This window comes from Ranitomeya variabilis, chromosome 1, assembly GCF_051348905.1.
Source record: "Ranitomeya variabilis isolate aRanVar5 chromosome 1, aRanVar5.hap1, whole genome shotgun sequence".
NCBI lineage: Eukaryota > Metazoa > Chordata > Amphibia > Anura > Dendrobatidae > Ranitomeya > Ranitomeya variabilis.
The window spans coordinates 523333421-523477599 of record NC_135232.1 but is presented as its reverse complement, the minus strand read 5'-3'; the positions used below and the strand labels follow the sequence as shown (position 1 = coordinate 523477599).

At 45.7% G+C, this 144179-nt stretch overlaps 1 protein-coding gene across 2 annotated transcripts; it reads right to left on the bottom strand.

Moving 5' to 3' along the window:
* Window positions 1-38723: 38723 nt before the first annotated feature.
* BSG (basigin (Ok blood group)) lies at window positions 38724-112854 on the bottom strand. Of its 2 annotated transcripts, none has more exons than XM_077254065.1 (8): window positions 112519-112854; window positions 71088-71244; window positions 70364-70458; window positions 63626-63765; window positions 60463-60739; window positions 60188-60212; window positions 59409-59470; window positions 38724-39259 (listed from the first exon to the last, which is right to left on the bottom strand). In XM_077254065.1, exons 1-7 carry the CDS (start codon window positions 112586-112588, stop codon window positions 59416-59418), a joined length of 819 nt encoding a protein of 272 aa, XP_077110180.1. In that variant the 5' UTR covers window positions 112589-112854; the 3' UTR covers window positions 38724-39259; window positions 59409-59415. The 2 variants fall into 2 exon arrangements, with proteins under 2 accessions (XP_077110180.1, XP_077110172.1); XM_077254057.1 differs by lacking the exon at window positions 112519-112854 and adding an exon at window positions 72397-72739.
* Window positions 112855-144179: the final 31325 nt, after the last annotated feature.

Here is a 144179-nt window from a genome sequence, read left to right as displayed (position 1 = left end):
ATGTCTTCACCTGCCTGCACCTTATGCCTTTGCCAATCTTATGCCTGTTCATGTGTTATGCTTGGTATGCCTGCGCCTGTGTGCTTTTGTGCGTGTGCATGCACCTGTGTGCTTAGAGGCATGTTTGTGTGTGTCTTGGTGATTGCATGTGCATGTGTCCATGCCTTTTGGTTAATTCCCTTTTTCTGATGTATTTACCAAGTATAGTGGTCTGTGCAGCATGTGGCTTCAATGTGTGAGCGTGTGTCTTGTGTTTTTTTTCTATTTAAAACTCTATTTTGTCTTTAAAAATCTGATGTATTTTTATCAAGTATTGTGGTCTGTGCAGCATGTGGTTTTAATGTGTGAGCGTGTGTTTTTTTTTTTTGTTTTGCTTAATTGATTTTTTTTTTTTTTTAATCGGATGTATTATTGCCCAGTCTAGTGGTATGCAGCTTGTGGTTTAAAATGTGTGAGCGTGTTTTTTTGTTTTTTTTTTAAATTTAATTTAAAATTGTTGATTTTTTTATTACTGTTGAAACCATTCCCAGTTGATGTACTTGTATTTAAAATAAAGAGCATTGTAGCTCCTAATTGTGATGTAAAAAAAAAAAAGAAAAGAAAAAAAAGTAATAACATTTTTTGGGGAAAAATGTCCGTAGTATAATTTCATAAAGGTAAATTTGAAACTGGTGTATGTACAAATGGCCACACATGCAATACAGAGTTGGTTGAGGGCTTATTTTTTAATGGAGGTTATACTTTACCGTTTTTTTGGGGAAGGCGGTTGATTTTTTAAACTAAAATGTGGAAAATATTTTTTTACATGGTGGGTTCAGATTTCTATATAACTTTTTTTCTTTTTTTGGTACATTGAATTGCTGAGGTGCACCTGTTTTTGGGTTTGGGTGTTCACCTTCATGAACATTTTTCACATCATTTTAGCAGGGTGTATATCGTTAAACATTACGTAGTTCGGGGGGTGGTCTAACTATAAATCCATTATACTTGCAGATACACCAGGGATCACAGCCACCGGCCATCCCACAGTACCACAGGCACTGGCCATCCCACAGGGAACACCTGTGTAATTTTTTCAAAGTAAGTTTTGAAGACCCTAAATCTGCGACTTCAATGTGTAGAGCAGATTACAAGTGTCTTTTTTACTTACAGAGCCACCAGGACCACAGCCACCGGCCATCCCACCCCACCAGGACCACATCTGTTACTCTTGAAAAGTAAGTTTTGAAGACCCCAAATCTGCTACTTCAATGTGTAGAGCAGATTGCAAGTGTCTTTTAACTTACAGAGCCACCAGGACCACAGCCACCGGCCATCCCACCCCACCAGGACCACAGGCACCGTCCATCCCACCAGGACCACATCTGTTACTCTTGAAAAGTAAGTTTTGAAGACCCCAAATCTGCTACTTCAATGTGTAGAGCAGATTGCAAGTGTCTTTTAACTTACAGAGCCACCAGGACCACAGCCACCGGCCATCCCACCCCACCAGGACCACAGGCACCGTCCATCCCTCCAGGACCACATCTGTTACTCTTGAAAAGTAAGTTTTGAAGACCCCAAATCTGCTACTTCAATGTGTAGAGCAGATTACAAGTGTATTTTTTACTTGCAGAGCCACCAGGACCACAGCCACCGGCCATCCCACCCCACCAGGACCACATCTGTTACTCTTGAAAAGTAAGTTTTGAAGACCCCAAATCTGCTACTTCAATGTGTAGAGCAGATTAAAGTGTCTTTTTTACTTATAGAGCCACCAGGACCACAGCCACCGGCCATCCCACCCCACCAGGACCACAGGCACCGGCCATCCCACCAGGACCACATCTGTTACTCTTGAAAAGTAAGTTTTGAAGACCCCAAATCTGCTACTTCAATGTGTAGAGCAGATTGCAAGTGTCTTTTAACTTACAGAGCCACCAGGACCACAGCCACCGGCCATCCCACAGCCACAATGTCCTCTTCTGACAGCCCTCCTCCACAGCAACAGCGTGTATCGGTAAGTTTTCCAACAAATTGGAAATGCATTTTTTTTTTTAATTAAAATTTTTTGTTTACTCACAACATGCATAAATTATGTTTCAACAGGAAGCTGAATCAGCTGAATCAGATGAGGGGCTATCAGAAGGGGACGAGACGGGTGGAGAGATGCAAGTTGTGGAGGAACCCAGTGTAAGTAGTGGCCAAACAGTTGCTTCACACATCACACTGCACCAAACACAAAACAGATTTTCATACGTAACAAAACACATAAAACATATGCCTACATTAAAGATAATTATTTTCCTTTTTTGCAGTCTCCTGCTGCACAGCCACAACAACATGAAGGTTCTCCCAGCCGCTCCCAGAGTCGGCGTAATCGTCGCCGCGGTCGGCCATCAGTAAGTTGTTATTTTTTGGGGATTGTATTGGTACTTTAGTGTTTCAGTGTACTAATTTTTTTGTTTTTATTCTTCTTTGTTTTCACAGTCTTCACAGCATGCTCCCGCAGAACTACATGAAGCTATCGATGTGGACCGCCTCATTGAGGAGGTTCGCGAGCGGGAGCCGCTGTGGAACATGGCTGACCGCAGGCATGCTGACACCCATGTCACCCGTCGGCTCTGGGAGGAAGTATGCCAGAATGTGTTGCCAAGGTGGGAGGACCTTCTTCTGCAGCAGCAGAACAGAGAATGTAAGTATTCACTTTTCAGAGATGTTTTGAGCTTAATGTAATGTACTGAATTTAACAATTTTTTTTCCTTTTCATTCTTTTCTTCACAGGTGGAAAGGTTAGGAAGCGGTGGCGGTCACTGAGGGATCGCTTCAAGAGGGAGTTTAACCAGGAGATGCAGGCCCCGAGTGGCTCAGCAGGAAGGAGGAGTCGTTATAAACACGGCCCGGCCCTCTCCTTCCTTAGGCAAACAATGCTGAGTAGAGTGTAAGTATTCTACAGCCCACTAATAACCATGTTAACCTGTCTAACTGTTTGGTTTCAGTCAGGGCTTTTTCCTATCCATATATGAATTGATTTTGTTTTTTCTTTCACAGCACCTTTTCCAGCCATCGGGCGCCTGCATCTTCCATGGAGACCTCTGGAGCGATCTCTCAAGCGTCCGTCACCGAGGGCCACGTCGGTAGGCCCCACACCTCTGACCCCTCCTCTGACCCCTCCACTTCATCAGCCCCAAGCACTGGAGCATCATTGCAGCCTTCCTTACTCGAATCTGATGCTCAACAGTTAGCGTTCCCTTTACCCCACCCCTCTGATCCTGCCACCTCTAGACCACCATTAGGTTCGTGGCGGCAGCGACAGAGGGGTCAGGAAAGGAGCTATGCTCCTGAGCTCTTGCATCTGAATGCATCCTTCCAAAGCTCTTTCAAAATTTTGGGAGAGCAAGTGACTGCTGGTTTCAACATGGTGCAATCACGCATCAGTGAAACAAGCCATGAAACCAGCAGTCGCTTGGATAGGCTGCATTCAGATATAAGTCAATCTCCATCCAACCTTTTTTTTCAATCCATGCTCAGGAGCATGGAAAAGCTTTCTTTTGAGCAACAGATGCGGGTAATGAATAGCTGCCATGATGCTCTACTCAAGGTCCTCCACGAACCCCAAAGTACCCCCAAACCTCCCCACACAGCCACTTCATTTCCACCCCAGGCCCCATCTACACATTATGCCCCACCACAGTCACCATTTTCACACCATGCCCCACCCCAGGCCCCATCTACACATTATGCCCCACCCCAGGCCCCATTTCAACACCAGGCCCCTGTTATGATCCCAGTGGCTGGGGATCACAGGAAATACCAGCTAAGTTACTAAGCAAAGAACAAGCTCTAGGGAGGTGGTAACTGGACTGACCGCAAATCTGATCCTATCCAAACACACTAAAGGTAGCCGGTGAACGTGCCTAAAATCCTGGACGTCTCGACGCAGCATGAGAAACTGACTACCCCTAAAGAGAAAGCAAGACCTCACTTGCCTCAAGAGAAATAACCCCAAGGATATAGGAAGCCCCCAACAAATAATAACGGTGAGGTAAGGAGAAAAGACACACGTAGGAATGAAAACAGATTCAGCAAATGAGGCCCGCTAATACTAGATAGCAGAAAACAGATAGAGAACTGTGCGGTCAGCAAAAAACCCTACCAAAATATCCACGCTGAGAATTCAAGACCCCCACACCAACTAACGGTGTGGGGGGGAGAAACTCAGCCCCCTAGAGCTACCAGCAAGCTGAGAAATCACATATTAGCAAGCTGGACAAGAAACATATTGAACACAGATGATCAAAAAATGAACAAAACGGAAACTTAGCTTCTCTTGAAGAGACTGGTAGCAAGGTAGTAAGAAGAAATCAGAATAGCACTGAATACATTGACAGCCGGCAACAAGTGGAAGTGAAACAGAGCTAAATAGGAAACTCCCAAGTGAATAACGAGGCAGCTGATCAGCCACAGACCCGCAGGATAACAAACAAAGCCACCAGGGGGAGCCCAAAACAAAAGTCACACAATACCACCTGTGACCACAAGAGGGAGCCTGAAAACAGAGTTCACAAGAGTACCCACCCCCTTGAGGAGGGGTCACCGAACCCTCATCAAAACCCCCAGGGCGATCAGGGTGAGCCACATGGAAGGCACGAACCAAATCGGCCACATGAACATCAGAGGCGACAACCCAGGAATTATCCTCCTGACCATAGCCCTTCCATTTAACCAAATACTGAAGCCTCCGTCTAGAAATACGAGAATCCAAGATCTTCTCCACCACGTATTCCAATTCTCCCTCAACCAGCACAGGGGCAGGAGGCTCAACCGGAGGACCCACAGGCACCACATACCTCCGCAACAACGACCGATGAAACACATTATGAATAGCAAACGATGCTGGGAGGTCCAAACGAAATGACACAGGGTTAAGGACTTCCAAAATCTTATAAGGACCGATAAACCGAGGCTTGAACTTAGGAGAGGAGACCTTCATAGGAACAAAGCGAGAAGACAACCACACCAAGTCCCCAACGCGAAGTCGGGGACCCACACAGCGACGGCGGTTGGCAAAGCGCTGAGCCTTCTCTTGTGACAGCTTCAAATTGTCCACAACATGATTCCAAATCTGATGCAACCTATCCACCACAACATCCACTCCAGGACAGTCAGAAGGCTCCACCTGACCCGAGGAAAAACGAGGATGAAACCCCGAATTACAAAAAAAAGGAGAAACCAAAAGTAGCAGAACTAGCCCGATTATTAAGGGCAAACTCGGCCAATGGCAAAAAAGTCACCCAGTCGTCCTGATCAGCAGAAACAAAACATCTCAAATAGGTTTCCAAGGTCTGATTAGTTCGTTCGGTTTGGCCATTCGTCTGAGGATGGAAGGCCGACGAAAAAGACAAATCAATGCCCATCTTAGCGCAAAAGGTCCGCCAAAATCTAGACACAAACTGGGATCCTCTGTCGGAAACAATATTTTCAGGGATCCCATGCAAGCGAACCACATTTTGAAAAAACAGCGGAACCAACTCGGAGGAGGAAGGCAACTTAGGCAAGGGCACCAAATGGACCATCTTAGAAAAACGATCACACACCACCCAGATGACAGACATTCTCTGAGAGACAGGGAGATCCGAAATAAAATCCATGGAAATGTGCGTCCAAGGCCTCTTCGAGACAGGCAAAGGTAACAGCAAACCACTGGCACGAGAACAGCAAGGCTTAGCCCGAGCACAAATTCCACAAGACTGCACAAAGGAACGCACATCCCGCGACAAGGAAGGCCACCAAAAGGACCTGGCCACCAAATCTCTGGTACCAAATATTCCAGGATGGCCCGCCAACACCGAAGAATGAACCTCGGAAATAACTCTGCTGGTCCATCTATCCGGGACAAACAGTCTCTCCGGTGGATAACGGTCAGGTCTATCCGCCTGAAACTCCTGCAGCACTCGTCGCAAATCTGGGGAGATGGCAGACAAAATCACCCCTTCTCTGAGAATACCAGCCGGCTCTGAATCTCCAGGAGAGTCAGGCACAAAACTCCTAGAAAGAGCATCAGCCTTTACATTCTTCGAACCAGGCAGGTACGAGACCACGAAATCAAAACGAGAGAAAAACAACGACCAACGAGCCTGTCTAGGATTCAGCCGCTTGGCCGACTCGAGATAAATCAGATTCTTGTGATCAGTCAAGACCACCACACGATGCTTAGCTCCATCGAGCCAATGTCGCCACTCCTCAAATGCCCACTTCATAGCCAACAACTCCCGATTACCGACATCATAATTCCGCTCGGCAGGCGAAAACTTTCTTGAAAAGAAAGCACATGGCTTCATCACAGAGCCATCGGCGCTTCTCTGCGACAAAACAGCCCCCGCTCCAATCTCGGAAGCATCAACCTCGACCTGGAAAGGAAGAGAGACATCTGGCTGACATAAGACCGGAGCCGAAGAAAACCGGCGCTTCAGCTCCCGAAAGGCCTCCACAGCCGCAGGAGACCAGTTAGTAACATCAGAACCTTTCTTGGTCAAATCCGTCAAAGGCTTAACAACACCAGAAAAATTAGCGATGAAGTGACGGTAAAAATTAGCAAAACCCAAGAACTTCTGAAGACTCTTAACAGATGTAGGCTGTGTCCAGTCATGAATAGCCTGAACCTTGACTGGGTCCATCTCAATAGTAGAAGGAGAAAAAATGAAACCCAAAAAAGAAACCTTCTGGACTCCAAAAAGACATTTTGAGCCCTTCACAAATAAAGCATTGGCACGCAGGACCTGAAACTCCATCCTGACCTGCTTAACATGGGACTCCCAATCATCAGAAAAAAACAGAATATCATCCAGATACACAATCATAAATTTATCCAGATATTCGCGGAAGATGTCGTGCATAAAAGACTGAAAGACAGGAGGAGCGTTAGAAAGTCCAAAAGGCATCACCAAGTACTCAAAATGGCCTTCGGGCATATTAAATGCAGTTTTCCATTCATCACCCTGCTTAATACGCACAAGGTTATACGCACCACGAAGATCTATCTTGGTGAACCAACTAGACCCCTTAATGCGAGCAAACAGATCAGATAACAATGGCAAAGGATACTGAAATTTGACCGTGATTTTATTTAGAAGGCGATAATCAATACAAGGTCTCAGAGAACCATCCTTCTTAGCCACAAAAAAGAACCCCGCACCAAGAGGGGAGGAGGAGGAGCGAATAAGTCCTTTCTCCAAGGACTACTTTATATAACTCCGCATGGCAGCATGCTCCGGCACTGACAAATTGAAAAGTCGTCCCTTAGGAAACTTACTACCAGGAATCAAATTTATAGCACAATCACAATCCCTATGAGGAGGTAGAGAACTGAGTTTGGGCTCATCAAATACATCCTGGTAGTCTGACAAAAACGCAGTGACTTCAGAAGGAGTGGATGAAGCAATTGACACCACAGGAGCGTCGCCATGAATTCCCTGACAACCCCAACTTGACACAGACATTGCTTTCCAATCCAGGACTGGATTATGAGTCTGCAACCATGGCAGACCCAACACGACAACATCATGCAAATTATGCAGCACAAGAAAGCGAATCACCTCCTGATGAACAGGAGTCATGCACATGGTCACTTGTGTCCAGTACTGAGGTTTTTTCATAGCCAATGGCGTAGCATCAATTCCCCTTAGTGGAATAGGGAATTTTAAAGGCTCCAAAACAAAACCACAGCGCCTGGCAAATGACAAGTCCATCAGACTCAGGGCAGCACCTGAATCTACAAAAGCCATAACCGGGTAAGATGACAAGGAACAAATCAGGGTAACAGACAAAATGAACTTAGGCTGTAAAGTACCAATGGTGACAGATTTATCAACCTTTTTTTTGCGCTTAGAGCATGCTGAGATAACATGAGCTGAGTCACCACAGTAAAAGCACAACCCATTTTGCCATCTATAATTTTGCCGTTCACTTCTGGTCAGAATTCTATCACATTGCATAGACTCAGGTGTCTGTTCAGAAGACACCGCCAAATAGTGCGCAGGTTTGCGCTCCCGCAAACGCCGATCAATCTGAATGGCCAGAGTCATTGACTCATTCAGACCTGCAGGCGTAGGGAACCCCACCATGACATTCTTAATGGCCTCAGAAAGACCTTTTCTGAAATTTGCAGCCAGGGCATACTCATTCCACTGAGTAAGCACCGACCATTTCCGAAATTTCTGGCAGTACACCTCTGCTTCATCTTGCCCCTGAGAGAGGGCCAACAACGCTTTTTCAGCTTGGTTCTCAAGATTAGGTTCCTCATAGAGCAATCCAAGGGCCAGAAAAAACGCATCAACACTGAGCAATGCCGGATCCCCTGGCGCCAATGCGAAGGCCCAATCTTGAGGGTCACCACGCAAGAAAAATTATAATTTTAACTTGCTGAACGGAATCACCAGAGGAACGAGGTTTCAAAGAAAGAAACAATTTACAATTGTTCTTAAAATTCAGGAACCTAGATCTATCTCCAGAAAACAACTCCGAAATAGGTATTCTAGGCTCTGACATAGGACCGTGAACAACAAAATCCTGAATACTTTGTACCCTTGCAGCAAGATGATCTACACTGGAGGCCAAACTCTGAATATCCATATCAGCAGCTGAGTTCAGAGCCACACCAAGATTAAGAGGAGGAGAGAAGCTAGACACACAGCAGCTAGACACACGGCAAAAAAAAAAAAAATTCTCAAGGCTTCTTTTCTCCTGCTTCTGCCATGCAATTAACACTTTACTGTCCGGCTGTACTGTTATGATCCCAGTGGCTGGGGATCACAGGAAATACCAGCTAAGTTACTAAGCAAAGAACAAGCTCTAGGGAGGTGGTAACTGGACTGACCGCAAATCTGATCCTATCCAAACACACTAAAGGTAGCCGGTGAACGTGACTAAAATCCTGGACGTCTCGACGCAGCCTGAGAAACTGACTACCCCTAAAGAGAAAGCAAGACCTCACTTGCCTCAAGAGAAATAACCCCAAGGATATAGGAAGCCCCCAACAAATAATAACGGTGAGGTAAGGAGAAAAGACACACGTAGGAATGAAAACAGATTCAGCAAATGAGGCCCGCTAATACTAGATAGCAGAAAACAGATAGAGAACTGTGCGGTCAGCAAAAAACCCTACCAAAATATCCACGCTGAGAATTCAAGACCCCCACACCAACTAACGGTGTGGGGGGGAGAAACTCAGCCCCCTAGAGCTACCAGCAAGCTGAGAAATCACATATTAGCAAGCTGGACAAGAAACATATTGAACACAGATGATCAAAAAATGAACAAAACGGAAACTTAGCTTCTCTTGAAGAGACTGATAGCAAGGTAGTCAGAAGAAATCAGAATAGCACTGAATACATTGACAGCCGGCAACAAGTGGAAGTGAAACAGAGCTAAATAGGAAACTCCCAAGTGAATAACGAGGCAGCTGATCAGCCACAGACCCGCAGGATAACAAACAAAGCCACCAGGGGGAGCCCAAAACATAAGTCACACAATACCACCTGTGACCACAAGAGGGAGCCTGAAAACAGAGTTCACAACAGGCCCCCCATTACCAAAGCCATTCCCAATAACCATGGCAATCCCAATACCTAACCCATCCCCAATACCCTACCCAGTCCCAATACCCAACCCAGTTCCAATTCCCATCCCGGCCCACAAACCAAATGTCTTCCCCTCTGTTTTCTTCCTTGCCCAGCTTTCCTTCCCCATTAAGTATTCCCCCTACCCCAACACCACCCCCCTCTGGTCAGCCTCCTGTTTTTACCCCCCCTTCCACTGCTCCCCAACCAAGTAGTCTTTCCCCACCTGTCGACGTGGTCCAACCTTCCAGCCCCTCTTCCGCTAGTATCTCCACCCCACACTTTCAAAATTTATAAGTGTCATTTTTTTGTTATGAAAACTTAAAGAAAATGCGTTAAAAATAAAATAAGTTTTATGTTTTTTACCCAAAAAAAAGGTTTAAAAAAATAAATAAATAAAATCCAGTTTGAGTTAAAATCTACTCTTTGTGTCTGTGCATTCATTGAGGTAATATGTTACCTTTAAAAAAGGTACAATAAAAGTAAACACCACACGTTTGAAAGGTATAACAAAATTGGGTTTATTCCCCAGAAAACCACACTTTTGTAAACTTTTTTTTTGGGGGGTGGTGTAAACACAATTTTTACATATACATAACAACATGTCACACAATGGTGTCTTGCCATGGAACCTGCCCAGCAGGTGACACAAAATAATCCGCAAACTGGTCCCTAATCCTGGTAACAGAACCTGTGGAGCGAACACAGCTGCTGCGGTAATCCCACAAGGTTGTCTCCAATTCTTCGTCATAGACGGAAACGGGCTCCTTGGACAGTATAAAGTTATGGAGCACCACACAGGCCTTAACAACTTCGTCTATTGTTTTGGTTTGCAGTTTTATTGCAGTCAGCAGAACTCTCCACTTTGCCGTCAATATGCCAAAAGCACACTCGACGACTCTTCTGGCTCTAGTAAGGCAGTAATTAAATACCCGTTTTGTACAGTTTAAGTCACGGCTCCCATAAGGTTTGAGTAGGTGCGGCGATAGCTGAAAAGCTTTATCACCTACACAAACATATTGCATGGGTGGTCCACTGGTTCCCGGGAGTGGTCTGGCTGGCGGGAAATCTTATGTCTCTCCATACAGGCAACGGCCCATTGGAGAGTTTTTAAAAACTTGAGAATCGTTGGACCGGCCATAGGCTCCTATGTCCACAGCCAGGAATTTGCAGTTGGCGTCTGCTATAGCCATGAGTACAATGGAGAAGTATTTCTTGTAATTGTAGTACTCAGAGCCTGTTCCTGCTGGTTTAGCAATCCTGATGTGTTTCCCGTCGACGGCACCAACACAATTTGGGAAATGGCAAATTTGCTCAAACTGTTCTGCACTTGTCAGCCAGATGTCCATAGATGGTTGGGGGATATACTCCGGCTGTAAAGTATCCCAGATAGCCCGACATGTCTCCTTCACTGTTCCGGAAATAGTGGAAATGCCAAGCTGGAATTGATAGTGGAGCTAAGTCAGAGATTCACCCGTAGCAAGGAAGCTGTTGAAAAAAAAAATATGTTAAAAAAAATTGCACAGACCAACATTTCTAATTTTTTGTTTCATGGTACAGTTTCAATAAATGGCACTGTCGACATTTTGTTTCTGTCAGGACGCACAATACAACCTGCATGAAACAGGTGTAAAACAGTGTAATGACCACAAACAAAAGAATTACATGCTGCAGAAAATGCGACGCAATGTTTCAGCGCAGTATTTTCTGCAGCATGTAACATGACATTAAATATGAGCAATGACATAATAAAAAAGGCAGTGGGATGGCCACAAACAATAAAAATATAACATGCTGTAGAAAATGCTACGCAATGTTTCAGCGCAGTATTTTCTGCAGTATGTTATATCACATTACATATGAGCAATGGCATAATAAAAGGAGGCTTACCGCAGGGTCACCATCAGCCGCTCCGCCGGTGTGATGGCAAGCCTCATCCGTGTGTCCTGCCTTTGGATGACATCCTCTAGTTTTCCCAGCAAATAATCGAAATGTTCCTTCCTCATACGCACATAATTAAAAAATTTGTCTGGGTTGTGCCGCAACTCCAGGTAGAGAGTGGACTGGACACCCCTGGTCATCCGCAGTTCATTTATCGGATGTATCCACAGTCGTCTCCCTCGACGTTGCTGCAGAAGCATCCTCCGTCTTTCTGCTGCCGCCTCCTTCTCCCGCACTATGATATCCAGGCGATTCGTCTCAAATATCACGTCAGTTACCACACTCGCAATCCTACCAAGTACTCCTTCCATCTCTGCCACAAACTAAAACCCTCAAAGATGGGCTGTAAAAACAGTCTGTATATAGTTTTCCATATTTTCCAGTAGCCAATCAAATTTGGGTGCCTCCCATTTTAAAAACGGATCCATCGTAAAAATGGATGCAACGGATGCTAAAAACGGATGCAACGCATACAGTATTTCGACGGAACCGTTAAGCGGATTTGCGACGGATCTGTCGAAATGCTGTATGCGTTGCATCCGTTTTTTTCACAAAACGACGCTTTTCGACGTCTACAAAAAAACGCTAGTGTGAAACTAGCCTTAAATGAAAAAACACAAAAGAGAATGAAGCAAAACATTGATCATTTCACACAAAACTCCAAAAATGGGCCAGACAAAAGTATTGGCACCCTCAGCCTAATACTTGGTTGCACAATCTTTAGCCAAAATAACTGCAACCAACCGCTTCCGGTAACCATCAATGAGTTTCTTATAATGCTCTGCTGGAATTTTAGACCATTCTTCTTTGGCAAACTGCTCCAGGTCCCTGATATTTGAAGGGTGCCTTCTCCAAACTGCCATTTTTAGATCTCTCCACAGGTGTTCTATGGGATTCAGGTCTGGAGTCATTGCTGGCCACTTTAGAAGTCTCCAGTGCTTTCTCGCAAACCATTTTCTAGTGCTTTTTGAAGTGTGTTTTGGGTCATTGTCCAGCTGGAAGACCCATGATCTCTGAGGGAGACCCAGCTTTCTCGCACTGGGCCCTACATTATGCTGCAAAATTTGTTGGTAGTCTTCAGACTTCATAATGCCATGCACACGGTCAAGCAGTCCAGTGCCAGAGGCAGCAAAGCAACCCCAAAACATCAGGGAACCTCCGCCATGTTTGACTGTAGGGACCATGTTCTTTTCTTTGAATGCCTCTTTTTTTCTCCTGTAAACTCTATGTTGATGCCTTTGCCCAAAAAGCTCTACTTGTGTCTCATCTGACCAGAGAACATTCTTCCAAAATGTTTTAGGCTTTTTCAGGTACGTTTTGGCAAATTCCAGCCTGGCTTTTTTATGTCTCGGGGTAAGAAGTGGGGTCTTCCTGGGTCTCCTACCATACAGTCCCTTTTAATTCAGATGCCGACGGATAGTACAGGTTGACGCTGTTGTACCCTCGGACTGCAGGGCAGCTTGAACTTGTTTGGATGTTAGTCGAGTTTCTTTATCCAACATCCGCACAATCTTGCGTTGAAATCTCTTGTCAATTTTTCTTTTCCGTCCACATCTAGGGAGGTTAGAAACAGTGCCATGGGCTTTAAACTTCTTGATGACGCTGCACACGGTAGACACAGGAACATTCAGGTCTTTGGAGATGGACTTGTAGCCTTGAGATTGCTCATGCTTCCTCACAATTTGGTTTCTCAAGTCCTCAGACAGTTCTTTGGTCTTCTTTCTTTTCTCCATACTTCAATGTGGTACACACAAGGACACAGGACATAGGTTGAGTCAACTTTAATCCATGTCAACTGGCTGCAAGTGTGATTTAGTTATTGCCAACACCTGTTAGGTGCCACAGGTAAGTTACAGGTGCTATTAATTACACAAATTAGAGAAGCATCACATGATTTTTTGAACAGTGCCAATACTTTTGTCCACCCCCTTTTTTATGTTTTGGTGTGGAATTATATCAAATTTGGCATTAGGACAATTCTTTTTGTGTTTTTTCATTTAAGACAAATTAAATAAAGATAATAATACCAAAGAATTTGTGTTTGCAATCATTTTCAGGAAGAAACTGAATCTTATCTGACAGAATTGCAGGGGTGTCAATACTTTTGGCCACAATTGTATATGGGGAGTTTCAGACACGACATGTGCTCCTAGCCTTCATTGGTAGGCACATCACATAATAAAAGGGCAGTCACCCCTCACCCTGACACGCCCCCGGAAGAAGCAAATGGCAAAACAAGCATTGGGGTGGGGGCACCAACTTTATCTCTCCCGCTCTCCTGGTATCATTCTTACAGGTATTTACTCCTCACTCAAGGTCTATTCTTCTATGAGCACTTATCTATTGTTGATATAGGCTATTCATTTAATTGGGATTGTGAATATGACTATACTTATCTATCTCCCTTAGAGTTTGTGTACTCATGTTAGGATTATTTTGATATTGAGGTGTATCTTGGCCATCCAATAGGATAAATTCCATTCTACTTTACTTTCCTTGTTTGTATATTCTACCGTGAGCAGGTTTTTTTAGTGTCAGTCTACACTGCTACATTTGGAGTTTTATTCCCCTCTGATGTTATGAATGATATATTATACCTTTATGATTTGGGCTACTTAGTAAACCACTTTATGCGATTAGCATGAAATACCTTTATTGGAAGTCACTTGACTTAATCACAAATAAAGTAGCCTCTTGTCTACTTTGTTACTCTCCTACTAATATTATTATTATAGTGCTTTGGAACAAAGCACTATATTGTAATCCGATCGTGGTAAACTTCTTCTTCTTATTATTATTAGGCTTTTTTCCGCAATTAATGCGGCCCATACCGCTGCACTCACAGACTCCAGTGAGGCGTCATTTCGAAGCCAGCGTCCACGAGAGGTGTGCTAAGTATTTTTCGTGTCGATCGGATTTGTAGTTTTGGCGCAATTTGCATTTGAAAATTGTTTTCCCCTCATTGGAAAGCATTGTCTCAATGCGTTTCAATAGGGAAATTTCCTCATAGGGTATAATGGCCTGGTTTCTGAGGCAATTTCTAAAAATAACTGCCAACTGCCACCTGGCTGATTAGCTCATTGATATGCGCAGTCAGACCCAGTTACTATGCCAACGCCTACGAGCCCACTAGGAAACAGGTTTTGTCAGATAATATCAGCTCCTCTCTGTTATCAGCCATTTCCCTGTCCTGCTGTCAGTCTATTTCTCTCTGTTATCAGCCATTCCCCCATACTGCTGTCAGTCTATTTCTCTGTTATCAGCCATTCCCCTGTCCTGCTGTCAGTCTATTCTCTCTGTTATCATCCATTCCCCGTCCTGCTGTCAGTCTATTCTCTCTGTTATCAGCCATTCCCTTGTCCTGCTGTCAGTCTATTCTCTGTTATCAGCCATTCCCTTATCCTGCTGTCAGTCTATGTCTCTCTGTTATCAGCCATTCCCCCGTCCTGCTGTCAGTCTATTCTCTCTGTTATCAGCCATTCCCTCATCCTGCTGTCAGTCTATTCTCTCTGTTATCAGCCATTCCCCCATCCTGCTGTCAGTCTATTGTCTCTGTTATCAGCCATTCCCCCATCCTGCTGTCAGTCTATTCTCTCTGTTATCAGCCATTCCCCCATCCTGCTGTCAGTCTATTGTCTCTGTTATCAGCCATTCCCCCATCCTGCTGTCAGTCTATTGTCTCTGTTATCAGCCATTCCCCTGTCCTGCTGTCAGTCTATTTCTCTCTGTTATCAGCCATTCCCCTGTCCTGCTATCAGTCTATTCTCTCTGTTATCAGCCATTCCCCCGTCCTGCTGTCAGTCTATTCTCTTTGCTATCAGCCATTCCCCCATCCTGCTGTCAGTCTATTTCTCTCTGTTATCAGCCATTCCCCGTCCTGCTGTCAGTCTATTCTCTCTGTTATCAGCCATTCCACATCCTGCCATCAGTCTATTTCTCTCTTTTATCAGCCATTCCCCCGTCCTGCTGTCAGTCTATTTCTCTCTGTTATCAGCCATTCCCCTGTCCTGCTGTCAGTCTATTTCTCTCTGTTATCAGCCATTCCCCTGTCCTGCTGTCAGTCTATTTCTCTCTGTTATCAGCCATTCCCCTGTCCTGCTGTCAGTCTATTCTCTCTGTTATCAGCCATTCCCCTGTCCTGCTGTCAGTCTATTCTCTGTTATCAGCCATTCCCCTGTCCTGCTGTCAGTCTATTTCTCTCTGTTATCAGCCATTCCCTTGTCCTGCTGTCAGTCTATTCTCTGTTATCAGCCATTCCCTTATCCTGCTGTCAGTCTATTTCTCTCTGTTATCAGCCATTCCCCCGTCCTGCTGTCAGTCCTGCCCCGCCCCCCAAATCAGACCCCGAGGGGCCACACCCCCCAAATCGGACCCCAAGGGGCCCCGCCCCTCAAACCGGACCCCGAGGGGCCCCACCCACCAAACCGGACCTCGAGGGGCCCCGCCCACCAAATCGGACCCGAGGTGCCAAGCTCACCAAATCCTCAACCCTGAGGGGCTACAACTACCAAACCAGCGCCTGAGGGGCACCCAAGTGTGAAAGTCTTGCAGGGGCAGCCCGGGCACCATTCCAAAGCACTATCTGTAGTTCCTTCAGGAAATACCCATCTAGTTATTATTATTATTATTATTATTAATATAGCAGTAAATTATTCAAAATTCTAGATATTGTGGTGTTACCCAGACTGGGCACTTTCATATTTTTTAATTTATTTTCTAATAAAGATTTAATGTTTTTTAATCTGATGGTTCTCTTCTTTACTCTGGATATTTATTTTTTTACCAGTATATGTGTAACTGTACAAAGATGCAGTGTTTCAACTTCATACGCTTAAGGTACCTTCACACTAAGCGACTTTACAACGATAACGATAGCGATCCGTGACGTTGCAGCGTCCTGGATAGCGATATCGTTGTGTTTGACACGCAGCAGCGATCTGGATCCTGCTGTGATATCGCTGGTCGCTGCTGAAAGTTCAGAACTTTATTTGGTCGTCAGATCGGCGTGTATCGTCGTGTTTGACAGCAAAAGCAACGATGCCAGCGATGTTTTACAATGGTAACCAGGGTAAATATCGGGTTACTAAGCGCAGGGCCACGCTTAGTAACCCGATATTTACCCTGGTTACATTGTAAAAGTAAAAAAAAAAACCAGTACATACTCACCCTCTGATGTCTGTCACGTCCCCCGGCGTCCGCGCTGCTGCTCAGAGCTTCCTGCACTGAATGTTTCAGTGCCGGCCGGAAAGCAAAGCACAGCGGTGACGTCACCGCTCTGCTGTTAGGGTGCTCACACAGTGCAGGGAAGCGGATTCCGGGGGACGCGAATGTAAGTATGTAGTGTTTGTTTTTTTACATTTAACACTGGTAACCAGAGTAAACATCGGGTTTGTGTGACAGCTCTCCAGCGACCAAACAGCGACGCTGCAGCGATCGGCATCGTTGTCGATATCGCTGCAGCGTCGCTTAGTGTGAAGGTACCTTTACTTCCAGCTACTTTGGAACCTACTAACAGCTGGTCTGTGGGGCTTCCAGGTGTCAGACCTGCAGTTATCTGGTATTGATGACCTATTCTAAGGTTAGCCCTTCAGTGTGAAAGTTACATGCTACCCTTTTAATGGTCCATTGTAGGCTTAAAACAATGATTCAAAGTTGCATAAGAAAGGAAAAGGTGTCTAAGTTCTAGCATGGTGTACAAAATTGGTCACACACTGCACTCCACACAGTAATGTATTTACATAGGTTGAAAAAACATAGGTTCAACGAGTTCCACCATTCTCTGCTACAATGCCATTTGCTGTATGAAAAGTATTTAGCCCTTTCTTGAATGCTAATATAGTGTCTGCCATTACTACTTCTTGTGGCAGGGCATTCCACAGTCTGACTGCTCTAACTGATAGTAAAGAACCCTTTCCTATGGACCTGTCGAAATCACATTTCCTTCACACGTAATGGATGTCCTCCTTTGTAAGGTCCATGGGAAAAAATAGATCATGTGCCAGTCCTGTGTGTGCCCAAAACTGGATCCCACATTGAAGATGTAGAAGATGATAGAGTGATAATATTACATTTGAACACAAGATTTTCTGTCTTTGTACATCCAAAAGTCGTTTGCTTTTGTAGCAGCTGCTTGACAAGGATATGGGGAGGATGCCCTCAGAAAATAATGCTGCCTCCTTGCTTCTTTATCCTATGTATCACCTCCCAACTCCACTTGCTGCTCTTCCTCCTCTCCTCTACCACCGACTCATCTGGCCCTTGTGCAGAAGCTACGTGAAGCCAATGCCCATAGAAGGGTAGAACAGTGAAGAGGAGTGACGGCAGTCAGAATGTGCAGGCGCGGAATTTCCGGCCATGCACCTGACGTCACAGGGACAGAGTGGCGCTGTGGGAGGAGAACGATAGGATAATGAAGTGAGGAGGCGGGTGTTATCTTCTAATGAGAGTCCTCCCCACAGCCTGGAAGAGGTCATTTATATAAAGTGATAAATTATGTATCCACAACAAGGCATCTGATATGAGACATTCAGGGAGAACGTTTTCAGCAGTCTATAACCTGTGTGTCTACAGTAATAGGTTAGATAGGTCACATGTGGTGACAGATTCCCTTTAACCAATACACTCTAATATAAAAATATACTTCAGACTCAGGGAATCTGCCATTGTTAAAAAAAAATAAATTCTTGACCGAATCCTTGAAGGAAACCTTAGCTAACCCTAAAAGATGAAGTTCATTCATCTTCCATAGGCTATTCAGAACATAATATTCCAGGAGAAGAGACAAGTTCCCTATTAGCCACTGTTCACACAGTGTTTCTGCAGTAGCCTACAATGAAGACAATACACACGGCACTCAAGGTTCCTGTGTGGTGCACAAGTCAGGTTTCCAGCCCGTCAACTAAAGGTACCGTCACACTAAGCGACGCTGCAGCGATACAGACGATGCCGATCGCTGCAGCGTCGCTGTTTGGTCGCTGGAGAGCTGTCACACAGCTCTCCAGCTACCTTTTTAGCTTCGTAATTTGATCAGTGGTCTTATACAGCGGATTATTCATGTACTGAGACATTTTCCTTACAGCCCTATACCCAGTTTCTAGACGGCATTTCATATCACTAACCCATGATGTTACATTTTATAGGTTTTCACTGTGCACTGAGTCCTTCTATAGGGCTCAAGTTCTATGTCATGATTTTGCCTGTTATTCCAGTTTGTTCTTCTCTTCCTTGTCAACACTCACAGCGTCTAGCTTCCTTTGATTGGGACTTTCACGGCTCACGGAACACCATTCTGGATTTTCTCTGACCGCCACGGTTGTTCACTCCTCTCATATCTCATGATGGATTTGATTTTGAATAGAATTATCATAATTCTGTTGTTTGGTTCTTTTTTGTGCATTGTTTAGATGTTGTCACTAAATCTTTATATGATTTTTGCCTGTATTTCAGTTTTGTTAAAGATATTTCTGATGAAGGTCTTGTGATTTGACCGAAAACGTTTAAATCTTTGAACTGGATGCACAAATAAACAGAATGTTCAATGTCATCTTGCAAAAAGATCCTCTGAGTGCCAAGTGATTTGTTATTGCATAACCTACAATGACACAGTGTTCAAATGAACAAGGAGTTTGTGTTTTTTAACCCTCCGATATTGTCCATTTGCTCAGACAGGCACAGAGCCATAGCAGACTACATTTCTTTGGCCATCTAACGAGTCACGTTAACAGAAGGGTGAAAAAAAGAAACAAAATACCTGTTTATTTGATCTCCTATTACAGTCGATCTTTCAGCAGTTGTCCGAATCCCATTTTTGGGCTGAATTGAGATGAATTGCACAGACTGTGCAGAAACGTTGTTTGAACAGGGCTTTATGAGATGACAAAAAAAAAGAGTTCAAAATTATTCAGAACCTCATAGACCATCCAGAAAAAGATAGGCTTTTTTTTTTTTTTTTTTTTTAAAGATTTCCTTACTCTGTTAGGCCTGTTTGACAAGTCCTGATGCTTCCGTTACCTGAAAAAACGGTACAGGAGATATCAGTGTCCGTGTGTGTAATACCTACGGCACACGTGTGGCAACCGTGTGCTGCCTGTGGGAAGCCTCAGTACCACACGTATCGGTGCCAGGGAAGTAGCGGTACAAGTTAGCGCTGTTCCCCAGCGCTGGGTGCCGAAGACGGCTCGCATCAATCTCCTCTGCTCTGCTGGTGATCAGCGCGGGCAGGGGAGAATGATGAGAGTTATATTCAACTGATAACAGCAACAGCAGGTGGCGCTATAAATAAATAAATAAAAAATCCGGCATGGATTCCCCTGTTTGATACCCAGCAGGGCAAAAGTCACAGTTAGGAGCAGCAAACCTCATCTGTCAGCTTCAGTGAGGATGGTTATAAAGAATAGAAGGGTCCCACGTTTAAAAAAATAAATAAATAAATAAATAATTTTAAAAAGCTGGCGTGAGGTCCCCCCATTTTTGGTATTCTCGGGCTGGTAAGAGGCCATGCATATTGACCCCCCAGCCTAAAAATAGCAGAAAAGGCACATTAGATGCGCCAATTCTGGCGCTTTGCCCGGCTCTTCCCACTTGTCCAGTGGCGGTGGTAAGTGGGGTTCATATTTCTGGGGTCGATGTCACCTTTGTATTCTCTGATGACATCAAGCCCACGGCTTAGTAATGGAGAGGCATCTATAAGACACCTATCCATTACTAATTCTATAGTTGTATTGTAAATATACAGCAAGTATAAAGTCCTTTATTTGAAATAAAAACAAAGCACACTTTTCCATTTTTATTTAAAAATAACAAACACAGTTATACTCATCTAAGGCTACTTTCACACTAGCGTCGTGCACTGTACTTCGCAATGCGTCGTTGTGGATAAAAAAACCGCATTCTGCAAAGTTGCCCGCAGGATGCGTTTTTTCTCCATAGACTTTTATTAGCGACGCATTGCGACGCAGTGCCACACGTCGCAACCGTCGTGCAACGGTTGCGTCGTGTTTTGGCGCACCGCCGCCACAAAAAACGTTACATGTAACTTTTTTTGTGCGTCGAGTCCGCCATTTTCGACTGCGCATGCGTGGCCGAAACTCCGCCCCCTCCTCCCCGGACCTTGCAATGGGGCAGCGGAAGCGTCGTTAGACTGCTTCCACTGCCCACGTCGGGCATTTTTTGCACAGTATGCATTGGCACGTCGGGCCGACGCAGCGTGACGGCCCCGTGCCGATGCTAGTGTGAAAGCAGCCTAATGTCCATTCCATTGAAGCCCTCGTCTCTTGTAATAAAACTAATAAAAATAGCAATATCCCTCACCTGTTCGTTGTTCTATCCTACGCTGTAATCCATATCTGGGGATTAATAGTTTTTCAACCTTGACGGTGCCAAAATGTGACCGTCCAGGCTGAAAACCACTGATGAATGAGTTAGGCCGGCGTCACACTGGCGTATTGTATCCGATGCGATATGCTAATAACTCTCGGCTCCTGCTCGCAGCAGAGCAGGAGCTGAGTGTCATGCGTCTGTGCTCCGATTCTCTCGCACAGGGAGGATCAGAGCACAGCTGCGGAGGAGGCAGAGAAATTAATTTCTCCATCTCCTCCATTGCTGGGGTCCGCTAGCATGCTGCGATTGTCTCGGACCGAAGAAAACGGCCAACAAAAAGTCGGCTGCTGGGAGCAGCCCCATATGTTAACATTGGTCCGAGTGCAATGCGATTTTTTTATCGCATTGCATTCGGCCGTTTAAAACGCCAGTGTGACGCCGGCCTTACTGTAAGCGCAGCATCAGTGAGCAGCACTGACCTCATCGAGGTTACCTCCAGTCACTGACGCGGAGTTTCCACCTGGGCTGAACTGCGATGACCTCAGCACCATGAGGAAAAGTTACTGAATTCACTGCAGTTCAGCGCAATGAGTTAACTGCAGATCAAAGATCTGCGGTGAACTCAGTGACTTTTTCTCACGGTGCTGAGGTCACTGCAGTTCAGCCCGTCAGGGAACGCAGCCTCTCTGTCCCATGGTAACCTCAATGAGGTCACCACTGCTCACTAATGCTACTCTCACAGCAGCTCATTCATCAGTGGTTCTCAGCCTGGACGGTCGCATCTTTGCACTGTCCAGTTTGAAAACTATTAATCCCCAGACATGGATTACGGCATGGGATAGAACATCAAAGAGATGAGGGATATTGTTGTTTTTTATTTTTGTTTTATTACAGAAGACGAGGGCTTCAATGGAATGGATGTTAGGTGAGTATAACTGTGTTTGTTATTTTTAAATAAAAATGGACAAGTGTTTCGTTTTGATTTGAAATAAAAGATTTTATACTTGCTGTGTCTTTATTTATCATACAACTATAGGATTAGTATTGGATAGGTGTCTTATAGATGCCTCTCCATTACTAAGCCATGGGCTTGATTTCACCAGACAATACAAAGGTGACATCAACCCCACAAATGCGAACCTCATAGGCCACCGCTACAGGGCAAGTGAGAAGAGTCGGGCAAAGCGCCAGAATTGGCATACCTAACAGATGTGCCTTTCCTGGGCGACTGCGGGCTGCTACTTTTAGGCCGGGAGGTGGTGGGGACCAATATGCATGGCCCCTTAACAGCCTGAGAATACCAGCCCCCAGCTGTCAGTTTTGCCTGGCTGGTTATAGAAAATATAGGTGAACCCACACCGGATTTTTCATTTATCTATTTATAGCGCAGGCGGCGGGTGATGAATACTCCCATCAGCAGCTCCTTCTCTCACTGTTATTAGCGGCAGCAGGTGTAGTCTGATGGGAGTAATAATCCTATCAGCCGCCGCCTGTGGAAACAAACTGACGTGCACAGACCCATTTCCTTAAGTTTCCTAGAGTCTCATGCGCAAAGATTGCTGTACGTTTGTGTCGTTAGGTCACATATACAGAAGAGACCTGTCAGCCACCCCTAAAAACTTTCTTAAAGGAAGCTATGGTCATAAAATGATGAAGCACCCAATTATTGCATTTGCATGTTTGTCTAGTTTTTGGTGTTTTTCATTCATACTTTTTAAATTATATATATTATGTCGCAAAAATTTCTGGAATGCACAGAATCACTCACTAATTATGCTTTGAGAGATCATGCTCTTACGTACATGGAAATGCCACTTTTTTTGTTTTGTCCCCTTTCTTTTGTGGGGTGGTGATATGATAATATTGAATCTGGGCCATAGTGGACTATTGATCCCATGATGCTACTTAGCCGATTTGTCTTACACCTCTTCTGGTGTCATCCCATGACCTCTCCAGCAAAAAATGAGAAGACCAATGGGATACCCAGTTAGCGGGGTGGAGGAGCAGCAGGGGTATAAACAGCACTCAGGCCATACGTTTCATGGCGGAAAAAACTTAGTTACTTACCAGTAACAGAAATTTTCAGAACCCATGACAGCACGACGAGAGAGGCATTCTGTCCTGCAAGGACAGGAATCCCACAGGCTAAAAAGGGCGGTATCTCTCCCTCGCATCAGTTGGTTTACAATGCACGAGAAGAACTCCAATGGTTATTACAACATTACAAAATTACCAACACCACAAATCACAACTTAAAACGTGAAATTATAACACTAGCAAAGAAGTGCTCACTCACAGGTGAAGGGAGTGAATACAAGGGTGCTGTCTTGGGTTAGGAAAAGTAGGCATTAGTCCTATCATTAATTGGTTTTCCAGGAACCTCATCAGGATATCATCCTTCATATCCTTGACAGGGACAGGAACACACAAGAAGCTAAAATGCCTCTCTCTCCACCAACCACCAGTGATTTTCCAAGTACCCCACCATTATGGCTGCAACTCTGTTTTATTAACTTTCTTTCTACATACATTACCTTCACATAGCAGACAGGAAATTTAATGGAGTGAATGTAATGGGTGGGTGCTGTCAAGATGGACTCATGAAAACCAATTACCGGTAGGACTAATGCTTACTTTCCAGGACGTCCCTCCTGACAGCACTATCAGAAAAATACATTCAGAGCGGGACTACTGCTTGGACGACTTTTCTTCCGAAGGCCATCTTTTGACATGATAAAGTGTCCAGTTTATAAAGTATGCAAAAAATGTTAAGACTGTCCATGTTGCAGATCTGTTCCACTGAAGCCCCTGCTCTTTCCGCCCATGACGTGGCTAGCGCTCTAGTAGAATGGGCTCTGATGTTGTCTGGAGGAAATTTCCCTTTTGCTGGATAGGTCACGATTAACGACCTAAACCATCTTGCCAAGGTCGCTTTTGATGTCTTCTTCCCTCTATTCTGTCCAGAAAACTGAACAAAGAGATTGAAATCTATTCACCAATTTTTTGTGGTCTCCAGGTATTGGAGGACTGTTCTTCTGACGTCTAGAGAATGAATTGCGAGCTCTTGAATAACTTTATATTTTTGACAGAAGGAAGGCAAGACTATTTCTTGGCTCATATGGAAAGTTGTTACCACTTTTGGTAAGAAGGCGTGATCTAGCCTTAAGATAATGCAGTCCTCTTAGGTATGGATCTTTGATGGAAAATGCCTATATTTCCCCTATCCATCTTGCCATAGTTATGGTGACCAGGAAGGCAGTCTTTAAGGAGAGAGATTTTATGCCAGAGTCTTCTAGAGGCTTAAATGGTGGTTTACACAAGCCATTTGACACTAGACTCAGATCCCATGGGGGGGATAAAGACTAATAATTATTGATTATGCAATCAATTATTTTTAATACAAAATTAAATTAACTACTTTAATAGTTATTTATTTATTGAAATTTATGTGTGCCACTGGGGGCTGCCATTTTGACTAGTGCGGGCGTGTGTCTGGGAACGTTACACTTGCACACCTCACTTACGGCAGCCAAGGGCATAAGAGCCAGCCTCCGACAGTATCTCTTGCATTGAGGTCGCTCCTCCAGCCTCTCAGCTGTGACCTGGGCACACCCCCTGTGCTGTCCAGGTCACAGCTGTGGGAGGAGACTGCGGCCAATATTTGTGAGGGAATTAGGAGCATGGGAGGAAAAATGTATGCCAAGTTCATGGCCCTTTTCTGGGACAAGGCATCTACTCCTGTCGGCCTGTCTCTTTGATTAAGGGGAAAAATTTTTAGCTTTTGTTTCCTCTCGTAGCAAATAAGTCTAGTTGAAGAGTATCCCAGTGATGTGTAAAGTGGTGGAATTCCTTCCAGTTCAGTTCCCATTCTGATTGCTGAATTTCTTTCTGGCTGAGAAAGTCCACCACAGAATTCTGACATCCCTTCAGGTCTACAGGTGTACTACTGCCGCCTGCAGAATTTTTCTGCCCAGACTCGCCTCAGCTGAGGCCTGAGTGTGCACATTGTAATGTTTTGAAATGTATGCAGGCTAGACCAGGTTGCAACCTTGCAAACCTGTTCTGCCGATGCTTGGTGCCGAAGGGCCCAAGAGGCGCCCACTGACCGCGTGGAGTGCACTCTGATCCCTGCTGGAATAGGCCTGCCTCTGACGCGATAGGATTCCTGAATCGCTGACCGAATCCACCTGGCTATCTTTGACTTTGAAGCCACACATCCCATACTGTGTCCTTCGGGGAGCACGAACAGCGCGTCTATCTGGTGAAAAGGTTCTGTCCTTGACAAATACCTCCCGAGAGCTCTCACTAGATCCAAGGTGTGAAGGGCCTTTTCCACCTGGTATACTGGTGCTGGACAAAACGAGGGTAAGACAATGTCCTTGTTAATGTGGAAGGAGGAAACAAACTTTGGGAGAAAAGGAGGGGCTGGCTTTTCTACCACATTGTTGAAAAATCAGAAACAGGGCTCGGCAGGAGAGAGCAGCCAACTCCCAAACCCTCCTGATAGACGTTATGGCGGCAAGAAAAACAACCTTCTATGAGAGGTAAGTTAACAATACATCCTGTAGTGGCTCGAAGGGAGATTCCTGTAGAACACCTAGGACCAGATTAAAGTCCCAGGCATCCAGTGGAGTCCTATAGGGTGGTACCACGTGGGAGACCCCCTGAATGAAAGTCTTCACCTGCAGATTGGATGCAATCCTTTGCTGAAATAGGACAGATAAGGCAGAGATCTGTCCTTTGAGGGAATTTGGCGCTAGACCAGAGACCAGGCCGGCTTGAAGTAACTCCAAAATGTTAGGAATGGAAAAAAAAGTGGAGGACGATCTTGGTCTCTGCACCACGCAAAAAAGACTTTCCAGGTGCGGTGATAGATATGCGCCGAAGCGGGCTTTCGAGCACTAATCATCATTGTAACTACATCCCGGGAGAACTTGGCCTGAGTCAGGACCCAGGATTCAACAGCCAAGCCGTTAAACAGAGTCCCTGAGTTCGGGTGGTAGATCGGGCCCTGGGAAAGTAGATCCGGACCATCCGGTAGCCGCCAGGGAACCTCGGCGACTAGTTGCATTAGCTCTGCGTACCATGCCGGATGAGGCCAGTCCTGGGCGACCAGGATTACTGGGACCCCTTCTGATTTGACCTTCCAGATGATTTTCGGAAGCAGCGGCAACGGAGGAAACACGTATGATAGCCGGGATTGATTCCACGAAAACCAAGGCATCCACGCCGATGGCCTTTGGATCTCGGGATCAAGTGACGAACTCGGGGACTTTGTTGTTCAACCTGGAGGCCATCAGAGCCACACCCGGGGTTCCCCAGCTTTGACAAATCTGCTGAAAAACGTCTGGATGGAGAGACCATTCCCCCCCGCTGAGGAAGTCCGCTGCCCAGTTCCCTACGCCTGGTATGTGAACTGCTGAGATCACGGAGTTGCTTTTCTCTGCCCAGGGAAGGACGTGTTTTACTTAGCTCATGGTCGCTCTGCAGCGGGTGCCCCCGATTTATATAAGCCACGGCCGTGGCACTGTCCGACTGAATCCGGACTGGGCGGCCTGCCAGAAGATGATGGAAGTGCCGCTAAGCCCACCGAATCGCCCATATCTCTAGGAGATTGATTGGAAGGTGTGACTCCCGAGACGACCAACGCCCCTGAGCTGTGTGGTGATGGAAAACCGATCCCCAGCCGAGGAGACTGGCGTCGGTCGTGACCACCAGCCAATGGTCTGGGGAGAAGGGTTTACCCTGAAGGAGGGAGGAACTCAAGTGTCCACCACCTGAGAGCCTGTCTGACCCAGATGGACAGACTGCAGACTGCATGGGCGGTCGAGAGAAAACAGGCTCTTGTTCCAGGTTGCCAGCAGCGCATGCTGCAAGGGACGGAGATGAAACTGGGCAAACGGAACAGCTTCCATTGCCACTACCAATTTTCTTAGGACCCTCATGCTGAATCGAATGGAACGAGGAATTGGCTGACTGAGTGCTTTGACTCCTAGGCGAATGGCTAGGACCTTGTCTCGAGGGAGAATCATCAACCCTTGGGAGGTGTCCAAGATAATTCTTAAGAAGGAAATTTTCTGAGCTGGAACGGGAGAAGATTTCCTCAAGTTTATGAGCCACCCCACAGGCGAGACAGTGTATCTAAAGTGATGTGGACGCATTCCTTGCAGGCCTGAAATGACGGTCCCTTGATCAGGAGGTCGTCTACGTATGGCAGAACGACTATGCCCTGAGTATGCAGAATGGACATGACGGCCGCCATGACTTTTGTAAACACCCTGGGAGCGGTGGCTAGCCCGAAGGGCAGGGCTGTCGACTGGAAGTGTAAGCCACGGACAGCGAAATGCACGAACCTTTGGTGCGAGGGGAAAAATGGGAATATGAAGGTAGGCGTCTTGGATGTCGATAGACGCCAAGAACTCTCCCCTTTCCATCGAAGAGATGACGGAACAAAGACTCCATCCGTAAATGTCTGATTTTGATTAACCTGTTTAGGAGCTTAAGGTCCAGAATGGGCCTTACATTTCCTTCCTTTTTTGAGACCACGAACAGGTTCGGGTAGAACCCCTGGAATCTTTCATTTTCTGGCACAGGAATGATAACCCCATTGTGCCCGAGATTTGATGGCCTGAAAAAAGGGTCGGAGTGTGCCTCTGCTTTGGGGGTACGAGAAAGAAAAAAACGATTTGGGGGAAGCAAGCAAAATTCTATTCTGTATCCGTAAGACATCAGATCTCTGACCCATGCGTTGTGAACGACGGAGAGCCAGACATTGCGAAAACAGAGCAGGAGACTGCCTACTTTGCTGGTGTCAACTGGAAAAAGCCTCGAGTAATTTGGTTGAAAATCTGTGGGACCTGGATCCCTTAGATTTTGACTGGTTGCGATGGTCCTTCCACAATGGGTTGGTTTTGTAAGAGACTTGATCATCTCTGTCCCCCTGAGCGCGGCGGCCTGAGCCAGAGGGATTGGTTGAGATGGCCCATGCAGGGCTGCAAAAGGGCTGAAAACACATCTGCAGCTGGTCGCCTAACCTTCTGTTGGGGGAAAAAGTTAGTTTTTCCGCCTGTGGTATCTGACATAAGCTGGTCTATCTTCTCACTTAATAACCGGCCATTTTGGTAGGGCAGACAAGTTAGGGATTTTTTTGATGTAGAGTCTGCTCGCCATGTTCTGAGCCACAAAGCTCTTCTAATAGAAATGGCATTCGCCGCTGCAAGCGCTGTGCAGTTAGCCGCCTCCAGGGATGCATTAACCAAATAGTCCCCAGCTAAGGATATTTGGTTAGCAAGATCAGAGACCTCTGGTGGAAGGTCAGTACCCTGCAAGGCTCTGTTCAGAGAGTCTGTCCAGGATACCATGGCCTTAGCTACCCATGTTGCGGTGAAGGAGGGGGGAAGTGCTGAGCCTAAAGCCTCGAAGACTGAGCGAGCGAGGCTCTCTATTAGGTGATCTGTGGGATCTTTGATGGAGGATCCGTTAGGTAAGGACAGCAGGGTTTTGGAGGCCAAGCGTGACACGGGTGGATCCACTGTGGGAGATTCTGTCCAGTTTTTGTGAAGATGCAAAGCAAAAGGGTATCTTGCTTCAATCACCTTCTGGCCTGTATAACATATGTCTGACCGCTCCCTATGCCGCTGCACTATGTCCTCGAACTCGGGATTACTGCCGAACATCCTATGGGGGCGTTTGGTCCTTTTAGACTGAAAAGCCCATCAGAATCGTAGACCGAGTTCTGCTTGCTACCAACCTCTGGTGAGGGGGAACGGGAATCCGACCTCATGGGTGCCGAGATGCCAGAGGGCCCGGGAGAGGCAGTATGGAATCGTTTTCTAGCTGCCTGTGCATGCTTTGAGAGCGGCCCCTGCAGGCTGACGGATCCTGAGGGATAATTGATCTCTCCGAGACAGGCGAGCTGTCCCTACCCTTGCCAGGGGCCTGAAGGGACTCAATTGCTCCAGCCAGTGATGCCATGGACTGCAACAGAGACGAGACCCATTCAGGAGGGCCAGGTACACTGGGATCAGTCGCAGCGGAGGGCTCCTGAGCGCGTTCGGGAACGCAGGCCTTGCATAATTGCTTACCCTGTGCTTGCGGGAAAGCAGTGTGACAGGAGGTACGTGAAGCAAACAATACCATATGGGCTTTGTTGGTTATTCTTGACATGCTGTACCCCTGGCTAGTACTTGGTTAATATAGGATGTATACTGCTGGGAGGCTGCTATAGCCGAAGAGCTGAGTGTCAGTGCAGCCTATTCTGATATAGGGCTGCAGCGCTTACCCAAGGACCTGTGCCCAAGAATGTCCTGGATCTGCGGAGATCGAGAGAGATCTGCGGCTTGTCGGTGGTGCCCCTGTCCAAATTCAAAAGTGGAGCCTCTCTGTGAAGCGCCGCCAGGTGAATGGAGATGCCAGATATATGCGCTTGCCAGAACACACGCACGCTAGGGGGGCCGAGCGATCGGCTTAATAAAGGCCACAGCCAGGGAGTAAAGTTTAGAACGCCGGCACGACGTGCGCGCGAACGCGAAGCAGAGGATAGGAACGCTGCATGAGCCCTCCCAGCCCCCCTTCTTCATATACTTACCTCATGAAGATCCAGGTTAGAGGAGGGGGGGCTGTAATATGGACGGTGCAGGCACCCTCAATCCATCCTCCTTTGTAAGGGATGAGGAGAGGGACCTTCCTCTTCCTTCCATCACTGCAGCAAAAAAACATTGGTGATGCAGTGGGGGCTGCACGGACTAAATCTGTGGCTCTGTGCAGCCTAGGGTTTCACTACCTTAGGGTGGACAGGGCTGTGTCCGGCAAAATGTCCCACCTGCTCGCCTGTTGGTTTGGGGAGATCGAACCCTTTCAATAGGGTCTGCTGTCCCTATCTCGTCTTCATAGGAAAGGGGAAGAAAAAAAAAAAAAAAAAAAAAAGATGGTCTGAAAAAGCAGACCAGTGTTCCTCCTACAGATACTAAGCATGAACTCGTTCTTGTGGAGTCAGCATGAGGATATATGCTGCAGAGGAGCAGCTAACTTTTTTCATACTCAGTGTCAGCAGCATACACCCATGGTTCTGTGCCCCCAAAGAGGCGAAGGAGAAATCGGATTTTGGTCAGGTGCACTGTAAGATACAAGGTGTACATGGGCCCAGTATCCGCTGCTGCTTGCGTCTGTGGTGACGATTACAAACGGGTATAGACTCCACATAACCCCTTTCTGCAGGTTGGTCATAGAGTCCACCACATTAACGACTTTTTTATTATTACTGACAATCTCATTCTCTTGTCCAATCCTTCGACTCGTCTGTTCCAGGATGCCAGGATTTGCTGATGCTTAAGTGCCTTCAGTGGAACTGGCTCCACCAAACACCCAGTAGAGGCAGGCACTAATCCCGGGATCTTCATGCTCTGATAAAGACCTGTGATCTCTTTTTGAAGGCTAGATTCTTTTGTTTTCTCTCCAGTAAGTTAGGTTACCGTCTCACTATACGATTTACCAACGATCACGACCTGCGATACGACCTGGCCGTGATCGTTGGTAAGTGGTTGTGTGGTCGCTGGGGAGCTGTCACACAGACCGCTCTCCAGCGACCAACAATGCCGAGGTTCGCTGGTAACCAGGGTAAACATCGGGTTACTAAGCGCAGGGCCGCGCTTAGTAACCCGATGTTTACCGTGGTTACCAGCGTAAAAGTAAAAACAAACAAACCGTACATACTCACCATCTGATGTCCGTCAGGTCCCTTGCCGTCTGCTTCCCGCTCTGACTGAGTGCCGCCGTACAGTGAGAGCAGAGTGCAGCGGTGACGTCACCGCTGTGATCTGCTCTCACTTTCCGTCCGGCAGTCAGAGCGGGAAGCAGACGGCAAGGGACCTGACGGACATCAGATGGTGAGTATGTACGGTTTGTTTTTTTTTTACTTTTACGCTGGTAACCACGGTAAACATCGGGTTACTAAGCGCGGCCCTGCGCTTAGTAACCCGATGTTTACCCTGGTTACCAGCGAACGCATCGCTGGATCGTCGTCACACAGAACGATCCAGCGATGACAGCGGGAGATCCAGTGACGAAAGAAAGTTCCAAACGATCTGCTACGACGTACGATTCTCAGCAGGGTCCCTGATCGCTGCTGCGTGTCAGACACTGCGAGATCGTAACTATATCGCTAGAACGTCACGAATCGTGCCGTCGTAGCGATGAAAATGCCACTGTGTGACGGTACCCTTACTCTCCAGTAAGAAGTAAAGGTACCGTCACACTCAGCGACGCTGCAGCGATATAGACAACGAGCCGATCGCTGCAGCGTCGCTGTTTAGGTCGCTGGGGAGCTGTCACACAGACAGCTCTCTCCAGCGACCAACGTCTTCAACGATGCCAAAGTCCCCCTGCAGCACCTGGGTAACCAGGGTAAATATCGGGTTACTAAGCGCAGGGCCGCGCTTAGTAACCCGATATTTACCCTGGTTACCATTGTAAAAGTAAAAAAAAAAAACCAGTACATACTCACCTTCTGATGTCTGTCACGTCCCCCGGCATCCACAGGGTTACGCGCTGCTGCTCAGAGCTTCCTGCACTGAATGTGTCAGCGCCGGCAGTAAAGTAGAGCACAGCGGTGACGTCACCGCTGTGCTCTGCTTTACTGCCGGCGCTGACACATTCAGTGCAGGAAGTTCTCGGCAGCAGCGCGAAGGTGAGTATGTACTGTTTTTTTTTTTACTTTTACAATGGTAACCAGGGTAAATATCGGGTTACTAAGTGCGGCCCTGCACTTAGTAACCCGATGTTTACCCTGGTTACAAGTGAACACATCGCTGTATCGGCATCACACACGCCGATACAGCCATGACAGCGGGTGATCAAGCGACGAAATAAAGTTCTGGACTTCTAGCTCCGACCAGCGATATCACAGCGGGATCCAGATCGCTGCTGCGTGCCAAACACAATGAGATCGCTATCCAGGACGCTGCAACGTCACGGATCATCGTCGTTCTCGCTGCAAAGTCGCTTAGTGTGAAGGTACCTTTAGTTTTCTCTGTCATTCCGAATCCAAGAAAGTTCTTACAAGGTTTTCTTGTTTTCCTGGCATCAGACCCGATTTTTTCCAGTTTATGAACTGCCCCAAGTCTTTTTAAGATTAAGATGGTCGATGTTAAACTTTTAGCTGATGGGGTGATTCTGCAATTAACAAGAAATCGTCCAGGAACTTAATTAATATCCCTTGTTCGCTAAAAAGGCCATAACTTCTGCCACTAGTTTGGTGAAAATGTGTGCAGGTGAGGAAAGACTAAACTGAAGACGACGGAATTGGAAATGCTGAATCACTTCCCCTTCTTCACTGGAAATCTCAGATATCTTTGCTAGGATGAATAGGCACATGGTAATAGGCTTCTTTGAGATCTAAAGTACACATAACCATGTCCTTCCTGATTAGCGGAATAGTTGATCTTGTAGATTCCACTTTGAATTTTTTTAGTATGCTACCTATTTGTTTAGGGATTTTAGATTTATGATTGTGCGATAATCACCCCCGGACTTTTTTTTTTTTTTTTTAAATTGAAAACAGATTTGAATAGTATCCGAGAAACCATTTTGCTTCTGGTACTGGTATCACCACTCCTGAATTCACCAACTTCTTCACATTCTTTAGCAACCCTTTGGAGACCTGCAGGGACTGGAAAGTCGTGAGATGGAATCTTCCCTGAGGTATCTGCACAAACTGTATTCTGTATCCTTCTGCTATTGTTTGAAGTATCCAGGGATTTTGGGATACTTTTGTCAAGGCACTGTGAAAGGATTGGAGTCTTCCTCCCACTCCTCATTGGCGCGATTGTCTCCCTGTGTTAGTTGTTGGATTGAGAATTCCTTCCTCAGCTCCATCTACCAGTTTTCCCTTTACCTGTATAATATTGTCTCTGATGGGAACGAGGCCTCTGAAAGGACGATACTTTTTTGATATTTCCCCTGGAAAGCCTTTTTTGTCATCTGAGGCTTTCTAGCTTGTCGTTCAATACTGGGCCAAACACTCGGAGACCAGAAAAAGGGAATGGAACACAGCTTGTTCTTTGAGCGATTAACCCTGACCATGTCTTAATCCATATAGCTCGCCTTACAGTATTGGAGAGTGCCCCATTCCTTGTGGCAAACCTGATTGATTCTGCTGAGGAATCAGCCATAAATCCTGTTGCCATTTTGATTAATTGAATGGATTCCAGGATCTCATCTCTGGATGTCTTTTTCCTAAGATGACCCTCTAGCTCCTCTACCCATAAATTTTGCCACAGAGGTAGCAGCTATGTTACCCTTAATTATTGCCGCTTAAGTTTCCCAAGTTTTCTTGAGTACTTAATCTGCTTTTCTATCCATAGGATCCTTCAAGCAAGATGAATCCTAAAATGGGACAGACGTCTTTTTGGCTACTCTGGCTACAGGGATTGTAAACATGCTAGAAAATAGAGTAATCAATCCACCAAGGAAAAGTCAAGTATTGTTATTACTACATATAAAAAGGCACTTCTACAGTAATAACATCTAGATAAATAACAGAGTTTCAATCAAGGAGAAACAGACGCAACAAGTATACAACACCACTAGTGCAGCATGCTAGGCTAGAGCTCAGTATTCAGATCCATATAAAAAGTAAAGTGACAGTGCACTAGTATTCAGAAAGACCAGTGTAATCTCATCAGCACGGACACAGTTAATCCCCAAGTGACATTATAATATACAGTGCTGTGCAAATTAATTGGGACAAAGCAAAAAAACAACATTTTTGAATATTTAATAATAAAATGTTATAATGCACTGTTACATACTAATTCTGAAAATTACCTGTTTCCACTGGCTAGTTGACCAAGATTTATTTATTATATATTAAAACTGGTTTGAATCACTGACTGGTAACCAACTTACGATTTTACTCAAAAAATGCTTTGTCTCAATTTATTTGCACAGAACTGTATGTATATAGCTGACTAAGTCTACGTTCACATTTGCGGTCGGCGCCGCATGCGTCATGCGCCCCTATATTTAACATGGGGGCGCATGGACATGCGTCGCACTTGCGTTTTGCGCCGCATGCGTCCCTGCGGCGCCCGCGTCCGGGCGCAGAGAACGCAGCAAGTTGCATTTTTGCTGCGTCCAAAATCAATGAAAAAAAGGACGCATGCGGCGCAAAACGCAGCGTTGTGCATGCGTTTTGCTGCGTTTTTGTTTGCGTTGTGGCGCACAACGCAAATGTGAACGTAGCCTTAGATAACAGCCCCCGGAAGAAGCCCGTCGGGGCGGCACCATAAGGCAGTGATGGGTAAGCGCAGTGTTGATGTTTCTCATGCTGCACTTCATGGTGTTGTATACTTGTTGCACCTGTTTCTCCTTGATTGAAACCCTCATTTTTCTAGATATTATTGTAGAAGTGCCTTTTTATATGTAATTATAATAAAAACTACTTGACTTTTCATTCCTTGGCGGATTGACTATCTGGTGGGAGTATATTCATGGCTACTGTCACTAGTGGTTCGGGTACTGAGGCCTAGAATCACTGTTTATATAATGTGTGCTGTTCCTAAGATTTTGTATTATATGGCTATGGGAATGTCTATCTTCGGGATTTCTTCCCATAATTGTCATGGGTTTACCGCAACAAAGGGGAGCCAGAAGACCACAGCATCTGATTTTTCCTACTCTTACAACACTGGTTAGAAGCACTTCATCTTCATATTAAAATGGTGTAAATTTCTTTTGGCAGTGCAGGGGTTAAGCTGCTCAGTTGAAAGCTTCTGGAGTGTTTTGGCTCTAGGGCTGTGCACTGTTAGCCACTCCCATATAAACTGGGTCCTGGCTAGCTCTCATTGTCAGAGTAGCTTTTGCTGAATGGCTGGAGGTTGTGGTTAGTGGTTATTAGAGTAGGCAGTTGGTGGATTTATCGGTGACTGTTGCTAGGTTTTGAGAGTGTGATAATTCCCTTTCTTCTTTGGTTTAACACCATCCTCCACTCCCCGATGCATCCCTTTATTTGTGTTTGTATATTTGTATTTTTCATTACTACTGTTCGTATTACCTTGTTAGTTTGGTGAGTATTACGGTACACTACTACTCCCCTCTTCCCTGGGTGGGGAAAGGGTACAGACTGAGTGCGGATTCAGGAGCTAAGGCTCTGGCGTCTTCACCATCAGAAGTAATTCGGTGAAGAGGGCAAGCTAGGGCAGCCCTAGTGTTAGAGTCAGGGAAGGAGCTCCTGGAACACAACAGTCATGACAATAATTTTCTCTTCCAGCTCGAATGGTAGAGATCTGAAACTCTTTGGTATAATGAGTCTCTTTTCTACATCTTTCCATTCCTCTAGGATAATGGCCTTTATGTGCTTATGAACAGGGAATACTCTCATCTTATATTGAGGGGGAATGGCAAGTATCCTCAACATTCATTGTATTCCTCACACCCAATAGGAACGTATCAGTTTTATCCAGAAAGATTTTTCTTCTCTTCTGGAAAGGTTTGGTTAAAAAATAAAATAAAAACGTTCACCTTCCTCCTGTTCAGAGTCAGTATAGTATGACAATTCCCCCTCTGAACTTGACTATTTCCCACAGTCTGGGAGGAGTGAGGGGAAACTCGATATGGATTTTGACCTCTTCTCTTATTCTGGCTCTTATGTCAGACATGAAGGTGGAAAGTTCCTCTTTCACCACTTTAGCAATAGACTCCGGGAATAATCTTTTCTCATACATGTCCGGCAGATGTCATGCTTGGAAGCTATTCAGCACATATAACACTGTTCTGACTCCAGGCCAAAAAGGGGGCTCTACACCCGACTTCGGGGGGAGCTGCTCTGTCTGGTCAGGAGGAGTCAGTTGCTAGGCAGTTGGAGAGTGAAATAGTTGGTGAGAGGAGAGTGAGGGAAAGCTGGGGCCATGCAGACAATTGATTCTACAGCTCCTGGGAAGGAAAGAGCAGAGCAACTTGTAAAGAGTCTGAAAGGAGGAAGGAGCAAAGGCAAAGTGAAGCGCTGGAGAAGTTGTGACTGAACTTCCTCCACGCTGAACGTATATACCGGTAGCCTTCATGTCCCACGGCAGACAGCTAGATTTCAAGTTACCCGTCTACCATTAACACTCGAGGACACAGTAACAGTGATAGAGATCCTGTAAAAAGGCTTGAGGTACCTGTCGTACAGGTTAGTGTCCTACTTAAAGGGGGACAGAGAGAAAATGTGTGGACCTTGTGTGAGGCCTAAGGCAGCAAGGGATTACACCACAGCGCTAGAGGGAAGGCTTCCAACCCCACCTGGTAAGAGGGACTCCAGATTCGCTTCCAAGCCGGCCGGACCATACCAGCATCTGTGCTCCGGTACCCTGGACTGTGGCCGCCTGAACCCTTCAGTAAAGAGGTGAAGAGACTGCAACCCTGTGTTCTCTGTTTCTTTCTACACCACTCACTGTCGCCGTGACATCCCTCTAAGTACCGGACCCGATACCAAGTACCCCACGGCCCTTGCGGGCGTTCCACATCCGCAATGCTAGAGCTCATCTGACTGGACCTTTCTGCTGAATCCAGACTCACACACAGTCACTTCCTGCACTGTCACAGGGTCGTCAGAGATGCACGAGGCTTTGACTGCAGAGCGGCCACTGCTGCACAGGATCCCGTTCCTGCTGCTCGCCTGGCTCCATCCTTTCAGAACATGTATTAGGCCCAGAAGCAAGGAGGTCTGTGCGCATGTGCCGGTAGCCACGGATATCTGGGTCAGCAGCTCACCTAGTCTTCAGCGCCATCTTGGAGCCATTCTTCAGAGATCACCAGCCGCACCCCCCGGAAGCAACATGGCCCCAGAATGCCCCGCCCCCCACAGACCCAGAGCCCGCCAGTCATCACACTGACGGATCTGGACACCTCAGCCACGTCACCACCGCAATCCAGGCCATGTCATCAAGGCCCGCCCCAGATGCACCAAACGCCACAGGGTTGGAGTAACACAGGACCCATCAAACATAAAGGCCGGATGCTTAGAGTGCACCACACTGAAGTCATTGCCATCAAGCTCCAGGCATTCTCACCGGTCTTCAGGCACTGACCATCCAGAACTGGTAACCTCAAAAGGACACTGCGCCATGTACTCCGCTCACCATCGTGCGGTTCACCCTGGACCCACTGTGGTGCTTCCAGGGACTCCGCATCGGCCGAGGCAGGGGACCCCTGCTGCCTGAACCGACCAGGCCTGGGAATTCGATTAATCATCCTCTTCAGACATACCTATGAAGGTACTTCACCCGTCAAGGACAGGAGACCAATTGATGCGAGGCATGGCAGATCCCCTCTCTCGTGGCGCCCTCATGGGAGACTGAATAAAAATAACATACTCACCTGGGGGGTGGTCTGGTCCAAGGGGTGTCACTCTTTGTCTGGCACCTCCCATCTTCTCACGATCGCCGTCCTCCTTCTTGGTTCGTGTGGATGACGCATCTCTGCATCATCCACATAGTCTGCTCAGCATCGTGCTCCTGCGCAGGCGTACTTCTCTGCCCTGTTGAGGGCAGAGCAAAGTCCTGCAGTGCATAGGCACTTGGCCTCTCTGACCTTGCCCAGCACCTGTGCACTGCAGTATTTTGCTCTGCCCTCAACAAGGCTAGTAAGTATGCCTGCCCAGGAGTGCGATGTCGGGAAGACTGAATGATGCAGGGGTGCGTCATCCACACGAAGCAAGCAGTAGGACGGCATTGCAAGACGATCAGCGCCGCCAGACCAATAAGAGCGACAACCTGCAGACCAGATCGCAGGAGAGTATAAGTTATTTTTTAGATCTTCCTGGTTGGGAGCAGATATACAGCTTTATAGAGTACTGTACATCAGCCCTGAAAGGCGGTGGCCACATCTCATATCGGTCAAATCTGGTGACAGGTTCCCTTTAAAGTTTTCTTGTAAATCTCTCAGGTGGTGCTGTCATGGGAAACTAAAAAATCATATTACTGGCAAATACTTTATTGGAGTCCATGACAACACCCTTATATTCCCTTCAGTCACTGGTAAAGGGTGATCACAATTTCCTTTGTGGTGCTTGATTCACCCAGTATGAATAAGGAAGAATCAGGGTATATCTATTTAGTAGTGTCCTGTCATGCTCTATAAACTGAGGAGGAGAGGCACCCCTCTTTTAGGCTATGTGCACATGTATTTTGGAGCTCTGTGGATTTTTCCGCAGCGGATTTTAGAAATCCGCAGGTAAAAGGCACTGCGTTTTACCTGCGGATTTACCGCGGTTTTTAAGTGGATTCCTATTGTGGAGCAGGTGTAAACCGCAGCGGAATCCACACAAAGAATTGACATGCTGCGGAATGTAACCAGCAGCGTTTCCGCGCGTTTTTTTTCCCCGTAGCATGGGCACTGCGGATTGTGGTTTCCATAGGTTTACATTGTACTGTAAACGCATGGAAAGCTGCTGCGGACCCGCAGCTGCAGATCCGCAGCAAAATCCGCAACGTGTGCACATAGCCTTACTCTGTAGGTTTCCTATTCTTGAATGCAGCTCCCCTCAGGTGGTGCCATCTTGGGCTCTGAAAAACATTACTGGTAATTTAGCGTGCAGGGTGGAGATAAAAGTGAAAACAAGCAGGTGGGAAGGTATACTTAAGTTGTTTGGCCATGTCAGTGCAATCAGCACCTGAACTTTGAGATTTTGTCAATGGAAGCGATATTCCCATCTTGGCCATTTAAGATTTTAGGTCAAGCGACCTGTGATAAACCATAACCTAAACACGTTCACTTACAGAAAAAGCTTAATACAGCCCTGCTTATCAGTGGCCAATTATAACCTTTTTTAGCCACACAGATGGCCAATTTAAGTACAAGCAAGATTTAAAACTCAAGCTAAGAACAAAATAGTTTTGTTTTTTTGGTGTGGGTTTATTTTCAGACAAATTTACAATCCAGTGTCAAACTTTGAAAAACAGGTACATCAGGTTGTAGACCACAGGATAAGAAGTTCTGCATTTTCCCACCCCATGGAAATGGAAAAAAATAAAAGCAATTTTAGTTGTCTTGCATGTTCATGGTGTGCCTGCTACACATACAAAAAAAAGAAAAAAAAGTTTTATAGATCACATGATTAGCTCAGGATTAAAGAAAAAACAAAAAACAAAAACAACTAAGTCATAAGGCTGATATTACTAATTCCTAATTATCAGTTGCCAATAAAACACACTGGCAGCTGCGCACATCTAACACAAGTAGCCCGTCAGCAGAACTGGAACTAGATGTACATGCAGAAAAAAAAACCAAACAAACAAACTACATTTTATATAAAAGAAATTAAAAACCAATAGGATTGGTTGTTGTCGTGTAGAGTATGAAGGGGACAAGAAAGTCAAACTCAGCGCAAAACACTGGAACTTGTTAAATAATGTAGGTCTTCCATTCATCTGCAAGAAACAAAACAAAATACACAAGTTACTGATATTCAGGAACAATAAATGAGCACTCTTGGACAAATGATAATTTATGACAAGCTGTGGTGTACCTTATGCTAGATCGGACTCCAGTCGCTAGCTGGACTAAGATATGTGGTGAGGCACACCACCTGTCAGACACTTCATTAAGGCCCCTTTCACACATCAGTTTTTTTGCCAGTCACAATCCGTCAAATTTTGAAAAAAAACAAACGGATCTGTCGCAGATTGTGAAGAACTGATGCGATGGATCTGTTGCTTCGCCGGATTAAAAAACAAACAAAACAAAGACAGAATCCATCGCCAGATGGCGCCATAGGCTTCCAATTTAGTAAACGACAGACGGCGACGGATTCGTCGCTGTTTTTTCAACGGAGACAAAAAACGTTACTATGTCCGTTGTCTCTGGCCGCCGGACAAACAATTTCACGGATCCGGCAAACGATGGAATAAAAGTGAGGCCATCCATCGCCAATACAAGTTTATGAGAAAAACCGGATCCGGCGGCATCAGTCACCGGATCCGTTTTTCTTCAGTTTTTTGCCATCAGTCGCAATCTGTCAAATTTTGATGTGTGAAAGGGGCCTAACCCCTTCACAACCTTGGGGTTTTTTTTTGCTCCCCTTCTTCCCACAGCCATAACTATTTTTCTGTCAATATGGCCATGTGATGGCTTGTTTTTTTGACAGACAAATTGCACTTTTGAACGTCCCCATTGATTTTACCATGTGTACTGGAAAATGGGGGGAAAAAAAAGTGCAATTCCACAATTGTCTTCACTGATCCGATTTATCAAAAGCTAAACTAAATTATTCTGGAGATTCTGAACGTGGCGATACCAAATGTGTATTTGCCCCCTTTTTAATGCTAATTTTCAGCGGCATTTGACAGTACCAGCTATGTCTGAGATTTCAGAAATATGCACACCGCTTTGTTTTTTGCCATCAGCATTTTGTGCTTTACGGTGGTTTTTTTTTTTGACAGTGTCACTTTCAGCGTTTTTTCACCCATTGACTTTCATGGGTGGTGAAAAAAAAAAAAGCAGGCATTTCCAATGGCACTAGAGCAGACGTCATTTGAAGGTGAAGCAAGTTCATTGGCTGAGAACCCCCAGGACGCTTTTTTGATGGCACCATGAGCAGGAGAACTTTCTCACACTCGTGGTGAGACAAGTTATAGGAGTTCACTGGGAGATACTGGGCAGCGGTAGTGGACATTGCTCAGTGTCTCAGCTGGATGACAGGCTGTATGATCGCATCATGCAACCTGCCATCTAGATGTAGCAGAGCTGGACCGGTCGTTGGAGAAATGGATCATTATCTTCTCTGCAGATAGGTGAGGAATATGACTGTTTAAAGTTCTCTTGCAGGGGACAATGGCGTCACTGGAATGGGTGATGTCGTAAATATAGTTTAATTAAGATTTATTAAATGAGTGTCATTCTTTCAATTAAAGGACTTTATTCTGGGTGTGTTTTTATACAATAAGAATATGGGGCTATTAATGGGGGGGCATCTTATTGAAGCCTCTCCATTACCAACCTCTGGGCTTGGGAGGAGCAAGGCCAAGTGGCAGCATTGGCACAACTTATAGATGCACCTTTTCTGGGGAAGTCAAGAGCTGATTTATTTTTTTTTTATCCTGGGGAGGGTGTTAATATCCATGGCCCCTTCCTAGGCTATTAATATCAGTCTACAGCTGTTTGCCATGCTTTTGCTGGTTATTATAGGGGGACCCCACGTATTTTTTTTTGGAAGGGCGGATTTAATATCCAGTAAAGGCTAAGTAAAGAGCTACAAGCTGATATTCATAGCCTGGGAAGCTCCATAGGCATTACCTGCTTCCCAGGCTATAAACAACTGCCCCCAGCCTTCGGATTTCGCTCTGGTTAAAAAAAAAAAACAAAAAAAACATAATATATATATATATATATATATATATATATATATATATATATATATATATATATATATATATATATATATATATATATATATATATATATATATATATATATCTCAACTATGGGAGACAAAAAAATCCAGAAAATCACATTGTCTGTTTTTTTTTATCATTTTATTTGCATATTATGGTGGAAAATAAGTATTTGGTCAGAAACAAAATTTCATCTCAATACTTTGTAATATGTCCTTTGTTGGCAATGACAGAGGTCAAACGTTTTCTGTAAGTCTTCACAAGGTTGCCACACACTGTTGTTGGTATGTTGGCCCATTCCTCCATGCAGATCTCCTCTAGAGCAGTGATGTTTTTGGCTTTTCGCTTGGCAACACGGACTTTCAACTCCCTCCAAAGGTTTTCTATAGGGTTGAGATCTGGAGACTGGCTAGGCCACTCCAGGACCTTGAAATGCTTCTTACGAAGCCACTCCTTCGTTGCCCTGGCGGTGTGCTTTGGATCATTGTCATGTTGAAAGACCCAGCCAAGTTTCATCTTCAATGCCCTTGCTGATGGAAGGAGGTTTGCACTCAAAATCTCACGATACATGGCCCCATTCATTCTTTCAAGTACCCGGATCAGTCGTCCTGGCCCCTTTGCAGAGAAACAGCCCCAAAGCATGATGTTTCCACCACCATGCTTTACAGTAGGTATGGTGTTGGATGGATGCAACTCAGTATTCTTTTTCCTCCAAACACGACAAGTTGTGTTTCTACCAAACAGTTCCAGTTTGGTTTCATCAGACCATAGGACATTCTCCCAAAACTCCTCTGGATCATCCAAATGCTCTCTAGCAAACTTCAGACGGGCCCGGACATGTACTGGCTTAAAGGGAACCTGTCACCACGTTTTTGGAAGATGGGATAAAAATAGCGTTAAATAGGGGCAGAGGTGGGCGTTACATTAGTGTGTTTGTTATGCGTTTATTACCCACCTAAGTTGCCGAAATACCTTTGCAAAGTCTCCGTTTTCGCCTGTCAATCAGGCTGGTCTGGTCAAAAGGGCGTCTTGTCTTCCCCCAGATTTTGCGTAGTTTTCCGTTGGTGGCGTAGTGGTGTGCGCATGCCCAAGGTCCCGAATCCTCTGCCAGGGGATTTAAAAGAGCGCGCTGTTCGTTATTTCATTGGTGATCGGTGGGCGCGGCCATCTTCCTTTGGCCGCGCGTGCGCAGAAGCGGCGCTCTGCTGGCCGCGGCTTCAGGAAAATGGCCGCCGCGATATCAATCTGCGCACGCGCGGCATCCCGCGGCCATTTTCCTGAAGCCGCGGCCAGCAGAACGCCGCTTCTGCGCACGCGCGGCCAAAGGAAGATGGCCGCGCCCACCGATCACCAATGAAATAACGAACAGCGCGCTCTTTTAAATCCCCTGGCAGAGGATTCGGGACCTTGGGCATGCGCACACCACTACGCCACCAACGGAAAACTACGCAAAATCTGGGGGAAGACAAGACGCCCTTTTGACCAGACCAGCCTGATTGACAGGCGAAAACGGAGACTTTGCAAAGGTATTTCGGCAACTTAGGTGGGTAATAAACGCATAACAAACACACTAATGTAACGCCCACCTCTGCCCCTATTTAACGCTATTTTTATCCCATCTTCCAAAAACGTGGTGACAGGTTCCCTTTAAGCAGTGGGACACGTCTGGCACTGCAGGATCTGAGTCCATGGTGGCGTAGTGTGTTACTTATGGTAGGCCTTGTTACATTGGTCCCAGCTCTCTGCAGTTCATTCACTAGGTCCCCCCGCGTGGTTCTGGGATTTTTGCTCACCGTTCTTGTGATCATTCTGACCCCACGGGGTGGGATTGTGTGTGGAGCCCCAGATCGAGGGAGATTATCAGTGGTCTTGAATGTCTTCCATTTTCTAATTATTGCTCCCACTGTTGATTTCTTCACTCCAAGCTGGTTGGCTATTGCAGATTCAGTCTTCCCAGCCTGGTGCAGGGCTACAATTTTGTTTCTGGTGTCCTTTGACAGCTCTTTGGTCTTCACCATAGTGGAGTTTGGAGTCAGACTGTTTGAGGGTGTGCACAGGTGTCTTTTTATACTGATAAGTTTAAACAGGTGCCATTACTACAGGTAATGAGTGGAGGAAAGAGGAGACTCTTAAAGAAGAAGTTACAGGTCTGTGAGAGCCAGAAATCTTGATTGTTTGTTTCTGACCAAATACTTATTTTCCACCATAATATGCAAATAAAATGATAAAAAAAACAGACAATGTGATTTTCTGGATTTTTTTTTCTCAGTTTGTCTCCCATAGTTGAGGTCTAACTGATGTAAATTACAGACGCCTCTCATCTTAAGTGGTGGAACTTGCACTATTGCTGACTGACTAAATACTTTTTTGCCCCACTGTATGTATGTATGTATGTATGTATGTATGTATGTATGTATGTATGTATGTATGTATGTATGTATGTATGCATGCATGTATGTATGCATGCATGTATGCATGTATGTATGTGCGTGTGCATATATACACTCACCGGCCACTTTATTAGGTACACCATGCTAGTAACGGGTTGGACCCCCTTTTGCCTTCAGAACTGCCTCAATTCTTCGTGGCATAGATTCAACAAGGTGCTGGAAGCATTCCTCAGAGATTTTGGTCCATATTGACATGATGGCATCACACAGTTGCCGCAGATTTGTCGGCTGCACATCCCAAAGATGCTCCATACAAGGCAGGATGGATCCATGCTTTCATGTTGTTTACGCCAAATTCTGACCCTACCATCCGAATGTCGCAGCAGAAATCGAGACTCATCAGACCAAGCAACGTTTTTCCAATCTTCTACTGTCCAATTTCGATGAGCTTGTACAAATTGTAGCCTCAGTTTCCTGTTCTTAGCTGAAAGGAGTGCTACCCGGTGTGGTCTTCTGCTGCTGTAGCCCATCTGCCTCAAAGTTCGACGCACTGTGCGTTCAGAGATGCTCTTAGGCCTACCTTGGTTGTAACGGGTGGCGATTTGAGTCACTGTTGCCTTTCTATCAGCTCGAACCAGTCTGCCCATTCTCCTCTGACCTCTGGCATCAACAAGGCATTTCCGCCCACAGAACTGCCGCTCACTGAATTTTTTTTCTTTTTCGGACCATTCTCTGTAAACCCTAGAGATGGTTGTGCGTGAAAATCCCAGTAGATCAGCAGTTTCTGAAATACTCAGACCAGCCCTTCTGGCACCAACAACCATGCCACGTTCAAAGGCACTCAAATCACCTTTCTTCCCCATACTGATGCTCGGTTTGAACTGCAGGAGATTGTCTTGACCATGTCTACATGCCTAAATGCACTGAGTTGCCGCCATGTGATTGGCTGATTAGAAATTAAGTGTTAACAAGAAGTTGGACAGGTGTACCTAATAAAGTGGCCAGTGAGTGTATATTATATACACACATATATACATATACACACATATATACATACATCTATACATACATGTGGGAGACCACAACGTTTTCTGAAAAGTAATGTTATTAAATACATGTACAGTAAGCGGCACACACTAGTCATTATGCGTGTCACTCACATCTATATATCTATTCTATCCTGTTGGTTACTGTTGTGATTTTCATGTACACTGCTGCTGAATTGCCAGGCTAGTCTCCGTCTTTGGTTCTACAGGAAGTAGTTTTTTACTCTCTGGGGGCACTAAATTTTGTGCATGCTAATAAAGACAAAAGTTAGCCCAAAAAAAGGCATGAAAAGACTTTTTTTGACGCAGTTTTTCCCTACCAAGAAATCAGGGTTTGATGCAGAAAACAAATAACGCAACAAAAAAAGATACCGAGTGTGAACTTCGCCCCATTCAAAATAAAATAAGGCTATTTGAACTTATTTTTCAGATGTTTTTACAAAAAAAAATTCCCTTAGAAGATTTGAAGCTGCAATCTGATCACTTGTACTACACATAGCAGGGCTTCAGCCCTGCTATTTGTAGCAAAAATCATCTTCTATTAACCCATGCCAGTGTTCATAAGAGATCAGCAACTAGCACAAGGGTCTTCTGAAGACCCTGCCGGTTGTTATGTCAACCCATAAGGCCATGTGCACACGTTGCGGATTTCTTGCAGAAATTTCCTGAAGAAAACCGGAAATTTTCTGCAAGAAACACCAAGGTTACTTACGGGTAGCCGGTTTTTCCGGAGCCCATGACGGCACACCTGAGAGAGGGGATCCGCCCAGTCAGGACAGGAACCCTACTGAAAATAAAAGGGCGGTACCTCTCCCTCGCTTCAGTTGGTTTTCAGAGCATGAGAGGCCCCCCTGGTTAGTATACATGGCAATCCAACACCACATTATATTAACTAAACACACCCAAAACAATAGTGCACACCGAAAGGGTGAAAAAAAAGGGGGGGAATATACGGGTGCCGTCATGGGCTCCGGAAAAACCGGCTACCCGTAAGTAACCTTGGTGTTTTCCCTTCCCCCATGACGGCACACCTGAGAGAATTTTGTAGAATGAAACCTTAGGGAGGGACCACCGCTTGGAGCACCCTTCTACCAAAGGTTAGGTCAGCAGAGGAGGAAAGGTCTAGCCGGTAGTGTTTGAAAAAAGTTGAGGGTGAGGACCAGGTAGCGGCCTTGCAAATTTGGTCAATTGATACCTCAGCTTTCTCTGCCCAGGAGGTAGCCACGGCTCTGGTGGAGTGAGCCTTGATGCCGTCAGGAACCGGAGTGCCACTTGCAGAATAGGATAAACTAATGGCCTCCCTGATCCATCTAGCAATGGTACTTTTAGCTACCCCGCACCCTCTTTTGCTACCCTGAAAGGCTACGAATAGGGTTTGGTCTTTCCTCCACTGATTAGTCACAGACATGTATTGTAACATAGATCTTCTCACATCTAACATGTGGAACCTTTGTTCCCCTGGATTTTTAGGATTACTACAGAAAGATGGTAAAGTAATCTCCTGACTCCTATGGAACTTTTGAACCACCTTGGGGAGATAAGCCGGGTCTGGTCTTAGAACAATCCTGTCATCAAAAACCTGAGTATAAGGAGGGCATATTGACAGGGCCTGTAAATCACTTACCCTACGTGCCGATGTTAAGGCTACTAGTAAAACTGTTTTAAGGGTAAGTAACTTAGGTGATAACTCCTGCAAAGGCTCAAAGGGCTGTTTAGTCAGGGCTTCTAAGACCAAATTTAGATCCCAAGGAGGGATTTTTGGGATAATAACTGGCCGAGATCTACTACAAGATTTTATGAATCGTGAGACCCATTTATTTGAGGCAAGATTACAATTATATAGGGCCCCCAAGGCAGAAACCTGAACTTTAAGGGTGCTGGTTGCTAACCCAAGATGTAATCCTGCTTGCAGAAACTCTAGGATAGGACCTATTGGAGCCACCTCCCCCAATGGTTCCCCCAGGAAGTCGAGAAATTTTTTCCATGTCCTACCATAGATTCTAGAGGTTATGGGTTTTCTGCTTTTCAACAGGGTGGAGACTAACCCTGGAGAGAATCCTTGGCGACTTAGTAACGCCCTCTCAAATTCCAGGCTGCGAGATGGAAGCCCTTCACCTGAGAGTGGGTCACTGGGCCCTGGGTTAGCAGGTCCGGAACCTCTGGCAGGATCCATGGGTCTGTTACCGACATCTGCCTTAGAAGGGAGAACCAAGGTCTCCTTGGCCAAAAAGGAGCTATGAAGATGATATTCGCCTGATCCTCTCTGATCTTCCGGATCACAGCTGGAATCATCACTATCGGGGGGAATGCGTAGGCCAGAGAAAACTTCCAAGGTATCAGTAGGGCATCTACTGCGAAGGGATGTTCTCTCGGATTCAAGGAGCAGAACCTCCTGACTTTTCTGTTGTGGGAGTTGGCGAACAAGTCTATCTCTGGTGTGCCCCAGGCTTGGACTATTTGTTGAAATATCTGGGGGTTTAATGACCATTCCCCCTGCCTTAAGCCTCTGCGACTCAGGAAGTCCGCTTGAGTGTTTTCTGTGCCTTTGATGTGCAATGCCGACAGAGATGACAGGTGTTGTTCTGCTAGTTGAAAGAGTATGTTTGATGCCTGCATGAGGCCTTTGGACCTCGTTCCCCCCTGATGATTGACATACGCCACCACTGCTCGATTGTCCGTCAGGATTCGAGTATGGCGACCCCGGAGTAAAGGAAGAAAATGTCTTAGGGATTTCTCCACTGCCCACAGCTCTTTTTCGTTTGATCCATAGTTCTTTTCTCGTATGGACCAGGTCCCTTGTACAGAGTGAGACCTCAGGTGAGCCCCCCAACCTGTACCGCTTGCGTCGGTCGTGATAATGTCTATGACCGGATTTTGCCACCGGACCCCCATTGTCAGGTGGTTTCTCACAGTCCACCAAACTAGGGAATCCCTTACGCCCAGGGAGAGACATAGATTTCCTTCTAAATGCCCTTTTAGCAGTCTTTGGGCTGAGAGAACTTCCCACTGTAGTTGTCTTAGGTGGAATTGTGCCCATTCTACTGCCGGAATACACGATGTTAACGAGCCTAGAAGGGACATTGCCTTTCTCAGAGTCATTGTCGGCTGGCGTATTGCTGTACCGGTCAGATTTATTATTTTGTCTACCTTGTTTTCTGGAAGAAGGCAGAGCTGACGTTCGGAGTCCAGTATTAACCCCAGGAAGGACTGTAATTTTACTGGCAGCAGTCTGGACTTGGGGATATTTATTATCCAACCCAGCTCCCTTAGAGTTGATGTTACCACTGATACTTGATGAGTGCAGTGGGACTCTGATCTTCCTATTACCAGGAAATCGTCCAGATATGGGACAATGACTACATCCCGGGACCGGAGGTATGACATTACTTCCACCATCACCTTGGTGAACACCCTGGGAGCTGTAGACAGACCGAACGGAAGGGCTGTGTATTGATAATGTTTCATCTGGTTCTGGACATAGAGAGCTACTCTCAAGTATTTCTGATATTCCGGATGCATTGGTATATGATAATACGCATCTTTCAAGTCTATTACTGCCATGAAGCAGTGTTGGAAAAGGAGTTTTATGGTCGTATTTATAGACTCCATCTTGAAAGAGTAGTTCTCTATGGATTGGTTGAGTTTTTTTAAGTTTATAATAGTTCTCCAAGAACCATCCGGTTTTTGGATTAAGAAGAGGGGGGAGTAAAACCCGTCTCCCTCCTCCTGAACCGGAACCTCCAGAAGAACCTTTTTGTGGATAAGTCCCAGGACTTCGGCTTCTAGGGCAGATTGTTCCTGCTGGGACTTTCTTCGGGGAGTTATAATAAAGTTTCGTCTGGGTGGACAGGTGAATTTTATTTTGAGGCCGTCTCTGATTATATTTATGACCCAGGTACTGGGGGAGATGTTTACCCAGGCCGGAAAGAAGAGGGAGAGTCTTCCTCCCACTTCTGGCGTAATGTCATTGGGGGGATTTCTTTGCCGATGTAGAGGGCCCTTTGAACATGTAGCCTGAGCCTCTCTTATCCCTAAAGTCCCAGTTTTTTCTTTCTCCTGGGGGGCGACCTCTATTAAATCTTCTCCTCCGAAAAAAGGGTTTTTTGGACTCTTTAGGGATATTGGGAAAGCCTTTCTTTTTATCTCCTGCATGTTCCAGGATTTCTTCAAGTTTTTTCCCAAAGAGGAGTTGGCCATCACATGGGATGGAGCACAGCTTGTGTTTAGATGGTAAATCCCCCGGACAACCTTTGAGCCAGAGGGCTCTTCTTGCCGCATTAGACAAGCTCGCTGCTCTGGCCGTTAGTCTTGCGGAATCCGCAGAAGAGTCTGCTAAAAAGGCTGCTGCCCCTTGCACCAAGGATATATTGGCAAGGATGTCGGATCTGGGTACCTTGTCCCTTAGCTGATCCTCTATCTGCTGTAGCCAGACCATCAGAGCGCGGGCCGTACAAGTTCCAGCGATTGCTGGCTTCAGGCCCCCCGCTGAGGCTTCCCAGATATGTCTGAGAAAACCATCTGCTTTTTTGTCAAGCGGGTCTTTAAGAACACCCGAGTCTTCTAATGGAAGGGACGATTTTTTTAAGCATTTGGCTACCGCTCCGTCAATTTTGGGGATCTTTTCCCAAGGTTCAGAGTCTTTATTTTCAAAGGGATATCTCCTTTTGGATGAAGAGGGCAAAGAACCCATTTTTTCAGGTCTTTTCCACTCTTTCTCAATTAATGCTTTTATTTTTGCATTTACTGGAAACGTGCGTTTCCTCCTCTCTTCTAAGCCACCAAACATGACATCCTCTAGTGACCTAGGTGTCTTCTCCTCTTTAAGGCCCATTGCAAACCTAACTGCTTTGACTAATTTGTCCACGTCCTCCGTGGGAAGGCACGGACGACCTCCTGAATCACTGTCCGAGGAGGAATCTGAAGAGTGGACCGAGGCTGGGGAAGTAGAGGGAGATCGGGATGTTTTATGACTCCCTTGTCTCTGAGAGGTATCCGACTCTGTAGACGCCCTACGGCTTCCCCCTCTTGGTTCGCTAAGGGCCAATTTTAAGGAGTCTTTTATTTCAGCCTGTATTATGGCTTTAAGGCTAGTGGTGAAATTAGGGGTTTCTTCTTGAATAGTCTTATTTATGCAGTCAGCACAGAGATCCTTCCGATACTGCACTGCGAGCGGGTTTTTACAAAGGGCACACTCTCGGTTCTTTGTTTTACCGGTAGCTTTCCTGGACCCCTAGTGATCAAAACAGAAAAATGGACCCTGTTACCATAAGGGATACATTCACGTAGATCACTCACCACCGCCGACAATCAAGGGTACCGATTTTTGAGGCTGGACAGATGCACGTGAAGCGTCCCTCCTGGACGTTGACGAATCTTGCCGGACGGAACGACCACTGTTTTTACCACTTGAGCGGCTGCTCCTGGTATGTTGGTGGCTCGGCAAGGCATCTGGTGAGAGCTCCGGCTGCTGCTGCTGTGAAGAAGACTGCTGCAGCTGCTCTTGTTGTCCTACCTCCATGGCGAAGTTTTTGGACATGAGCGCGTCTTCTGTGGTCCAGCACCCTTTTATGGGGCGACCACTGCACTCCCCGCCTCTCCGGTGCCCAATAGTGATCCCTCCCCCTCTCTGCCATGCCGCCGGAGTCTTCATTCACCGGCCGGCGTTTTCTTCATGGGCGCCGCCATCTTGGATCCGGCGCCTGCCTCCGACGTCACACGGGCACGCCCATTCACAGCGGGCCTGACGTGCGACGTCAGAAGAGCGACCCGGAAGCGGCCGCCGCGCCGGCAGAGAGGGGTGGGCGGCGTGGCAGCCATGGAAGGAACCCGGTCCTCCAACCATGCTGCACAACGCCCGCACGGACGCAGTGACCCGGGGGGACCTGCGGACGGCGCCTCCAGGACCCGAACCTCCGACGCACAGGCGCTGCCTGTTCTTCCACGCCGGGACGGGACCTGGGTAAGTCGAACCGCCGTGTTCAGCACAAGGGTCCCTGTCAGGACAGGAAACCCAACTGAAGCGAGGGAGAGGTACCGCCCTTTTATTTTCAGTAGGGTTCCTGTCCTGACTGGGCGGATCCCCTCTCTCAGGTGTGCCGTCATGGGGGAAGGGAAAATCCGCATTTTTTTTTGCGTTTTTTTTTTCCGTTTTTTTCGCGTTTTTTTAGCATTCTGCAAGCGTAATTAGCTTGCAGAATGCTAAAGTTTTCCAAGCGATCTGTAGCATCGCTTGGAAAACTGACTGACAAGTTGGTCACACTTGTCAAACATACTGTTTGACAAGTGTGACCAACTTTTTACTATAGATGCAGCTTATGCAGCATCTATAGTAAAAGATAGAATGTTTAAAAATAATAAAAAAAATAAAAAAATGCTTATACTCACCCAGACATCTCATCAGCGGCGTCCGTTCGTCTTCCTATAGCTGGTCTGTGCGCACAGGGCCTTCCGTGACGTCACGGTCACGTGAGCGGTCACATGACCGCTCACGACCAATCACAGGACAGTGACGTCATCGGAAAGGTCCTTCGCCGCACATCAGCTACAGGAACCGAACGGCAGCATGCAGTGGAGGCGGGAAGACTGCGCGGGACATCGAGGGTGAGTATAGGACTATTTTTTATTTTATTTCTTATTTTTTGACCACTTATATGGTGCCCAGTGCGTGGAGGAGAGTCTCCTCTCCTCCACCCTGGGTACCAACCGCACATAATCTGCTTACTTCCCGCATGTGGTGCACAGCCCCGTGCGGGAATTAAGCAGATCAATGGACCCCTAGGTGTGCGGAATCCCTGCAATTCCGCATTTTTAATGAACATGTTGCTTTTTTTTCCGCTATGCGATTTTTTCGCGGAAAAAATCGCAACATTTGCACAAAAAATGCGGAATACCTTGTAAATAATAGGAGGCATATGTTAGCGTTTTTTTCGCGTTTTTATCACGTTTTTATAGCGAAAAAACGCTAAAAATCCTGAACGTGTGCACATGGCCAAAGTGCCTCATGATCATGCGACACAGATGCTGATGGTGGGGTTTGTGACACGATTCTGGCACTGCCACATCAGTCATGTGCAGGGCCATGACGTACACCATATGTCAAAGGGGTTACATGGGGTTTTGGGAGGGGGGGGGAGCGGCTTAATTTTAATCAAAACCGATCCTTTAATAATTTCCACAATTTGACGTGTTTAGTAAAAATGTTCTATTGCGGAGATAATCTTATAAATATATGTGTCCCTGCTGTGTCCTGTGTAATGACGGTGTTCTGACTATGCAGAGACATTGTCTGATCATACCACATCTCCTGGGCAGGAACAAAAAAAAAAAAAAAAAAGTGAGGACATTAGAGCTGATTCTTTGAAGTAAAACATTGCTTAAAAACAGGTAGTGAAAGGTTTTACCTCAAAAAGGAATCAGCTGTGACCTCCTGCTGTAATGTCTGTACACTCTTGCTTCCTCCCCTGCTCAGGAACTGTGGTAAGATCAGACCATGTTCCTACACGGTCAGACAGCCATTTATTCCAACAAATTAAAAACGTAGTTTCTTCTTGGGAAAACCCCTTTAAAATACCTCTTAATGAAATCAGACATGTCTGAAAAGTTGCCAGTGTGTCTCCACAAATCTTCCTCAAGCCAGGGACCAAGACAAGATATCTGGCATAAGGTACGCCACATCCAGTCTTGCACCCATTTCGGCAAGACTGAAAACCCCCAAGTCCGTTATTGCACAGCCATGAGTTGTGCAAAAATTTAGCAACTTTTTAAAAGTTTAAGGCTATGTGCGCACGTTGAGTATTTGCTTGCAGAAATTTCTGCAAGGTTTTTGCAGCTCTTGGCAGCAAAAAAGCTGCAGAAACATCTGTGGAGTTTTTGTATGCGTTTTTTTCCTGTGCATGCATTCAATGCGTGAAAAAGAGGGATTTTTTGGTACTTACCGTAAAATCTTTCTTGGAGCCTTCATTGGGGGACACAGGACAACCATAGGTGTATGCTGCTGCTGCTAGGAGGCTGACACTATGCAAAAAAGGAAAAAGGCGTAGCTCCTCCCCGGCAGTATACACCCACCGACAGGCACCAAGCACCTCAGTTAGTGCAAAAAGCAGTAGGAGAAGCGACAGAACTCATAACAGTAAAAGTACCAACTCAACTAGGGTCTCCAGGCCCCAAACACGGTACAAGAACAAACCAGTAGGGAGGGTGTTGTGTCCCCCAACGAAGGCTCCAAGAAAGAGGTTTTACGGTAAGTACCAAAAATCCCTCTTTCTTTATCGCTTCGTTGGGGACGTCCAAATGCAGTCCCGAAAAAGGGTGGGTAGAAAGGAAAAGAGTAAAGGTCTCAGGTCGGCCAGTGTGCGACCGCCGCCTGCAGTACCTTCCTACCAAGACCTGCATCGGACGAGGCTTGGGTATGAACCCGATAGAACCTCGTAAACGTGTGCAAAGACGACCAGGTTGCGGCCTTGCAAACTTGTAAGGCGGAGGCCTGGTGGCGAACAGCCCAAGAAGCTCCGACAGCTCTGGTGGAGTGAGCTTGCACCCCCGGGGGAGGACGTGCCTCATACACGGTACGATTCTGAAATTGCCGAGCGAATCCAGCGCAAAATGGTGGATTTAGACGCTTGAAAGCCCTTCCGACGACCTTCAGAAACGACGAGAGAATCGGATTGACGGAAGGGAGCGGTTCTAGAAAGATAGACCCGAATGGCCCTGACCACGTCAAGCTTGTGAAGAGACTTCTCCAAAGGATGAGCCGGAGAAGGGCAAAATGATGGAAGGACAATGTCTTCGTTGATGTGGAAAGCCAAGACCACCTTGGGAAGGAATTCAGGAACCGGTCGAAGAACGACCTTATCCTGATGAAGAATCAGGAAAGGGGAACGACATGACAGGGCTGCCAACTCGGAGACCCTCCTGATGGATGTAATGGCAATGAGGAAGGCGACCTTCCAAGAGAGAAGGGAAAAGGGCATGTCATGAAGAGGCTCAAAGGTAGCAGCCTGAAGAGCGCCAAGGACCAGGTTAAGGTCCCAAGGTTCCAAGGGAGGATGGAAAGGAGGGGCGATATGCGCAACGCCCTGTAGAAAAGTCCGAACCTGGTGAATGGAGGAAAGGTCACTCTGGAAGAGAATCGACAGAGCGGACACTTGTCCCTTGAGTGTGCTGAGGGATAAGCCCGAATCGAGACCAGTCTGGAGGAAACCGAGAAGATCCGGAAGAGAAAAGGACATTGGAAAAACATCATTGGTTTCACACCAGCGAAAGAACGCTTTCCAGTACCTATGGTAGATACGGGAAGAAGCCGTTTTTTTGGCTCTGATCATGGTCTGTATGACCTGGGAAGAGAGACCAGAGTTTTTCAAGACTGCGGCCTCAACGGCCATGTCATTAAACTCAGCGACTGAGAACTCTGGTGGTAGAGAGGTCCCTGCGAGAGGAGATCTGGCCGATTCGGGAGTCTCCAAGGAGTGTCCGCGAGCATGTTTACGAGCTCGGCGTACCACGGCCGCCTTGGCCAGTCCAGCGCCATCAGTACGACTGGAATCACTTCCAACTTGATCTTTACCACCCTTGGAATCAAGGGGAGGGGTGGGAACAGGTAGGGAAACAAACTGGGACCATGGAATTACCAGAGCGTCGTGGCCGACGGCAAGAGGATCCCGGGACCTGGCGACAAACTGAGGGACCTTGTGGTTCATCCGGGACGCCATAAGATCGACGTCTGGCGTACCCCAGCGGAGGCAAATTTGATTGAAGACTGCGGGGTGGAGAGACCACTCGCCCGCTGCTAGGCCCTGGCGACTGAGAAAGTCGGCTGCCCATTTTTGACCCCGGGGATATGAACGGCTGATATGGCCGGAACGTGGCGTTCCGCCCACCGAAGAATCTTTGCCACTTCTGCCATTACTTGGCCGCTGCGAGTCCCACCCTGGTGGTTTAAGTACGCCACGGCCGTGGCGTTGTCCGACTGGATGCGGATGGGAAGATTCGACAGAAGAGACTGCCAGCGGATTAACGCAAGGAAGATTACCCTGATCTCCAGAAGGTTGATGGGAAGGAGAGCTTCCTGGGTGGTCCATTGGCCCTGAGCCGTGTGTTGTCGGAAGACTGCTCCCCACCCGAGAAGGCTGGCATCGGTGGTGATGACCTGCCACTGAAGGGGAAGAAATGAACTTCCTCTCAGGAGAGATGAGGACAATGTCCACCAGGTTATAGGGACTGACGGACCTGGAGAGGAAGGTGGACGGGGCGGTCCAGGGAGTCCAAGGACCTGTTCCAGGTGGATAGGAGGAATAGTTGGAGGGGGCGGGTGTGGAACTGGGTGAAAGGAACAGCCTCCATGGAGGCCACCATCTTTCCCAGGACTCCCATGCAGAAACAAAGTGACTGAGGGGCTGGGCGTTTGAGAAGGCGGACCGCCTTGAGGAGTACTGAGAACTTGTCCTCTGGGAGGAAGACCCGAGCTAAGTTCGTGTCGAATACCATGCCCAGGAAGGACAGTCGTTGGCTGGATTATCAACCGGACCAAATCCTCTGATCCCATCCCGAGACGGGTCAGGGTGTCCAGGGAGACCTGGAGACTGTGGGCACAGTCTAGACGAGAGGACCCCTTGATCAACAGATCGTCCAGGTAGGGGATAACGAGGATCCCCCTGGAACGAAGGAGGGCCATGACCGCCGCCATGATTTTGGTGAAGACCCTGGGGGCAGACGCTAAACCGAAGGGGAGAGCCGTGAACTGGTAGTGATTGTCCCCGACAGCAAACCGAAGGAATCTGATGCCGTACACAGATGGGGACATGAAGGTACGCATCTTGGATGTCGACCAAGCAGAGGAACTCCCCGGGTTTCATGGCGGCAATCACTGACCGCAGGGATTCCATTCTGAAGTGGCGAGGTCGGACGTGGCGGTTCAGAAGCTTCAAATCCAGGATAGGGCGAAGAGACCCGTCCTTCTTTGGGACTACAAAAAGGTTCGAGTAGAACCCGCAAAAACGGTCTTCGGAAGGAATGGGAATTACGACTCCGGCGGCGACCAGAGACTTTACGGCTTGAAGCAAGCCGGGTAAATGGGACGGTTGCTTTGGGGGGCGAGAGAGAAAGAAGCGATTTTCCGGGAGGGTAGAAAATTCGATCTTGTACCCGGAGGTGATAATCTCTCTGACCCAGGCGTCGCTGATCACTGACAGCCAGGTGTCTTTGAAGAGAAGAAGCCTGCCTCCCACCCTGGAAAGACTCCCAGGTGGGGGCGACCCGTCACTTGGACCGGTATCTGTTGGAGACACAAAAAAGCACAGTGAGGTCAAAAATACTCTGTTGTAAAAAAATCACAGTAATAAGCAAGTGCTAGTCAAAAGATGTAAAGAAAACAGGGTATTTAGTTGATACGTTTTTTTGCAAAAAAATGTATACTAAGCTGCTCCACCAAATCGCCAAGGTATACCCTTATAGAGCAGTCCTAACTAATGTATGGAAAGACTCCCAGGTGGGGGCGACCCGTCACTTGGACCGGTATCTGTTGGAACGAGGTCCGGAAGACCTGGGAGATGGAGCCCTGGATCTCCACATGGGAGCTGGCTTGTAAGAGGGTTTTCTACGTTCACCCGTGGTAGCGGGTCACTCTTGTGGCGAAGAGAAATCGGAGGCTGAAAACAGACGCAAGGGGCGAAATGTTCGAGGAGCCTTTGGGTTAAAGAAGCGTTTTGGCTTGGACTGGGGGAGAGAGGTACTCATGCCCCAGTCGCGTCTGAGATAATTTGATCCAGACGAGCGCCAAAAAGCCTGGAACCTTGACATGCCAAGGTGATGAGAGACTTTTTGGAAGTAGCATCTGCATTCCATGCTTTGAGCCAAAGAATGTGGCGCATAGTGACAATGTTGCTGCTTGCCCTGGCTGAACAGGCTGCTGCATCTAAGGAGGCAGTGAGAAGGTATTTCCCTGCGTGGTTAATCTGGTCGGCGAGGTCAGCCAGCTCGGTAGGGGAGGCCGAAGCCAAAATGCCTCGGCGGAGAATCTTGGCCCAGGCAGATATGGCCTTAGCCACCCATGTGGAAGCAAAGCTGGGGCAGAGGGAAGCACCTGTTGCCTCAAAAGCTGATTTGGCCAGCGCCTCAATTTGTCTGTCCGATGCGTCCTTAAGCGACGCGCCGTCCGGTAAGGAGAGAACAGTCTTGGAGGAAAGGGAGATCGGTGGATCGGTGGATTCAGCCCACTTGAAGAGAAGATCGGCGCTAAAGGGATAGAGCACGTCCAGATGTTTTCTACCCGAAAAACGTTTTTCAGGATGTGCCCAGTGTTTAGACAGGGTAGACTCAAACTTCTCATGGGTAGGAAAGGAGCGAGAGGGACGCTTCACCCGCTTAAAGGAGACAGAGGAATCCTGGGGGGAAACCTCGTGTTGTTTTAGTTTGAGGGTTAGCGATATATCCGAAATAAGACTATCTACGACAGCCTGTATGCTAGAAGCCTGGTCTGAATCGGAGTCAGAACCGGACTGGGAATCCACATCAGACCCAATGTCCTCCTCCGAAGAGGGGAATTGGGAGGAGGAGAGCAGCTTAAGCGCTGCGGAGGGACCTGGAGAACCAGACGAAGAGCCAGACAGAGTCCTCTTTCTAGAGCGGCTGGCTGATTTGTCTCCCTGTGGTTCAGGGTCAGGTGCGGCCGACTCGCCATGGAAGACGGTCGGAGCGCTGGTGGCTGAAGGCTGTGGAAGACGTTCAAGCGCCTGGACCAGGGATTGAGATACCTTAGTCAAATCAGAGACCGACTGCGAGATAGCAACGGCCCATTCAGGGGGAGGGAGAGCGCCCCCATCCCGAGATTCGGAAGCTTCCTGCGGGGTAGACATGGCAGGAGGACTGCAGGACTGGCAGAGAGGCGACGATTGGCCTACAGACCACTTTATCTTACAACGAGCACAGGCGTAGTGAGTTATGGTAGGTTTGGTAAGGGAGGCTACAGAAGAGTTGGACATAAGGATATTCTGCAGCACTATACTACAGAAAAGACTAAAGGGCCTACAGTGGTATAGATAATACCAGGGAGGGGCCAATATAGCGTCGCAATCCTACCGCAGAGCAGAGTTGTCTGTGTCCCCCAACACACGATGTCTCCTGTGCACGGAGCTGCTGAAGCAGGAAGTGCCAGCAGAGAAGAAGGGGGCGGTGCTGTACTGAGAGGAATAAGCCAAGGCTCCTGATAGAGCCCACTGAAAGGGAAGGGTGTGCCCGGGATGTAAAAACCCCTCTGAGTGGAGGAGGAAAAGAGCGCCGAAAAGGAGGGGGCGTGGCCGGCCACAGCGTGAAAGTGAAAGTAAAAAAACAAAACGGCCGTGACTGTGTGAAAGCACTGTACATTTAGACAGGGAAATACTGCTGTGGGGGAGCGGCTGCTGAAGCGCTGGTACCTGCATGTTCCGGTTCCACAGGTAGAGGGAGAGAGGATCGACCAGGGGCCCGATGAAAGAGGGGTCGCTGGAACAGAATCCTTCATCCAGAAGACGGCCTCGACCCCAAAACAAGGGGGAGGGTCACCGCTGGTGACCACCGTCTTCCTCTCAGCCCTCTCCGAGGAGAGGGGTGAGGGGGACTATTTGGCAAGGACCGCCACCATAAAGACCCTGGAGCACCTGGAAGGGTGACAGGGGATAATGTCCTGCCGGCGGTCTGACAGCTGCGATGCGGACGATACCACACTGCTCGCTCAGCCGCCCTCCTGGGGAGGCAGGGTGAAAGGTTGCACCCTGAATCCTGTATCTGAAAAAGAAAAGCCAAAATGTTAATAAAAACAACAAAACCTTTTAATCAAGATTAGCAGCGGATCTGAAGATCCAGGTCTGCCTCCTACAGACACTAAGCACAAACTGAGGTGCTTTGTGCCTGTCGGTGGGTGTATACTGCCGGGGAGGAGCTACGCCTTTTTCGCATAGTGTCAGCCTCCTAGCAGCAGCAGCATACACCCATGGTTGTCCTGTGTCCCCCAATGAAGCGATAAAGAAACAGGCAAAAACGAGTAGAGAATTGACATGCTGCAAATTTAAACGCACAGCAAATCCTGAAAGGAAAAATACTGATTATGTGCACAGCACTTCAGGATTCTCATTGACTTTGCTGGCATAAGGATTCCCTAGCATTTTTGGGCCAATTCCGCAAGGAAATAAAAAACAACAAAAACACACCGTGTGCACATAGCCTGAGTCAGATGTGGCTTGATTAATCAGGAACAAGTTTAAAAACCTGGCATCAGGTCAAAAGTGGCCAGTTCCAACTTTCAATTTCTGCTTCTTCCCTTAGTATTTTTATTTTTTTTCTTTGCCAAGCCCACTACCCGAGATTGCAGCACTAAATAAAAGCTCTTACTATGCTCACTTTATTGCCTTTACTAAGTGGGCATTGCTCTCAGGGTAATTATGCAGAACAGCCCAAAGCACCAGCAGAACCCTGTAAACATCGCTCCCTTAGGCACATTAGCAGAAAGGTTCACTTGAAATTGCTTGGCAAAAAAAAAAAAAAAACACGAGCTCAGCAGAAAACAAAAAAAAAAACAAAAAAAAAAAAACACAACAGAAACTGGACACTCGACCTAGTGACACAGGTCCTCATTAAACAGCACATTACCCCTTCAGGAAGTGCATACTCCCCTCCACCTTTATAGCAGAATACTTGGGCACTTTAGAAGCAGATGCACTGCAGTTGGACATTACCAGCTACCGCTGGGTATCTTCGGGACCGATCTCCCCGTATGTGTCTTACCTATGACTCAGCTTGAATTTCGCTGCCGCACAGTCTCGTGATTGGCACCAGCATTGCTTTTCCTAGAGAGTAACAGCAGATTTTAAAAACACACTTTCTTCTACTTCGAGGCTAGGCGACTAACATTACACGAGCCGTTAGCACAGCCCGCATACAGTGGAAGTCGGCCTTCATAAAGTCACAATATCTTTGTCTGCTTCCCTGGGAACCAGGTGAAGCTGGTTCCATTTTGTATTAATCTGAACAGGGTTCTAAAGGACCCGATTCACCAGCCTTCAGTACCTCAACATTCAAATTAGTTTTTTGAGTTTATTTTTTTTTAAAAGGGGTAGTCTGAAGGCAAAGTAATCAAAGTAATTTTCATTCCAAATCTTTATTTTTTGCCATAGATCTAAGACATTTTCTAACATACTTTCATTAAAAATTCCCCATAAACCCAACCCCCTCCAACTGCTTTTTTTCCTGCCATGGTGTCTGCAGCTTCTGCACCCTTTTGCGGCAGAGTATCCCAGTATGCAATGGGATTCTCAAATTAAGCATCAAAAAAATGGGGGAGGAGAAATAGAAAAAACAGCTTAGTTAGGGAAGGATAGGAAATTGTTAACACAAGTATACTAGACTTTAGATTATGGCACTTGATGGGAATTTAGAATGAAAATTACTGACCTTAGGACCAACTTAAGTTAAATGTTACTTATATTGGATTTGTTTCATATTAAATTGCTTTTTATACCCCACTCTAGTTTTAAACATGCCTTGATATGAATAGCTTTACTTACAGAGGTGCAGAGCCCCCATCTTCATCTGTGGAAAGAAAAAACATGTTACTGTAAATGAGTTGCCTACAAGCAAGCAATGGAGCAGTACAAGCACTAATCAAATGGTTTGACCTAGACATTCAGTATTGTGCCAAATACACAAAAAAGGCAAAATCAGATTATAATTTCCCTATACACAATTTATATATTTTATTAGGCACAGACTTTTTTTTTCTAATGCAAAGATATGTTGTATATTAGATGTCACTAGCTGAAAGCCATGCATGCAGCCTTACCTTCAGGAGCCTCATCAGGCTTTCTCCTCTTCTCATAGATAAAGATGACCGTGACTAGAATCAGAACCTCTGCTACAATACCAAGGAAAGGCCAGAGTGCAGCAAGACGGCTGCGCACACGTAGGGCAACGGTGTCTCCTGTGGTTCCCAGAAAATTGGTTCCATTGCAGATATATTCACCCTGATCTTTCTCAATGTCTAGTTGGTGAATGCGAAGTTCTGTCTTATTTCCAGTGGACTTGATGAAATAGCGTTCATCTGTTCCATTCACTATAGCCTGAGGAAAAGTATTACCACAAGATTAATATAAAAGGAAAATGGAGAACTACAGGAATGTTAAACCGTCCATTAGATTCAGGTCTCAGTAATCTCAGTAATCAAAATCACTACGTACGAACTCAGCACATGACATGACAATATATAGAGATATATAATAGACAGATTTTAGTTTTATTACGTTGTACATTTTCTACTGCCAGCAAAATTAAGTAATCTTGTGTTAACTGGCATCTGAAAAAATACTGTAACAAACTAATAAGGTCAATAAATCAAGACAGCTATCAATTTAACCCTATATGACACAGATCTATCAGATAAAATTTAACTTTTAATGAATCCCTCTAAAAAATATTGAACTTTCAATCACCATACAAGCAACCGTGCTAGCCGAGTTCACCCTGCACCAATTCCCAGTCTGCTCCTTTCCCTATACAGGTCCTTCTCCAAAAATTAGCATATAGTGTTAAATTTCATTATTTACCATAATGTAATGATTACAATTAAACTTTCATATATTATAGATTCATTATCCACCAACTGAAATTTGTCAGGTCTTTTATTGTTTTAATACTGATGATTTTGGCATACAACTCCTGATAACCCAAAAAACCTGTCTCAATAAATTAGCATATTTCACCCGTCCAATCAAATAAAAGTGTTTTTTAATACCAAACAAAAAAACCATCAAATAATAATGTTCAGTTATGCACTCAATACTTGGTCGGGAATCCTTTGGCAGAAATGACTGCTTCAATGCGGCGTGGCATGGAGGCAATCAGCCTGTGACACTGCTGAGATGTTATGGAGGCCCAGGATGCTTCAATAGCGGCCTTAAGCTCATCCAGAGTGTTGGGTCTTGCGTCTCTCAACTTTCTCTTCACAATATCCCACAGATTCTCTATGGGGTCCAGGTCAGGAGAGTTGGCAGGCCAATTGAGCACAGTAATACCATGGTCAGTAAACCATTTACCAGTGGTTTTGGCACTGTGAGCAGGTGCCAGGTCGTGCTGAAAAATGAAATCTTCATCTCCATAAAGCATTTCAGCCGATGGAAGCATGAAGTGCTCCAAAATCTCCTGATAGCTAGCTGCATTGACCCTGCCCTTGATGAAACACAGTGGACCAACACCAGCAGCTGACATGGCACCCCACACCATCACTGACTGTGGGTACTTGACACTGGACTTCAGGCATTTTGGCATTTCCTTCTCCCCAGTCTTCCTCCAGACTCTGGCACCTTGATTTCCGAATGACATGCAAAATTTGCTTTCATCAGAAAAAAGTACTTGGGACCACTTAGCAACAGTCCAGTGCTGCTTCTCTGTAGCCCAGGTCAGGCGCTTCTGCCGCTGTTTATGGTTCAAAAGTGGCTTTACCTGGGGAATGCGGCACCTGTAGCCCATTTCCTGCACACGCCTGTGCACGGTGGCTCTGGATGTTTCCACACCAGACTCAGTCCACTGCTTCCTCAGGTTCCCCAAGGTCTGGAATCGGTCCTTCTCCACAATCTTCCTCAGGGTCCGGTCACCGTTGTACAGCGTTTTCTGCCACATTGTTTCCTTCCAACAGACTTACCATTGAGGTGCCTTGATACAGCACTCTGGGAACAGCCTATTTGTTGAGAAATTTCTTTCTGGGTCTTACCCTCTTGCTTGAGGGTGTCAATGATGGCCTTCTTGACATCTGTCAGGTCGCTAGTCTTACCCATGATGGAGGTTTTGAGTAATGAACCAGGCAGGGAGTTTTTAAAAGCCTCAGGTATCTTTTGCATGTGTTTAGAGTTAATTAGTTGATTCAGAAGATTAGGGTAATAGGTCATTTAGAGAACCTTTTCTTGATATGCTAATTTATTGAGACAGGTTTTTTGGGTTATCAGGAGTTGTATGCCAAAATCATCAGTATTAAAACAATAAAAGACCTGACAAATTTCAGTTGGTGGATAATGAATCTATAATATATGAAAGTTTAATTGTAATCATTACATTATGGTAAATAATGAAATTTAACACTATATGCTAATTTTTTGAGAAGGACCTGTATATGCACAATAAGTGGTTGCATGATTCACCAGCATAGGGCCATCTAGGAGTTTTAGGGTTAGCTGCCGCGGAGTGGGCACCAACCTCCGCTGTCAGGTAGGCGTTGGATGCAGGGTGAACTCAGCTAGCACGGTTGCTTGTATGGTGATTGAAAGTTCAATATTTTTTAGAGGAATTCATTAAAAGTAAAATTTTATCTGATAAATTTTTATGTGATACAGGATTAAATTGGTAGCTGTGTTAACTAGCATCCAAAAGAAAGTTCTTGTGTTCTACGAGTAGGGTGGCTGCCGGCAACAAGTCCAGCAAAAAGAACAGAAGGGTGGGACCCACTTTCCTCTGCTCCATCCTGTCCATGGGGTTTCTAGGTGGGGACATTTCCAAGCACAGCATGATTAGTACTAGGTCTATGATTCACAGTTTAAAAAAATATAAAAACATTCTTATAGTCTGCCAACAGAACAGTGATGGGAGAATAAACAGACATGAGATTAGGAAGCTACTTTTAGCCACCAAAAACAAGATAACTTCCAAGACTAGAGTAAGGAATAAAAACACTGCCATAAGACCAGTTGAGGGAATTCAATTGCCATCAGGATAGCTATATTTTGACATCTATAGGCATCAATGAGTTTGTAAATGAGTATTTTACAAGAAAAAGGGTTCTGGAAAAGCAAAAATCCTTCATAAAGTAATCATTTAGATTTTTTTGTTTTAAATTCCATAAGCCCTACTAGGGAGTGCCATTTGGACGGCCTCCTCCAAAGTTTTCAACTTAATGGCTTTAACATAAACATATTGAAATCTACTTAGTGTTTTGAAGGAAAAAAAAAACATTTCCAGACCTGGGCACTGCCATCTTCAGATGCCTTGTACCACATCCAGTGCTCCACAAGAGGGTACGAGTTGCTCTTACAAGTCATAACACCGGTGTCTCCTTCATTGCTGTGTTCAGTTTTCTTATAAGCTACAACATGAGGTGGAACTAAAGGGGATGAGGAGGGAGGGGGAAAGAAAAAGAATTACACATACCTATTACAGACCTCAAAGTATTCTGCAGCTTAGCGTGTGGGAGGATTTTACAATAAATACACTTCTTGGAACACACTGCAGTTAAAGTAATGCTCCATTGTTATAACTCACAGAATATTCTGATAGAATCATTAGACCTCACAATATTACTCCAAAACACCCAACAATTGAAAAAGGTCAACTAACTGGTGTTTTCAACCTTCAGCACAAAGAGACACTTTGGTTTAAAATGACTACAGTGGTATCAATACTTCAATTCAAGGCAAGCATCTTTAGAAGGGGTCTTGCACATGTCATAACACCCAGAACAACAGCTTAAAGGGAACATGCCACCAAGTATGGCAGATCTGAAATACAGCCACTACCTTTCAATATTATTTAACGCTGTATGTCTGCCTCCCAACCTGACCTCAAGAAAAAAAAATCTATTATACTCAGCTGCAGGGCGGTCTGGTCCGAGGGGCTTCGCTGGTCTTGGTTTCCCTTCTTGAGATGCCATCCTCCGTGTCCCTACATCATCCACACAGTCTCCCCCGGCATTGTGCTATTGCGCAGGCGTTCTTTTCTGCTCTGACGGGCATCATAAAGTGTTGCAGTGTGCATGCGACAGGGCCTGTTCACCTTTCACAGCTGCCCTCAATAGAGCAGAGTACACCTGGGCAGGAGCACTATACTGGGGAGACTATGACATGGGGACGAGTCATCCACAGGAAGCAAGGAGATTTAGCTCACAAGCAACCATACAAGTTTATGGATGTGTATGAAACATCGGACTGCACTTGGATGTCATCAAAGTGCAGTCCAATGTACAGGCACAGAAAATCAAAGCAACGGTGCACTGACACTTGGCTCAGACTGATCGTTTGTTCTGACAGCATTTACATAATCATCCCAGATTCTCTCGCATGAGAGAATAGATGGCCATGTGACCATGGCCTAAAACGAAGCCTTGGTGGACTGAGGTATGCTTAGGATCCAATTGAAAGGTCCAATGAAGCCAAACCTTCAGGCTCATCACAGGAAATTTTCTACTGGTCTTCCCAATATGCCAAAAAAGCAGCCAGAGCCATGCTTCACTGTAGACTTGGAGTTCTCACCCCCAGCATATGTTTCACTATTCCTCCAGACAACTTAACCCAGTCAGAAGCACAAAAAGTTATTGTTTTGTTTCATCGCTCCACAGAACAATCCCAAACCCTTTGGCCTATTTGGATGTTAGAATACATTGGAGCAGACTTTTCCTGTGCCATTAGATCAGTACGTGTACTTCAAAGTTAGGCCACCGATCTATTCTGCCTTTTGTATTTGCAAATGTTAAGCTGCAGCATTTAACCCCTTAGTGACAGAGCCAATTTGGTACTTAATGACCGAGCCAATTTTTACAATTCTGACCACTGTCACTTTAAGAGGTTATAACTCTGGAACGCTTTATCGGATCCCGCTGATTCTGAGATTGTTTTTTTGTGACATATTGTACTTCAAGTTAGTAGTAACATTTCTTCGATATTACTTGCGATTTTTTATGAAAAAAAGGGAAATATGGCGAAAATTTTTTTAATTTTGCAATTTTCAAACTTTGTATTTTTATGCCCTTAAATCAGAGAGATGTGTCACGAAAAATAGTTAATAAATAACATTTCCCACATGTCTACTTTACATCAGCACAATTTTGGAAACAAAATTTTTTTTTGTTAGGGAGTTATAAGGGTTAAAAGTTGACCAGCAATTTCTCATTTTTACAACACCATGTTTTTTTTTTAGGGACCACATCACCTTTGAAGTCATTTTGAGGGGTCTATATGATAGAAAATACCCAAGTGTGACACCATTCTAAAAACTGCACCCCTCAAGCTGCTCAAAACCACATTCAAGAAGTTTATTAACCCTTTACGTACTTCACAGGAACTGAAACAATGTGGAAGAAAAAAAAAATGAACATTTAACTTTTTTTTGCAAACATTTTACTTCTGAAAATTAAAAAAAATGGTTCTGAAGTGTAAAAACAGAAATGTAACCAAAAATTTTGTTGAGCAATTTCTCCTGAGTACACCGATACCCCATATGTGGAGGTAAACCACTGTTTGGGCGCACCGCAGAGCTTGGAAGTGAAGGAGCACCGTTTGACTTTCAATGCAGAATTGGCTGGAATTGAGATCGGACGCCATGTCACGTTTGGAGAGCCCCTGTTGTGCCTAAACAGTGGAAACCCCCCACAAATGACACCATTTTGGAAACTAGACCCCTTAAGGAACTTATCTAGATGTGTAGTGAGAACTTTGAATGCCCAAGTGCATCACAGAAGTTTATAATGCAGAGTCGTGAAAATAAAAAAATATTTTTATTTTTTTTTAACAAAAAAGATTTTTTAGCCCCCAAGTTTTTATTTTCACAAGGGTAACAAGAGAACTTGGACCCCAAATGTTGTTGTCCAATTTGTCCTGAGTATGCTGGTACCCCATATGTGGGGGTAAACCACTGTTTGGGCGCATGGCTGAGCTTGGAAGAGAAGGAGCGCCATTTTGGAATTCAGACTTTGATAGAATTGTCTGTGGGTGTTATGTTGCGTTTGCAGAGCCCCTGATGTACCTAAACAGTAGAAACCCCCCACAAGTAACCAAATTTTGGAAACTGGACCCCCTAAGGAACTTATCTAGATATGTGGTGAGAACTTTGAATGCTCAAGTGCTTCACAGAAGTTTATAATGCAGAGTAGTGAAAATAAAAAAATATTTTTTTTCCCCACAAAAGATTTTTAGCCCCCAAGTTTTTATTTTCACAAAGGTAACAGGAGAAATTGGACCCCAAAAGTTGTTGTCCAATTTATCCTGAGTACGTTGATGCCCCATATGTGGGGGTAAACCACTGTTTGGGCGCACGGCAGAGTTCAGAAGGGAGGGAGCACCATTTGACTTTTTTAGAGCAAAATTGGCTGTCGTGTTTGGAGACCCCCTGATGTACCTAAACAGTGGAAACCCCCCAATTCTAACTCCAACCCTAACTCCAACACACCCCTAACCCTAATCTCAACACGATCCATAATCCTAATCACAACCCTAACGATAATCACAACCCTAACCCCAAAACAGCCCTAATCTCAACCCTAACCATAACCCTAATCAAAACCCTAAATCCAACACACCCCTAACCCTAATCTCAACCAACCTCAAACCTAACCCTAATCCCAATACACCTCTAACCCTAATCCCAACCCTAACCTTAACCCTAATCCCAACCCTAACCCTAACCCCAACCCTAATCCCAAACGTAACCCTAATCCCAACCCTAATCCCAAACATAACCCTAATCCCAACCCTAATCCCAAACGTAACCCTAATACCAACTCTAATCCAAACCCTAACCCTAATCCCAACTCTAACCCTAACTTTAGCCCCAACCCTAACCATAACTTTAGCCCCAACCCTAGCCCTAACCCTAACTTTAGCCCCAACCCTAACCCTAAATTTAACCCTAACCCTAGCGCCAACCCTAAGGCTACTTTCACACTTGCGTCGTGTGGCATCCGTCGCAATCAGTCGTTTTGGACAAAAAAACGGATCCTGCAAATGTGCCCACAGGATGCCTTTTTTGCCCATAGACTTGTATTACCGACGGATGGCCACACGTCGCATCCATCGTGCACTGGATCCGTTGTGTTTTGGTGGACCGTCATCACAAAAAAAGTTCAATGTAACCTTTTTTTTGTACGTCGCGTCCGCCATTTCCACGCATGCGTGGCCGTAACTCTGCCCCCTCCTCCCCAGAACATAGACTGGGCAGCGGATGCGTTGAAAAACTGTATCCGCTGCCCACGTTGTGCACAATTTTCACAACGTGCGTCGGTACGTCGGGCCAACGCATTGCGACCGCCCCGTACCGGCGCAAGTGTGAAAGAAGCCTAAGGCTACTTTCACACTAGCGTCGTACTCGGTCCATCGCAGTGTGTCGGGCCTACGTACCGACGCTAGCGTTGTAAACACCGCACAACGGGTGCAGCGGATGCTGTTTTTTCAACGCATCCATTGCCCCATTGTGAGCTGCGGGGAGGCGGGGGCGGAGTTCCGGCCGAGCATGCGCGGTCGGAAATGGCGGACACGTCACACAAAAAAAGTTACATGTAGCGTTTTTTTGTGCTGACGGTCCGCCAAAGCACGACGCATCCGTCGCACGACGGATGCGATGTGTGGCAATCCATCGCAATGTGTCGCTAATGCAAGTCAATGGAGAAAAAAACTCATCCTGCAAGCACTTTTGCAGGATGCGTTTTTTCTCCGACGCATTGCGACGGAAGCCAAAAAACGCTAGTGTTAAAGTAGCCTAACCCTAACCCTAAATTTAGCCCCAACCCTAACCCTAACCCTAATTTTAGCCCCAACTTGTCTCTCAAGAGGAGACGCAGGAGGACCCAGGGACACTGGGTGAGTATGATAGGGTCCCCGAATCCCCCTATTTCTCTGTCCTCTGATGTGCGATCAGAGGACAGAGAATTAGAGGTCGCTTTTTTTTTTTGCGGTCGCCGGTAAACAGTTAATTACTGGCGATCGCAAAACAGGGTTCGGTAAAAACCGACCCCGGTCATGTTCTTTGGGGTCTCGGCTACCCCCGGCAGCCAAGACCCCAAAGATCTTCCGGGTGCCGGGCGGCGGGTGCACTGCGCCCGCCATTATATCCCGGAAAAAAGATGGCGGCGCCCATCGGGAGCCACGAGGAGCACCGGGGGAGATAGGTGAGTATTAGGGGGCTATTGGGGGCCATCGGGAACCCTATTTCTCTGTCCTCCGATGTGCGATCACATCGGAGGACAGCGAAATTAAATGGCAAATCGCGTTTGTTTTTTGTTGCGACCCCCCGAATCATGTTCTCTGGGGTCCCGGCTACCCTCGGCAACCGAGACCCCAGAGAAAATCCGACTCTGGGGGGCGCTATTCACTTTTTCCACAGTGTGGTTTAAGTACCCTTAGCGGCCGCCCTTAAAAGGCGTATCGGCGGTCGTTAAGGGGTTAAAGGAAAAAAAATAAAAAAGTAGTGCACAGAGTTTCTCACCCAGTGAACGAAAAAACTACTTCAAAAATGCAGAAAATTACCATGCTGCAGATCTGAGAACTTCACATCTGCATGTGGGGAGGAGGTGAGGAGGGAGGGCAAAGTGAAAGATTTATAAAGTCTCCTGCACGTTACCCGGGAACACAAAAAGCTGTGATGTTTTGTGCAGTAACATGCAGAAAAAGACAACCTGAATCCCCAGTGCCTGCTCATGCAGGCAGTGTGGTCAGTGTCATCTTATCTTTATCAAACTGTGCCTCCAACTAGATCTTTAGAAAGTCAATGCATTTCTAACTTTGTATTACACAAGTCAATGATTTAGTAACTTTTTAGATCACGCTTGACTACCCGAGAATGCAAACTGGAGGCCATGGTTAAGGAATCGGGGTCTGCATTATATTTGCAGCAGGTCATAGTCAAAAGGTCGCTCTACCAAATACGAAAGATTACAGTCATGAAGAGGTGAATAATTCTGAGACTGTTGAATTCCGAAGGGGAATTTTGAAAACATCTATATATATGAGGCAGTGATTACTCGCTAATCCCGCCCCCTGCACAGTAGCATCGCCCCTACACATCACCACACACAATCCCGCCCCCCCCCCCATCATCACCACACACAATCCCGCCCCCCCCACACATCACCACACACAATCCCGCCCCCCCCACACATCACCACACACAATCCCGCCCCCCCCCCCCACATCACCACACACAATCCCGCCCCCCCCACACACCACCACACACAATCCCGCCCCCCCCACACACACAATCCCGCCCCCCCCACACACACAATCCCGCCCCCCCCCACACACACACACACAATCCCGCCACACACACACACAATCCCGCCCCCCCACACACACACACAATCCCGCCCCACACACACACAATCCCGCCCCACACACACACAATCCCGCCCCCCCCCCCCCATCACCACACACAATCCCACCCCCCACATTACCACACACAATCCTGCCCCCCACCACATTACCACACGCAATCCTACCCCCACCACATTACCACACACAATCCCGCCCCCCACCATATTACCACACATAATCCCATCCCCCCACCACATCACCACACATGATCCCGCCCCCACCACATTACCACACATAATCCTGCCCCCAACCACATTACCACACACAATCCCGCCACCCCCACCACATTACCACACAAGGCTCTGTCCCCACATATTACCACACAAATCCAGTTTGCTTTTGATTTTACACTGTGAATAAAATGTATTAGTATTATTCTGATTTTTAATTATTATTATTATCAACTTCATTTTAAGTTAATTTACCACCTGCGTAAGCGCTATTGAATGTTGTCATTATTTACTTTAGTTTAATCACTAGCAGCGTTATTAGATAGCAATGAGCGTGCCGAGCGTTAGCTGGCTGGAAACAGCTAGTTTCTCTTATATTAGCGGTCTTAACATCATAGGATTACCACAATATGTAGCAATTTTACACGTGCTCCAAAAAAAAAAAAAATGTATATACCTGTCACATTCACCTCCCCAGTAACGGTAAGCTCAGGAACAGTCAAAAACTTGCAAGTATATTGTCCAGAACTCTCTGCGCTCACCTTGGTAATGCTGAAAAACACAATATATGCCATCACTTAATAAATCAGTGTGCAAGGGGCAGAATAAACAAGCAGATTATTTTACTCTGACCTGAATTTGTCTGCCCTGCGTGAGCATAGAAAGGAATTCTAAGGCGGTTAATCCCTGAAGAGGCACGTCTGCTCCGGAGAGGGTGAAGTGCCACCACCTCAGTCCGACATTGATGCTAATGAAGGCAGTCACTGGCTGCACAGATACGCTAGTGCCATAGTATCAATTAGATACACCAGCATAAATGTTAAAGTCCCCCTTCACGGTTACTAGAAACACGCAACTGCAGTGCGATTCTGCCTACACACAGGAGAGATGGACACTGTTCCACTCTAAGTGAGAGTGTGTACTGACAATTTTGGCTGCACAAAATCAGGTGCATGCATTCTGAGTTTTGGAAATGCTATGGGTGCAGTGCAAAAGAGGATCCACATTTGCATAGGAGTTAAATTCTTATATCAAAGCTAAAAAAATAAAGTCCACCATATCAGCATCTGAGTAAGTTTTCAGGGGTGAGACTACCTTTATACCCCATTCATACTCAAGGTAGTATCTTGTTAAAAGAAAAAAAAAAAAAATGAATGTAGCATTTATACTAGGATACTTACTTATATGTAGTTAACTGAGAGCCATCTTTGTCTTCATGGACAAGTTTCTGCCCCTTAAACCACTGGTGACCAGAAATTTGAATAGAGGGATCTGTCAAGTTGCACGTTAGTAACTCTCCACCAAGGGCATCTGGAGAGTCTGTAATGATCTCTGGATCTGTGAGGATGGGGAAGGGAAAATAATTAAAATGTCTGACAGTGTCACATGAGCCTCATCTACACAATTACATTACTTGGGCAGTTTTTTTTCCCTTAGTTTGTCCACCAATATCAACAATTAGAAAGTAGGATATATTATATTTAGAAACATTCTGCTAGATGAGAATGCAAACCTTTTAGGGTATGTTCCCACGGTCTGTAAACGCTGCAGGTTGGATGCAGCAGCCAGATGTTACAGCATAGTGGATGGCATTTCAAGAAATCCTATGTCCACTATGCATGCTCCAGCACCCGCGGCTCACCTGCAGAGACGGACATGCGGCGCGTCTTGCCAATCTCCACAAGATAAATTTCACCTGTACATGCGGAATCACCGGCAGACTTTGGACGGAGTGGACATGTGCTGCGTCTAAAGCGCTGCCTAATACTGAAAGTGAAGACATACCCTAAAAAGTTAAAAACAGCAGCCCCGTGCAGAGATCCTCAGTACTTCAGGAGCTGGAGAGAATAGAAGGAAGCAGGATAAAGTTGTTACATGGAGCCAAAACAAATTAGGAAAAAGAATAAGCAACATGGACCATTCTTTTAGCTACTGCAGAAGGGAGAAAGGTGGGTAGCACTGAAGGTCAGGTATAGCACTATGACCCCTGTGGTTTCAATACACAGGATAGCAGCTAGGATCATCCACAAAACAAAGGATATTCAGAAAGAAGATGTAGGTTGTATCCTGAGATTGGGAAACCGGCAGTAAGCAGTTTAGTCACTTTACTTTTAATGTAGAATAAATAATGTTCTGGATCAGTGTCCTAATCCAGCATATCTGCCAGGCTAGCTGTAACTATCTCAATGGTACAAAAAACATGTTATCCAGGAGATCAAACAAATAAGGTGCAAGGGGAAGAAGTGAGGTCCAGCAGGGGCATTCCAACTGAGCCATATCAAATCCTGTTATGAAAGGAACAGGATGGGAAGGACGTCACGTTGTGCAAGTGGTGCCTTGAAGACGAGCATCAAAGCCAACATCAGGGAAACCAAGCATTCTCAAGGAGTTAGCTAAATCAGGACTACAAGACTAAGTGAAGGTATCAGACTACGAGGGAGCAGGTCCTCAGTACATCACAGGGATTCTTCAGTCTAGTATCTCACTCACGGTCTAAGACAATAACATTGGCCTGAGAACGAATCCACTTGATGCGAGGACTCTTTGACAAGTGGTTACGATCTGGATCATTGCTGGCACGACATTCGTAAGTCCCAGAATCTTCTGGATTGAGGTGCAAGAGATGGAGTGTACTTGCTGCATGGAAGACATATGTTGCGTTCATCTGTACACGATCTTCTCGTGCGCCATCCCACAACTGAGAGAAGCTTTCATTGATAGTGTCTGCCTCAAACCACCACTGTATCTCTGGCATTGGACGGCCAACGGCCTCACAGTGGAGCTCCACTGATTCTCCTGTCAGTCTGAACTCTGAGAACGGAGACTTAATGAACCCGGCTGTGGGGCATGAGTGAAAAAAGGTTAAACAAAACACACTACATGTGCAAAAAAATGTAGGCGATGCTCAAATAATCAATACAGTATGCAATATACCCCCACCATTATTCACCCATGTAGCACATTTATACAAGAAAATTAAGGAACAACTAAATTCTCTCATGACATTTTCACAGACTAAGTAGTTTGTGAACACATTCTCATTAGCTAATTAGGCTACACAACACTAAATAGGACAAGTCATAATTACCGGATTAGATTATAATGAGACCAAACAAGAGTATGAAAATTAGCCCATGCTTCTGACATTTAGTCTGTTCATCAAAATGCATGTATATAGACTAAGGTGACTATACACAAGATGGACATCAGGTAAATGCTCGCGTGGCAGACCGATGTCCCTCAACTGGTCATTAACTAGCGTGCTGGGATAAGGCGTCATCCGAGCACACTCGTGACCTATTAGAGAATCTTAGGCATGCTCGAATACTATGTTCGAGTCGCCGTGGCTGCATGTCAGATTGCTTGCTAGGCCATGTTCACATGTTGCATTTGTTTTTTTAATGCAAGTTTTCAGCTGCATTTTATAGTAGCAGCAAAGTCTGTGACTGCATAAATCTCATGCAAACAGCTTGTTTTTTTGTCCAATACCTTGGTTTTTGCAGAATGGAGCATGTCATTTTCAGCGTTTTTCCACCCATAGAAAGCAATGGACAAGTGCAAAAAAACCACAAAAATGCAGGCATCAGGTTTTACTGCAGGTACAGCCATATGTGAAACATTTGTGATTTTTCCCCCAAGTTTAAACAGATTGTACTAATCCTAAACTGCCATGAGCATCAGGCCATGTGCACACGTTCAGTATTTTTCGCGTTTTTTTCGCGTTTTTTCGCTATAAAAACGTGATACAAACGCGAAAAAAACGCTAACATATGCCTCCCATTATTTTCAGTGTATTCCGCATTTTTTGTGCAAATGTAGCCTTTTTTTCCGCGAAAAAAAAAGCAACATGTTCATTAAAATGCGGAATTGCAGGGGATTCCGCACACCTAGGAGTCCATTGATCTGCTTACTTCCCGCACAGGGCTGTGCTCACCATGCGGGAAGTAAGCAGATTATGTGCGGTTGGTACCCAGGGTGGAGGAGAAGAGACTCTCCTCCACGCACTGGGCACCATATAAGTGGTCAAAAAATAAGAATTAAAATAAAAAATAGTCCTATACTCACCCTCGATGTCTTCCCGCCTCTCAGCTGCATGCTGTCGCTTCGGTTCCTGTAGCTGGTGTGCGGTGAAGGACCTGCCGATGACGTCACTGTCTTGTGATTGGTCGTGAGCGGTCATGTGACCGATCACGTGACCGCGACGTCATGGAAGGTCCTGCGCGCACACACCATCTACACGGAACGGACGCCGGTGAGGAGAGCAGCTGTCTGCGGGTGAGGATAAGCATTTTTTTTATTTTTTTTATTATTTTTAAACATTCTATCTTTTACTATAGATGCTGCAAAAGCAGCATCTATAGTAAAAAGTTGGTCACACTTGTCAAACGCTATGTTTGACAAGTGTGACCAACTTGTCAGTCAGTTTTCCAAGCGATGCTACAGATCGCTTGGAAAACTTTAGCATTCTGCAAGCTAATTACGCTTGCAGAATGCTAAAAAAAACGCGAAAAAAACGGAAAAAAAAACGCAAAAAAAAAATGCGGATTTCTTGCAGAAAATTTCCGGTTTTCTTCAGGAAATTTCTGCAAGAAATCCGGACGTGTGCACATACCCTCAAGACAATTTAAAAGGATTAGTGCAGTTTAAACTAGTGATGTGTAAAAAAAATAAACATTGGCCGACCAAGGTGTGAAATTGAACAATGCCTGTGGAACACCAAAGTATGAAAGTAAAGTGTCCTCCAAACTTAATGATCTAGCCATGTCTTTGGTAAACTAGTCAACCAATTCTCCCAGGCATTTTCCAAAAATGGTTTCACGGTTTCATATAGGTCTTGCACTGGTGACTAGTGTTGAGCATTCCGATGCTGCAAGTATCGGGTATCGGCCGATACTTGCTGTATCGGAATTTCCGATACCGAGATCCGATATTTTTGTGATATCGGGTATCGGTATCGAAACAACATTAATGTAAAAATGTGTAAAAGAAAGAATTAAAATAAAAAATATCGCTATACTCACCTGTCCGACGCAGCCTGGACCTCAGCGAAGGAACCGGCAGCGTTGTTTGTTTAAAATTCGCGCTTTTACTTGGTTACGTGAATTCCCGGCTTGTGATTGGTCAGGGCGGCCATGTTGCCGGGACGCGGACCAATCACAGCAAGCCGTGACGAAATTACGTCACGGCTTGCTGTGATTGGTCCGCGTCCCGGCAACATGGCCGCCATTAACCAATCACAAGCCGTGACGTCACGGGAGGCTGGACTTGCGCACTTTTTAAAAAGCGCGCGTGTCCAGCCTCCAGTGACGTCCCGGCTTATGATTGGTCACGGCGCCATGTTGCCGGGACGCGGACCAATCACAGTAAGCCGTGACGAAATTACGTCACGGCTTGCTGTGATTGGTCCGCGTCCCGGCAACATGGCCGCCCTGACCAATCACAAGCCGGGAATTCACGTAACCAAGTAAAAGCGCGAATTTTAAACAAACAACGCTGCCGGTTCCCTCGCTGAGGTCCCGGCTGCGTCGGACAGGTGAGTATAGCGATATTTTTTATTTTAATTCTTTCTTTTACACATTTATATGGTTCCCAGGGCCTGAAGGAGAGTTTCCTCTCCTTCAGACCCTGGGAACCATACAGGAATACCGTCCGATACTTGAGTCCCATTGACTTGTATTGGTATCGGGTATCGGTATCGGATTGGATCCGATACTTTGCCGGTATCGGCCGATACTTTCCGATACCGATACTTTCAAGTATCGGACGGTATCGCTCAACACTACTGGTGACTCGTGTTCATGCTTCTGTGGTGGAAGCAAATCTGAACTTGCGATCCTGAAAGGCACAACAAAACCTGCTTTTTTGTAAGCAGATTCTTTACTGACAGGAAAAAAAAAAAAAAAACTAGCAGAAACGCATTGTTTGACCATAGCTTAAGAAATATCAAATTAAGATTTCACAAGCTTTACTTTTGATACAAAGCAGGAAACAATTTTGTTTAGGACTTTGTATACAGTTATGTAACAGATGCAGCAGGGTCCTGTATAATTAGAGGCTGCCCTTTGCCTATAGCAAAATGTCAGCCAGGCAGTAGCAATGTGTGTTTGGACAAGCAACCAGCTGCTGACCTTTGTCAGGCACATCCCTAACCCTACTAATAATAAACTACTTCATATATAAACATATATACACACACAAAAAACTTAGGCAATTCTACAGTACAAAACTGTCAAAGTGACCAGAATAAAACGTACTTGACAATATAAAGCCAGAAGGAATAGTTTTCATAATGGCTAACTTTTATAACCGCTTAATAGTGTGATTTCGAAATGTAGATAAGTTCCCAGAGGGTTATAATTTCCTAAATGAGTTCACTTGAGTCTTGCTAAATCTTGGTGGCTATTAATGTAAAATGTAATTTTTTTTCTTCACTGCCCAATGGTATAAATTTCTGATACCTGTGATTGTCAATATAATCACTGCACCCCTAGATTAATTAATTGAAAAGGTTTAGTTTGTAAAATGGGGTCACTTATGGGGGTGTGTGAATTCTGCTGTTTTGGCACCTCAGGGGCCCTGTTAACCCCTTCATGACCCAGCCTATTTTGACCTTAATGACCTGGCCGTTTTTTGCAATTCTGACCAGTGTCCCTTTATGAGGTAATAACTCAGGAACGCTTCAACGGATCCTAGCGGTTTTGAGATTGTTTTTTCGTGACATATTGGGCTTCATGTTAGTGGTAAATTTAGGTCGATAATTTTTGCGTTTATTTGTGAAAAAAAAGGATATTTGGCGAAAATTTCGCAATTTTCTAATTTTGAATTTTTATTCTGTTAAACGAGAGTTATGTGACACAAAACAGTTAATAAATAACATTACCACATGTCTACTTTACATCAGCACAATTTTGGAAACACTTTTTTTTGCTAGGATGTTATAAGGGTTAAAATTTGACCAGCGATTTCTCATTTTTACAACAAAATTTACAAAACCATTTTTTTTTAGGGACCACCTCACATTTGAAGTCAGTTTGAGGGGTCTATATGGCTGAAAATACCTAAAAGTGACACCATTCTAAAAACTGCACCCCTCAAGGTACTCAAAACCCCATTCAAGAAGTTTATTAACCCTTCAGGTGCTTCACAGCAGCAGAAGCAACATGGAAGGAAAAAATGAACATTTAACTTTTTAGTTACAAAAATGATCTTTTAGCAACAATTTTTTGTTATTTTCCCAAGGGTAAACAGAGAAACTGGACCCCAAAAGTTATTATACAATTTGTCCTGAGTACGCCGATACCCCATATGTGGGGGGAATCACTGTTTGGGCACACGACAGGGCTCGGAAGGGAAAGAGCGCCATTTGACTTTTTCAATGAAAAATTGGCTCCAATCTTTAGCGGACACCATGTCACGTTTGGAGGGCCCCTGTGTGCCTAAATATTTGAGCTCCCCCACAAGTGACCCCATTTTGGAAACTAGACCCCCAAGGAACTTATCTAGATGCATAGTGAGCACTTTGAACCCCCAAGTGCTTCACAAATTGATCCGTAAAAATGAAAAAGTACTTTTTTTTTTCAAAAAAATTTTTTTAGCCTCAATTTGTTCATTTCCACATGGGCAACAGGATGAAATGGATCCTAAAATGTGTTGGGCAATTTCTCCTGAGTACACTGATACCTCACATGTGGGGGTAAACCACTGTTTGGGCACACGGCAGGGCTCGGAAGGGAAGGAGCGCCATTTGACTTTTTGAATGAAAAATTAGCTCCAATCTTTAGCGGACACCATGTCGCGTTTGGAGAGCCCCTGTGTGCCTAAACATTGGAGCTCCCCCACAAGTGACCCCATTTTGGAAACTAGACCCCCCAAGGAACTTATATAGAAGCATAGTGAGCACGTTGAACCCCCAGGTGCTTCACAAATTGATCCATAAAAAATCAAAGTGTACTTTTTTTTCACAAAAAATTTCTTTTAGCCTCAATTTGTTCATTTCCACATGGGCAACAGGATAAAATGGATCCTAAAATTTATTGGGCAATTTCTCCTGAGTACACTGATACCTCACATGTGGGGGTAAATCACTGTTTGGGCACACGGCAGGGCTCGGAAGGGAAGGAGCGCCATTTGACTTTTTGAATGAAAAATTAGCTCCAATTGTTAGCGGACACCATGTCGCGTTTGGAGAGCCCCTGTGTGCCTAAACATTGGAGCTCCCCCACATGTGACCCCATTTTGGAAACTAGACCCCCCCAAGGAACTTATATAGATGCATAGTGAGCACTTTGAACCCCAAGGTGCTTCACAAATTGATCCGTAAAAATAGTACTTTTTTTTTTTTTTTTTTCACAAAAAATTTATTTTAGCCTCAATTTGTTCATTTCCACATGGGCAGCAGGATAAAATGGATCCTAAAATTTATTGGGAAATTTCTCCTGAGTACACTGATACCTCACATGTGGGGGTAAATCACTGTTTGGGCACACGGCAGGGCTCGGAAGGGAAGGAGCGCCATTTGACTTTTTGAATGAAAAATTAGCTCCAATTGTTAGCGGACACCATGTCGCGTTTGGAGAGCCCCTGTGTGCCTAAACATTGGAGCTCCCCCACATGTGACCCCATTTTGGAAACTAGATCTCCCATGGAACTAATCTTGATGTGCGGTGACCACTTTAAACCCCCAAGTGCTTCACATAAGTTTATAACGCAGAGCCGTGAAAATAAAAAATGTTTTTTAGCCCGCAATTTTTTATTTTCACAAGAGTAACAGGAGAAATTGGACCCCAAAAGTTGTTGTCCAGTTTGTCCTGAGTACGCCGATACCCCATATGTGGGGGGGAACCACGGTTTTGGCACACGTCGGGGCTCGGAAGGGAAGTAGTGACGTTTTGGAATGCAGACTTTGATGTAATGGTCTGCGGGCATCATGTGGTTTGCAGAGCCCCTGATGTGCCTAAACAGTAGAAACCCCCCACAAGTGACCCCATTTTGGAAACTAGACCCCCCAAGGAACTTATCTAGATATTTGGTGAGCACTTTGAACCCCCAAGTGCTTCACAGAAGTTTACAAAGCAGAGCCGTGAAAATAAAAAATCATTTTTCTTTCCTCAAAAATGATGTTTTAGCAAGCAACTTTTTATTTTCACAAGGGTAAAAGAAGAAATTGGACCCCAATGGTTGTTGCCCAGTTTGTCCCGAGTATGCTGGTACCCCATATGTGGGGGTAAACCACTGTTTTGGCACACATCGGGGCTCGGAAGGGAAGTAGTGACGTTTTGAAATGCAGACTTTGATGGAATGGTCTTGCAGGCGTCACGTTGCATTTTCAGAGCCCCTGAGGTGCCTAAACAGTAGAAACCCCCTACAAGTGACCCTATTTTGGAAACTAGACCCCCAAAGGAACTTATCTAGATATGTGGTGAGCACTTTGAACCCCCAAGTGCTTCACAGAAGTTTACAACGCAGAGCCGTGAAAATATAAAATAAATTTTTCTTTCCTCAAATATGATGTTTTAGCAAGCAATTTTTTTATTTTCACAAGGGTAACAGGAGAAATTGGACCCCAATAATTGTTGCCCAGTTTGTCCCGAGTATGCTGGTACCCCATATGTGGGAGTAAACCACTGTTTGGGCGCACGTCGGGGCTCGGAAAGGAGGGAGCACCATTTGACTTTGAGCGCAAGATTGGCTGGAATCAATGGTGGCGCCATGTTGCGTTTGGAGACCCCTGATGTGCCTAAACAGTGGAAACCCCTCAATTCTAATTCCAACACTAACCCCAACACGCCCCTAACCCTAATCCCAACTCTAGCCATAACCCTAACCACAACCCTAACCCCAACACACCCCTAACCACAACCCTAACCCCAACACACCCCTAACCCTAATCCCTAATCCTAACCCTAACCACAACCCTAACCCCAACACACCCATAACCATAACCCTAACCACAAGCCTAATCTTAACCCCATTTCCAACCCTAACCCTAAGGCTATGTGCCCACGTTGCGGATTCATGTGAGATTTTTCCGCACCATTTTTGAAAAATCCGCAGGTAAAAGGCAATGCGTTTTACCTGCGGATTTACTGCAGATTTCCAGTGTTTTTTGTGCGGATTTCACCTGCGGATTCCTATTGAGGAACAGGTGTAAAACGCTGCGTAATCCGCACAAAGAATTGACATGCTGCGGAAAATACAACGCAGCGTTCCCGCGCTGTATTTTCCGCACCATGGGCACAGCGGATTTGGTTTTCCATAGGTTTACATGGAACTGTAAACCTGATGGAACACTGCTACGAATCCACAGCTGCCAATCCACTGCGGATACGCAGCCAAATCCGCACCGTGTGCACATAGCCTTAGGCTATGTGCACACGCTGCGGAAAACGCTGCGGATCTGCAGTGTTTCCGCAGCTGCGGATGCGCAGCAGTTTCCCGTGAGTTTATAGTTCAATGTAAACCTATGGGAAACAAAAAACGCTGTGCCCATGCTGCGGGAAAAAATGCGCGGAAACGCAGCGGTTTACATTCTGGAGCATGTCACTTCTTTCTGCTGATTCCGCAGCGGTTTTACACCTGCTCCAATAGCAATCCGCAGAAAAACCACGGTGAGTCCGCGATAAATCCGCAGCGGTTTTGCACTGTGGATTTAACAAATCTGCTGCGGAAAAATCCGCAGAGGACTAGAATACGTGTGCACATACCCTAACCCTAGTTCTAACCCTAACCCTAGTTCTAACCCTAACCCTAGTTCTAACCCTAACCCTAGTTCTAACCCTAACCCTAGTTCTAACCCTAACCCTAGTTCTAACCCTAACCCTAGTTCTAACCCTAACCCTAGTTCTAACCCTAACCCTAGTTCTAACCCTAACCCTAGTTCTAACCCTAACCCTAGTTCTAACCCTAACCCTAGTTCTAACCCTAACCCTAGTTCTAACCCTAACCCTAGTTCTAACCCTAACCCTAGTTCTAACTTTAGTGGGGGGAAAAAATAAAAAAATATTTTCTTTATTTTATTGTTGTCCCTAACCTATGGGGGTGATAAAGGGGGGGTTCATTTACAATTTTTTTATTTTGATCACTGTGATAGGTTTTATCACAGTGCTCAAAATGTACATCGAACGAATCTGCCGGCCGATTCGGCGGGCGCACTGCGCATGCGCCCGCCATTTTGGAAGATAGCGGCGCCCGGGGAGAAGACGGATGGACACCGGGAAGCTCGGTAAGTGAAGGGGGGGGGGGGGGGAAAATCGGGGCACGGGGGGTGGATCGGAGGATGGGGGGGGGGGGGGGTGGATCGCAGAACGGGGGGAGCAGACAGGAGGACGGAGGGGACCGGACCACCGAACGGAGGACTGGGGAGTAGATCGGGGGCGGTGGAGGGGGGGCAGACCAGTATTTCCAGCCATGGCCGATGATATTGCAGCATCGGCCATGGCTGGATTGCAATATTTCACCAGTTTTTCAGGTGAAATATTACAAATTGCTCTGATTGGCTGTTGCACTTTCAACAGCCAATCAGAGCGATCGTAGCCACGGGGGGGGGGGGGGGGGGGGGTGAAGCCACCCCCCCCCCTGGGCTGAAGTACCACTCCCCCTGTCCCTGCAGGTCGGGTGAAATTGGAGTTAACCCTTTCACACGATCTGCAGGAACGCAATCATTCTGTGACACAGCATATGCGTCACAGGTCGGATTGGCACTGACTTTCATGACGCATACGCTGTGTCACAGGTCGGGAAAAGGTTAAAGTAACATGGCACCCACAAGCAAGTGCAGCAAAGTCTGTACTGTAATGGTGCGTGTCCACGGTCCATAATGACAGCGCTTTGGACGGAGCGGAAAACCAGCTCCGCCCAAAGTGCCTCCCCCTTCTGTACGCACGTTGATTCCGTATGTGTTCATTGCACACATCCGGAATCTCCGCACCTTATACATAGGGCCCTGTGATTTACCTTGCAACGACACTCCGTCCATAAACAGACAGCATTCTAAAAAGACGCGCCGCATGTCTGTAAACGCAGGGCCGCCGGGTGCGTGTTCGCACGCATAGGGGAGAAAGGATTTCATAAAATCCCCTCCACTATGCTGTAACATCTGGATGCTGCGGGTTGAATGCTGTGGCTGTATGCAGCGTTCAATCCGCAGATAATCCGGATGTAATCATGAACGTGGACACATACCCTAACATGGAGTTTCTTCCCTTTTGAGCTTTGCACTGTGCCTCAAGTAGTTTTCCTCCACATTGGGTATTGGCATACTCCGGGGAAATTGCACAACAAATTGTATGGAGCAATTTATCCTGTTACCCTTATGAAAATTCAAAATTTGAAGCAAAAAAAAAAAAGTGGGCGAGTGATAAGCCAAGTTTCAGCACAAACAGAACCGAAGTTAAGAATTATAGCTGACAGACTAAACTAAAAGGAACGTGCTTTGTGCCTCATCCTCCCATGTACAAGCTTGTACCTTTCACATAGTAGGAAACTGCTGATCCTATGCAAGAGCCAAATACCGAGCAGAGTCATGTGACTCACCAGTATACAGTCTCAAAGTCACCTTCACCCAGCACAGCAACTAGCCAGCAAAAGGCTATGAAATTAATGTTCTGGTCCCTGTAACTGCACAACAGCCTTCAGTAATGAAGCTGGAACTAAGCAAACAGGGAGGTCCTTGTCTGCATTAGATCGCATGCCTAAAACGATTGCAGCGTTACCCAGAATATTCCAGAGGCAGAACAGCAGGTCCCTGTAATTCGGTCACTTATGCAAATGACAGGTTTTGGAAAAGGTCAGGGTGATGGGGGTGGGGTGGGGTAGGGTAGAATAAAATTTACACAAAAAAAATATTCCAGAGGCATGTACTTCACCGTTAAAAAAAAATAAAAAATAAAAAATAAAAAAGAAAATCATAAAGGAAACACTAAGCACCATGAAATCCGACATTCAATGTGATATGTTGGACAACCACATCTGTACAGCTAGAAGCCAAATCCAAACTAAAATACTGTCATGGTCATCCGATAAAAAGGTCAGCAATACACACGTAAACATGTACATGCATACATACACACTACCTTTCCAGGCTAAGGCTAGGTTCACATTTGCGTAGAGCAGTCATGCAGGGGGGGGGCTGCGTAGTTCCTCCGTTAAGCCCCGCCCACTGCTGCACCTCTTCCATTCAGCTCCGCCTACATTGGCATGCATCCCGTGTAACCCATCTTTAACATTGGGTACGCAGGCCATGCGAATGCCTCTGCATGCGTCGTTTCGACGCTGCGCCGACCGCAACGAAACGCAACATGTTGCGTTCGACGTAGCGTCAAAACAATGCATGCAGAGGCATCTGCATACATTCGCATGGCCTGCGTACCCAATGTTAACCCCTTAAGCCCCGAGGGTGGTTTGCCCGTTAATGACCGGGCCAATTTTTACAATTCTGACCACTGTCTCTTTATGAGGTTATAACTCTAAAACGCTTCAATGGATCTTGGCGATTCTGACACTGTTTTCTCGTGACATATTGTACTTCATGATAGTGGTAAAATTCATTCGATATAACTTGCGTTTATTTGTGAAAAAAATGGAAATTTGGTGAAAATTTTGAAAATTTCGCAATTTTCCAACTTTGAATTTTTATGCCCTTAAATCACAGAGATATGTCATGTAAAATACTTAATAAATAACATTTCCCACATGTCTACTTTACATCAGCACAATTTTGGAACCAAAATTTTTTTTTGTCAGGGAGTTATAAGGGTTAAAAGTTGACCAGCAATTTCTCATTTTTACACCACCATTTTTTTTTTAGGGACCACATCTCATTTGAAGTCATTTTGAGGGGTCTATATGATAGCAAATACCCAAGTGTGACACCATTCTAAAAACTGCACCCCTCAAGGTGCTCAAAACCACATTCAAGAAGATTATTAACCCTTCAGGTGTTTCACAGGAATTTTTGGAATGTTTAAATAAAAAATGAACATTTAACTTTTTCACACAAAATTTATTTCAGCTCCAATTTGTTTTATTTTACCAAGGGTAACAGGAGAAAATGGATCCCAAAAGTTGTTGTACAATTTGTCCTGAGTACGCCGATACCCCATATGTGGGGGGGGGGACCACTGTTTGGGCGCATGGCAGAGCTCGGAAGGGAAGGAGCGCCATTTGGAATGCAGACTTAGATGGATTGGTCTGCAGGCGTCACGTTGCATTTGTAGAGCCCCTGATGTACCCAAACAGTAGAAACCCCCCACAAGTGACCCCATATTGGAAACTAGACCTCCCAAGGAACTTATCTAGATATGTAGTGAGAACTTTGAACCCCCAAGTGTTTCACTACAGTTTACAACGCAGAGCCGTGAAAATGAAAAATCTTCCCCCCCCCCCCCCACAAAAATTATATTTAGCCCCCCACATTTTCCCAAAGATAACAAGAGAACTTGGACCCCAAAAGTTATTGTCCAATTTGTCCCGAGTACGCTGATACCCCATATGTTGGGGTAAACACCTGTTTGGGCGCACGGGAGAGCTCGGAAGGGAAGTAGCACTGTTTTACTTTTTCAACGCAGAATTGTCTGGAATTGAGATCGGACGCCATGTCAGTTTTGGAGAGCCCCTGATGTGCCTAAACAGTGGAAACTCCCCAATTCTACCTGAAACCCTAATCCAAACACACCCCTAACCCTATTCCCAACGGTAACCCTAACCACACCCTTAACCCTGACACACCCAACCCTAATCCCCACTGTAAATGTAATCCAAACCCTAACCCTAACTTTAGCCCCAACCCTAACCCTAACTTTAGCTCTAACCCTAGCCCCAACCCTAACCCTAGCCCTAACAGGAAAATGGAAATAAATACATTTTTTTAATTTTATTATTTTTCCCTAACTAAGGGGGTGATGAAGGGAGTTTGATTTACTTTTATAGCGTTTTTTATATCGGATTTTTATGATTGGCAGCTGTCACACACTAAAAGACGCTTTTTATAGCAAAAAAGTTTTTGCGTCTCCACATTTTGAGAACTGTAATTTTTCCATATTTTGGTCCACAGAGTCACGTGAGGTCTTGTTTTTTGCGGGACGAGTTGACGTTTTTATTGGTAACATTTTCGGACACGTGACATTTTTTGAACGCTTTTTATTCCGATTTTTGTGAGGCAGAATGACCAAAAAACAGCTATTCATGAATTTCTTTTGGGGGAGGCGTTTATACCGTTCCACGTTTGGTAAAATTGATAAAGCAGTTTTATTCGTCGGGTCAGTACGATTACAGCGATCTCATTTATATAATTTTTTTATGTTTTGGGGCTTTTATATGATAAAAGCCATTTTATAGAAAAAATAATTATTTTGGCATCGCTTTATTCTGAGGACTATAACTTTTTTTTATTTTTTTGCTTATGATGCTGTGTGGCGGCTCGTTTTTTGAGGGACAAGATGACGTTTTCAGCGGTACCATGGTTATTTATATCCATCTTTTTGATCGCGTGTTATTCCACTTTTTGTTCAGCGGTATGATAAAGAGTTTTTTGGCTCGTTTTTTTTTCTTACGGTGTTCACTGAAGGGGTTAGTTAACTAGTGGGACAGTTTTATAGGTTGGGTCATTACGGACCTTGACGGGATAGTACGTCATATGGGATTAAGGGGTTAAAGATAGGTACGCATGCTGACGTAGGCGGAGCTGAATGGAAGAGGTGCGGCAGTGAGCGGGGCTTAACGGAGGAGCTATGCAGCCCTCCCCTACGCAAATGTGATACCAGCCTTACTATGTCAAATTTAACCCCTTACTGACATCGGACGGGATAGTACGTCTGCTTTGATGCAGGGCTCCGCGGTGAGCCCGCATCAAAGCCGGGACATGTCAGCTCTTTTGAACAGCTGACATGTGCCCGCAATAGCGGCGGGTGAAATCGTGATTCACCCGCCGCTATTAACTAGTTAAATGCCGCTGTCAAAATGCCGCAGACAGCAGCATTTAACTAACCTTGAGACCTCTATGGTTACTGATCGCCGGTAACTGTGAGCGCCACCCTGTGGTCGGCGCTCCCAGCACACCTGATTTTCTACTACATAGCAGCGAACAGCAGATCGCTGCTATGTAGCGTAGCAGAGGCGATCGTGCTGTGCCGGCTTCTAGCCTCCCATGGAGGCTATTGAAGCATGGCAAAAGTTAAAAAAAAAAAAAAAAAGGTTAAAAAAAGTGAAAAAAATAAAAATATAAAAAAGTTTAAATCACTCCCCTTCCGCCCCAATCAAAATTAATTAAAAAAATCAAAAACTACACATTTGGTATCGCCACGTTCAGAATCGCCCGATCTATCAATAAAAAAAAGCATTAACCTGATCGCTAAACGGCGTAACGAGAAAAAAAATCGAAACGCCAGAATTACGTTTTTTTGGTCGCCGCGATATTGCATTAACGGGCGATCAAAAGAAGATATCTGCACCGAATTGGAATCATTAAAAACGCCAGCTCGGCACGCAAATAAGCCCTCAACCGACCCCAGATAATGAAAAATGGAGACGCTACGAGTATCGGAAAATGGCGCAATTTTTTTTTTTTAAGCAAAGTTTGGAATTTTTTTTCACCACTTAGGTAAAAAATAACCTAGTCATGTTAGGTGTCTGTCGTAATGACCTGGAGAATCATAATGGCAGGTCAGTTTTAGCATTTAGTGAACCTAGCAAAAAAGCCAAGCAAAAAACAAGTGTGGGATTGCACTTTTTTTGCATTTTCACCGCATTTGGAATTTTTTTCCCGTTTTCTAGTACACGACATGGTAAAACCAATGATGTCGTTCAAAAGTACAACTCGTCCCGCAAAAAATAAGCCCTCACATGGCCATATTGATGGAAAAATAAAAAAGTTATGGCTCTGGGAAGGAGGGGAGTGAAAAACGAACACGGAAAAACGAAAAGTCCCACGGTCATGAAGGGGTTAATGCCTCTGTTCCTCTTGCTCTGTAAACTGCACCCCTGAAGCTATAATGAGTGTCCAATCTGCCTGTATAAACAATTGGTGGTTACACACCTCAAAAAAATGAGGGGAACACGTCAACACCACAATGTAACTCCAAGTCAATCACACGTCTGTGAAATCAACACCGATTGTGAATCAGTTTCTCCTGCTGTTGTGCAAATGGAACAGACAACAGGAAGAAATGATAAGCAATTAGCAAGCAACCCCTATAAAAGAGTGGTTCTGCAGGGGGGTAACCACAGACCATTTCTCTGTTCTCATCCTTTTTGGCAACTTTTTCATTCTGTCATTGCTACATGAGGGTGGTATGAGGGGCAGACATCCACAAGTGAGTGTTGAGCTTACAGCCCAACACCATTGCAGGGTGATTGGCATTTGCCAGAGAACACCAAATTGGCAGATGGGACATTGGGCCCTGTGCTCTTCAAGGATGAGAGCAGGTTCACACTGAGCACATGTGACCCGAGTCAGGTGACTGTAGAATACGTTCTGCTGCTTGCAACATCCTCCAGCATGTCCAGTTTGCCAGTGGGTCAGTAACTGGGTGTGGTGTAATTTCTTTGGAGAGCCGCACAGCCCTCCATGTGCTAGCCAGAGGTACCCGGATGAGACCCTCAGACTCATTGTGAGACCATATACAGATGCACCGGGCCCTGGTTTCTTTCTGATGCATGACAATGCTAGGCCTAATGTGGCTTAACCCCTTTCTGACATCTGACGTCCTATCCCGTCGAGGTGGGGTGGGCCCGTATGACCACCGACGGGATAGTAAGTCATATGCGATCGGCCGCGCTCATGGAAGGTTTCTAGAAACTGAATTACCAGTAAGACTAATTCTATTTTCTCCACTCACCTTCCACGACAGCAGTATTGGAGAAATACCAACAACTAATTTCTTAGGGAGGGACAACAGCCTGCAGAACTCGTTTGCCAAACGTTAAGTCCCTATTGAAATTCAGTCTGTAGTGCCTAGTGAATGTATGGACCGACGACCACTGGTGGGCTCTACACATCTGCTCAGAAGATGCGTTCCCCCTTTCTGCCCATGATGTTGATACAGAACAAGTAGAGCGGGCCCTTTAGCGATGCAGGAGCTGAAAGGTTCTGTGATGTATATGCTTTACAGATGGCTTGATTGATCCAGTTAGCAATCGTATTTTTTACCGCTTTTTTGCCTTTATTCTGTCCTGAGAATATAGGTTCTGGTCAATCCTCCAACTCTCAGTTTGCTAGAGGTAAAAGAACCACCCTGCGAACATCCAGGGTGTGGAAGGCTTCCTCCTTTGCATTGCAGGGATTTGGACAGAATGAGGGTAGCACAATATCCTGACCTCTATGGAAGTCTAAGGGTATGTGCACACGTTCAGGATTTCTTGCAGAAATTTCCTGACAAAAAAAAACCCGGACATTTCGGCCAGAAATCTGCATGTTTTTTTCTGGAGCTTTCCTAATGCATTAGAGGGAAAAATGCAAAAATATGCAAAATTAATGAACATGCTGCTTTTTTTACCACAATACTTTTTTTCACGGAAAAAAACGCATCATGTGCACAAAAATTGCAGAATGCATTGTAAATGATAGGATGCATATGTATGCGTTTATCGCGAAAAAAAACACGAAAAATACTGAACGTGTGCACATAACCTGAGACTACTCTAGGCATAAAGAAGGGATCTAATCGGAGGATAATGCGATCTGTAGTGGTAGTTAAATATGGCCTGAAGCTCTCCTACACGTTTAGCGGTAGTAATTGCAACTAGAAAAAGTTAAGGGTCAGGTTTGTTTTTTGTTTTTTTTTGTTTTTTTTTAATATCCAAAGATGGGAGAGGTTCGAATGGATCCTGTGTTAAACTATTAAGAACCAGATTCAAGTCCCAGGGAGGAACTTGACTACCAAGTCTAGGACGAATACTAGCTGCAGGGGTCATTAAGCTTTTAACCTAGCGATGGCCAGATAAATCCTAATCAAAATAGGAACTAGAGCCGAGACCTGTACTTTCAGTGTACTAAGCATGAGTCCCAAGTCCAAACCTCTGAAGAAAGTTTAAAATGTGTGCAATATTAGGATGGAAAGGATCAGGTGTGTTTGGGAAACACCTGGACGAGAATAGTTTTCAAGCTTTGCCATAGATAGCATTGGTTACTAGTTTTCTACTCTTCTGGAGAGAGTTTGTATTTCTCCATCTAAGAGTCCCTCTTGGCTTTTAGGATTTTGGCCTCAGTAACTAGGCCGCAAGGTTCAATCTGCGCAAGTCTGGGTGTAATAGGGGACCCCGTTGAAGGGTGACATTCTGGGGCAGAAGAAGCGGACCTTCATGAGCCATGTCCATCAATGCGCTGTAACACCTTCTTCCTGGCCACATGGGCGCAATCAGAATCGTGATGACTTGATCAGATTTTTTGTAGTATTCTTGCTAACAATGGAATTGGTGGAAAGGCGTATGCCAGGCTGAATTTCCAAGGATGGGAAAAGGCATCTATCCCATGTGCTCCATACTCGGGACTGAGGGAGAAATATGTTCTCGCCTTTGCGTTCTGACCATTGGTAGACAGGTCTACCTCGGGACCCCCCCACTTTGACACCAGGGACAAGAAGACCTCCTGGTTCAGGCACCATTCTCCTGGGTGCATGTCCTTTCTGCTGAGGAAATCTGCTTGGGTATTGTCTGATCCCTTTAGATGTACTGCTGTGATGGATAGGATAAGAGGACTTCAAGTGACTGGGAAGGGGGAATTTTCCTGGTTAGTGCATTCTGTTTTTTTTTCTTTTTTGAGTACAGCAGGACATGAGACTGAAGGATTCTTGTATGTGCCTGAGCCCAAGAGACTGCTTGTATGCACGACATCAGTGATTCCAGAATTGACATTGAGTCAGTTTGGCGCCCTCTGGTCTCTGAACCTGGAAGATCCTCTGGATGAGGTAGAGCAGACGATCTCTGGGCAAAAAGGATGTGCTTTTCCCTGAGTCCAGAAGAAGTCCCACGAATTTCTTCCTTGATGAAGGTCCAATATTTCCAAATTCGGGATCCACCAGTCCTCACATCCCGGTTCAGACAAGGGATGGATGGTGCGACAATGAGAAAGTCGTCTAAATATGAGATTATGGAAATCCCCTGTTAGATAAATCTTGGTTGCCATAACCTTGGTAAACACCCGAGGTGCTCATGAAACCCCGAATGGCAGGACATTGAACTGGTAATGGCTGACCTGATGACTGTGGAAAACCACAAATCTGAGGAACTTTTTGGCACATAATAGGTGTCCCTCAGATCTACTGTAGCCATCACTCAATCCTGGCCAATACGCCGGATTGCTGACCTGATAGATTCAAAATGTAATCTATTTGATCACACGGTTCAGTGGTCTCAGATTTATGATAATCCTGTGTTTCCCTGACGGTTTCTTTACCAAGAATAGGTGAGAATAGTGGCCTTTCCCTATGTCCAGATGAGGTACATGGGAGATCACATTTGCATGAAGAAGACCCTGCAGATCCAACAGCAAGGACTCTGAGGTGTGGAGACTGTAGGGAGGCAACTGTCAAACGCTGAAGGGGAGGACTCTCGAAATCTAGACTCAATCCGTCCCGTATGGTACCAAGAACCCACCAGTTTGTGAAGATGGTTTGCCACTGGGCAAGGAAACCCGAGAGTCAACCCTGGACAGGAGAGCAGTCTTTGTTTATCAGGGGTCTGCTGATTTTGGGGGATAAGGATATTTCTGCCTTAACCCCCTTTTGGGTAACTACATCGTCCGGTTTTACTTTTCACCTTGTACTCCCTCTGGGAAGATTGATCACAAGAGGGATGAAAAAATGGTTTCCTAGAGCTTTTCTGTTCTGAAAGAGATTTTTTATCCGTAGCCTCGTCTAAAATTTCATTAAGGGCCGGGCCAAACAGTCTCCCTGAAAGGGAATACCACAGAGCTTAGTTTTGGAGGGAAGGTCACCCCCCCATGACTTAAGCCATAGTGCTCTCCTAGATGAATTGGAGAGGACTGCTGATCTTGCCAATATACGGATGGACTCAGCCGAGGAATCCGCCAGGAACACCGTTGCTTTCTGGAGTAGGGGAAGAGAGTCCAGTACCTCCTCCCTAGAAGTCCCCTAAGTAAGGAGATTTTTTAACATATGTAGCCAGCGGAATAAAGACCTGGCGACACGTAGAGGCTACGTTAATTTTCAGCAGATTGGTGGAGGTGTCCCAGGATTTCTTTAAAGGGACTCTGTCACCTGAATTTGGAGGGAACAATTTTCAGCCATAGGGGCGGGGTTTTCGGGTGTTTGATTCACCCTTTCCTTACCCGCTGGCTGCAATATTGGATTGAAGTTCATTCTCTGTCCTCCATAGTACACGCCTGCGTAAGGCAAGATTGCCTTGTTCCCTCCAAATTCAGGTGACAGAGTCCCTTTAACAAGCTCGCGATTTTACGATCCATGGGATCCTTGAGCTGGGAAGAGTCTTTGAAAGGAAGAGCCGTCCTTTTAGTTACCCTGGACACCTGCACAGCCACCTTGAGGATCTCCCATAAGGAACAATTCCCTTCCAAGTGGGAAGCAGAAGGGGGAAAAGGGTAAAAAAAACCCCTAAATAACGGACCATGAAGTCCACAACTTATAATAAAATATAAATAATCTTTATTAGATACAGTATAGAAAACAGGTGAGGACAGTACCGCATGCCCCCCTGAAGGAGTGCTTCCGAAACATGCATTGGGGTGGGCGCAGACACCCCGGGAAACGGGACAGCTGCTTTCTATCTAAAGGTAATCACATTCATTCCCCTGTGGTTAGAATTTCTGCTTTTGGTGGCATTGGGTCTCATACTATAAGCAATTTGTTTGTCTAATCTGGATATTTATTCTCCTTTCTACCTCTGTAGTTGGTAGCTATGCTGATTAAAGTCGGGATTTTGCTTATTCCTTCCAGCGGGAAGCAGTCTCTTAAAGGGAACCTGTCACCCCCAAAATGGCTGGTGAGGTAAGCTCACCGGCATCAGGGGCTTATCTACAGCATTCTGTAATGCTGTAGATAAGCCGCCGATGTTACCTGAAAGAGGAGAAAAAGACGTTAGATTATACTCACCCAGGGGCGGTCCGGTCGGATGGGTGTCTCCGGTCCGCTCCGGGGCCTCCCATCTTCATTCCATGACGTCCTCTTCGGGTCTTTACGCCACGGCTCCGGCGCAGGCGTACTTTGTCTGCCCTGTTAAGGGCAGAGCAAAGTACTGCAGTGCGCAGGCGCCGGGCCTCTGACCTTTCCGGCGGTCCGCCCCTGGGTGAGTATAATCTAACGTCTTTTTCTCCTCTTTCAGGTAACATCGGCGGCCTATCTACAGCATTACAGAATGCTGTAGATAAGCCCCTGATGCCGGTGAGCTTACCTCACCAGCCATTTTGGGGGTGACAGGTTCCCTTTAACTCTAAAGGGACACCAAGTCCTTTTTCAGGAAGGCCCCATTCATGAAGGATAAGGTTCTCAATATTCTCGTGTATGGGAAACCGTTTTTGGTCCCTAGGTTTTATCCCCCCAAACATTTTGTCTTGTACAGACCGTTTCACTTCCTCCTCCACTCCCATGGTGCTTCTCACCATACCAATCAGCTCTTCAATATCATCGGAAGAGAAAAGGTATTTTTTATTATTGGGTCTAGAGGTGGAAGTGGAACCCTCATTCTCCCAAATGTCCTCCAAACCAGATGTATGGATCTCGTCTGAGTCAGAGTCCGATTCCACAGGTGCAATTTGCCTCTTTGGAGGTGGTTGTGGTATCAGGGCTTGGGAAAGTGTAGTCAGAGGATTGATCCCCTTGGTTTATGAGGGTTTTGATGATGTCCAGGAGAATGGGCTGTTCGGTACGTAATACGTCATCCATGCAAAGCTGACAGAGCTTCTTATATGCAGAAGGAAGTCTGGAGGCACAAATACCACACTTGCGGCTGGGCACCTTATCCTTTTCAGGGGCAGGAACCTTGTCTCCCTAAAAAGAGAAAAGGTATACTACAACATAAGGTTATACCATGGACAGCAAGGGACCCACATCCGCTACTTAAAGTATGAGGGTGAACGCTGGGCTCTGCAGAGGCAGAGTGTAAGGGTTTGACGCCATCCATAGGTCAGTTTGTCTACAGTCAGAGGGACACAGACAAATAGGCCTTGCCTTGAGGCATCCCCAGACCAGGATTTTAAAGGATTGAGGTCATAGCGTAATTGAGCGCTCCTCCTCCCTGTGGTCCATCACCGCCCTGCTTTATCCCACGAGGAAGCGCAGGAAGGGCGGGAGTGGGGGTCCCAGAGTCACACAAGAGCTATTGAGACGGAAGCAGCAACCGGAGGAAAGCAGAGCCCCCAATCTCAGCTGCCCAGCATGTATGGGTAAGAAGTGCTCCCGATTGCCGGCCACAGCAGCACTATCCAGGACCTCTTCATGCCCCATAGGGGACAAGAAAAACACTGGTGGCTAGCTAAAATCTAAATCAACCAAGGTATCATTTTATTCAGTATAACGGCGCCGACCTGACACGGTTTGCTAGCATGCACAATCCTGCTGACAGGTTCCCTTTAACAGTAAGTACCGTATTTTTCTGACCATAAGACGTACTTTTTTTCCTCCAAATTTGGGAGGAAAGTGTGGGTGCGTCTTATGGTCAGAATGTAGCATGTGGGGAGGCGGCAGCGGCTAGTGGGATCGCACTGTGATCCCACTTGCATGAGGCAGAAAAATGTCGCAGCTGCCCGAATCCAGCACTGGGGAAATCAGTGGTCCCCATGATTAAAGTGCAGTGAATATTCATTAGCCGCTTCCCCGCCCACCTGTCAGCTGAGCAGTGAGCAGCACATGAATAGTCCTTCACTGAAACACACGTTTCCCCAGCGCCAGATTCCTGTAGCAGCTGGGGAGATCTGTGTCCGATGGAGGAGGGGGCAGCAGCAGGGGGCCAGAGGGGACAAGATCGCTGCATACCTGCCTGGCTGTGCTGGATGCTGGGCATAAAGACCTGTGTGATGTCATGAAGAGGGCGGGCTGGAGCATCACATGGCAGCACAGAGCCCTCCCTCTTCTAATGTCATCACAGGTCCTTCAGACTCCCCACTAGAATCTGCAGGCTTCCTCTTATGACCTGTGCTGTGGAAAGGCAACAAGAGGGAGGACTCGGTGTGCAGTCATGGGATGCTCCAGCTTTTCACCTCACCACAGTGGCTGGCTGACACAATTAAAAGTTTAGTCTTTACAACACACAATAAAGCACTCTGCCACTCCTGTGGTGAACTATAACTCCCAGCATGCCATAGGATCTGCAGGACATGCTGGGAGTTATAGCTCTCCCAATGGGATCTTAAAGCAGCACTCCAGTGGTATTTTTCAGTTCTGGAGTGGTGCTTTAAATATAAGCCCTGTTCCCCCATTCTTATTCTCACCCTCCAGCGTCTTCATATAGTACTTTACAGACACCACACTGGTCCCGCAGCACCATCTTCTACCCGTAGCTTCCAACATAACAACATACTATTATATGTAATAACACCACATATAGTATGTTATTCAATTTTACCACTTTTTTTTTTTGCTTCAAATATTTTTTTCCCTATTTTCCACCTCTAAAACCTGGGTGCGTCTTATAGTCCGAAAACACCAAGGTTACTTACCGGTAGCCGGTTTTTCCGGAGCCCATGACAGCACACCTGAGAGAGGGATCCGCCCAGTCAGGACAGGAAACCTACTGAAATAAAAGGGCGGTACCTCTCCCTCGCTTCAGTTGGTTTTCAGAGCATGAGAGCTTTTTATTAGAAGAATGTCCTGGTCACCAGGTCACTGATAAGCCACCCCCCACCATCAAGGTGATAAAGGGATCCAAACCCTAACCCTACCCCTAAACCTAGGGCTCCAAACCCTAACCCTAACCCTAGGGATCCAAACCCTAACGATCCTAACCCTAACCGTTAGGATCCTAACCCTAAGGGTTAGGCTCCTAACCCTAACCCTAAGGGTTAGGGTTAGGATCCCTAGTAACCCAAGGGTTAGGGTTTTCTTGTTTTTTTTGTGTTTTCTTGTGTTTTTCTATATAAACGCATGCAAACGCATGTGCTTAAAAACGCATGCATTTACATAGACAGCAATACATTTTTTTGCCGCGAATAAACGCATGCTTTTTTTGCGGCAAAGAACGCAGCTAGAAATTACTACAGGTTGCATTTCTGCAACTAAACGCACGCATAAAAAAAATGCATGCGTTGCAAAAAACACGTCAAAACATGCAAAAAAATGCATGCGTTTTTAATGTTAAGTACAGGAAAAAAAATGCATGCTTTTTTAGCGCTAAAACGCAGCGGCAAAAAACGCAAGTGTGAAACCAGCCTTAGGCAGTTAACTGGTTCATACAGCTTTACATGAACACCCGAGCCTTACACTATGGCTGGTCCAAATAATTAAAGCAATTGTTACCATCCACCTCTCGTGTCTCCCCTTTTGCTCATAGGTTGTAAGCTTGCGAGCAGGGCCCTCATTCCTCCTGGTATCTGTTTTGAACTGTGATTTCTGTTATGCTGTAATGTCTATTGTCTGTACAAGTCCCCTCTATAATTTGTAAAGCGCTGCAGAATATGTTGGCGTTATATAAATAAAAATTATTATTATTAAATTTATGGCAGGCAATATTCAATTTTATCTTGGAATGTTTTTGTTTTTTTTAAAGAAACAGTTTAGTTATACTGCCAAGAGTACAGCACAATTGCTTCCAGCTATATTTTTCACCTAAATGCAGCTGTGTTTCAGAGAAAAATGTTTAATGAGATCTTTTACAGTTGGACGGCCTCTTATACACACAGATCTGTCATCCGCATCCAAGACTTCTCCCGTGCTTCCCCCATACTCTGGAACTCTACCACAACACATCAGACTCTCGCCTACAATAGAAACCTTCCAAAAGAACCTAAAGACTCACCTCTTCCGACTAGCCTATAACCTGCAGTGATCCTGAACCTACTGAACGGCAGCACAGCTAGCTCTACCCTCTCCTAGTGTGTCCTCACCCATCTCCTGCAGACTGAGCTCTCGCGGGCAGGGTCCTCCTTCCTTATGTACCTGTGTGCCTTGTGTTTTGCTCATGTTTAGTTGTATTTGTCTATATTTGCCCCTTCACATGTAAAGCTCCATGGAATAAAAGGCGCTATAAAAATGTACAATAATAATAATAAATTATCCATATCAGTGCAGGGAGAAAACAGCCAGGAGGGGAAGGAGATTGAGACACATTGCAGATTTGCCTGTGGAATTGATTTGATGCGGATATGTATGCGTTTTTGTAAGCTAAATAAAGATCTATTTAACAAAACAAAAAAGGAACTGTGATTGTCATTTCTTGTCCAACCTCTTCATTTACATAGTCCATTGAATGTTTACACACAGACATACTGTAGATAGATCCGCGCCCATACACTTACTCCTTCCTCCAGCGTTTCTCGCACTTAACTCCGCAGCAAAACCGCAAACCTTTTCAAACCTGCGGTTTTGCTGCGGATTGGCATGACACAATGGAAGTCAATGGGTGCAGAAATGTTGCAAATCCGCAAAAAGTTGACATGCTGCAGAAAATAAAATGCTGCAAATCTGCATGTATTTTTCCGCAGCATGTGCACAACAATCCTGAATTTCCCATTGACTAACATTGCTTGTGCACTACACTGCGGATTTGATGCAATTCGGTGCGTCCAAAGATGCTGTGACTCCACATCAAAATCCACAACGTGCGCACATAGCCTGAGGGCTCTGGACTAGAAGGGTCTCTGCACATCCCTCCATCTCATTTTCTCCAAAACGCTGAAGTATTTCAAAGAAACATACCAGGCTTGCCACCTGGCTCAGATTCATGCTGCCTATTGATTGGACAGCATGAATTGACAGACAGGTTCCATTTAACGCAAAAAGCACGAGGCAACAACTTATAAGGGCGACAATCTATTGAAGGGGGTCGGTCGCAGGGTATCAAAGAATGCCAAGGCTGACACCAAAGAAAGCTCTAAAAGTAAGGAAAACTGAGCAATGAGAATAAAATCACACACACTAATGTCTGACCCTGGTATGGCCAGGCATCCCTAACAGAACCTGACAATAACAGGTACTGCAATACTAAGCATTATAAGCTAATGTTGCCAAGCACAGCGTAATCAATGAACCAAACTAAGACAATAAGGCCAAGTTCACACTAGGTGTTCTTTTAGGCTAATTTTTAACTACATTTACAGTACCAGTAAAGCCTATGAGATTTCAGAAATCTCATGCACATTTGTTTTTTGCCCTCAGTATTTTGTGCTTTGCATGGTTTATTTAAACATAAAAGGATTTCACTTCGTGTTTTTCACCCATTGACTTTGAAAGGGTGGTTAAAGCGAACCTGTCACCCCCAAAATCGATGGTGAGGTAAGCTCACCGGCATCAGGGGCTTATCTACAGCATTCTGTAATGCTGTAGATAAGCCGCCGATGTTACCTGAAAGAGAAGAAAAAGACGTTAGATTATACTCACCCAGAGGCGGTCCTGCTCCGATGGGTGTCTCAGGTCCAGTACAGCGCCTCCCATCTTCATTCCATGACGTCCTCTTCTGGTCTTCGCGCCGCTACTCCGGCGCAGGCGTACTTTGTCTGCCCTGTTGAGGGCAGAGCAAAGTACTGCAATGCGCAGGCGCCGGTAAGGTCAGAGAGGCCCGACGCCTGCGCACTGCAGTACTTTGCTCTGCCCTCAACAGGGCAGACAAAGTACGCCTGCGCCGAAGTCGCGGCGCGGAGACCAGAAGAGGACGTCATGGAATGAAGATGGGAGGCGCCGGAGCGGACCTGAGACACCCATTTGACCGCGGACCAGCAGCGGGACCGCCCAGGTGAGTATATTATAACCTCTTTTTTTCCTCTTTCAGGTAACATCAGGGGCTTATCTACAGCATTACAGAATGCTGTAGATAAGCCCCTGATGCCGGTGAGCTTACCTCACCATCGATTTTGGGGGTGACAGGTTCCCTTTAAAGAATGCCAAAAAAAGCACCAAAAATATGCAGGTATCATGTTTTGATGCGTTTTTGTGGAATAGGACATTTTTTCAATACTAAATTTTACCAGCATGCACAAGAGAAATTGGCATGCCAAAACCACGGCAAGAAAACATGCTTTTTTCTGCAGCTTCTTTCCTGCCAAGAAGATCAGGTGTTGCTGCAGCAAAAAAAAAAATGCTGAAAAGATGAATAATGTGAACTTTGCTTAAGACATGAAACTTAAAGAAGTTGTCCACTACTATAACCTTTTTTTTTTTTTTTTTTCATAAATCTTGATATTATGTGCCACTGAAAACATCCACTGTGTTTATTTTAGCAATATTACCTTTTATCATGCTGCAGCAGCACATCTTCAGTGCTGGATTCAGCTCTCATGGGGTTAATCGACAACTTCCTTTCTCCTGAGTTATTGTACTCTAATACTACAAGTTTCATGATGCATTGCACTGCTACTAAGCACGAACCTACCACACCCACTCCAAAACACACCCCAACCCCTCCCTGCTCTATCTTCAAAAAGATTTGTGATGTCATTTCTGTCCAACCTCCTCTTTTACATTTGTCCAACCCACACTCCATGATAGATAGATAGATAGATAGATAGATAGATAGATAGATAGATAGATAGATAGATATGTCTATTTCCATAGATATGTCCATATCCATGTTTCTAAACCCCTTCACCCCTGGAGCTTTTTTGTTTTCGTTTATCGCTCCCCTTCTATCCAGAGCCATAATTTTTCCATCAATATGGCCATGTGGGGGCTTATCTTTTGCGGGACAAGTTCTACTTTTGAACGACACCATTGGTTTTACCATGTCGTGTAACAGAAAATGTGAAAAAAATTCAAAGTGCAATGAAATGGCAAAAAAAGTGCCATCCCACACTAGTTTTTTGCATGGCTTTTTTGCTAGGTTCCCTAAATGCTAAGGCTGTGTGCACACGTTGCGGATTTGATTGCAGATCCGCAGGGTTTTTTTGCCGCACTGAATTGCATCAAATCCGCAGTGTAGCGCACAACCAATGTAAGTCTATGGGAGCCGCAGACTTGTTGTGCACATGCTGCGGAAAAAGCCGCACCAAAACGCAGCTTTTTTTTCTCGCAGCATGTCACTTCTTTTGTGCGGAACTGCAGTGTTTCTGCACCTTTAGACTTTCATTGACTTGGGCACATCCGCAGCAAAACCGCAGATGTAAAAAAGATCTGCAGTTTTGCTGCGGATGTGGGTCCGAGAAACGCAGCAGCTCGGGAGGATGGAAGTGTGTGGGCGGTGACGGTGTGCGTGTATGTGTGTGCGGGCGGGGTCTGCGGGCTGATCGGATGTGTGCGGCGCTGTGCGGGACTGTTCAGGTGTGTGCGGGGGGTCTTTTGGGGTGTGTGTGCAGGCATCATCCGATGGGACTACAAGTACGCGGCATCCAATCTGCAGCTTATTCAGATGTAATCCGGACAGTGGACACGCACCCTACGCTATCCATACATCTATCAATAGATATATCTATCCAGACACATCTACAGATAGATATATGAATAGATAGATGTATGCATCTATAGTTCTATCTATATGTAGATCTGTCTATCCATTTCATCTATCATCTGTCTATCTGTGTGTTTAATGGAGTGTGGGTTGGACAAATGTAAAAGAGGAGGTTGGACAATAATGACATCACAAATCTTTTTTTTTTGTTCAATAATACATCTTTATTTACCTTTCAAAAACGCACCAAAACGCCTAAAAACCGCGCAAAAACAGCAACAAAAGCGAATTAAAAACTGCATCAAAACCGTGCAAAAACTGCATAAAAAACGCATCAAAACTGCACCATAATTGCATCAACACTACACCAAAAACTGCATCAAAACCGCACCAAAAACTCCATCAAAATCACACCAAGAACTGCATGAAAACCGCACCAAGACCTGCATCAAAACCGCACCAAGACCTGCATCAAAACCGCACCAAGAACTGCATCAAAACCGCACCAAGAACTGCATCAAAACCGCACCAAGAACTGCATCAAAACCGCACCAAGAACTGCATCAAAACCGCACCAAGAACTGCATCAAAACCGCACCAAGAACTGCATCAAAACCGCACCAAGAACTGCATCAAAACCGCACCAAGAACTGCATCAAAACCGCACCAAGAACTGCAAACTGCACCAAAACTGCAAAACTGCACCAGGTTTTGATGCAGTTTTTGGTGCAGTTTTGATGTTTTTTTTGGTGCGGTTTATGCGCGGTTTTAATGCAGTTTTTGGAAATAAGTAAATAAACGGAAAATGTGCATGATTTGAATGGAAACATGCATGAAAAAACGGATTCCAAGGCCGGATTCATCATTTCACAGCTCAGTTTCATACTTTTTTTGCCGGATCCGTCGCTGTGCGGTTTTTCACCGGACAGAAAAAACGTTCCTCTGTATGTGTTTTCCATCCGGCGGAAACAGCTTTTTTGACGGATCCGGTAAAAAACGGATGAAACGTGTGGCCATCAGGCGCAATCCGGCACTAATACAACTCTATGAGAAAAAAACGGACCCGGCGGAAAAAAATGGATCCGTTTTTTTCAAAACTCGCCGGATTGTGCCTCACGGCAAAAACCTGATGTGTGAAAGCAGCCAAATATATGGATAGATACATCTATGTTTCTATAGATCTATCTATCTATAAATATATCTATAGATAGATATATCCATAGATATATAATAGAAAGGCCGATGTTTCTAAGGCCTCTTTCACACTAGCGTCGTGCACTGCACATCGCAATGCGTCGTTGTGGAGAAAAAACGCATCCTGCAAAGTTGTCTGCAGGATGCGTTTTTTCTCCATAGACTCTTATTAGCGACGCAGCGCGACTGCCCCTTACCGATGCTAGTGTGAAAGCAGCCTAAGGCTACTTTCACACTTGCGTTTTTAGCAATCCGTCTTTTTGGGAAAAAAAACGGATCCTGCAAATGTGCTTGCAGGATGCGTTTTTTACCCATAGACTTGTATTAGTGAGGGATCGCGACGGATGGCCACACGTCGCGTCCGTCGTGCAACGGATGCGTGTTTTGGCGGACCGTTGGCACGTCCCTCGCGTCTGCCATTTTCTACTACGCATGCGCGGCCAAAACTCCGCCCCCTCCTCCCCGGACTTCAGAATGGGCAGCGGATGCGTTGAAAAACTGCATCCGCTGCCCACGACGTGCACAAATTTCACAACGTGCGTCAGTATGTAGGCCCGACGCATAGCGATGGACCCGTACCGATGCAAGTGTGAAACAGGCCTTAATGAGCGTTTAATTTAATAAAAAAACGGAAAAAAAACGGCGTGGGCTCCCGCGCAATTTTCTGCGCCAGAGGGGGAAAGCCGACGGCCGGGGGCCAATATTTGTAGCCTGCTATGAGTATCAGCCCGCAGCTGTCTGCGTAGCCTTTACTGGCTATTAAAATAGGGGGACCCCCCCAAAAAAAATGACGTGGGGTCCCCCCATATTTTATAGCCAGAAAGGCTACGCAGACAGCTGCGGGCTGATATTCATAGCCTAGAGAGAGGCCATGGATATTGGTCCCCCCCCCCCCCCAGCTACAGATACCAGTCCGCAGCCGCCCCAGAAATGGCGCATCTGTAAGATGCGCCAATTCCGGTACTAAGCCCCTCTCTTCCCACTCCCGTGTAGCGGTGGGATATTGGGTAATAAGGGGTTAATGTCACCTTGCTATTGTAAGGTGACATTAAGCCGAGTTAACGGAGAGGCGTCAATAAGACGCCTATCCGTTATTAATCCAATAGTAAGAAAGGGTTAATAAAACACACACATTAGGAAAAAGTATTTTAATATTCTTCATTTAACCATACTTACCATACTTCAGCGCCTGCAAAAAACGTAAAATAAACCGTATACTACCTGCCCGCCGTAGTCCAATTAATAACGAGTGTCCCACGACGATCTCCCCTATAGAACAGTGACATCGGGTGATGTCACTGCTCTATAGGACCCTGAGTGACACACTGACAGGAGACAATGGCTCCTGCAGTGCATCACTGAGGTTACTAACGTTCACTGGTCTCACTTTATGGCAAAAAGCTGCGTGGGAACTTTCTCATACAGCATGCCATAAAGTGAGACTAGGGACTATTTTCTCACAGGGGCGTAGGAATACATTGTGGAAGGATACCTTCCTCCCCTCATTGTGTTCCTGGAGCCCCTGGAGAGTGGTTGCATCATCTGATGCTGCTGCTCTCCACGGGATATCGTCGCGGGACACTCGTTTTAATTGGATTTCTGCGGATCAGGGAGTATAGTGTTTGTTTATTATTTTAATATTTTTTACAGATGACAATGGCTTCGGGGATCAAAGTGACAAGTGATGGTGAGTATGTACTCTATGTTGTATGTGCTGCATGTCGTCGCATGCTGCATGTCGTCGCATGCTGCATGTCGTCGCATGCTGCATGTCGTCGCATGCTGCATGTCGTCGCATGCTGCATGTCGTCGCATGGCGCATGTCCTGTATATGTTTTTTTTTTGTTTTTTTTACATTCAACACATTAGCCGGATGATGGGACTACTACTGTCCCATCATTGGCTAATGTGTCACTCACTGTCACTGTAGCAGGCAGAGCCCGATGGGACTTGTAGTCCCATCGGACGATGCCTGCAGAGACACACACACACACACTCCCCCCCCCAAAGACCACCCCGGCACGCAGAGCCCCGATATGTGCGGGCGGCGCCGGTACGTGCGGGCCGGGGCTCTGCAAGCCGGTGCCGGTATGTGCGGGCGGCGCCGGTATGTGCAGGCCGTGGCTCTGCGTGCCGGCATGTGATGGCCGGCGCCGCCCGCACATACCGGCACGCAGAGCCCCGGCCCGCACGTAAAGGCGCCGCCCGCACATACCGGCACGCAGAGCCCCGGCCCGCACATACCGGCACCGGCACGCAGAGCCACGCACATCACATCAAGGATTCCCTGCCTAGCCCCGCCCCCAGCACATGCACAGCCCCGCAGGCAGCGGGGCCGGAGCTCTGCATGCCGGTATGTGCGGGGCGGCGCCGGTATGTGCGGGCCGTGGCTCTGCGTGCCGGAATGTGATGGCCGGCGCCCCCCGCACATACCGGCACGCAGAGCCCCGGCCCGCACATACCGGCACCGGCACGCAGAGCCCCGCACATCACATGGTGGATTCCCTGCCTAGCCCCGCCCCCAGCAAGTCCCGCAGGCAGCCACCAGCCCCGCCCACAGCCCAGTCACTCTTGATGAGTGACTGCTGGCTGTGAGGCTGGCTCACGCCTGCTGCTGACGTCACGTTAATTTCCAGAGTCTGGAAATTGACGTGACGTCGGCGGAAATAAGCGGCGGCTGCAGCCTGGGGGGTCACGTGACCCGGACTCAGCCGCCGGAATAGCGCCGCTCACAGGCGAAAACGGCAACGGAAGGTAATCACACAATTCATGAGGGGCCCCGGGGGGATACATTGGGAGGTTAATTGAAAGTAGTGGACAACCCCTTTAAGGAAAAACCTCCATATGCTGAAATAGCATAAATAGCTACCAAATAGCACATGGCAGTCAAGAACACTGAAAAGAGCTCATCTTTTCCATGGTGGATGCACATCTTTGGGCTCCTTTAGGCTGGGTTCACATTGCGTTCAGTGACTCCAATAAACGGACTACGTTACACCGCGGCATAACGCGGTGTAACGTAGTCCGTTAACGCCACCATTGAATGCAATGTCGGACGCATCGCTAGCGCATGCCCACAATGGGCGTGCACTAGCGATGTGCCGTCATTGAGTGACGGACCAGAGACGCGGGCTTCAGCGTTTCCGGGTCCGTCACTGCTAGCGCAGATGGAGCGTCGGCACTTGCGTTAACAGCAGCCCGTTAGCGTATGTGCTGAACGGGCTGCTATTAATGCAATGTGAACCCAGCCTTATACAGCAGGTCTCAGATCACAGAGTTGCCAACACCTAGAAGCCTCAGATGCATGCCCCATAAACATGCAAAAAGCCAAAAACACTTAGTTGCCGTCCAGATAACAAGCATTTGTAAAGAGCCTAAAACAAAGGGCCAGTGTGCTAACAAGAACCTGCCATGAGCAGACACACTGAGAATTAGCAGCAGGGTGAATAAATGGCGCAGCAAGGCTGCCTCTGCTGAAGAATGCAGGCTATTGAAGAGTGCCAGCTGGAATCACATGCCATGTCCCAAGGCGGCTAAAACATTTTAATAAAGAGGATTATTAACAGGCCAATAGGCTTTCTGTACTCAAAGTTTCATTTCATGAGCAAGTCACATGTAATTAGATTGACTGTACTAAAGAAATGCCGTATACTGTCCCAATAAACAAGAAAATGGCAAATAATCATCAACTAAAATGTAGAACTCATGGTGGATTAGTGATGTATACAGAAGAAGACAACCCCTCACAGCTATAACAGGTACTGACAGGCCTGTACAAACTCATGTAGGGAGCTGGATGGTCGGTATGCCCTCAGCAGGCAGAACTAGCACCATGGATATGGGATTGGCTACGGTTTACAAGCAGTCTTTGCAGCGATGAAAGCTGCCACGCAAGAGCATTTTGCTAATATGGCAAATAAGGTTAACGGACTGGTACAGTTTTAAGTGAAAAAAAAAAAAAAAAAAAAAAAGGGTATTTCTACAACTACATTGATTCACAGGCACAGCAATTGCTTGACAAGGATATTGTCGGAAAATGAAATTAACTGTTATTTTGCATTGTCTATATAGATAGTGCCATCATATTCTGCAGCGCTTTACATATATTATCACTGTCCCCATTGGAACTCACAATCTATATCCCCTATCAGTATGTTTGGAGTGTGGGAGGACTGTCCCCATTGGAACTCACAATCTATATCCCCTATCAGTATGTTTGGAGTGTGGGAGGAAACCCACACAAACTCCTCTCAGAAGTCCTTGGTGGGATTTGAACCCAGGACCCCAGAGATGCAAAGCAACAGTGCTAACCACAGAGTCACTGTGCTGCCGTGGCATATTACACCACAGTGAGGTCAAAACTCAAGGCACCCTACCCAAGTCTGAGAATGAAGGGCCCACAGATAAGGTTTATGAAGGTTTTTCCCTGTGCAGCATCATGTCTGGTCACCTGTGGTCCATTCACTAACTGGTGCGAAGCCTATACAGTAGGGGGCTGCTGTGCACAGAGTGCAGGCCCCTTATCTTTAGGATTGGAACCTCAGCTGTCACAAAGTTAAAACATATCCTAGAGGCGCGCTATTACATGAGGAATGGAATAACCCATGTGTTTCTATTAGAATAGGCATTTTCTAACTTTCACCAACTAATCTAATTACAGTGATGTCAATAAGATTTTACGTTTAGTCAATGGTCTCTTCAGGAAGAGAACTAGAACTCTAGCGCCACCTATAGGAAGTAGCAATCCTAAAAGTGAATGGCCACCCTTTAACAAGTCTTGCCACATGACTCAGGATAAAAGCCAAACCAGAATCTCAATTTGCAGACAGTTTTAGGGTGCTGCCCCTCGTCAGTGCAGAGTGTGACATCTTGCGTAGGGATAACGTTTCTCCTCACGGAGAGCGACAAGTTACGCACTCGCCACAAGGAGAAACGTCACCTCTTGGATAAACTTTTAGTCAACAAATAGAAAACACTTGTTGTAATCAGGGCTGTGGAGTCGGAGTTAGTTTTGGTTGGAGTCAGAGTCGGTAGAAATGTACCGACTACAGCTTTAAAAAAAAATGTATTAATATTTCATAATTGAACTTGCATATGAATTTTATAAATGTTACTCAAATATATATGTTATATCAAACTATAAACAACAGTGATAAGCAGTTCTGCTGGAGATAGAGACATTTCTTACTTCTTGTTTGTCACTGTTCTCCACTGCCCTTATCTAATCTTATACTTGGTTAACCTCATGCTGCCCCAACCCCCCTACTTACAATGTATGAAACTGAAAATGTGTTGCAAATTCTTAGTAGTAAAGCTCCTCCTCTAGACTAGATGTTTACTAGGTGTGCGTCTTCCAAGCATCTCACTGCTGCTACTCAGAAGAGGGAGACTGTAAGGGTATGTGCACACGTTCAGGATTTCTTGCAGAAATTTCCTGAAGAAAACCGGAAATTTTCTGCAAGAAATCCGCATTTTTTTTTGCGTTTTTTTTCCGTTTTTTTTGCGTTTTTTTAACATTCTGCAAGCGTAATTAGCTTGCAGAATGCTAAAGTTTTCCAAGCGATCTGTAGCATCGCTTGGAAAACTGACTGACAAGTTGGTCACACTTGTCAAACATAGCGTTTGACAAGTGTGACCAACTTGTTACTATAGATGCTGCTTTTGCAGCATCTATAGTAAAAGATAGAACGTTTAAAAATAATAAAAAAAATAAAAAAAATGCTTATACTCACCCGCAGACATCAGATCTCCTCACCGGCGTCCATTCCTATAGCTGATGTGTGCGCGCAGGGCCTTCCATGACGTCACGGTCACGTGAGCGGTCTCGACCAATCACAGGACAGTGACGTCATTCGGCAAGGTCCTTCTCCGCACACCAGCTACAGGAACCAGCCAGCGTGCAGCACAGAGGCGGGAACACTGCGCTGGACATCGAGGGTGAGTATAGGACTGTTTTTTATTTTATTTCTTATTTTTTGACCACTTATATGGTGCCCAGTGCGTGGAGGAGAGTTTCCTCTCCTCCACCCTGGGTACCAACCGCACATAATCTGCTTACTTCCCGCATGGTGGGCACAGCCCCGTGCGGGAAGTAAGCAGATCAATGGACCCCTAGGTGTGCGGAATCCCCGCAATTCCGCATTTTTAATGAACATGTTGCTTTTTTTTCCGCTATGCGATTTTTTCGCGGAAAAAATCGCAACATTTGCACAAAAAATGCGGAATACCTTGTAAATAATAGGAGGCATATGTTAGCGTTTTTTTCGCGTTTTTATAGCGAAAAAACGCGAAAAAAACGCTAAAAATCCTGAACGTGTGCACATGGCCTAAGAAGTATTATCCTTTCAACAAACTTTGCATCAGTTAACTGAGTACATGAGGAATAACAGTATTACTGACCACTTTATCAGTTGTACGACCTGGCAATAATTTTGTACAATTGTTTTAAGGAAAAACAATTGTCATTTGGATTGTGAATGCAGAATTAAAAACCTGAAAATGTCAAAGAAGCGTCACATTAAATCAGCTGTATTTGAACATTTCACCATCACTCAAGATAGAAAACATTATGTCTGTCAGTGTATGACAAATGATCCAGACGAAAACAAATGCTGTGAAGCCAAGATCAGTGCATATTCAGGCAAAGATAAAAATGCTCCTACCAGAGCTTCTAATCTAGAGACATTTACAGCGCTTTCATCTAGAAGTACTGAAAGCAGTGGATGAGAAAGACTGCATCCAAACCAATGAACCAGTGCCCAGCTCTTCCAGCCAAACAAAGGAGCAGAGAACTTTGAAGCCATAAGTTGCAAGATATTTTGTCAGTGACAAAGTTACTGTGACAATGACAGATACATTTAAAAAAACAGATCATAGAGCTTGTTGTAAAGGATAGTGTGCCTATTTCATTATTTTCACGACCAGCTTTTGTGTGTCAGAATGGGGAAATGGCCCGCAAGCTTGGTGTTTCTCTGGAGAGATCGAGATCGAGAGAGAGAGAGATCGAGAGAGAGAGAGATCGAGAGAGAGAGAGATCGAGAGAGAGAGAGATCGAGAGAGAGAGAGATCGAGAGAGAGAGAGATCGAGAGAGATCGAGAGAGAGATCGAGAGAGAGAGAGATCGAGAGAGAGAGAGAGAGAGATCGAGAGAGAGATCGAGAGAGAGATCGAGAGAGATCGAGAGATCGAGAGAGAGATCGAGAGAGATCGAGAGAGAGAGAGAGAGATCGAGAGAGATCGAGAGAGAGATCGAGAGAGAGAGAGAGAGATCGAGAGAGATCGAGAGAGAGAGATCGAGAGAGAGAGATCGAGAGAGAGAGATCGAGAGAGAGAGATCGAGAGAGAGAGATCGAGAGAGAGATCGAGAGAGAGAGAGATCGAGAGAGAGAGATCGAGAGAGAGAGAGATCGAGAGATCGAGAGAGAGAGAGAGATCGAGAGATCGAGAGAGAGAGAGAGAGAGATCGAGAGATCGAGATCGAGAGATCGAGATCGAGAGATCGAGATCGAGAGATCGAGATCGAGAGATCGAGATCGAGAGATCGAGATCGAGAGATCGAGATCGAGAGATCGAGATCGAGAGATCGAGATCGAGAGATCGAGATCGAGAGATCGAGATCGAGAGATCGAGATCGAGAGATCGAGATCGAGAGATCGAGATCGAGAGATCGAGATCGAGAGATCGAGATCGAGAGATCGAGATCGAGAGATCGAGATCGAGAGATCGAGATCGAGAGATCGAGATCGAGAGATCGAGATCGAGAGATCGAGATCGAGAGATCGAGATCGAGAGATCGAGATCGAGAGATCGAGAGAGAGAGATCGAGAGAGAGAGATCGAGAGAGAGAGATCGAGAGAGAGAGATCGAGAGAGAGAGATCGAGAGAGAGAGATCGAGAGAGAGAGATCGAGAGAGAGAGATCGAGAGAGAGAGATCGAGAGAGAGAGATCGAGAGAGAGAGATCGAGAGAGAGAGATCGAGAGAGAGAGATCGAGAGAGAGAGATCGAGAGAGAGAGATCGAGAGAGAGAGATCGAGAGAGAGAGATCGAGAGAGAGAGATCGAGAGAGAGAGATCGAGAGAGAGAGATCGAGAGAGAGAGATCGAGAGAGAGAGATCGAGAGAGAGAGATCGAGAGAGAGAGATCGAGAGAGAGAGATCGAGAGAGAGAGATCGAGAGAGAGAGATCGAGAGAGAGAGATCGAGAGAGAGAGATCGAGAGAGAGAGATCGTATATTAGAAAATTAGTAAAATCGAAGAAGCTTTTAAACAAAAGGAAACACTTAAAAAAATACTCTCAAGGGACGCTTTGTTTCTTAAAATGGATGCCTGCACACGTCACAGAGTGAACTATTTTGCCATCAATGTCCGATTTGTTTGTGACAAAAATGAAATAGTTACCAAGACATTGGCAGTAAAAGACACCAAAGCTCATCACACCACTGAGTTTCTCCAGGTCTTGGTGGAAGAGGTTCTGCAAGACTATGAACTTAAAAAAGAGCAAGTTCTTTCTGTCGTAACTGACAATGCTTCAAATATGATAAGTACTGTTAAGCTAATGAATGAGAGTAATGATGGTGACCAGCAGCCAGAAGAACATTCTGGGTCCACAGACACAGAAATGTTTGAAATAGAGGAACACAGTATTGTAACTGAGGAGCAAACTGAAGTTGCTTCAGATAAACAGCAACATGATAGTTTAGATGATCTTGTTGAAACGGTCAATACGTTCTTTCATTCATCACATGCGCTGTGTTGTGCATACGCTACAGCTGGCTATCAGAGACAGTCTGCAAGAAGGACATGCTGCTGCACTGATTGGCAAGGTGAGAAAAGTGGCTACTGTTGCCAGAACCCCTAAAGTTGACTCAATTTTGAAGAGACGTGCTGGAAAAGGGGCAATTATTGATCAAGCCACACGATGGGGCAGTACTTACTTAATGATTCAGCGCTTGGTTGAACTGAAAACCTTTCTTGTAGACATGGCTAACCCTCAACTGACGCTAAATGAAAGTCAGTGGAATCAGGTGACTGAGCTGGAAACACCAAGGTTACTTACCGGTAGCCGGTTTTTCCGGAGCCCATGACAGCACACCTGAGAGAGGGATCCGCCCAGTCAGGACAGGAAACCTACTGAAATATAAGGGCGGTACCTCTCCCTCGCTTCAGTTGGTTTTCAGAGCATGAGGCCCCCTTGGTTAGTATACATGGCAATCTACCACCACATTATAATAATAACAAAAAAAACCCAGCTAAAAGTGCGCACCAAAGGGTGAAAAAGAAGGGAGGGAATATACAGGTGCTGTCATGGGCTCCGGAAAAACCGGCTACCGGTAAGTAACCTTGGTGTTTTCCCGTCTCCCATGACAGCACACCTGAGATTTTTGGAGAAAGAAACACCTTAGGGAGGGACCACCGCTTGTAGCACCCTTCTACCAAAGGTAAGGTCAGACGAGGAGGATAGATCTAGCCGGTAGTGTCTAAAGAAGGTAAACGGAGAGGACCAGGTAGCGGCCTTACAAATTTGATCTATCGATACCTCTGCTTTTTCTGCCCAGGAAGTAGCCACAGCTCTGGTGGAGTGAGCCTTGATGCCATCAGGGATCGGGGCGCCGCTTGAAGAATAGGATAAGGAAATCGCCTCCCTAATCCACCTGGCGATAGTACCCTTGGACACCCCATATCCCTTTCTACTACCCTGGAAGGCTACAAATAGGGATTGATCCTTCCTCCACTGACTAGTCAAGGATATGTACTGCAAAATAGATCTCCTTACATCCAGTGTATGAAATTTTGCCTCCCCTGGGTTCTTAGGATTATTACAAAAGGAGGGTAACACAATCTCTTGACTTCTATGGAATTTAAGTACAACTTTCGGAAGGTATGCCGGATCTGGTCTGAGTACTACTCTGTCATCAAAAATTTGCATGTAAGGAGGGGAGACGGACAGGGCCTGCAAGTCACTCACTCTACGGGCTGATGCTAATGCTACCAGGAGCACCGTTTTTAGGGCTCCTTTCCACTTGCGAGAAACACGTCCGTGTCTCGCATGTGAAAACCAAGCTCTGGCGCCGGCATTCCAGAGCAGAGCGTGCGGCCGCATAGCAACACATGGAGCTGCACGCTCCGCTCCAAAGTGCCGGCGCCAGAGCTTGGTTTTCACATGCGAGACACGGACATGTTTCTCGCAAGTGGAAAGGAGCCCTAAGAGTGAGTATCTTTAACGATGATTCCTGCAAGGGTTCAAATGGACTGTTGGTTAGAGCATCTAACACCAGATTTAAATCCCACGGGGGAACTCTCTGAATTACCACTTCAGCACAAGGGTTCCCATCAGGACAGGAAACCCAACTGAAGCGAGGGAGAGGTACCGCCCTTTTATTTCAGTAGGTTTCCTGTCCTGACTGGGCGGATCCCTCTCTCAGGTGTGCTGTCATGGGAGACGGGAAAAAATTGCTAGAGCACCCATTTACTGTGACTAAAAAATTACAAGCAGAGGACTTAACTCCAGGTATTTTCTTAAAGGAGTGGAAGAACCTGATGTTTCGCCTTTCCCAAAGAGGAGGGTTAATTGCAAGTGGCATTGCTACATCAATGAAATGGAGAGAGGAGATACTATTACAAAATAACATTCTTTTGGCAGCTGTTTATGTAGACCCAATGCATCGGTTTCTTCTAGATCAACAGCTAACTAAAGGAAAAGAAGCTCTGTTTGAAATAGCAGTAAGGATGAAAGGGTTGCAGAACAGTCAGGAGGAACAAGAAGAATTTGGTCGTCCTGCCACATCTTCACCCTCATCAACTGATGAATTTAATTTTGAAAAATATTTGGATCACAAGGACATTGCAAAGCGTTCCCGCATAGAAGAAGAGTCATCCCCATCAAAGAACACAGCCAGTACATTTCAGCAGAATTTTTCATGTGCACTAAAAAATTGAGAAATGTGACCGTTCATCAAAAATAACAGTGCAACAAGCGATTCCTCTGTATCCTGACATTGTCAGAGATGTTGCCCGAGTGGTTACTGCTTTGCCACCAACCCAAGTTAGTGTAGAGAGGTTGTTCTCTGCTCCCAAAATAATTAGATCAGATTTGAGGGCATCCATGAAGGAGGATCTGACAGAGGCAATACTTTTTCTGAGGACAAATTTATAGATTTCTTCTTATTAACTGCATAACAGTGTTTATTGCATATTTACTTACAAGAGTTTAGAAAAGTTTATAAAAGTTATTTGCTATATTCTAATAAATATAGTTTTTGCTCTAAGTGGTCGGATTACTTACATGATGGTGAGAAACTGAATAAGCACGATGTTAATATTTTACAAAAGTAAATTTATTGTTACGAGTTGACCATTTATGAAGGAGTCGGAGCCGGAGTCGGAACCTGATAAAATCCAGGAGTCAGAGTCGCAACTGTGGCTTACCGACTCCACAGCCCTGGTTGTAATACTACTTTCAAAGCAATTCAGTAGTGCCACACCACCATTGCAGGCGTGGCGCTGGGCAGGTTATAAAATATCTGGTTTCCCCTAAACTGCTGTAATAACGTGTCCAACTCCACACCTGCAATGGCGCAGCACTCCATAATCCCAGATCAGAAAACTGCTACTATTCCCCTGCTGCTCCCATCCAGACACGGCGGGAGACCACTGCTTACAGCCCAGCAGTCACCAGGCCGGTACATAATAATAATCTTTATTTTTAATGGTACATGGAGCAGGCTGGGAACAAGCCTCGTACAGGGGACGGGATGAAGCCTTCTATTCACTGACCGCAAGCAGCGAAGGGCCCTGGTCACACCACACACAGGAACCGCCACAACAGTCCCCTAACCGGGCCCCTCACCTGGGACGCCACTGAGGTCACCGCACCAATGGCGGCGACAGCACTAAGGTGTCCTCACTGCCCTCTAACCGTTTACCTGAGCACTCCGCCCCGCTCCAGCTCAGGACGAGCAGCACAGCAGCGACTAAGAGCCCGGACCTCTTCATGTTGCAGAGCGCACCGGCGTCTCGTCTCCTCACCGAACGGTAGCCAATGGCGACGAGGAGCAGGTCACCTGCTTCCTTAACTCCGTGGGCGGGGCACTGCTCTACGCACTTCCGGTCTTCGCCAATGTCCTCACGTACTGGTTGGGTGTAATGGCTGCAGCGTCCTCAGCGCGTGACACACGTCGGCCACGTGACTTCCAGGGTATATCAGACGAGCAGTGCGCTGTCTCCTCCAGTAGGTGGCGCTGTGTGTGGCAATGCTACACGCTGACAATAGTGTGGGGCTGCGCGTCATGGACACCGTTGCCCCATAATCTTGTCATTTTCTTAGGCCCATCCTCAGGCTTGTCAGGTGATAAGATACTGATCAGTGGGCTGCACTTGGTTCTTTCTAGCAGCCCCATAGAGAAAGCTTGGAGCGGCTGACGGCTGTCAAGTATGCGCACCAGGGCTGCCAATAGATTCAGCTGTGGTATAATCCCCCAAATTCTCAAATCAACATATATAAAGGATTAAAATATAACTTTTACTGGATCAAGATAAAATACTATACAAAAAAATAAGGTGCAAATATCAAACAAACGAGGTGGGTGGCGCTCTAGATCTAATGCTTGAATAGCACCTCTAGGTTACAGCATACCATCCACAAAAGTACTACTGTTTCTAGGTATATATAAGTTCACAGTCAGAACAACAACCTAGCATGTATTGTGTACTTATAAACACGGGTATGTACTCCCAAACCTTCTTAAACCTCTCTAGGGTTATTAACCCCAGAGTAACTCAAAGAGCCCCTATTATGGGAACTCAGAATTGGGATTTAATCAGTGAATACTTTCCTGCAATATCTAGCCCACAAAAGTTATATACTGCATAGCGTCATTACGTATCCATTGATATGACTGGAACACAAACAAAGAACGGTCTCACCCGGAGCTGTCTCGATCAATTTCATTCAGCTCTGCTCATGGCCGTGGACCTCTTCCCCTCCTTTCCCGACACGTTTCGATATTTCTCATCAGGGGATAGCATTGGGGTCATCTCATACCTAGCGTCCAGCCGACGCTGCCATACATGTGCGCAGTAAGTTAGCCTTTTGAAATCGCGCCTTGTATACCTACATCCGGTCAGAGTGACGTGCTTTGCCGATCACATGACCGGAAGTGAGCTCATCAGGGCATATCAGCTGACCGAGCCTTCAGCCCGCTGAATGTCCCTCCTCCTTTGGAGCGCAGAAATCTACACTGCGCCTGCGCTACCAAATGGGTAAGACTCTAGAGTACGCTACCAGTTACATACATAGTACTATGCGTCTCTTCATGTACGAGGCATATGGCTTTGTTGCTACCTATCCAGGAGCAAATACATCCATAAGTCCCTAATTTGTACCACCATTTTCTGTACAGGTTTACAATATTATTGGTAAGACATTTTAGTCATCTCAATACCAGAGACTAATTATGACAGACATGCAAAAAGTACAAATCAAGTACACCCTCACTATGCAGTCAATCATTAAAAGGAATTTCATGAACATACATTTTATTGTGTGTATAGTGGACATCGATAAGGAAATCCTCAGGAGATCAGCGGCTAGAAATTATAGATAAAGATTAGAACAAGACCCAGAGAGGAAAGCCTATTAATAACCTAGGGTGCCCTATTCTTACTTTCACCTACCTAACGCGGAGGTTAGGACCTACGCAGCGGCGCCCCCACTCATCAGCGGCTACCCCTCACTAACCACCCTGGCTCGCCCTACATCAGAGGAAGGAAGCAAAAGAGAGCTGGTCATTAAGACCATAAGGATGGACTGTACGTAACCAAAAAATCCATTTGCATTCTTTCTGTAATATGATTTGATCCCAGTTGCCTCCTCTCGTAGGGGGTCTAATTCTATCGATGCCAACAAACTTGATCTTGTTTTCATTCCCCTCATGCTGTCTATTGACGTGGTTGGCTATAGATGTGTCTCTCTTATTTTTGATGTCATGTATATGCTCTCCTATTCTTCTGCAGAAATTTCTCCTCGTTTTTCCTACGTACTCTAAGCCACACTCACATGTAGCTTTATACACTATTCCCTTTGTTTGGCAGTTGATAAAATGCCTAATCTGATATGTTCTGCCTGTGTTATTACTGACAAAAGTCTTACTTGTCTGTATCGAGGCACACGCTTTACACTTGCCACACTTATAGCAGCCTACTGGTTGCGTGCCAAGCCATGAGTGACTCTTCGGACTTTGGTAGTGACTATGGACGAGTCTATCTTTTATGGATTTTCCTCTCCGGAATGTAATTTGGGGTGTGATATTGACGGCGTCCTTGATGTCTGGGTCCATACACAAAATTTGCCAGTGCTTCTGTAAAATTTTTCGGATCTCATTAGCTCCATTCGAGAAACGTGTTATGAAGCGTGTAGTACCCTCTTCCAATTTAGGGGGTTGTTGTACTAGGAGATCTGTACGTTCCTTCCCAAGTGACGATTTATATGCTTCATTCAATACAGTTATATGAAAAAGTTTGGGCACCCCTATAATCTTAAGCTTAATGTTTTATAAAAATTGGTTTTTTTGCAACAGCTATTTCAGTTTCATCTATCTAATAACTGTTGGACACAGTAATGTTTCTGCCTTGAAATGAGGTTTATTGTACTAACAGAAAATGTGCAATCTGCATTCAAACAAAATTTGACAGGTGCATAAGTATGGACACCCTTATCTTTTTCTTGTTTTAAATACTCCTACCTACTTTTTACTGACTTACTAAAGCACTTTTTTTGGTTTTGTAACCTCATTGAGCTTTGAACTTCATAGCCAGGTGTATGCAATCATGAGAAAAGCTTCTTAAAGTGTCCACTTGCAAGTTGTTCTCCTGTTTGAATCTCCTCTGAAGAGTGGCATCATGGGCTCCTCAAAACAACTGTCAAATGATCTGAAAACAAAGATTATTCAACATAGTTGTTCAGGGGAAGGATACAAAAAGCTGTCTCAGAGATTTAACCTGTCAATTTCCACTGTGAGGAACATAGTAAGGAAATGGAAGAACACAGGTACAGTTCTTGTTAAGGCCAGAAGTGGCAGGCCAAGAAAAACATCAGAAAGGCAGAGAAGAAGAATGGTGAGATCAGTCAAGGACAATCCTCAGACCACCTCCAGAGAGCTGCAGCATCAACTTGCTGCAGATGGTGTCACTGTGCATCGGTCAACTATACAATGCACTTTGCACAAGGAGAAGCTGTATGGGAGAGTGATGCGAAAGAAGCCGTTTCTGCAAGCACGCCACAAACAGAGTCGGCTGAGGTATGCAAAAGCACATTTGGAGAAGCCAATTTCTTTTTGGAAGAAGGTCCTGTGGACTGATGAAACCAAGATTGAGTTGTTTGGTCATACAAAAAGGCGTTATGCATGGCGGCAAAAAAAAAAACAGCATTCCAAGAAAAACACTTGCTACCCACAGTAAAATTTGGTGGAGCTTCCATCATGCTTTGGGGCTGTGTGACCAATGCCGGCACCGGGAATCTTGTTAAAGTTGAGGGACGCATGGATTCCTCTCAGTATCAGCAGATTCTTGACAATAATGTTCATGAATCAGTGATAAAGTTGAAGATACGCAGGGGATGGATCTTTCAGCAAGACAATGATCCAAAACACCGCTTTAAGTCTACTCAGGCATTCATGCAGAGGAACAATTACACTGTTCTGGAATGGCCATCCCAGTCCCCAGACCTGAATATCATTGAACATCTGTGGGATCATTTGAAGAGGGCTGTCCATGCTCGGCAACCATCAAACTTAACTGAACTGGAATTGTTTTGTAAAGAGGAATAGGCAAAAATACCTTCATCCAGGATCCAGGAACTCATTAAAAGCTACAGGAAGCGACTAGAGGCTGTTATTTTTGCAAAAGGAGGATCTACTAAATATTAATGTCACTTTTCTGGTGAGGTGCCCATACTTATGCACCTGTCAAATTTTGTTTGAATGCAGATTGCACATTTTCTGTTAGTACAATAAACCTCATTTCAAGGCAGAAACATTACTGTGTCCAACAGTTATTAGATATATGAAACTGAAATAGCTGTTGCATAAAAAACAATTTTTATAAAACATTAAGCTTAAGATTAATAGGGGTGCCCAAACTTTTTCATATAACTGTATATGGTCAGGGTACCCTCTTTCACAGAACCTATCCCTAAGATCATCCGCTTGCTCTTTGAAATTGTTAATATCAGAGCAAACTGCGGCGTAATCTTAAATATTGACCTTTGGGAATATCTCGTTTGAGAGGTCTGGGGTGATTACTTTCCCATCTTAGGAGAGAATTTGTTGCAGTAGGTTTACGATAATTTTTCGTCACAATCTCTCCATCATCACTTTTCTGGACCAGGACATCAAGGAAGGACAAACTATTTTTATCAGTCTCACATGTAAAATGTAGACCCAAACAATTGACATTAAGATTATCAACGAACCCCCGAAATTCAAATTCGTCACCCCTCCATATCACAAAGATGTCGTCTATGTATCGTAACCATAGCGCCACCTTGTCCTCCAAGTCACTTGACATGTCATTAAAGACGATCTTTTCCTCCCACCAGCCCAGGAGCAGATTTGCTAAGTTGGTGCACAAGGGCTACCCATCGCGGTGCCCCTGAGCTGGTGGAAGTACTTCTCGTCGAATAAGAAAACATTATTCATCAGGCAGAACTGTAGAGCTTTAAGTACAAATTCGTTGTGTCTGTTGTACTGTCGACCTCTTGTCTGTAGATATTCAGCTACAGCCCTTAAACCAACGTCATGGGGGATGGATCAATATAATGCTTCAATGTCAATACTACAGAGAATCATGTCTGTTTCCATGCAAATGCCATCCAATCTCCTGAGGAAATCCGTCGTGTCCCGCACGTATGAATTCAAAGATAAAACAAACGGTCTAAGTACTTTGTCAATGTATAGGCCCAGGTTCTGTGTTATACTGTTAACGCCAGCCACTATGGGTCTCCCCTTTAGGGGATTGGTCCCCTTGTGGACTTTTGGCAAACAATAAAAGGTGGCCATTACAGGATGAAGCGGGGTTAAAAAATATTTTTCATTTTTATCCATCACCCCTAGTTCAAACCCTTCATTCACCATAGTACTGAGGTTATTCATGATGGTACTGCTCGGATCGTGAGAAAGGATTTCATACCCATCGGTGTCCCCAAGCAAACTCATACACAGTGATCTATATTTGGATGTATCTAAAACAACCACATTGCCCCCTTTATCAGAGGGCTTGATTGTTATACTCTGATCACTCTCGAGGTTCTTAAGGCTAGTCATTTCCTCTCTGGATAGATTACAATTCCACCTATTAACCGATTTGGGTATCCTCAATAGCTCTTCTGTCACTAAGTTGACAAAGACATCAATTGAACTGACGTCAGCTGTTACTGGAGGCATCTTTTTGCTCTTGTTCCTAAAGTTTGTAAAGGGACTGTCCCCCCTTGAATTAGGGTCGACGTCACCTAAGTGGAACAATAAACGTACGTCTGGTAACATATCGTCAGTGATACCCAGTTCATTTGATACTCTTTTTTCCTCTCTAGCAAAATGTTTCCTCCACTTCAATTTGCGTGCAAAAAGGTGAATATCTTTAATTGTTTCAAAGCAATCATAGTCCGTAGATGGGACAAATGAAAGTCCCTTGCTTAAAACGCACATCTCGGCACTTGTTATATTCCGTGAGGATAGGTTTAAGACTTGGGGCTCTATGGGGCGTTGTGCTGATTTTGTCGATTTCTCAGCGGGTAACTTAATTCTAAAAAATCCCTTTGTGGTGATTTTTTCCCACTCCCCCTAGTACCTCCTCGTCCTCCTCTACCCCTTCCTCTCCCTCTCTGACGTCTAGATACTGTGTCGGAGTCTGAAAATTCTGCCTCCGAAGAGGAGATATCCGTTTCTAGACCTTTGGGATTTTGATTAACCGCTACGGAGTAAGCCTTATTCTCTTTAAACTCCAAGAGATCTCTGTTATATAATTTATGTTTACGTTCTTTTAAATGAAACTGGAATCTTTCCAGACTATTTTGTAAACTAGTTTCCTTAACTAAAAAGTCAGGTTCACTTGCAAATTTCTTCGTAATATCAATATGCTCTTTCAGTGTGTCATTCAGTTTACTCAGGGTATCTCTTTCCTCCTCTAGGAGTAGTCTCATTAATCTGATGGAACTCTCAGTGGCCTCTTTTTCCCATTTAACTACCAAACCAGGGCTCTTGTACCTAAACCCCGGAGTCAGGGATATTCTCAAATGCCGAGGGACTATTCCTGCCTTGATATAACTATCTAGGCTTTGAACTTCCCACCATGACGTTATTTGACTTTTGTAGGTCTTCTCTAGCTCTCTGAATGCTGCGTTATATGATGGGGTGTACCTTTTCTGCACAAATGCTCTGTCCGAAAAAACGTCCCTAGCCTCTGATATCCAAGTGTTGGTGTCTATTCTTGTTGAAAGGAAACCTGCCATACTCTGTAGACAATAGATTCAGCTGTGGTATAATCCCCAAAATTCTCAAATCAACATATATAAAGGATTAAAATATAACTTTTACTGGATCAAGATAAAATACTATACAAAAAATAAGGTGCAAATATCAAACAGACAAACAAGAGGTGGGTGGCGCTCTAGATCTAATGCTTGAATAGCACCTCTAGGTTACAGCATACCATCCACAAAAGTACTACTAATGTTTCTAGGTATATATAAGTTCACAGTCAGAACAACAACCTAGCATGTATTGTGTACTTATAAACACGGGTATGTACTCCCAAACCTTCTTAAACCTCTCTAGGGTTATTAACCCCAGAGTAACTCAAAGAGCCCCTATTATGGGAACTCAGAATTGGGATTTAATCAGTGAATACTTTCCTGCAATATCTAACGGCATCTAGCCCACAAAAGTTATATACTGCATAGCGTCATTACGTATCCATTGATATGACTGGAACACAAACAAAGAACGGTCTCACCCGGAGCTGTCTCGATCAATTTCATTCAGCTCTGCTCATGGCCGTGGACCTCTTCCCCTCCTTTCCCGACGCGTTTCAATATTTCTCATCAGGGGATAGCATTGGGGTCATCTCATACCTAGCGTCCAGCCGACGCTGCCATACATGTGCGCAGTAAGTTAACCTTTTGAAATCACGCCTTGTATACCTACATCCGGTCAGAGTGACGTGCTTTGCCGATCACATGACCGGAAGTGAGCTCATCAGGGCATATCAGCTGACCGAGCCTTCAGCCCGCTGAATGTCCCTCCTCCTTTGGAGCGCAGAAATCTACACTGCGCCTGCGCTACCAAATGGGTAAATACAAAAAGACTCTAGAGTAAATTCTAGAGACTCTAGAGAAATTTCTGGGCACCATATTGGCAAAAGTTCAGGCCCCCTTGAGACTCCGCCCCTCTACCCTTCCTTAGTCCCACTGCCCACTCTTGGAAAAGGTCCACTACTGCACCACATCTGTTGTGAATTCTGTTGTGGGTTCTGCTCTTGGGCTCCCCCCGGTGGTTATAAGTGGTAGTGCTGCTGTTTGTCCTTCACAGCAGTCATCAGGTGCTTCCACTTTGGACGGGGCTATTTAGTCTGGCTTCACCCTTTAGTGAGTGCCAGTTGTCCATTGTTTTTCTGGAGGATTCACATCTCTGCTTGGTTTCTCCTGCTGGATTGTCCAAATCATCAAAGATAAGTCCTGGCTTTGTTTTTGCAGTCCACATGCGGTGGACTTTATAGTTCAGTGAATTGCTATGTTTTTTCTTGTCCAGCTTTGTCTGTGTAAGGATTTATTCAGCCAAGCTGGAAGCTCTGGAGTTGCAGAGTTACCCTCCATGCCTTTAGTTAGGTGTGGAGATTTTTGTATTCTCTGTGGTGGATTTTTGTAGTATTTTAATACTGACCGCACAGTACTCTGTCCTGTCTTTTCTTTCTAGGTAGCGTGGCCTCCTTTGCTAAATTCTGCTTTCAGTCTCCGTTTGTAATTTCCCTCTCACAGTCAATATTTGTGGGGGGCTGTCTTTCCTTTGGGGATTTTTTCTGAGGCAAGATAGTTTTCCTGTTTCTTTCTTTAGGGGTAATTAGTCCTCCAGCTGTGACGAGGTGTCTAGGGATTGACAGGAACATCCCACGGCTACTTCTAGTTGCGGTGTTAAGTTCAGGGTCTGTGGTCAGTATAGAGGCCACCTACTCCAGAGCTCGTCCATGCTGCTCCTAGGCCACCAGATCTTAACAGTACAACTGGCCAACAATGAGTTAACCGCTTCTCAAAAGAAGGGAAAGAAAGTGCTGAGCCATTTTTTTTTCTGTACTCTGTTGTGTTTTTTTTTCCCTCTCCACCTCTGGGTGGCTCAGGAGTTAGGCGCTGACATGGATGTTCAGGGACTTGATTCTCGGGTGGATCAACTTGCTGCTAGAGTACAGGGTATTTCTGATTATATCGTGCAGACTCCTGTTTTAGAGCCTAGAATTCCTACCCCCGATCTGTTTTTTGGGGACAGGTCCAAATTTTTGAGCTTTAAAAATAACTGTAAACTGTCTTTTGCGCTGAAGCCCCGTTCCTCTGGTGATCCCATCCAGCAGGTAAAAATTGTCATTTCTCTGTCTGTTACGTGGCGACCCGCAGGATTGGGCATTTTCCCTGGAATCTGGGAATCCGGCCTTGCTTAATGTAGACACCTTTTTTCAGGCGCTTGGGTTTTTGTATGATGAACCTAATTCTGTGGATCATGCTGAGAAAACCTTGTTGGCCCTGTGTCAGGGTCAAGAAGCGGCAGAATCATATTGCCAGAAATTTAGAAAATGGTCTGTGCTTACTAAGTGGAATGAGGATGCTTTGGCGGCAATTTTCAGAAAGGGTCTTTCTGAATCTGTTAAAGATGTTATGGTGGGGTTCCCCACGCCTGGAGGTCTGAGTGATTCTATGTCTCTGGCCATTCAAATTGATCGGCGCTTGCGTGAGCGCAGAGTTGTGCACACTATGGCGTTGTCTTCCGAGCAGAGTCCTGAGCCTATGCAGTGTGATAGGATTGTGTCTAGAGCTGAACGCCAAGGATTCAGACGTCAGAATAGGTTGTGCTTTTACTGCGGCGATTCTGCTCATGTTATTTCTGATTGCCCTAAGCGTGCCAAGAGAATCGCTAATTCCGTTACCATCAGTACTGTACAACCTAAATTTCTGTTATCTGTGACCCTGATCTGCTCATTATCGTCATTCTCTGTCATAGCATTTGTGGATTCAGGCGCCGCTTTAAATTTGATGGACTTAGAATTTGCCAGACGTTGTGGTTTTCCCTTACAGCCTTTGCGGAGTCCTATCCCTTTGAGGGGTATTGATGCTACACCATTGGCTAAAAATAAACCTCAGTTTTGGACACAGTTAACCATGTGCATGGCGCCAGCCCATCAGGAAGATTGTCGTTTCCTGGTGTTGCATAATTTGCATGATGCTATTGTGTATTGTGCTGGGGTTTCCATGGTTACAGGTACATAATCCGGTGTTGGATTGGAAATCTATGTCTGTGACTAGTTGGGGTTGTCAGGGGGTTCATGATGACGTTCCTCTGATGTCAATTTCCTCCTCCCCCTCTTCTGAAATTCCTGAGTTTCTGTCAGATTTCCAGGATGTTTTCGATGAGCCCAAGCCAAGTTCCCTTCCACCGCATAGGGACTGTGATTGTGCTATTGACTTGATTCCAGGCTGTAACTTTCCTAAGGGCCGACTTTTCAATCTGTCTGTGCCTGAACATGCCGCCATGCGGAGCTATGTAAAGGAGTCTTTGGAGAAGGGGCATATTCGGCCATCTTCTTCTCCATTGGGAGCAGGTTTTTTTTTTGTTGCCAAGAAGGATGGCTCCTTGAGACCCTGTATTGATTATCGCCTCTTGAATAAGATCACGGTCAAATTCCAATACCCTTTGCCTTTGCTTTCTGATTTGTTTGCCAGGATTAAGGGGGCTAGTTGGTTTACTAAGATTGACCTTCGAGGGGCATATAATCTTGTTCGTATTAAGCAGGGTGACGAATGGAAAACTGCGTTTAATACGCCCGAGGGCCATTTTGAATATCTTGTGATGCCATTCGGACTCTCTAATGCCCCATCTGTGTTTCAGTCCTTCATGCATGATATTTTTCAGAATTATCTTGATAAATTCATGATTGTATATTTGGATGATAGTTTGATTTTTTCAGATGATTGGGAGTCTCATGTGAAACAAGTCAGGATGGTATTTCAGGTCCTTCGTGATAATGCCTTGTTTGTGAAGGGGTGCCTCTTTGGAGTACAGAAGGTTTCTTTTTTGGGCTTCATTTTTTCTCCATCATCTATAGAAATGGATCCGGTTAAGGTTCAGGCCATTCATGATTGGATCCAGCCCACATCCGTGAAGAGCCTTCAGAAATTTTTGGGCTTTGCTAATTTTTATCGCCGTTTCATTTCCAACTTCTCCAGTGTGGTTAAACCCCTGACCGATTTGACAAGGAAGGGCGCTGATGTAGCGAATTGGTCCTCTGAGGCTGTTTCTGCCTTTCAGGAGCTTAAGCGCCGATTTACTTCTGCCCCTGTGTTGCGTCAGCCGGATGTTTCTCTTCCTTTTCAGGTTGAGGTTGACGCTTCTGAGATTGGGGCAGGGGCCGTTTTGTCTCAGAGGAATTCTGATGGTTCCTTGATGAAACCGTGTGCCTTCTTTTCTCGAAAGTTTTCGCCTGCGGAACGCAATTATGATGTCGGCAATCGTGAGTTGTTGGCTATGAAGTGGGCATTTGAGGAGTGGCGACATTGGCTTGAGGGGGCCAAGCACCGTATTGTGGTCTTGACCGATCATAAGAATCTGATTTACCTCGAGTCTGCCAAACGGCTGAATCCTAGACAGGCCCGATGGTCCCTGTTTTTCTCCCGTTTTGATTTTGTTGTCTCGTATCTTCCGGGTTCTAAGAATGTTAAGGCTTATGCCCTCTCTAGGAGTTTTTTGCCTGATTCCCCTGGGATTCTTGAGCCGGTTGGTATTCTGAAGGAAGGGGTGATTCTTTCTGCCATCTCCCCTGATTTGCGACAGGTTCTTCAGGAGTTTCAGGCTGATAAACCTGATCGCTGTCCAGCGGGGAAACTGTTTGTTCCTGACAGATGGACTAGTAAAGTGATTTCTGAGGTTCACTGTTCTGTGTTGGCTGGCCATCCCGGGATTTTTGGTACCAGAGATTTGGTTAGTAGGTCCTTTTGGTGGCCTTCTTTGTCACGGGATGTGCGTTTTTTTGTGCAGTCCTGTGGGACTTGTGCGCGGGCCAAACCTTGCTGCTCCCGCGCCAGTGGGTTGCTTTTGCCTTTGCCGGTCCCTGAGAGGCCTTGGACGCATATTTCTATGGATTTTATTTCGGATCTTCCTGTTTCCCAGAGGATGTCTGTTATCTGGGTGGTCTGTGACCGGTTTTCTAAGATGGTTCATTTGGTACCTTTGCCTAAATTGCCTTCCTCTTCTGAGTTGGTTCCGTTGTTTTTTCAGCATGTGGTTCGTTTGCATGGCATTCCGGAGAATATTGTGTCCGATAGAGGTTCCCAGTTTGTTTCTAGGTTTTGGCGGTCTTTTTGTGCTAAGCTGGGCATTGATTTGTCTTTTTCGTCCGCATTTCATCCTCAGACAAACGGCCAAACCGAGCGAACTAACCAGACTTTGGAAACTTATTTGAGATGCTTTGTGTCTGCCGATCAGGATGATTGGGTGGCATTCTTGCCATTGGCCGAGTTTACCCTTAATAATCGGGCTAGTTCTGCTACCTTGGTTTCACCATTCTTTTGTAATTCTGGGTTTCATCCTCGTTTTTCTTCAGGGCAGGTTGAGTCTTCTGATTGTCCTGGGGTGGACTCTGTGGTTGACAGGTTGCACCAGATTTGGGCTCATGTTGTGGACAATTTGGTGTTGTCTCAGGAGGAGGCTCAGCGTTTTGCCAACCGTCGTCGGCGTGTGGGTTCCCGGCTTCGAGTTGGGGATTTGGTCTGGTTGTTTTCTCGTCATGTTACTATGAAGGTTTCTTCCCCGAAGTTCAAGCCTCGGTTTATTGGTCCTTATAGGATTTCTGAGATTATCAATCCAGTGTCTTTTCGTTTGGCCCTTCCAGCCTCTTTTTCCATCCATAATGTTTTTCATAGATCTTTGTTGCGGAAATATGTGGTGCCCGTGGTTCCCTCTGTTGAGAGAAGATCTTGGATTCTCGTTTTTCAAGACGGAGGCTTCAGTATCTTGTCAAGTGGAAAGGTTATGGCCAGGAGGATAATTCTTGGGTTGTTGCCTCCGATGTTCATGCTGACGATTTGGTTCGTGCCTTCCATTTGGCTCGTCCGGATCGGCCTGGGGGCTCTGGTGAGGGTTCGGTGACCCCTCCTCAAGGGGGGGGGGTACTGTTGTGAATTCTGTTGTGGGTTCTGCTCTTGGGCTCCCTCCGGTGGTTATAAGTGGTAGTGCTGCTGTTCGTCCTTCACAGCAGTCATCAGGTGCTTCCACTTTGGACGGAGCTATTTAGTCTGGCTTCACCCTTTAGTGAGTGCCAGTTGTCCATTGTTTTTCTGGAGGATTCACATCTCTGCTTGGTTTCTCCTGCTGGATTGTCCAAATCATCAAAGATAAGTCCTCCTGGCTTTGTTTTTGCAGTCCACATGCGGTGGACTTTATAGTTCAGTGAATTGCTATGTTTTTTCTTGTCCAGCTTTGTCTGTGTAAGGATTTATTCAGCCAAGCTGGAAGCTCTGGAGTTGCAGAGGTATATTCTTATCTATTGTTCAATTTTTAAAATGACAAGTAATATCACATACAAGGGACAAATACCTCCGCACCATGACCAGACATTGACACCATAATACCACCACATAGTGACCTATAATACCACATAAAAGGGATAAATACCACCATGCCATGACCAGTTCACATATTACTACCACATAGTGACCTAATACTGCAATACTGATCATTAATAAAAAAAAAAAATTACTAATATCACCATAAGTGCCATTATACACAGGAGATCTGTACTTACTATACAGTGTCAGTGTACAGGTAATAACGGGATCACCAGTGACATACACAGTAGCTCTGTATACAGTGTACAGGTAATACAGTGATCACTGGTGACATTATACACAGGAGCTCTGTATATAGTGTACAGGTAATACAGTAATCACCAGTGACATACGCAGGACCTCTGTATATGGTGTCAGTGTATGGGTAATACAGTGATCACCAGTTACATTATACACAGGAGCTCTGTATATAGTGTACAGGTAATACAGTAATCACCAGTGACATTATACACAGGACCTCGGTATATAGTGTCAGTGTATGGGTAATACAGTGATCACCAGTGACATTATACACAGGAGCTCTGTATATAGTGTGTACAGGTAATACAGTGATCAACAGTGACATTATACACAGGAGCTCTGTATATAGTGTACAGGTAATACAGTAATCACCAGTGACATTATACGCAGGACCTCTGTATATAGTGTCAGTGTATGGGTAATACAGTGATCACCAGTGACATTATACACAGGAGCTTTGTATATAGTGTCAGTGTACAGGTACTACAGTGATCACCGGCAACATTATACACAGGAGCTCTGTATATAGTGTGTACAGGTAATACAGTGATCAACAGTGACATTATACACAGGAGCTCTGTATATAGTATCAGTGTACAGGTACTACAGTGATCACCGGCAACATTATACACAGGATCTCTGTATATAGTGCATAGTGTACAGGTAATTAAATGATCACCAGTGACACTATACACAGGAGCTCTGTATATAGTGTCACTGTACAGGTAATACAGTGATTACCAGTGACATTCTACACAGAAGTTCTGTATATAGTGTCAGTGTACAGGTAATACAGGGATCACCAGTGACATTATACACAGGAGCTCTGTATATAGTGTCAGTGTACAGATAATAGCGATCACAAGAGACATTATACACAGAAGCTCTGTATATAGTGTCAGTGTACAGATAATAGTGATCACAAGAGACATTATACACAGGAGCTCTGTATATAGTGTCGGTGTATAGGTAATACAATGATCACCAGTGACATTATACACAGGACTTCAGTATATAGTGTTGGTGTACAGGTAATACAGTGATCAGAAGTAACATTATACACAGGAGCTCTGTATATAGTGTCAGTATACAGGTAATAAAGTGATCACTGGTGACATTATACACAGGAGCTCTGTATATACTGTCAGTGTACAGGTAATTCAGTGTTCACCGGTGACATACACAGGAGCTCTGTATATAGTGTCACTGTGCAGGTAATACAGTGATCACCGGTGACATTATACACAGGAGCTCTGTACAATGTATATGGTAAATAATGTCAGTGTACAGGTAAGACAGTGATCACCAGTGACATTATACACAGGAGCTCTGTATATAGTGTCAGTGTACAGGTAATACAGTGATCACCGGTGACATTATACACAGGAGCTCTGTATATAGTGTATAGTGTACAGGTAATACAGTGATCACCAGTGACATTATACACAGGAGCTCTGTATATAGTGTCAGTGTACAGGTAATACAGTGATCACCAGTGACATTATACACAGGAGCTCTGTATATAGTGTCAGTGTACAGATAATACAGGGATCCCCAGAGACATTATACACACGAGCTCTGTATTTTAGTGTCAGTGTGCAGGTAATACAGTGATCACCAGTGACATTATACACAGGAGCTCTGTATATAGTGTCAGTGTACAGATAATACAGAGATCCCCAGTGACATTATACACACAAGCTCTGTATTTTAGTCAGTGTGCAGGTAATACAGTGATCACCGGTGACATTATACACAGGAGCTCTGTGTATAGTGTCAGTGTACAGATAATACAGGGATCCCCAGTGACATTATACACACAAGCTCTGTATTTTAGTCAGTGTGCAGGTAAAACAAAAACACAGTGTACAAGTAATACAGGTATGCCCAGTGACAAAATACACACGAGATCTGTATTTTAGTGTCAGTGTACAGGTAATACAGTGATCACCAGTGACATTATACACACAAGCTCTGTATTTTCGTGTCAGTGTACAGGTAATACAGTGATCACCAGTGACATTATACACAGGAGCTCTATATACAGCATATAGTGTCAGTGTACAGGTAATACAGGGATCACTAGTGACTTTATATACACGATCGCTGTATATAGTGTACAGGTAATACAGCGATCACCAGTGACATTATACATGAGTTTTGTATACAGTGTCAGTGTACAAATAATACAGGGATCACTTGTGATATTATACACTGCCTGACATCCACAGATGGGGGTTATGCTCACAGCCCAACACCATGCAGGATGCTTGATATTTGCCACAGAACACCAGGATTGGCAAATTCGCCACTGGCGTCCTGTGCTCTTCACAGATGAAAGCAGGTTCACACTGAGCACTTGACAGACGTGACAGAGTCTGGAGACACCGTAGAGAGCGACCTGCTGCCTGCAACATCCTTCAGCACGACTGGTTTGGCAGTGGGTCAGAAATGGTGTGGGGTGGCATTTCTTTGGAGGGCCGCACAGCCCTCCATGTACTCGCCAGAGGTAGCCTGACAGCCATTAGGTACCGAGATGAGATCCTCAGACCCCTTGTGAGACCATATGCTGGTGTGGTTGGCCCTTGGTTCCTCCTAATGAAGGACAGTGCTAGACCTCATGTGGCTGGAGTGTGTCAGCAGTTCCTGCAAGATGAAGGCATTGAAGCTATTGACTGGCCTGCCATTTCCCGAGACCTGAATCATGTCTCGCACCATCCACCATCCATCCAACGTCACGTTGCACCACAGACTGTCCAGGAGTTGGTGGATGCTTTACTCCAGGTCTGGAAGGAGATCCCTCAGGAGACCATCCGCCGCCTCATCAGGAGCATGCCCAGGCATTGTAGGGAGGTCATACAGGCACGTGGAGGCCACAAACACTACTGAGCATCATTTCCTTTCGAGGCATTTCCACTGAAGTTGGATCAGCCTGTAACTTCATTTTCCACTTTGATTTTGAGCATCATTCCAACTCCAGACCTTTGTGGGATAGTAGTTGTGATTTACGTTGATTTTTAGGTTTTATTGTTCTCAGCACATTCCACTATTTAATGAATAGAGAGTTACAACTGGAATATTTCATTCAGTGATATCTAGGATGTGGGATTTTAGCATTCCCTTTATTTTTTTGAGCAGTGTATAATGCACCCCTATAGTATAATGCAGCACCATAGTATCATGCAGACCCATAGTATAATGCACCCCCATAGTATCATGCAGCCCCATAACAGTATAATGCACCCACATAGTATAATGCAGCCCCATGGCAGTATGATGCAGCACCATAGCAGTATAATGCACCCCCATAGTATCATGCAGCGCCATAACAGTATAATGCACCCCCATAGTGTAATGCACCCCATAATATAATGTAGCCCGATAGCAGTATAATGCACCCCCAGAGTATAATGCAGCCCCATAGCTGTATAATGCATCACCATAGTATAATGCAGCCCCATAGTAGTATAATGCACCCCCATAGCAGTATAATGCAGTCCCATAGTAGTATAATGCAGCCCATAATATAATGCAGCCCCATAGTATAATCCAGCCCCATAGTAATATAATGCACCCCCATAGTATAATGCAGCTACATAGTAGTATAATGCATCCTCATAGTATAATGCAGCCCCATACCGCGGCTTTACAAAAAAATGTAAACGTTTCTCCTTACATGGCTGAGATCCAGCGGTGTCCTCCACTCAATACATCTGAGGCGCGCAGTGTTGGCGACGTGCCTGCTGATATCAGCTGCCGGCGTGAATCTCCCGCATGGCAACAAATGGCTGACTACTGCTGTGCCATTAGCAAATTTCTACTGTGGGTCAATTAATGCCACTTTTCATAGTGTCTGCCCCTAATTTTAGCTGTTTGAGAAGCTTTTTGTCATCCCTTAAGGTGTTGTGTTATACGTTTGAATTTAATGGGGTTCGAGTACTTTCGCCAAATTGTTTGGCGAACATGGGGACGTTTGGAAAACCGAACCTTGGAAGGTTTGCTCAGCTCTACCGATGACTGATTAATTAATTCCTCTGACAAATTATCATTAGTGCACAATTCTTCTACGGTCATAAGATAGATTTGGTCATCAATATTTAAATGATGATATTCATTAGGTTTTGTATTGGGTGTCTGATCTCGTGCAGTTTGTTCTTCAGTCCAAAAATGCTTTCTAATAGTAAGGTTCTGTACACATTTATTTATATCCAAAATCATAGTAAATAAATTAAAGTCTTGATCACGTTCACAATCTAGGCCAAAGGTTAATATTTTTAGTTGCTCATCTGTGAATTTTCTGGATGATAAATTCAAAGATAAATTGTCATATGCACACCACGCCTTTTTCAGGCAGATTCTGTTTGGAATCCGCCTAGAGAAGCGCTGCAAAAAGAACATAGTGCACAACAAAGTCACAATGACATTCCTGTACACGTTTCGTCTTATGTCCCTTTTAATAGCTTTAGGTTTCATAAATGCTGAAGCTGTTAAAAACATTGAAATGCTCACCCTTGGGCGTCTTCATATGGAAGCTGCTCGCTCTATAACTTGAAAGCAAAGAGAAAAGATACTGAGTCGAAGCCACCACAAAAACAATGGCACAAGGCCTAGCCTGACCGCTGGCTTTTTCTTGAAGCAACTTTGCCTTGGGAACCTGTGCCCATATCCTAAAGGGGCTATACCTACTTGAAAACTCAGGGTTCTTTCACAAATCATTTTTTTGTTATGTGGGCTAACCGTTATTTTTATGGATAGATCACGGACGCATTAAAATCAGTGTGACTTTTTACATATCTTTTTTTGGGGTGAGGAGTAGTGTTGAGCATTCCGATGCTGCAAGTATCGTGTATCGGCCGATATTTGCGGTATTGGAATTCCGATACTGAGTTCCGATATTTTCAGTATATCGGATACCGGAATCAAAAGTTCCCATAATTCAGAGCCAGAATTCTGCCAATGAGGAATGTTTAGAAGTGTGGGCACATCCTGTTCTGCATGGTAGGCATGTAACTACATGCATGGCTGTGATTGGCTGCTGAAATGATGTCATGATGCACTGTAAAAGTCGCCGACGCCATTTTGGGCTCACTCTGCTGTGAATTCAGTTAGGGACAGGACGCTGTGTTCTGACTGAGGGCCAGTTTAGAGATAGCGATTTGCTTCATTGTGCTTTACCCAGGCTAATTTAGCAACTGCTGTGTGAGAACCTTGCTTTTGCCTTGCAGCGCTGTTCACAGCTGTCTGAAAGGTCTCTGTGTGTGTGAGTGCACCTCACTCTGTAGTCTGTTCTGTCGCCACAGCCGGTTGTAGTCAGCTTAGGGTGCGTCACTGCCTCATACCGTTCCATTGTCTGTTTCTCAATTAGTGCAGCCTGCTGCACATTTTTTTCAAATTTATCCTATTAGTGGCTTTCCATCCGTATCCTGCTAGATTGTGGAAAAACACTATATAGGATTACATAGAGGAGTTTTTTTTGGCCTTGCAGCGCCTTTTACGGCTGTCTGCACGGTCTGTGTGTGAGTGCAGCTCGCTCTGTAGTCTGTTCTGCCGCCACAGCCGGTTGTAGTCAGCTCAGGGTGCGTCACTGCCTCATACCGTTCCATTGTCCGTTTCTAAATTAGTGCAGCCTGCTGCACATTTTTTAAAATGTATCCTATTAGTGGCTTTCCATCCGTATCCTGCTAGATTGTGGAAAAACACTATATAGGATTACATAGAGGAGCTTTTTTTGGCCTTGCAGCGCCGTTTACGGCTGTCTGCACAGTCTGTGTGTGAGTGCAGCTCGCTCTGTAGTCTGTTCTGCCGCCACAGCCGGTTGTAGTCAGCTCAGGGTGCGTCACTGCCTCATACCGTTCCATTGTCCTTTTTTGCAATTAGTGCAGCCTGCTGCACATTTTTTCAAATTTATCCTATTAGTGGCTTTCCATCCGTATCCTGCTAGATTGTGGAAAAACACTATATAGGATTACGTAGAGGAGCTTTTTTTGGCCTTGCAGCGCCGTTTATTACGGCTGTCTGCACGGTCTGTGTGTGAGTGCAGCTCGCTCTGTAGTCTGTTCTGCGGAAAAAACAAAAAGTTTATAAATTTCACCAAACACTCCACTTTAGAGTTGTGTAGGCCACATTAGCTCATATTAAAGTCTAGTCCACACTTGATAAAATTAGTGTTCCTTATACCTGTTAGCAGCTGTTCAGGAATAAGCACACTAAGGCCGGTTTTACATTTGCGGTTGTGTCCGCAGCGTTTCTTCCGCAAATATCCGCATGCGTTGTGTATTCCTATATTTAACATTAGGGACGCATGCGGCTGCGATCGTTCGCGTTTTGCCGCGTTTGACGACGCATCCGTCGTTTCATCGTCTGCGGCTTGTCGCGGAAATGCAACATGTAGTAATTTTTAGCGGCGTCAATTTTCCGCCTGGAAACATATGCGGTCGATTGCAAAAGGAATGCGCCAAAATAACGCATTGCTGTCTATATGAACGCATGCGTTCACAAGCACATGCGTTTGCTTGCGTTCGTGAACGCATGCGTTCCACAAGAGAAAAACATGTCTAGACACTGATAAGCCACCCCCCACATACAAGGTGATAAAGGGAGGGAGTGGACATTTGCAGGTCACTACTCAGCAGACACTGAAGCAGACGAGACGCAGGCTATATCCTTGGAGGAAAACAAGACACTGAACAATGTGAGTATATCCTATCCAATGCCTTTATTTTCTATTTTCTGTCTCTACATGTCCTAATTTCTGCCATTTCTTTCTTTCTGCATGCATCAGAATGTCTTCTTCTTCTGATGAGGAGCAACGTCCTGGGCCTTCTGAAGTAGAACATGTCAGTGAAGTGAGTACTCACCTCCACAGATTGGTAAGTATTCACTGTCACATCTACACGTATGACAATTTTTTGTTTTTCATTTTTTTAGAGCACTTCTACTGCGGCAGAGACTGGGCAGGAGCAGCGGGGTCACGGTCGAGTGTCAAGGCGGCAGCGTGTAAGTATACAAGGCTGACTGTTTACTGTATCCTCACTTTAGTATTCTTGATTCTTCCTTTCTTTACTTTCCTCTTTCTTTATAATTTTCTTCTGGACTCCTTTTTTATCTTGACTTTCCTTATTCATGCCATTTCTCAGCCTCTGTTTTCTTTCTTTTCCTTATGTTAATGTATACAACATTTAATGTCTTCATTTATGTTTTAGGTTCCAGAACGGGATGAGGACCTCATTGACAACGATATCCTCATCTCCCTGGTCCAGGAGCGAGTCCCGTTGTGGGACACCTGGGTTCCACAGCACTCGGACAACGTGACGATCCGGCGCCTATGGAATGAGGTGGCCAAAAAGAGATGTGGGATGGCTGGGACAACGCCCCGAATCGGGTCCGAAATGCTTTTGGTAAGTATTGCAATGCAGTGTGAAGCAGCAGAGACCTTGGCCGTGCTCACACAACTGTGTGTGATGAGATAAACTCTCAGGAGTTTCTCTCATCACACACAGTTGTGTGAGCTCAGCCAAAAGTCCATTGGTTAACCATTATGTTTTGCTTTTTCAACAGTGGCCAGAGTCAAAACACGTTGGCGTTCGATGAAGGACCGCTTCAACAAGGACCTGCGTCAAGAGAGCCGTGTTCCCAGTGGTTCAGGAGCAAGGATCAGAAAATACAAATACCATCACGTTCTGGCATTTTTAAGACCGGTCCTTACCCAGAGAACGTAAGTATTTCTCCCATGCATTAGGTTGTATTGTATTGCCATAATCTGTATATTTCTATTCCACAGGATTTTGCGTCTGGTTAATTTTTGGTATTAATTTTCTTTTTCCTTTTTCACAGCACATGGAGCAGCACTGTTGGCCCAGGTTCTGGAGCGGTCCTTCATCAGACAGCCACAGACCCGTCCCAGCCATCCAGCAGCGCTGCAGCAAGTGGGCCTGCCACACTAACTGGAGACCAGGAAGCTGGTCCATCAGGTGTTCCCCTTTCCCAGTCCTCTGCCACTGCCCCTTTTTTTTTGGGCTCCTCCCGGCAGCGGCAGAGGGCATTGGACAGGTCCCTCATGCCCGAGTTTTTGCACTTGAGCTCGGTTTTTCAAGAAGGACTCAAGGCTTTGGGTGACCGAATGGATATTTCACTTAGCCAGATGAATACACGTATCCAGGAGGTCACCAAAAGCCTTGACCAAGTAAAAGCCGACCTCCAGAGGCCAGCACATAATTTTTTTAACCAAATTGAGCAGGGCATGTCGGAACACCTTACTCCTGATCTCCAGCTGAGTGTCATGCAGGCCTGCAATGCTGCTTACGTGCAGGCTATGCAGCAGAGTCGGTATTTTCAGCAGACAGTGGCGGCATATCCACCTGTGCCTTCACTGTCACGATTAACCTCAATGCCGACCTCTGCTGCATACCACTGCACGGCCACCTCTATTCCTAGCACTGCCGGACACCAGTACAGCACCACCACCATGCTGATTGCTGTTGGACAGCCCACCGCCACCACCATGACAACCGCTGCTCCTGCTTGGACCTCCTCCACTGACACGACGATGCAGCAGGACCCAGGCATGGCCTTCCGTACCGCCACCACCACGATGCAGCAGGACCCTGGCATGGCCTTCCGTACCGCCACCACCACGATGCAGCAGGACCCTGGCATGGCCTTCCATACCGCCACCACCACGATGCAGCAGGACCCTGGCATGGTCTTCCGTACCACCACCACCACGATGCAGCAGGACCCTGGCATGGCCTTCCATACCACCACCACCACGATGCAGCAGGACCCTGGCATGGCCTTCCGCTCTACAAGCGCTATGGACTCTGGCATGGCTGCATGCTCTATGAGCACTATGGACTCTGGCATGGCTGCACGTTCTACGAGCACTATGGACTCTGGCATGGCTGCACGCTCTACGAGCACTATGGACTCTGGCACAGTGCAGTCAGACCCTGACAGGTCACCCACCACGACCATGCCACGACATATGAGCCCACCGAGACTTACCAGAACCCAGCAATTACAGAAAAAAAAACAAAAAACAAAAACAACGGACTCTTAGTATTCCTCCCCCTTTACCTCCCAGTGTGTCTGTAATGTCAGGTTTGTCTCACCCTTCCAGTGCGTCTCAAGCCTCTCATGTGTCAAGCCCTATCCCCGAACTACCACACCCCACTAGTTTCATTGCCCCTTCTCCTGCCACCTCTGCGTCGTCCACGGCTAGCCAGGCCTCAGCGCTTCACACCCCCCGTTTACATCACTCTACCCCAAGAAGGCGCAGTTAAATAAATATTTTGGTTGTTAAAAAATAAATACAAGGTTTTTTTGCCCCAATTATGTTTGGTTTATTGTGTCTTTCGCCGCCGGCAACACACACCGTGCGCCAAATAACAAACTTCGCCACACACTTTATTTTTTGGCCACATCATAGCTCCAGTAGTTAGCAAGTACAAGACTTTGTTTTTCTTTAGTATAGAGCTATGAGGTGGACCAAAAAATGTATACTTGTATTTTCTCCTTAATCTCTTCATTCTGCTTAGTCTGTGACTAGTGTTGCAGACTGAAGAGAAAATGAATAGAAATAGAAATGAATACCATGCAAAACTATACTCTACAGGTCAGGTGTCCAAAAACTAATTAGTTGGGACGCCTGACCTGGTGATTAGAGAAATGCATTGTATAGCCTCCTTTTTCTCTTCTGTGTACATAATCTATTTCACACAATCTCAAGGGACGATGGCGGTCATACACGGCATATCTATGCTCACCTGCACATGTGTCAGAAATAGTGAATTCATGAGGCTGTTATACGTGCATCATGAATTCATTATTTCTGACACCTGACTTGATGAGTATAGATCTGTTTTGTATGACAGCCATTGTCTCTTCAGTCTGTGTCCAATGGATACTGCATAGCAGAACAGAATCAGGACGCAATGACGTCAACAACCTTATCACTAAAACCACATGGCTGCCGTCACACTAGCAGTATGTGGTCACTATTTTATATTGGTATTTGTAAGCCAAAACAAGGAGTGGAACTATTAGAGGAAAAGTATAATATTAGCATATCTAGCACTTCAGCCTTCATCACCCACTCCCGGTTTTGGATTACAAATACTGATAATAAATACAGACCAAATATAGCTAGTGTGAGGACAACCTCGGTTCATAGAGGAAATACATATGAAACACGGTCAAGACAACAACAAAAAAGTTTATTAACGAGAAACATTAGTAACATGTAAGAAAATAACTGGTACAGATAAAATAACAACAGGACATTTACACAACATTGTCCTGCCATGACACATCCAATATCCGAATCAAAAAAGGCAGCAAATTGGTCCCGCATGTGGCCAACTTCAGCTGTTGACCGCAGAGGGTGATGCTGGTAATCGGGCAGTGGGTGTGCAACTGGTTCATCCAGTTCAATGTTGGGCCGCTCCTTAGCCATAATGTAATTGTGCAGAACCACACAGGCTTTGACCACCTCGTCAACTGTCTCCATTTTTAAATTAATGGCTGATGCAAGAATGTGCCATTTTGAGTCTAGAATCCAAAAGGTACACTCTACTGTTCTTCGTGCCCTGGTCAGTCTGTAGTTAAAGATCCTTTTAGTGTGGTTCAAGTCACGACTGGAATATGGCTTCAGTAGGTTTTGGCACATCTGAAAGGCCTCATCCCCAACCATAACAAATGGCATCGGTGGACCTTGAGTGTTGGGGAGAGGTTGTGGCCGTGGAAAATTAAAATTTTTGCCATAGACACGGCGGCCCATATCCGAGTTCTTGAAAATCTGGGAATCGTTGCCACGGCCAAAAGCTCCAATGTCCACGGGGATGAAGCGACAGTCCGCATCGGCTATTGCCATGAGCACAACAGAAAATATTTTTTTATAGTTGAAGTACTCCGATCCTGTTTTGGCTGGTTTGATAATGCAGATGTGCTTTCCATCCACCGCTCCTAAACAGATGGGGAAATCACACACACTCCAGAATTTTTCCGCAATTCCACTCCACATGTCCAAGGTGGGTAGGGGTATAAACTCATCCCGGAGTACATTCCACAAAGCCCGGCAGGTGTCCGAAACTATTCCCGAAAGGGTGGATATTCCAAGCCGGTATTGGAAATGGAGAGATGATAAACTCTCTCCGGTTGCCAGAAATCTGGAAGAAAAGAATTTAAGAAAAATTACAATCAGTTCTATTTAAGGTGTGGTTATGCTAAAGACAGAAAGGAAATTACCAAACAAAAAAAAAACATGTTTAGTACTCCCAAAAGTAGCACTGGCATTGGTTTACATTTCTTATGTACCTTAATGTAAACAGCAGACGTTCCTCTGGTGGAATCGCTCAACGGAGCTTGGTGTCCTGTCTCCGTATGGCTCCTTGGACACGAGCAAGCCAATCCCTTGTATATTCCGGGAATTTGTCCGGGATGGCATTAAGCTCGCCATACAGCGTGTGATAGGCTCCATGGCTCCCATGTAGTTCAATAATGGGGTGTCTCCAAAAACACCTACGCCGTCTCCTTCTCCATCTTTCGCAATTTCTGTCTTGCTCCCAAGCAAATGCAAAGGCAAGAAACAGCTTGATGCTTAAATCCAGGTTGAAATAAAAGCTCTCCATGCGAAGATCCATCATGACACTGGAAACAGTAGCACACTGTTAAGATTTCAGCAGTCCTATGGTCTATATATAGAGATCCCATAATACACGCCCTCTGTAGTCACATTGGCGGTGTCTGGTTATCTAGATTTTTCTCCTGTAAAATTTGTCACCATGCGCACCAAAAACGCAAACGCAGAAAAAAAACGCATGGAAAAGTGTGCAAATGCAGCGTTTTTTTAACCGCATGCGTTACCGCATGCGTCTAAAAATGCCGCGTTTGTACGCGTTGTGAGGTACCAAGGGGAGAAGTACTAGAAAATAGATATGTTTCTCCCCGTTTAATTTCATATGTCTCCCAGTATTGATTGGGAAGCTGTTTATTTCACTGTAATCCGGTCCTGGTTTCTTTAGTGATCAGCGTGGAAAGGACTGGTGCTTCCCCTCCACATGTGCAGTCCAGGTTTTGGTCTCCTGACTGCTTCAGCTGATATAATCAAGAGCTGCTGGGATCTCACTCTCTCATCTGCTGGTCTGGGAAGCTGACACAGTAAGGCTGCACGAACTTCTCTGTTATTGTGTAGGTTTATTTTGTAGTTAGAAACTTATTGTTAGTTAGTGGCCAGACGGCCTTAGATATTTTATTTCATGTTTGGCACGTGTAACATTGTACGACAAGTGTGTACAATAAATACGCCTGGTGCATACCTGTGTGTAACTCGCTAGCCTGCTATTGTCTGTTGTGACTCCATAGCCACCTGCTTGGGCCAAAGCAAAGATCCCTGCTGAGCTATATTCCCCACAAATGGTGTTTCGAATGCGGGCAATCGTGCCTATTGGACTGTGACTGCAGAGAAAGCGCTCTGTATATGTCCTGGCTGAAAGCTCCTGTGCTTTTGAAGAGCCAAGAGTCCAGTAATATGGAGGAACTGGTGAAACAGGTATTGCAGGCAAATGTTCAACAACAGCAGACAAATACTTACTTCCAGCAAGCCCTGCACCAGCAAAATCAGATTCAGCAAGAGCAATTGAATGCAATAAAGCAGGCTTTGCTTCGGCAGCCCCGAGATGAGAGGGATCGTGCACAAATTGTTGCTAGTGCACAGAAAGCCGTACCAAAGACTTTGCTTAAAATGACTGCTGATGATGATGTAGAAGCGTATCTCACCGTATTTGAACGTATTGCAGAACGTGAGCATTTACTGGTGGATAGATGGGCTGAAGTGGTTGCTCCATTTCTGAGCGGAGATCCACAAAAGGCCTATTAAGATTTAAGTGGAGTGGATGCTATGGACTACACCAAATTAAAAGGTGAAATCCTGGCAAGGCTGGGAGTAAACACATATGTACGAGCACAGAGGGTACACTTGTGGACTTTTCTGGAGCATCAGCCAGCCCGCTCACAAATGCATGATCTCATCCATCTAGTAAAAAAATGGCTGCAACCAGAGACTTTGACATCCGCAGAGATGGTGGAACGTGTTGTTCTAGACAAGTACCTGCGGTCCTTACCGGCTAAGATACAGAGGTGGGTTGGTCAGGGTGACCCATCTACAGCTGACCAGTTGGTGAATATGGTCGAACGCTACAATGCTTCCGAAAGCCTACTCCAAGGGACGTTATCACCTCGCTGGACTCCCAAGAAATTGCCAGAAAATTCTGCGAAACCTACTTCGTCTTCAAAAGAAGAGAATGTTGCAATGAAGGCTAGCAGACCCATAAAGGACTATGTAGGCGGTAGGCTCTCACAGCAAGCCCGCAGACCCTATCTGGGGTCCCCGGTGAGGAGGCAAGGACCTATACAGTGTTGGCAATGTCGCGGGCTTGGCCATGTAGCAGCTAACTGCCCAATGACTACAGAGCCAATGGACTGTAATGCTATGAGACGTCTTTCGTTATATGTACAGTCGGTCTGTGTTGCAGAGGTCCTCACAGGAAATGTGTGTTGCCTTGAGGTCGACGGCCATAGTGTGAATGCCGTCTTGGATTCCGGCAGTCAAGTAACTCTGATACATGCCAGTTTGGTGGACCCTAGAGCCCTGACGAACTTAACCGTGGGCATTAGTTGCATCCATGGTGATGTAAAAAAACTACCCCACTGCCTGGGTCACCCTTGCCACGCCAGTAGGAACCAAAAGACATCAAGCGGCAGTCCTAAAGTCTATGGGACATGACGTAATATTAGGGAGAGACTTTCCCTTATTTTGGGACTTGTGGAGCCTTAAAAATGGCATGGACACTCTGGTTGAGGACGGTGCCGTGGGGCTAGCCCCTGAGCCATTGCAGCAAGATGAAGGGGGGCCCATCTCAGAGGAAACTCCCAGATCTGTAGACTCTCCTCTGGCTGTATATGCAGGCGAGGCAGATGAACTAGAGGAAGCTATAGAAATGCCAGGTCTTGAGGTGGCCCGTGGTAAATTTGGGACCGCTCAGCACCAAGATCCTACTCTGGCAAGGGCATGGGAAAATGTAAAGGTCTCTGAGGGAAGACCATTGTACCCAGGGGCTCAAAATGAGTTTCCACATGTGGCGGTGCAACAGGATATGCTGTATCACATAGACAAAGTACGAGGAGTGGTGGGAGAGCAACTAGTGGTGCCCAAGTCCTTCCGCCAGGTAGTTTTGGAACTGGCCCATAAACATCCCTTGGGGGGACACCTGGCAGGAGAAAAAACAAAACACAGTATTCTACAACGTTTCTTTTGGCCGGGTCTAGCGGGAGACGTGACCCAGTATTGTCAGTCCTGTCCTACGTGTCAATTGACCGCACCTATGTCACATTTTAGAAGCCCCCTTGTGCCTTTACCAATAATAGAGGTGCCCTTCGAGAGGATAGCAATGGATATAGTTGGTCCACTAGTTAAATCTGCCAGGGGTCATCAGTACATTTTGGTAGTACTAGATTATGCCACTCGTTACCCTAAAGCAGTACCCCTGTGGAATGCCAATGCGAAAGCATTTTCAAAGGAGCTTGTTAATATGTTTTCTCGCACCGGCATTCCGAAGGAAATACTAACAGATCAGGGGACCCCCTTTATGTCTCGTATACTTAAAGACTTATGTATACTACTAAAAATCTCCCACTTGCGTACTTCAGTATATTACCCTCAGACTGACGGATTGGTGGAGCGATTTAATAAAACCCTGAAGGGAATGTTGAAAAGGGTGGTAGATAAGGACAGGAGGGATTGGGATGCTCTCCTACCATATCTCCTGTTCGCTATACGTGAAGTACCCCAATCCTCCACAGGCTTTTCACCTTTTGAGTTAGTTTATGGGCGAAGTCCTAGAGGCCTATTAGATATTGCTAAAGAGACTTGGGAACAAGAGGTGACTCCTTATCGTAGTGTAATTGAACACGTAATGCTTATGCAAGATAGAATTGAGGCAGTCATGCCAATAGTCAAGGAATGTTTAGAACGTGCACAACATGCCCAGAGCACGGTATACAACCGAGCGGCTAGAACACGAGTCTTTCAACCCGGAAACAGGGTGTTAGTATTAGTACCTACTGTAGAAAATAAATTTCTTGTGAAGTGGCAGGGCCCATACGAGGTGTTGGAGAGAGTAGGTGAAGTGAATTATAAGATACATCAACCAGACAAGAGAAAAACCGAGCAAATCTACCACATAAACTTGCTTAAGGCCTGGCGGGACAGGGAGAGTCTAATGGCAGGAGCTGCCCTTGGTGATGGACCTCGAAGGGCACCACCATCTTTGGTAAATGTCCCCCAGGTAACACTGCCCGAAGTGGGTATTGCAGAGACACTGTCCGAAAGTCAAAAACGAGAGACCAAGGAATTCATACAGAAAAACGCAGAGGTTTTCTCAGAACTTCCTGGCCGTACTTACTTAATTAAACATGACATTGTTACTGATCCACAGGCGCGGGTACAGCTAAAACCATATCGAATTCCGGAGGCTCGGAGGCAAGCCATTGACCAAGAAGTTGAGAAAATGTTAGAGCTTGGAGTCATTGAGGAGTCCCGGAGTGGTTGGGCTAGCCCAATCGTGTTGGTGCCCAAGCCCGATGGGACTATTCGATTTTGTAATGATTTTCGGAAACTAAATGAGGTATCGAAATTCGATGCCTACCCGATGCCGAGGGTTGACGAACTTATAGAGAGACTGGGTTCAGCCAGGTACATATCCACCATTTGTGGGAATATAGCTCAGCAGGGATCTTTGCTTTGGCCCAAGCAGGTGGCTATGGAGTCACAACAGACAATAGCAGGCTAGCGAGTTCCACACAGGTATGCACCAGGCGTATTTATTGTACACACTTGTCGTACAATGTTACACGTGCCAAACATGAAATAAAATATCTAAGGCCGTCTGGCCACTAACTAACAATAAGTTTCTAACTACAAAATAAAACTACACAATAACAGAGAAGTTCGTGCAGCCTTACTGTGTCAGCTTCCCAGACCAGCAGATGAGAGAGTGAGATCCCAGCAACTCCTGATTATATCAGCTGAAGCAGTCAGGAGACCAAAACCTGGACTGCACGTGTGGAGGGGAAGCACCAGTCCTTTCCACGCTGATCACTAAAGAAACCAGGACCGGATTACAGTGAAATAAACAGCTTCCCAATCAATACTGGGAGACATATGAAATGAAACGGGGAGAAACATATCTGTTTTCTAGTACTTCTCCCCTTGGTACCTCACAGCGTTTATATATGCGTTTTTTCAAGCACTTGCGGATGCGGATTAAACGCTGCGGATTCTAACGCAAATGTGAAACTAGCCTAAGCCCTTAAGACTTTTCTGCCTATCTTTATCAGTCTACCAAGATGAAGAAGGCAGGGAGTAAGGCACGTGGGCGTGGAGCAGGGAGAGGACGTGGGGATTCTGTGCCTGCTGCGGGTACCGGGGAATCATCATCCCCCAGTTTTAGCAGGGAACAGTCCTTCATGAGCAGTTTTGTAGGAGCTTGCCGTGCCCCGCTGCTGCGGGACGAACAAATTGAAGCCATTGTCGGATGGATGGCAGCTAACACATCGACTTCAATTAGTGCCACATCCTCTCAGGCACAGAGCACTGAAGAGCACCCATCTGTCTCTTCACCACCTGCCAAATTGCCCAGGCAGTCAGAGAGCCCAGGACAGGAGCCATCTCTACTTCTGTTCTCTGAATCTCTTGGCTTGGAAAGAGGGGGCCAGCCAAGCAGTGTTGGAGAAATGGAAGAAGAGGCAGTATGCAGTGATGCCCAACAGCTTTGTCTCTCTGACTCTGAAGAGACGGGTGGGCCAGTGCCTCCGGTCAGCACACCTCAGTACGAATCTGATGATGAGACTCAGGTGCCACTTTCAGGTGCGTACTGTGCTGCCGAGACTACCCCGGAGAAGCAGTTTGTGGAAGAGGGGAGTGTAGATGATGAGGTCCTTGACCCATCATGGCGTGAGGTACAGGAAGGTGGTGAGAGCAGCTCTGAGGAAGAGATTCCCCGAACGTCACAAAGAGGGAGAGGGAGGGGGAAGACTGCGGTGCCTGTAGCCTCCACTTCGGCACCCATTAGGAGCATGCCTCTTCCAAAAGCCAAAATGGGCGCTCCCAAGACTTGCAGTGCCTGGTCCTTTTTTTACACAGTTGCAGATGACATTTGCTTTGTCAAATGCAAGGTGTGTAATCAGAAAGTGAAAAGAGGGAAAAGTGTCAGCAACCTCAATACCACAAATATGTGGAAACATGTGAGGACCAAGCACGCGGTGGAGTTACAAAAACACACTGAAGACCTAGGCCAACCAATAGCGGCACCTACCACCTCTTTAGCTCGTGTTGTTGCCTCTTCCTCCAGCTCACACACAGCTGGATCGGCTTCCTCGCAGGATCGCCATGGAAGAACCTCTGGCACTGTTGTCCAGAGACCCAGTGTAATTCCACCCACAGCACCACATCCCAGTCATCCTCACACTCCCAGCCCAGTCTACAGCCATCGGTAGCACAGGCATGGGAGAAAAGGCAGCCATTCTCGGCAAACCACCCCCAAGCATAGGCTCTGAATGCTGGCATTGCAAAACTACTGTCCCTTGAAATGCTGTCATTCAGGCTGGTGGAGACTGACAGCTTCCGTAACTTGATGGCATCGGCAGTCCCACAATACAATGTGCCCAGCCGCTTTTGTTTCAGCAGGCAAGCCGTCCCTGCCCTGCACAAGCATGTGGAGGGACACATAAAACATGCGCTAATGAACGCCGTCAGTAGCAAGGTCCACCTCACCACCGATGCATGGACCAGTCACCATGGACAGGGGCGATACCTTTCCTTCACTGCCCACTGGGTTAATGTTGTTGAGCCGGGTACAGATCGTGCGAGTGGCGCAGGATGTCTTCTGCCAACTCCAAGGATTGCAGGAATCCAGTCTGTACGCATTGACTCCTCCTCATACTCAAGTTCCTCAGAATCAGCGCTGCAGGAGCCGTCACAGTCCACCTCCACATGGACCCGTGAACGTTTACCTGTTACGACCGATATGAGCACAGCCGTGGCCAAACGTCAACAGGCCGTATTGAAAGTAATTTCTTTGGGGAATCGAAGCCACACAGCACAGGAGCTCTGGAATGCCATCAAGCAGGAGAGCGACGTGTGGTTTGTGCCAGCGAATCTCCAGCCAGGCATGGTAGTATGTGACAATGGCCGAAATCTGGTGGCAGCTCAGGGCCTAGGCAACCTCACTCACATCCCATGTCTGGCACATGTGCTCAACTTGGTCGTGCAGAGTTTTCTGAGGGACTATCCGGATCTTGATGCACTGCTGCACAAGGTCTGCCTAGAGTGTGCTCACTTGCGGCGTTCCAGCATGGCAAGTCCGCGCATTGCAGCTCCGATTCCGCCTTCTGGAACATCGCATCATATGTGACCTA

Coding starts and splice junctions, on each gene's coding strand:
- BSG (XM_077254057.1), bottom strand. CDS start 72,661: ATGCCAGAGATACAGTGGTGGTTTGAGGCAGACACTATCAATGAAAGC. Junction 70,459..71,087: donor TCTCAGTTAACTACATATAA/GTAAGTATCCTA, acceptor TGTGTTTTTCAG/CATTACCAAGGTGAGCGCAG. Junction 60,213..60,462: donor GCCTGATGAGGCTCCTGAAG/GTAAGGCTGCAT, acceptor TTCTTTCCACAG/ATGAAGATGGGGGCTCTGCA.